This window comes from Cupressus sempervirens, chromosome 9, assembly GCF_028749045.1.
Source record: "Cupressus sempervirens isolate cs-2001-9-10 chromosome 9, ASM2874904v1, whole genome shotgun sequence".
NCBI classification, from domain to species: domain Eukaryota; kingdom Viridiplantae; phylum Streptophyta; class Pinopsida; order Cupressales; family Cupressaceae; genus Cupressus; species Cupressus sempervirens.
The window spans coordinates 186,963,518-187,107,696 of record NC_143126.1 but is presented as its reverse complement, the minus strand read 5'-3'; the positions used below and the strand labels follow the sequence as shown (position 1 = coordinate 187,107,696).

The following is a 144,179-nucleotide window of genomic DNA, read 5'->3' as shown; positions in this document are numbered from 1 at the left end:
ACATTCTTCATTCCACACACATGTAGACCCTTTATGAAAATTCTTACTGAATGGTTGTGATCTATCAGCCAATAGAGAAATAAACCTCCATATAGATTGAAGACATCCTTGGAGAATTCTTAATTAACTTATGTTTCTAGGAGGTGACATTTCCATGATAGCTTGTACTTTCTTAGGATCACCTTCAATTCCCTTAGTGGATATGATGTAGCCTAGCAGTTTACCATAGGTGACACCAGAGGCACATTTGTTGGGGCTGAGTGTAAGCTAAAATTGTTCCATGCAATCCAATGCTAAACTCAAGTCATCAAGTGAGTATGTATTTGTTTAGACTTAGCTAAGGTGTCATCTACATAATCCTCCATGTTTTTGTGCATCATATCATGGAAAATGGTTTTCATGACTCTTTGATAGTAGTGCTAGCATTCTTAAGCCCAAATGGCATGACATTCCAACAAAAGACACCCCATGCAAAAGTGAATGTAGTTTTTTCCTAGTCTTTAGAAGCTATTTTTATTTGGTTATACCTTGAGAATCCATCCATCAAGGAATACATTTCATAACCTGTAGTCATGTCTATTATCATATCAATGTTTGGGAGTGGAAATTCATCCTTAAGGAAAGCTTTATTTAGATCTCGAAAGCATGTGCAAACTTGAATGGATTTGTCATGCTTTGAAATAGGTACAATGTTGGATATCCATTCAGCATAATCTATATATCTTTTAAATTTGGCATTTAGGAGCTTCTCTGATTCAACTTTCACTAATAGGGCAACATGCAAATGCATTTTCCTCAATTTTTTCTTAATAGGTTTGACACCAGGAGCAATATAAAGATAATGCGTGATTAATTCAGTGTCAAGATCGAGCATGTCTACATATGTCCAATTGAAGTTGATTTTCTTTTAATGGAAGAACTGACTAAATTGCTCTTTTTCTTCATCTGATAGTGATTGAAATAGATGTATAATCTTTGGAGACTCTTCTGTACCAAGGTCAATAGGCTTCATAGGTTCCAATATTGATGATCTATATTGAAAATAACTAGGAAAACTACCAAGTACCTCATCTTCAGGCACCTTAAAGAGGCTTTTACCCTTAGATAAGTCTTTATTCTTACTTTTTTTCATCTCTAACACTACCATAAAGTGGTTTTCATCATTAGATCTCCTTTTTTCATTTTCCTTTCAATTTGTGACTAATGTACTTGACATCTAACTCAGTCTTGTTGACAATTGGCTTGCTACTAGAAGAGACTATGAGCTCAATAGCATTTAGGCAGTAGGTGATCTCATAGTCATTTTGAAAATATGGTAGTTCAGGTCATTGATTTTGTATAGACCAGTTAATAAGAGATAGAGAAGTGGAAGGTTCTAGGTTATTGATATGAAGGGAATTGTCTCTAGTAACAAGAGAGTTAGTACACATATGTGAATCTTCAAAGATACCCAACTAAAAAGAAGACCTAGGATAATTAGTGTGTTCCACTAAAGCAATTTGAGAATTTAATTTGTCAAACCCTACGAAAGACTCATCAACTACGTTGGTTTGGTGTTATTAGTATAGGTGCATGCAAGATCTATTCCAACTTCATGAGATGTGATAGAGAGAGAATCCCATTTATATTCATTTAAGTTGAAACTTTGATTATAATCTATAAGACAAGCAATATTTCCTTTGATTCATTCTCTATTAGGATCCTTTGTTTCAAACTCATCAAATGCAAGTTGTCTATAAGTGAAAGCCTCAGCAATGTGATCATTAGGTAGCTTGTCTTCTCCCCAAAGAATGAAGGTAGAAGGTATGAAATCTTCTTCTAGAATGGTAGTAGCTATAGGTTGAATCTCATTGTCTAACTCACTAGCTGTAAGGGGTTCTTCATCATAAATAGGAAGACTATCATCAACACCATAGCCCAAATGTGATTGTGTCTCTACTTCTATGATCATTAGTATGACTCATGGGTTCAATAAGAGCATGTTTGTTATCAATCAAAGATCCATATCTAGGGTAACCTATCTTCTTGAGAAATTGATAGCCTTTCCCATACCTCTTAGGAGAAATAGGTATAGTAAGTGTAACCTTGATAATTGGGTCTTCCTCTCTATATATATCTAATCATTAATAGCTTAATCTTCCTTTTCATCTTCTAATGGAAAGGAGGATTGAAAAAAGGTGCCATAAATAGTCATAAATGAGGATGAGGGCTTCATGCATTCAAATAGTTTTCCATAAGAGCATGGAGAAACTAGTAATGTAGCAATTGAATCTAAGGTATATTGTCCTACACCAATGCTCATCATTTTTAGCTTTTTCTCATAGTTAGTGAGTGAGGATCTAGCTTTATTAGTATATTTGTTATTTGGAACTAGGTATTCAGTATTAGTGAGCATAATTATTGACATAGAATTATCCCCAAGAATCAAAACTTTAGTACCATTAAAGAGGAACTTAATGCATTGATGAAAAGCTAATGGAATAGCTTTCATTTCATGTATCCAAGGCATCCCTAGTAAAATATTGTATGTGAGTGTAATATCAAGAACTTGGAATACCACATCTTTTTCCATAGGATCAACTTGAATAGGTAGCACAATAAGAGCCTTGGAGGAGCGTTTGAATTTATCATAGGCTTTAATTGTAATCTTGCATCTAGGGTGAATAGAAAATTCAAAGAGACCCAATTGTTGAACAAGATTAAGGGAAACAATATTTAACCCTACACTATTTTTTATGAACACTCATCTAACTTGAGTATGATACATTTGTACTTCAATATGCAATGTAAGGTTATGGGTGGCGAAGCACTTTATCATATTATTTTTTTAAAATTAGGTAATATGTAGTAGAAATGTGATTAACAATAGCTTGGAACTTGTTCACATCACTGGTGGTAGGCACACTAGTTGCATGTAAAGCCTTCTCTAGGATCTCCTTATGTAAAGGAGACAACTCTAACAACTCAAAAATAGAGATCTGAGTAGGAGTACGTTGAATTTGGTTCACAAGACCAAAGGTACACTTAGCATTTGAGGAGGACCTCACTTGTTTATCATTAGCTTGTTTGGGGTTATCTGTGACCTTAAGGACAACTTTGGATTGACCCCTAGTAACAATTTTAATATTTCACCATAAGAGGAAGAGGAGTCTACAACTCTAAGTGAAACCATAGGTCTATTGTCATCAAAGAATTAGTAGGAATCAAGAGTTCTCAAGATCACTTTATGCCTTTTGTCATCAATATCATAGTTAGCTTCCTCATCAAATTTAGGGCCCATCATGTAACACTTTCTTCACCAACAGGTTCAAGCATGTGTATAATGTTGTCAACATTTGTGTAGGTGTAATTGATCTTTGTGTCATTATTTTTCTTATTTGTGTTGGATGTTTCCCCTTGTTCATACTTAGGAAGAGGTTATTTGAAATATTTATGACTTGAGTTCTTAACTAGCCCATCTAGGATAACCCTTTGATCATCAATGCTATATTGTATGATGTCCCTAAGCTTAAGACAATAATCGGTATTATGACCCTTATTCCTATGATAGTTGCAAAAGTTATGATCCCTCCACCATGAAGATTTAATAGTGGGATCATAGGGCCTTGAGTTGTCTTACAAAGCTATAATCTTATTATCAAGTAAAGTCTTTAAGATCATATCATATGAATCAGCCAATGGAGTGAGGTTACACTTAGGCTTAGGTGGTCAAGTGAACTTAGGTTTGTCATAAGCTTGAGATTTACTTGAATCATTTGTTTTTGTAGCCTATTTTTGTTTGGTATCTAATATATAATTTTCTATATTGAAAGCAAGTTACTTGGTCTTAGGTGCATCAAAAACCCCATCGTTAACAACATACTTATTCTTATTCTAAGGTTTGCCTTTGCCCTTACTATTTCCATTGCCATTTTTATCCTTGTTTAGGACTATATCACCCTTCTTAACAACAACATCCTAAATAGGATATGCAATCTCAATCATTTCATTGAATGTGACAAATACTTGTTTCCTAAGATCATAATATAACTTGGGTAGAAGAGTTCTAATGAAGATATCAACTTTCTCATTTTCAGGGATTTTTCAAGGATATCTAGAGTGTAATCTCCTCTATATTTTCAAATAGGTGACAAAAGGCTACACTTTTTGTGTTTAATGTTGCATAAGTCAAGCATAGTTACAAGGTGTTGTATGTTGTATGAATAATGTCAAATAAATCATTTTGAAAGCTCATCAAATGACCTAAGAGGAGGAAATGTTTTGTAAACCACTACATGGCTTGTCCATTGAAGCTTGTTGGAAAGAGCCTCATCAAGTATGTGTCTTCATGCATAAAGTCCATGCTAAGCATATAAAATTTTCTAACATATCATGTGGATCCCCATTTCCATCATACTTGTCATGTTTAGGAATTTTCGCATCCCTTGGAAAAGGCATCATGTAAAGGCTCTTGTCAAAAGGTAGCACACATATAGTTTCAATAAACGAAGCTTGATGTTTCTCCTTTTCCATCTTCGTGCATGAAAACTAATTTCATAAGTCTTGGACTTCTTTCTTTAAAATCTCACTTTCTATAGGTTCTCTCTTTCGAATGATCCTTTGGATGTCAAATTCATGGGGTAATTTCCAACTTTTAGAAGTCATGTATTGGAAATATTGATTTGGATTTTGTTCCAAGGCCTTAAGCATAAGCCTTTGATAGTAAAAATCTTGTTGAAATTTGATGGGCTCTTCACTATTCACTTCATTTTCTCCTTCACTCTCATGATGTGAAGGTGGTTCTTGATGGGAGCATCTAGTTGGTGATACATAACCCTCAACATGAGATCTTGGATTCCTTGGAGGAGTATTGCTGCCATTTTTGTCAAAGTTAGCATAGGTTACAAAAGGATTGCTATAAGTGGAATTATCATTATGATTCTCAAAATTGTGTTGTGTGATGGCCTTCAAAACCATGAGCATTATTTTCATCATAGATATGAGTGGTCACCCTAGAGGCTATGTGCCTCACTTGTTCAAGCCTCGCTTGTTCATCTTGATAGCCTTTCTTTCCCTTCTCAATTTCTTCACTTCTATATGCAAAATAGTTATCTAAGTGATAATTTCTCTCTTTTGGATTCATGGTGGAAGACACATTGTTTTCAACTCTAGGGGGTATCAAGCAATGTATCAAAAGAACTACCAAAGTGGCTAAGTGGATTGTATCAAGTGGCAAACTTATCTTCCTCATCTTTGTCAAAAAATAGGTTCACCTTCAAACTGTCATTTACGTGGACACCTAGTAGGAGAAGATAATTTCTCAAAGCTAAAATAAGGATGACTACCTTGACCAAATTGAAGCCTTGTTGTAACTGGCATGTAATAGCTTAGCTTGTAGCCTAGCATGATAATGTAAAGTGTTTGGAGTTCAAACTTGGAAAATCAAGATGTTCACTTGTCACAAGAGGAGATAGTAATGAAAATAGCTTGTCAAAAGTGTCCAAGCATCTTACAACACTAGTAACTTGAGCTAGGAGCTAGGTAAGAATCCCAATAAAAAAATAGATGGAACAAGTAGAAATGACAAGTGAACAATCTCTCAAATCAAGTATATATCCAAAGAGCCTAGGTAATTTTATTCAGCCTAACATGAAGCCAATCATGCAGATTTTAGCCTAGGAATGAAATATGATCAAGTATGGACACTTCTAAACTAGCTAGAACCTAGTTAAAGTCAATTTTGAGCAAGCATCAAGTTTAGATGACAGACTTCAGGAAGTAGTATGATAAAAGTTCAACATCACATTTCGTATGATAGTTTGCAGTTTTGTCAGATGACAATTTATAACAGTACAATTATTTGTAGGAGACAATATGATAGAACATAGAACAATAGTACAATAGAATTTGTATGATAGTATATCACTTTCTAGAGTCTATAAGTATCGTATGATACTTCTCAGATAGGTAGTATGATAAAAGTTTAGTAGATACAACTTTTGTGACTTTTTGCTTACAAGACCAATGTTTTAACTAAATTTTAAGGTCAATTTGAGAAATGTGACTGTTGTAGTAGAGTATGTTTCACTTTGAACAACAATGTAGTGTTTTTGAAATTAATTGTGGCACAAACACACATCTTCAAGCAATTCGACAAGGGACAAAGCAACCTTGCCAATATAAACACTTAGTAGGTTTTAAAGAAAAACCCCTATGAAAACTATTGTCATGTGTATGTTTAATTTATTTCCATGGGTCTAGCACATTTGAAAACATACCAAGCAATATCTACCTAAAGGACACAATTCATTACTCAATACCTTGGCCCACAACTTGATGTCCCCTTGCCTCACACAAAGTGGTTACCCACAATAGATATTGGCTTTGTCGTGGAAGTGTTATTAACATAACCAAATGGACATATATGGTGAGTCAAATATTGGGGTGATCCATGTAGTCCACTAGGATCAGTCCTTACACAAAGATACTGAGTGGCTATAAAGGGTGACCTCTAATCCTAAGGTGTCTAATAAGGGTTCCATTTGCAACACCCCCCTTGTTCCCAATATGGGACATAATAATGAACCTCACAACCACAAAAGTACCTTAAACATACCCACCTATTGATTTGCTCATGGTCCTAATCCCACAAGTAATCTCGCCAATTTAAGTTAAGTGTTACTCCCCCTAAGGGTTTCACCTTTTTCAAGAGGTTTATGATTATAGTGGGTCAGATTATTCAAGTTTCACTTGTTCCCACTTTAGGTCATTCTTATTAGTATCTTTCCACCAATAATAGGCCCTCTAAAGGTGTTAATCCTACTGGGAGATTAAAAAAATGGATCCACACCACGGAGGTCAAGAGTTATAATTCACCAAGAGGTGAAGAGCATACTTTCCAACTTATTTGATTAATAAAAAATTATTAATCAAGAATGAAAGATACCAAAGTAGCAATGATAGTGTATTCCTAAGGAGAAATACCAAGCATCACATCTAGATATATGAACAATGCTTTGATTCCAATGGACCGATATAATCCTGCATCAATTACTTTGAATTAGATGGGGACATTACCCCAAGAATACCTCTAAGATACTCAAAGGTGTCCTTAGCCAATGGTTTAGTAAATATAACTATTATTTTTCACTTTGTACTTACATATTCCAATCTAATCTCTTTTTCTGCAACTTTCTCTCTGAAAAAAAGATACTTAATAGTAATGCATTTAGTTTTTTAATGTAAAACTAGATTCTTCAACATGGTCACAGTACTTGTGTTATCACAATGAATAATTGTAGGTTCTAAATTCAATACCAATGTCTTTCAACATTTACTTCATCTACATAATCTAATTAAAAATATTTGTTACTACAACATATACTACCTTTTTTGTGGATTGCGAAATACAATCTTGTTTCTTACTTAGCCAAGGTACCAATCTTCCAGCAAGAATGAATGCACCACCACTTGTTTTCTTTCTATCATCAACATTGCCTTCCTAATCAACATCATTATATGTACACAATGTAAAATCATTAGATCTATCATACCATAAGTCAAATTCTAATATTCCCTTCAAATATATGAATATCTTTTTTTATTGCTACCAGATGTGTCTCTTTACGGTTTGCTTGAACTCTTGAAACTATTCCAACTACATTTTATATATCTGGCCTAGTATGTGTTAGGTATTTCAATCCCCCAATCATTAATTTAAATCTAGTTTGAATTTTACAAGGTGACTCGTCCTTGTTTGATGATTTGCATCCAGTTACCATAGGTGTTCCAAAAAGTCTACAATTTTCTAAACCAAATCTTACCAACAAATCCTTAAGATACTTAGCTTGAGATATAAAAATCTCAATCTTTACTCTATGTTATTTTCAATCCTAGAAATTATTTCATTTCTCCAATCATAGACATATCAAATTCATTCTTCATTTCATTAGAAAATTTCTCACTGGCTTCATCCTTTCCTCAAAAAATAATGTCATCAATAAATACAACAATGATCAACAAACCATTTGAATTTGTCCTTAAGTAAAAATTATTATCTACATTACCTTTCTTGAAGTCCAAAGTCTATAAGTATTTATCTAACATTGCATACCATGCTCTAGGTGGTTTCTTTAACCCATACAATCCTTTTTTCAGCTTGTATACCATGTCTTTGTCTTTGGTAAGTGGAAAGCCAAAGTGTTCAATAAGCATCTACTTCATACTTCAGACACTCATCCCTTATGATCTGTCACTATAACTCAAATCCCAAAGTTTTCATGGATTTAATCCCATTGGAAGATGCTTTTATCTTCATGTTGCAACACGCTCTTCAAGATATGTTATAACTTCTTCAAAGAACAAAGATTTCATGTCTAGGAGACATTCGCTAATTTTCAAGACTAAATTATTCATGTGGTCTCTACTTTCCTAATGAAAGCCTTGGAACATGAGTTCGTATGGGAATGCACCAAGAATTTTGATCCAAAATAAATAAATAAATGAAAAATCAATTAAAGATGTTGATGGGAAAGTTGTTCTAAGTTTACATTCAGACATCATTAAGAAGGTTTTCAAAGTGTCACAAATTCCAGAATGTGCAAATTTGAAAAAGAACAATTCATAAAAATTATAGAATGAGAAAATTCTTGATTACATCAATTTTTCAAATGAGAATTGGCAGTTTATCAAAGAGAATGTAGTGATGCAGAATACAGGAACTCTCAATCTCATGATCATCCACAATTGCATCACCAAGTACAAAGTCCTTGTTGATAATCTACGAGATTGATTCAATGATTCCAACATTATCTCCATGTTTTTGTAGTTGTTGAAGATATATTACATGCAATAATAATTTCATGTAATTTGATTACACAGACCTTCAGTTATGTAATTTTTAATAAATCTTCTTTCCTAGTTTTACTGGGTCAAGGTGTTTGAGTTGCTCCCACTTTTTCCTCCTTCATCTCACTTCCTTTTCTAAATAAGGAGTGCCCATCTCATTGTAAAAATCATCTTTATTTTTATTCAAGAGAGATGTGACCAATTTGTGCAACCATAACTTTGATTGTATGTATTAATTTGGAAGAAAAGTGAATTCAAAGAAAGAATTGCAACTAAAACTTTGATTGAGAACAATTGTGATAGCACAAATTAGAATATTTGATAGTAATTTGTGCCTATTGTCTTTGATTAATGTTATTGTTATGTGTTAATATTTTAACATATTGATTTAAGAAACAATCACAGTCAAAGCTTTGACTGTAGCTTATATTATTGTTCTTATTCACAAAAATATTTAGAATTTCCCTACTTCTAGAAGTATTTATGCCCCAATGGTAGATGTTTTTCTTATAGAATAGATTAAAACAAGACTTAGATCCAAATCAATATGCTTTCAATCAACCTTTTGAGTTGGTGTTAGTTTATTAGTATCATTGTTTCTAGCTATTAGATAGAAGTGTAGTTTAGAGATTTAATCTTGCCCGTTACTTGCTTCACAGGTAAGTGGATTCTCTTCTAAAAGCTAAGAGAAAAAATATTGGTAATGCCCCTTACAAAATCTCGCAACTTCTTTCTTACCTTGAGTTGATCCAAGCAATGATGAGAAGGGGAGCCTTCCCTTTAAGGTAGAAGATACGTTGTCTTACATGTTGTGGTTTGTCATCCTATTTTGCGATGGAATTTGTACAAACTACCAGTTGAAAAATATCCATTCAATAGTTTTTGGCAACTCGATTGGGGACATTACGTGCATTTGAGGGCTTCCTACTTTCAGTTGAATCACACTTGTATCATTTTTCATTGTAAATATTCATTCTAACCCTTGCAAACATTTACCAAGGACATGTAAATGGCCCAAGATCCTTAGGAAAATGCTTTTGGATAGTTGAATCTAGCTCCACCTCTACATGATCTTCTTGATGGGTCACAAAAGAATTTTCCCAAATTCTTTAGTGATGAACAATAACATCTTGATGAACATATTGTTTCTTTCTACATTGTGTGTAGTGTTCATGTTGTTGGATACAAGGACATGTATGTAAGGTTGTTCATGAAAACTCTCCAAGGCATGGTTGTTGATTGGTTTTACCATTTGCTACCACATATTATCACAAATTGGGTTACTCTTATAGCCAAGTTTGAGGAAATGTTCAAGCCTCCTGAATATGCTCATGCATTGTTGGCCCAACTTATAGTTGAAGAATTCATCTCATGTGCCTATGCATGGTTTTTTTTCTCATTTCAACAAATTGACATGAAGATTTATAGTTGATGCTCAACCTACATTTATAAATTTTAAGTTTTTCTTTGTCAATGCTCAAATTCCTAAAGTCAGTTTTCTATTAAGAAGAGTAGCCTCGACTACTTTTACAGTTGCACAAGCACTGGCAATTGAAACTGAAGATAGTCTTATTCTTGCTAAGAAGATAAGAATTGAAACCAGTCTTCCATGCCTTCTATATTAGTACCACACTACATAGCATACACATGATGATAATCTATTGGGGATGGGGGGAGATAAAGGGTCGACTAAATATCTAAATCTACACCCTACCACCTAGGAGGGTTAGGATTTGGGTGAAACAATCTAGAGGAAGGGCTTTCCTATGGAGAAGGGGAGGGGACATGCCAAGCCAAGGGGGAGGCCTTTGAAGGACCCATAAGAACTTTGTTGGACCCGGAAGAAAAGGAAGGAATAGTGGAAGACAAAGGGAAATCCCATATCTTGATAACCTTATGGGGGAGATTCAAAGACACAAAAATTGAAGAAATGGGGATAGAGGGAGATCACGTTCCTTGAAATTGAGAAGGATTCCTTCTTTTGAAAATTGTCTTTTTTGCCATGAGGGGATTGTTGTGCCTTTTGCTACCCCTTCCTCAAGGATGTCCATGAATTGATATTAGGGTTGCAAACTTGGCTTCTTTTAAGGCCTTCCTTCTTTGGAATTCGCTAGCTACCACACGTCATTCACAAGAGAGATCTTCCAAGGAGGGATGAGACTTAACATGGAAGAATATACAAATCCTCGTGATCTATTTAAAGGAGAGAAAACTACCAGGGAAATGAAGAGGAACAAGAGCATAGGAAAAAAACAAATTCATAGTTCACAATACACAAATTACTATTCACATTCACTAAAATAAATCATATATTATATTTTAAAAATATCTTGAATTAATCCAAATATAATAATAAACATAGAATAAATATATTATAAAATAACATAACTTACCATACATTTATATCGTACATATTATCAAATTACCTCTAAATTCAAAACCAAATGTTACCTAAGGTTAATTTTATTGTTGAACTAGAAGAGGGCATTTTCATGCACTTTTTTTCTAGTATGTAGTCATAGGTTGAATATTAATTTGATGGGCAAACATTGTTTTGATAGCGAAGCCACCATGAGAATTTTAACTATCAACCCGTGTTATTAATCAGGATTTTCATCATTAATAGGCTCTACTTTTTGCTTATATTTTGTAAGTTTTCTACCAATTCTTGTGTAAGAATACTGATATATTACCTTCAACCTTCCTAGGAATGGTCCTTAGATATTCTAGATAGAATACTAATTGTTCTTAGAGAATGGTGAATAATTCTGGAAATCATTTTTATTCCTGATATAAAATCGCTTAAGGTAGTAATGCTAGAAGAGCATACTTGTTTTCATTGTGTGCCTTTTATCCACATACCTTCCTCTCTTTATAGTAAACCTAAGGGGCATGTCCTTGGAAAGGACATGACCCTTTCTAGGTTGGCCCTCTATAAACCTCCTTCTCCTCTACAAATCGATGGTCTTAACCATGAACTAATAGTTAAATGTTAATTAACTACAATAGTAAAATACAAGGCATATAAGTATGCCTAGCAAATTGGTGATTTGTTCTAGGGAGATGTATCTATCATGAGGCCCTATATAAAAGAAATTACATGCATTTTAGATCTGTCTAACCTAAAAAATTAGATCATTAATATGATCAAGTTATCAAGATTTAACACTCCCTCTTAACTTGATAATATAAATGAGAGGAACATATCTAGCAACATTGTTAAGCATAGATTTGTACTCTATATTTATCTAATTTTTCCAAGCATGTAGTATCATGGTACACGTGAAAATTTTTCATAATACTAAACCTATAATATGAATTATTACTAATACTTGTGATAAAAGTATTACATGTGATGCAATACACATGATAAAATCTGGAGAATAATTGAATTCTTCCTTTATCCAAGTTGTGAGTCATAGGTATTGACATCCCTACATCACAATATGATCCTAGGTTAAGATCCACTAGTACATAGGATAAAATGTGGAGAATGATTAAATTCTTCCTTTATCCAAGTTGTGACTCATAGGCATAGCAATGTCTACATTACAATGTGATCTTGAACTCATCCTGATTTGATAGTAGTTATCTATTGTTTAGTACATTATCTTAGAGATTGCCACCTCTTAGATAATGAACACAAATGGTGAAACCCATAACAATCAATAGCCTGACAATAATAATTTTAACACAAAATTATTTCATTAATAATTAAAGAATACAAATGTATTATAATTCAACCATACCAAGTCTTTTAAGAAGTGATCTATCTCCACTTGAGAGAGAGGTTTAGTAAGAATATCTATTGTCTGATCTGCAGTGCAAATTTATTCTAACTTGACAATTTTCCTATCTACCATATCTCTTACATAATGGTAAGGAATTTCAATATGTTTGGATCTGTCATGAAAAACTAGATTCATAGAAAGCTTGATGGAACTCTGATTATCACAATGAATGATAGTGAGATTCATGGGTTGATCAAATAATCCCTTGCAAGTAACTTTCTAAGCCAAACTGCTTCCCGAGAAGCCATTGCAACTGTAAAATATTCAATTTATATGGAACTCTATGCTATTGATGACTACTTTCTGCATATCCATGATATCATTGTTGAGCCTAAACTAAAACAACATCCTAAAGTGCTTTTCCTATCAGTAATACTTCCACCACAATCTGAGCATGTGAATCCATGTAAGTTTAAGTCAACTTTCTTATACTCAAGCCCAAGGTTAAGAGTGCCTTGTAAGTATCTTATAATGTGTTTGACTACAACTAGGTGAATCTCCTTTAGCTCACACATAAACTGACTTAAGGCATTAACAGCATAGCAAATATCATGTCTTGTATTTACCAAGTACATAAGAGACACAATCATCTATCTACAAGGAGTAGAATCTATGGAGGGTGATTTTTTCGTTGCTTCCTTAAGTTTATGTAGATTAGTCTCAACTAGAGAACACATATGTCTATAGTTCCACATTCCAAATCTCTTCGAGATGTCTAATGTATAATTTCCTTGATTAAGTATGATGTTGTCAGAGTTCTACCATACTTCCAGTCCTAGGAAGTAATGAAGGAGTCCTAAATCTTTCATATCAAATTATCATATCATCCTTATCCCTTTTATAATAGAGATTTGGATCAACTTCATTCTCAGAGAAACCTAAATTGGTGAGATATGTATTGATTCTTTCATACCATGCCCTGGAATCCTATTTAAGCCCATAGAGAGATTTCTTCAGTCTACACACAAAGATTTTTGGATTACGAGTTTCAAATCCTTCAAGTTGTTCCAAATATATCTCTTCAGTAATCTTTCCATTTAGAAATGTTGTTTTCACATCCATCTAATGTACTTTCCATCCCTTCAATGCTATAATAGCTAGGACTATTCTTACAGAGGTATATCTGGCAACTAGAGCAAAGGTTTCTTCATAATCAATTCCCTCCTTCTAAGAGAATCCTCTGGCTATGAATATGGCCTTCTATTTTTCAATGCTTCTATCAACAACATACTTGATCTTAAATATCCACTTAGAATAGAAAACAAATTTTCCCTTAGGCCTTGGAACAATTTCCCAAACATCATTCTTAATAATAGATTGGTATTCTTCTGGCATCCTTCCAAATTGTATGTTTGATAGCATCTAAAAATTTTTTTGGTTATGATTTAGATAAGTTACTCATGTTTTCTACATAGCTAAAAAATATTTTGGGTCTTTTGCTCTCTCTGAAGGTTCCAAATGGTGCAGCGAAGTCTTGTGCTTCCTCTACAATCTTAATAGCCCAAAGTGGTCTTCTCATGGGATTTTTAGTTTCCTCAAGATTAAGGTTTTGAATCTCACCTTCGATTTCTTCAATGTTCTCCTTTTGAAACTTAGGATCATTATTTTCTTTAGAACTAGGTATATGTGAAGGATCTTCAGGACTTAGGGCTCTTTTGAATGCTAAATCTTCTTTAAATATTACATCCCTGCTAGAAGTTGAGTGTTTTCTTGACTAGGTATGTAAACTCTATATGCTTTGGAGGTTTCACTATATCCAACAAAAATGCAATTCCTTCCTAAAGGTTCTAACTTAGTTCTCTTTTCATTTGGAACATGTATGTATACAGGGCACCCAAATATCCTAAGATGACATATATGTGGTTTAACCTTATAAAAGACTTCTTCAAGGGTTTTATCTCTAAGGTGGGAGTGATGACTTCTATTTTGAATATAGACAACAGTACACGAGGCTTCTACCCAAAGATAAAATTCTAAGTTTAGATCAAGTATCATAGCTCTTGTTGCTTCTATAATTGTCTTATTCTTCCTTTCTGCTACCCCATTTTGTTGAGAATTATAAGGAACAATATACTTCCTCTTAATTCCTGCTTCTTTACAAAAATATTTAAACAATTATGAAGTATATTCCCCTCCATTATCAGACCTAAGAGTTTTAATTTTATGTCCTGATAGGTTTTTAGTTAAGGTTTTGAATTCTTTAAATCTTTTAAGGATTTCTTATGATTCTTTACATTTCAAGAAGTAAATTCATGTCTTCCTAGAGAAGTCATCCATAAAGAGTACATAGTACAAAAATCCTCCAAGAGAAGGAACATACATAAATCCACATAAATATGAGTGGACTAATTCTAAAACATTGTTAGTTTTTCTAATGCTATTTTGAAATGGACTTTTGGAGTTCTTACCTAGTGCACATCCTTTGCATATGCTTGAATGACCTTTTTTCAACTTTAGTAAACAAGTAACTATCTTCTCCATTGTTGAAAAGGCTTTGAAGTTTAAGTGCCCTAACCTTCTATGCTACACTTCATTTATATCAACAACTTCATGGATTAAGACTTGAATAGGTTCTATATTTAATTCATACAAGTATCCCTTTCTTTGACCAATTAACTTTGATTTTTTAAATGAAGAGTTCTTAGAACAGGTCATTACTTTACCATCCATGAATGCAACCTCATATCCATCAACTTCAAGTGTTGTAATAGAGATTAGATTCCTCTTGATTCTTGGTACATAGAATACTCTTTTGAGATGAAGAAAAATACATGACTTCAATTTGAAGGTGTAGTTCCCAATTCCTTGGACAGAATGAGTGGAATTATCACCCATGGTAACTTTGTCATTGACTTATTCTTTCTCTATATCCTATAATGTGTCGAGATGATCCACTATCAATTATCCATGCTTTGCTTGATACTTCATTTGATAGCATTGAATACAATACTCATTTCTCAAGATCATAGTTTTCCTCTTTCCTAGTAATGTTTGTACAATTTACTTGTTGTTTTGTATTCTCTGGGCAATTTGCATAGACCAACCTCATGTTTCTTTATATTAGAAATGCCTCTTACTTTTCTAAATTTGCTTATTTTCACAAGGTTATCAAAGTTCACATGGCACAACCTTCTATGCCATAACCAACTTTCTTCAACTTGAGCAATAAAATATGAGCATTCACCAAGTTCAAGATAGAATAAGTTACATTTTGTCTGTGTGCCTGATCCAATCAGCTTTCCTTTGTCATCTAGCAATCTTGCTTTTCCATGCATAAATTCCACTTTGAATCCATTATTGAGTAGTTGTGCCACACTCAAGAGATTGTGTTTTAGTCCTTCTACCCAATATGCATTATCACATACAATCTCTTTGGTTAGTGAGATTCTTCCTCTTCCTTTTATGCAACAAGGTTCATTATTACCAAACCTCACACTACCACCATCATAGTCTTCAAAATGTTCAAACTTAGTTTTATCACCAGTCATATGATGAGAGCAACCACTATCTATGATCCATGTATCATTTTTTCTCACATGAGAGATAAGTGTCATTTCCTCATCATTATCAGGTTCATCTTTCACAGCAATGTAAACAGTCTCATCTTCTTCTTCATCAAAATCATTAGGATCCTTAGCCATGAAACATGTTTTCTTACCTTTATGCTTGAATGATTTGAAGTCTTTCTTTCCATTACTCCTGTGACCTTTCTTCTCATCCTTGTTCTGCTTAGTTGGGCACCTAGCAGCAATATGTCCAATTTCCTCACAAGAAAAATAGATTAGAGGAACCTTACCTTTTTATTTCCCTTTGCCTCTAGAATATTTTCTTGCTAGTAGAGCTTCAACCACCTCAAGATCACTGTCAGAACTCTATTCTAATTCTTCTTCACTTTATAACTGAGAATCCTTTATCTTCTTGCCTTTCTCCTTGAGTGAAAGCTTGGCTTCAAATGTTGATTCAATGTTCTTGGCAGCTGGAACATAGTTATCATAGTTATCTAGCTCAAATGCAGTCAATCTTCTAACTATGGCCTCTAAATTTATCTTATGATTTGCTTCACGTCTTCTTTCTTGAATTGTAAAAACTCTAATTGCATAAATGGGAAGTAGTGTTCTAAGGACTTTACTTATAATTGTTTCCTCCTTGATATCTCCTCTAGAAGCTTTGATTGCACTAACACTTGCTTTGACTCTTTCAACATATTTTGCAATGTTTTCATCCTCTCTCATCCTCATATTATCAAATTGACCTCTTAGACTTTCTGCTTTGGCTCTTCTCACATTATCATCACCTCCATAGATATCTTTCAACTTGTTCCACATTTCAAAGGTAGTTTTGCAATCTTTGACATCATCAAATTCTTAATAGCTTAGGGTAGATGCAATGTCTATCATCATGGTTCTATGAGTCTTCTTCTCAGCAATGTCATTGGTAGGTAATGTACCAGAAAGAGTTACATATGCTTCATCCAGATATTTCAATCATGTATCTCTAATGGAAGCTAGATGGAGTCTCATAAGACCTTGTCATGCTAAAAAGTTATCCCTATTAAGCCTTGGAATTTCCCTCTTGTGAGACATCCTAATCTTTAGCTTAGATCCTTGAAATCCTTTTTGCAAGCACCAAAATCTTAGATACCATTTTTTGGAATTATAGATGGAGTAACTGAGAGTGGGGGAGGGTGTGAATTAGTTACCACAAAAACAAATCCATAGATCCCTTAGATGTCTTAAATAACTAGTTATTGTTGTTACTCGGTAGCCACATAGAAAAGTGTTGTAACTCGGTAGATTATCTATGCATAGACTTATTACTGATCTTTAAGCATTCATAATTAACATGCATGCAAAAGAAAATAACATGAACACAAGAGACACCAGATTTAACATGAAAACTCAATATGGGAAAAACCACCAAGTAACTAGCTATCAATTTTCACTCTTCTGAAGTGAGCCCTGTTAGGAGCCAACCCTTTTAAAGGTTACATAACACACTGTTAGGTGTGACCTAGTTAGAGGATTTAATCACCTTGTTAAGAGTGGCCTTGCTAGAGGAGTTTAGAAAAATTCAATAGAACTATCCACCTTGTTAGAGGATTTACAAAATGGCTATTAGACCAACTCTGTTGGGAGATTTAAGATTTACTACTACAATGGTGAGAAAGTAACAATAAGTGACTTGAATGAGATGCAACTGAACTTTGTCAATACAGATCTTTTCTTTGCTTCACTAGATCCTCTCTGATCAAATACAACTTTGCTACTCCTCAAGGATATCTAATCCTTCTTCAAAATTCGCTCACACTTCCTTTTCACACAATCAACTCACTTGCATATTCGCTCATTCATTCCTCCATACATTTGAAATCACAACTTGACCTTTTATTTATACATTACAAATTGTCAAGTCGACTCATTTACAAGTTACATTTACCAATAAACAATACATCATTTGGCTACAAACATTACATGAAACAAATAAACTTTATTTCTCAAAACAATGAAATCCTTCATTGGCCAACCCTACTTAGTAAACACTGCTCCAAAAATGATTTCCAGTGTTAACCAAGTGAAGCTCAGTAAACACTGTGAACTCTACAAAATCCTTTGCAGATTGAGTGAACTCGGTAAGAACTAACTTTCCTTCGCTGACCTTGTGAGCTCAGTAGAAACTGATTTCCCTTTGTTGACCTTGCTAGCTCGATAGAAACTGTCTTATGTCATAGAAGTCTTCAGTGCCTGAGTGAGCTCGGTAGACTCTATCTTTTGCTTTGCTGACCAACTAAGCTCGATAGACTCTATCTGATGACTTATATGACATTTGTGTAACATCAAAGACAACACATAATTGAACAATTGTATCCAACATCTGGTAACCCATCTATAGCCATAAGTGATAGCTCTTTGTCTTCAATTATGGTCCCTATACTTGCAAGTTCATCTCTTGGACTAGCCACCCTTAGGAAGTATGAATTCATAGATTCTCCCTTCCTTATCTTTATATGATTTAGTTGTCTTTTTATTGCAAGGGTTCTAGTCACATTGTTAACCTCATATACATTTAATAATGCACTCATCATATTAAATGTTGTCTGATGTTTCATTAGCATAGGTACTATTTCATTTTTAACTCCATCTAATATGATTTTAATGGCTTTCATGTTCCCTTTAATCCAAATAGTTTAATGAGGATCAGCATTAGGTTGCTTGGATTCCTTATCAACAAACTATATTACATCATTGTCTTCAAGAGTCATCATGATTTTGAATTTCCAAGCAACAAAGTATTCTTTTCCATCAAACCTATCTTTGGGTATGATTGCACTGGTCATTAAAGGTAGAAGGATGTTGCTAGATATTTTTAAATTTGATTGTCAAATTTTAGATATATATATATCTTGGGAAAGTATCTTTCATAAATATATATTTTAAAACAACAAAAACTTATAAAACATATAAGACATAAACTAAAACAAATTTAAATATTATAGTGTTTCTTATTGGTTATGGATTAATATGGTATTAATTTCATATTATATATATATATATATATAGAGAGAGAGAGAGAGAGAGGCTCTGATCTATAATATGCATAGTTCGTATAACTGACGTAATTACTAGTTTGTTGAGAACTTTATAAAAAATTTACAAATATTTTAGATTTATAAATGTAACTTCTATTTTTTTAAACTTAAAAATTTAAAATTAAAAAAAAAAACTTTTTTCGATAAATATTAATAATAATAATAAAAAAAGTAAACTTTTCATTCATAGATTAAATTTTACTAAATATTATTTTATGTTTTGTAAATAATAAAATCAAATTGTAAATGTTAAAATTTGTAATGTTGATCATAAAAATCTAAACTGTAAACAATAATTAATAGTAATAATAAATGTTAGATGTTAATCATAAATGTAATAAATGTAACAGTAAATCTAACATAACACAACTCTAACCTTATATTAATTCAAGATAAATAAATTCACATTAAGTATAACATGCAAACTCTAAGTCAACTCAAACTAAATTGTAAATTGAAGCGATTGATTTAGTTTCATAAATTTTAAATCTAAAGACTATTTATCATTTACAAAATTTTATATCTCTTTAATTTTGTAAACAATTGTATCCAACTCATTTCCTTTAATCTTTCATTCGTATTTTATAATATATACAAATATTTTATTAAAAAATTATAAAGGGACTCAAGCTTTGTGCACAGAGCTCTTGTTAGTTCTTGCCATGGCAAGAAACTTATGCATTCGTTAAAAACAAATGATCTTATTAGTTTGTCCAATCAGGAGCTTTTATTTATTTTTTTCCATTTTCCACTATAGACATATCTTTTTCTTGACATTTTTGCAAACTTAGTAAAGCTTATTTTCATGCAATTTGATTGGTCTATCTGTGCTACAGTCATGAGTTTGAAAGTTTTTCATTATTGTTTTGTGCACACAAAATAATTTTTTATTTTTATCTTTTTCCAAAACTTCAGATATCAATACTAATAATAACAATAACAATAATAATCATAATCATAATAAGAATAAGAATGAAACATATTGTCAAAGATTAAGAAATCTTGAAAACTACAACCACAACCTGGCAAGTCAGATGATTTCTCTCCTGAGTTGCTGGTAAACTTAAGGACAGGGGCTTGCTGGTGGAGGAGGGAGGACAGAACAGGGATAAGGCCAGGCTGGATGATGACAAGGCCACAATCAATACTCTCACCAGTATGGAGTAGGGCATGGAGAAGGTCCAGGATCAAATGGCAAAGGAGTAGCAAAAGATAGTCGAGGCAGCTCAGACTATGCAAGAAATGGAGAAGATAACTAAAGACTAGTTTTCTTGTCTTTTGTCTTTTCGTCTTCCTAGCTTTTGGCTTTTCGACAGGCTTTCTATAGTTTGTTTTAGTTTGTTTGTTTTCTGGCCTTTCTGTGGGCCTTTGTTTTGGGCTGGGCCTTCGGGCTTATTTTCAGCTGTTGGACCTCTATTTTGGCTGGGCTTCTTTGGCTTATTATCAACCTTGTTTTTGTAAAACTTATGGGTTTCAGGATCCCTTAAAACCTGTTTATCTTATCAAAAACATATTGTCAAATATTTATAGATTGTGGTTACATTTTTATTCCATTTGTAAAAAAATCAATAAAAATAAACAAAACAAGACAACATGATAAGCAATTACAAAGATGACATTTCTTGTCGTTTATTATTGTTGTGGTTATAGATATATTCCATTTCTAAGAAATCAACACAAACAAACAAAACAATACGACATGATAAGCAATTAGAGAGATGACATATCTTGTCATTTATTATTGTTGTGTTGCATAAGTTTCCTTGGAAAGGATGTTAGGGGATATTTTTCTTTATAGTTGTGGCTTATAAATTATTTTTAGGTCAACATTTGTCCTATGAGCATTGATTATGGATGTCAGATAATATATTTCTTTATAGTTGTGGCTTATAAATGATTTTTTAGTCAACATTTGTCCTATGTGAGAATTGATTATGGAATCCTCTAGAATTGTTATTTTCTTATTTATAGCAGTGGTTGATTACTTTTAATTCACATTTCTAAAGGCTTGGCTTTCGTCTCTTCCTACTAGAGTACAAAGTATGCCAAAGATTTTTCTATTCTTTTTATTTGAGATTATATTGTGTTCTAGTTGTATTGTTTTTTGTGATCATCATATGTACATGGAATCTTGTCCAAATTTATTGTTTAGAACATATTGTGTTGTAGTTGTATTATTTTTTGTGATCATCATATTTATATGAAATCTATCTATGGAAGCTTGTCTAGATCTATTGTTTAGAATCGATTTTGTTGTAAAAGAATTGAGTTTTTTTGTTTGAAAATTTGAGATCCATTGGTCAAAATTTGAGATGTATGATCTATTGTGTAGAATCAAATTTGTTGTAAAGAATTGAGTTTTTTTTGCGAAGATCTATGCAGATATGTTAGATCACAATAATTTTGTACACGGATAAAATTTTGAATAATATAATATGCTTGATATATGGCTTTTGATTGTTGTGGAAAACTATATTGGAAATTTGAGTGCAGTATGTTATTAGGGTTTTGATGTTTGGTGGTGTTTTTGTAACTTTGTTGTGTTTGTAGAAAAAGCCTTGAAGCTTTTGAAATATATGAGCTTGGCTACTATAGAATGAACCTTGGTAACCTTCAAATGCATATTCCCAATAATTTCTATAATTTAATCCACAAAATGGTTCAGGAGTTTACCAAAACACAATCAAACATGGATATTTTCAAATTGTTGGGGAAAGTCCCCTGAGAAAGGGTGTAAAGCCAAACTCAATGAGCTAATATACCATCACTAGTAGTTTATTGTGATTCTAGTATGTTTGTGATTGTTGCTAGTGGAACATTATGGCTCATGACTGTTTGTCATTAGAAAGATCTCCAAGTTTTATGGAGATAAGGTTTGAATGAAAAAGAATATCATTTTCTAGAGGATACAAAAGTTATATAGTAATAGACCTATGGAGTTTTTTTTGAAAGATTAGTTTCTATTTTGATTGAAATAACAAATTTTGAAATAAAAGGTGATAATAATATGTCATATTATTTAATATATTATTATTGTGATTTATCATTAAGATTGTCCAAGGTTATATTAAACTCATATTGTTCAAGATTTTATTAAACTCATATATTGTGCTATTGAAATACTTATAAAAAAAATGAACGCTTTAGAGTTATATTTGATGACATGACAATTGTATAAAAAGAACCAAGCTATGACAATAGGAAAAAAGAATTGTATGCTAACTTGAAAATACTTGGATTCTACAATAAAATGGTTTAAATACAAGATAATTTTGTATTTTTTGTTAGTATTTTGTATTTCCTCTAATTATATCATTTCTCAATTATCAATCTTGCAATCAGCATATTGATATGTCTATCCTTATTGCATTATTCATCATCCACTAAATTTAAGAAAAAGACTTGATGTGAACTGATGCCCACATTCTCCTCATTATGTGGAAGAGCTTCCATGATTTAATTCCTTGTAAGGTCACATTCTATTGGAGTTTTGAGAGGGGACAAAATTAGTGATGTAAAAGGCCCAACAAGAGACCTTGAAATAGCATTCACATAATAGTGACAATTTGTGCTAGTGAAACTTATATATTATTATTAGATATTTTTATTTTGTGTTTGATTCTACATTCCACTAATTCATAGGACAATAGGAAATAATAATATATTGACTTGTGAATAGTTGGATTCTACATTCCACTACTTAGTACAACAAACAAGATCAAAATCAATGGTTGTTAATACATAATGAATAGAAGAGTATTGTGCCTTAAATTTGACTTATAATGAGGTTCAAATTTAAAAGCAAGGTTTATGCAATTGAAAACCTTATAGGTTGCATATTCACTTCTTCCCAACAAGTTCGCTCTTCTTCCTCTTTCTCTCCAATATTTTCTTGTAAGTTCATAACTCTTTTTGCTTTTAAAATAAGCGTCCTTATTTCTTTTTCTTTTTTTTTTGACACTTTCAAAAAGCTTGAAGTATAGATTGAGTGGAGGTTCTTTACTTTCGGGTTTTTTAATGGAGAATTTGTAGGGTTCAGATTTAGTTTTGGTTATAAATTTTCTGCATCAATAATTTGTACATAATTTTAGGTGTGTAAGGCTTTGAGGGTTTGTTTAGTGGAGATGGGGTTGAGATGTATAGGGCTTCGAGGGTTAGTTGAGTGGAGATTTGTAGGGTTTGTTTAGTGAAAATTTTCAAAAAATTGTTCAGTCATTTTGTTTACTATGTTTGATGTTTGAATTTTAACTAATAAGCTTCAATATGATAAAGGTTTTGTTCTCTACCTTACAGAAACAAAACTGAAATATACTGTCATTTCCACTATTAGGTTTCATTGTTTTGAATGTTAATGATTGGGGATAAATATAAATCTATTAATGAAACTAAGCTCCCAGTGTGTCTCTTTTAACTTTAGTCCCACGTTGCATTTTTCCTTTTGCTAAATATTTAGTAACTTCTTTGTTGGATTTATGAGGGTAAATATGATCCCTAATATTTGCTTTAAGAAAGTCATTTAACAATTAGATACAGTCATCATTTATCAAGGCTTGTAATACACATTGATACGATGTTGGACTTAGGATTGAAATATGGAAAAGAAATTGTCCTAACAGCTCTGTAGATATGATCGATCCCTTGATAACAAATTTGGCTAGTTTCATAAATATGAATGTTCCTTTCGATTACCTAGTCCTTCTAGTTGGGTATGGGGAAAAAAATCACTCGTTGGGAGTTTATGGAGTTCTTCCTCCTTTTGAGCTAAGCTTGGTTTTTCCTTTATGAAGATTCTAATGTTTAGAAGTGAAGTTCTTCTAAATGCTCTGGTTGCTAGTGCTTAGTAGGTTGGCTTTTTTTTATAGATGAAACAATGTCTGTATTCAAAATATGTCAATGGCTCATCTGAAAAGGAAGAATCCCTTGATGAGAATAGAATTGAATTCAAGCCAAAGTAATGCTTCCTTCATGGTCAAAACATATCAACACACCCATGAATATAAAACTAGAGCATTTGGTCTTCTTCATTGTACAAGAAAGGGGAATATTGTTGCTCAGAAAAATGAGGGGTCTGAGTCACTGAAATTTGATTTTCTCTGCAAGATCTCTGTTGGCTAGATGTGAACCAAATATCTTTCCTCAACGTCAATTCCATTAAACCGTGAATTGAATAAAAAGAATATGGTAATCTGTACACATTTTTTATATCTACAAAATGGTTCATCTCAATCTTGAGCAACTAGACTATGGACAACACCCTTATCCTCTAACCTTTCAGTAAAACTGTGCTTTCTTGTTATGATATCAGGAAGTTTCTTGAGAGATTTTTGGGGTCCTATGGCAGCCATTAGATCTTGTATCTTTAATGTACAATTATCATCAAGATTAGAGGCGACTATCTACAACTTTTTCACACAACGTATTTAGTGGCATAGTTTTAGAACTATCTCTATTTTCGAACTTAGTACTAGTGCATCTATTAATATTACAGCTATAACAATTAGCTCCCCTAAAAATTTCTAAAATCTTGCTAAGGGATCTTGCCTCTGAAATCCAAAATACTATCAAAAGGGACAGGTTGAGGTCATTGATTGACTGTCCAACTTCAAATCAATCAATATGTGTACTGACAAAAGCACTTTGAAGAGATAAAATTAAAAAATTCAAAGGCACAGTTGATCTCACTATAACCCCTACAAATTAACAGATGTATGTAATATTATGTAAATATTACATTAATGATCCTTTGGTTATTGTAAGATTTGAGCAATCATTTTGAAATTGAAATGAAGATTCAATGAAGAATGGAAAGCTCACTTCACTGATTTATTTGCATACTATCTCATTTGACTGTCCTTGTTCATTTTTAGTTTGTTCCTGGCCTAACAAATTTGTCATCTACTCATCTAAGTTTATCATAGAGAAAATAAATCACTATAGAGTTGAGTGCCTTGCCTCAAAGTATAGGTAGTGTGAGAAACCACTACAAAGAAGTGGACTTAAAACCTCATTTAATCTTCTCAAACCATGGGTAGTTGTCATTGGCATTGAGGTTATTTTCCTTATGTATCCTCCATAAAGACAAAAAAAATTGTCTTTGCCTCTACATGAATCCAGAATAAAATATCAAGGAAACATGCCTTGCTCCAGATTGTCAATGGATCCATCCACAACTCATCATCCAACCAATTCTTCATAGATAATTCTTCCACTATGGAAGAAAGCAATCCAAAGAGAGGAAAAATATCACCCAATTTGATCTTCTCAAACTAAAAGAACTTTATTCTTGAACATTGTTGACTCTACATTGGACAGGAGTGAATGATATGCATTCCTCTGTTATTAGTCTGTGTAAGAGGTCTCTTATTATAGAGGTGAATACATTTGATTTTCTCCTTGCTGAGGACATGGAGTTCCTTCTCCACTTGGTGTGTCAAAGTGATGTTGGGATTGCTCCCCTTCTATGCCATGCTTTAAGTTGTATTGATCTTTTGCCACTTTTAGGATCCCTAAAAGTATTGTGGTCAGATCTTATGCTGGATTGCTTTGATCTCTACCTAACATTTTTGTTATTCGACTCTAGACGTCTAACATAAATTGATGGATCTCTTTGGCTAGTTTTAGAGCCCCTTAATAGGCACAAGCTGGTAGCACACTGGTAACCGAAACACCATCAGGATTCAAGCTTCAAGAATTCTAGAGAGTAATGATAATAGCCATCTTAACTAACACAATTTGTTAGTATTAACTTCTGGGCAAAGCACTCAATAAGAGACTGCGTCAAATATTTGTGCTAAAGGCACATTCATGTTCCAAGACCTAAATACTTTTCTTGTGATATATTTTAAGGTCAACTTTCTCAAAAGGAATGCAAGCAACCTTCCCTTTGCTTAGTTGTGAAGTGGAAACTAAATAAGCACATAATACATCATTCCTATTTCCTAGGAGACAAGAAGTTTAAAATAAATATTGTGATTGGTGACTCCCTAATCTTCTTTAAATTGAAAATTAGGACATACACCAATGGTTTTGCAATTTTCTTTTCGAACAATGTTCTGCTCCTAAAGACTTATAAAGCTTACTAGTTGTCAGCCTTCAATCAGCTCCGCAATCCACAGTGCAGATGCTAAAAATGGGAGATTTCCCTATAAAGTTTAATTTTTTTTTGGAAAATAACCATAAATTCTTAAAAAGTAAGAAAATTATTTCGATTAAAATGGTGGCAAATATCATAAAAACTTTAGGCAAAAGACAATATATCTTAGGACTTTATTACACTCCTAAGTTTTTATTTATTATTTACGTTGTACACTAATTACAACTATTTAGTATTACATAATCTGATCAAATGGATTACCATGTTTCTCTTCCAATTATTATTATGTTTTTACTAATCATACTCTTCTCAAATTCATCTCTGTTAGAGATTGTTTTAGTCATTAATATTTACAAATGAGCTAAATTTGTCATTTCTTTCCAGTTCATCAGTCTATTGAAAATGGAACATCCCCTCAATTTCAATACAGAAATGCGGATGATTGAGAACTTTCTAGTTTTACTCTAAAAATGTTCAGCAAATCCAGGTTATTAAAACCTATATTATATATTGTCCACAAAAATAAACATAGATTATCAGCAGTAAGAATGTTTACTAGAATTAATGAGCTTCTGAGTATATTTATCTTTATACCATCTATCTTAACCTTGCCTTGTTTCTTTTTTAAGATTTCATAACATATTAATATTGTTTACAAACAATTAGATATTGTTATGAGGGCCAACATTAACACAACTCTATCAAGCCAGTTTTCCAGAATCAGCCTGTGCTTAGCAATGAAGTGGTGCAATTGAAAAGAGGATAGATGAAAATTAAATCTTTGATTTGTTCAATTAACAACTGCAATAATTAAATAGAATTCCCTATCAAGAACATTGACCTAATAGCTCAAAATGGCATAAATAGAAGGGGGGGGGGGGAAACCCTTACCTCAAATACTAATTATTTTAAAATAATTTTAATTAAAATATACGTGCACATTTTGTGATACAAAGTTTCAAATAGCTAAATAAATAAATAAAGTAAATTAAATTTCTTGAAAAAATAAATTAACTTTTTTTTTTTTTTTCTAGATTTGATTGTGTGAACATTTTTTTACATCAACGTTTCGGATCACACTTTGTGATCCATCACCAGGATGCTAACAATTAACTTGTCAAAAGAAAATCAAATTGAAAAAATAAATTATAAGAAAACAAAATTCTTTACTTCAAATACTAACAAATTTTCATGGACAATAAGCATGTCACATTAGTCCAAAAAGAACTAAAACATAAAGAACTCATGTCAAAATTTTAAAAACAACTCACAAGAGAAAAACTCAGAAGATAAAAATATGCGACAAATAATGACTTGTTTTAGTACTCCATGACATGCTAGTACATGTCATTAATATGGACAAAATTTAAAGAATTGATCAGGCAAAAAATCAAACTATAACTGTGGAGGTAACGTATCTAACAAGGGAGACCAACCCATGTAGAAATTCTAGTAGAAGCCATAACGTTTGCGGTTATCTTCCCTCCAAAATTATAATGTTAGTTGCTCCATAACTTCTCTCCATGTTCATGGTTGTTGTAACCACATTTTGTTTGATATTTATATCCTTATCACATTATTCATTGAAGAGAGAGACTCAATGTGAATTGATGCCCACATTCTCCTCAAGATTTATGTGCAGGGACTTCCATGATTTAGTTCCTTGTTTGTTTATGCTTCTTTATCCAAATAGTTATCTAAAGATTAGAGAAAAATATTTTAAAAACATACCTTGTATTAGTCTCTGAAAGGAGCTTGCTATGTTCGTCTCACACTAGAAGCTTTCTAGGTAGTTTATTCCTTCTCCTGCGATTTAATAAAATATGCAAAGCTTTCCCTCAATGCACAAAATTTACATACAGCTAAACTATCAAGGCATGAATTCATAGGCACTCTTGCAGCCTTTCTATATTTTCATTTATAATACAATTTTTTTGTGCTCTTGCTGTCATTCTTAAGAGTTGATTGTAGTGAATAATGTTGTGATGAAAACTCTAGGAACCATTGGGAACAAAACGTAAACCAAATCTCCAAGGATGACCAACAGGCTGTGTTTTATGCTCCATCGAAATTGGCTGAGATTCTATATTTGTCGTAGCCCAACAATATGTAGACTATTCACATCAACCTTGCAGTGATGGATCCATAGAAATATTTTCAAAGTAACTTTGTATTCGACTTCAATCACTGCCTATGTTTCTTTGAGTTCTCCTTTATGAATGCTTTTTGCTTGAAGGCAAGGATTCACTTCCTACTCATAGGTATATAAAGGATAGTTGTTCTAGAAGTATTGAAAATCATAAGCATACACAGATAATAATCAAAGTATAATTTCACTAAATCGATAACTGTATATTATAATTAGCAAAAGGCTATCATTTGTGAAAAACCTACCAGCAAAAAGTAATGTTTGACACCAAGAAACAACAATCATTCTGAGAGCTCCAAATTATTTTGGATGGGATCTAATTGAGATTAAATTGCTCTGGCCATAGATGCCTTTCATCGAACCGTAAGGTAATGCTAACCACCTATTTTGTTAAAGCATTAGAACTAATTAGCCCCCTTTTCTTCCTCTACAGAATATCATCCTTTGTGCTTAGGAGTGGCAGATGATAATATAGTAAATTTATTTCTTGTTTTAAGTTCACAAATTTTTTTTAAGAAGCCAAAGCAAAGAGGTGAAAGGAAACTCGATGTGGTTGACTTCCCTGTCAACCACACATACTTCACTATTGGACCTCAAAATTTCCAATTAACTATCTCCTATGCCATCCCTGTTTTTAACCCTATCAGAGGTCCAATTTTCCTCAATTATAACACTCTCCCTCAACAGGAGCCACACCTTTGCAAGGTTCATATTTATTTGCCCATATTTGATCCTGTTAGAGAATTTCAATTGAGAAAATAGAGAAAAAAACATTATGCTCCTTTTTAAGGCTTAGGATATTGCCAAACACAATCTCATGAATCTTGATATTCTCATTAAATGAATAACTAAACAGCCTCAAAATTTCTCTGACAAACAAACATTCAATGAAGAGACACTTCAAAGTCGTAGGTGTTCTACAGAGTGTGCACAAATTGAGCTCACCATTAGGAAGCTTGTGTGGAACTCTGCGTATAATTAGTCTCAAAAAAATATTTCTTCTTGGATTCAACTTGTCCACCCCAAATGTTCTCAATGCATTTATGCCACTGAGAATGCTCAAAGTTTGCAACTCACCAGTAGTTTAGGTGGCAAAAAATATGATCATTGTGCTTGAAACAGTGCTATGCCAAAATATCAGGTGTCTCATCTGATCCCAACTCTCCAGATTGCCTTGAATCTTTAGATCTCGTGATCTCCAGTCACACAGCCTAAATTGGATCCAATGCTTGCTTTCTTTGTACATTTATGCTCCAATTTTTCAATTAATATTTTGTTGTTGCCATTTTTTAGGTTTTCCTAGTGACTGTTAGGTAACTAATCATGAAGTATGTGATAAAATGTTGATGATAAAAAATGTTAAATAATCAAATCCATCAATATTTCCAATGCGAAAAATAAAGAAACCCCCATTTTAGGAAACCTGTCATTCTTAGGAGCAGAAAAGACAGGAACTGTCGGATAACTGATCGATCATCAAAATGAGATACCCCAAAGAAAGAAGAAATGATGGATCATGGACTATGTTATGAAGCGTTAATGATAAAAAATGTTAAATAGTCAAATTCATCAATATTGCCAAATGAAAAATAAAGAAAACCCTATTTTAGGAAACCTGTCATTCTTAGGGGTAAAAAAGAGAGAAACTATTATATTTGAAGAAGCTGGAGAGGATGTACTAGATATCATTAATACTATCAAAAATGCAAAAACCCCCCATTTAGACTTACAATCACAAGGTCAATAACCCAACCATTAAAAGGGGATATCAGACTAAGACAACACTGTACAAGAAAATCATTAAGGCCCTTGTAAATCATATAGAATTGATTTTAGTTTTAATAAGTTGTCTTAACTAATAGATTCAATATTATGGCGTAAGGATGTAATTGCTATTGCCTCCCACATATAAGGCATAAGGGTGTGTCTCATCTCTGTGATGTCTTTGTAAGAGCAAAGAAGAATGTAACTTCAAATATCTCCATAGATGAGATTCATTCTAGAACTAACACAATTAGAATAATCTTCTTTGAGTTTAATAGTTTTCATGAGTCTTTGTAATGGAAAAAGATGCAGAATTTCAGAGTAATGTATGTGGCTACAGATTGGTGATGTGGCAACATCCTGTAATGGTTGTCTGCATTGACAACAATTATGAACAAGAGTAAACCTTGAACCGATTGTGTTCTTGATATTTTCCAATTTCACAATTTTAGGAGATGAATAGTTTTGATAGCATCTCAGTAGTGATACTACTTGGAAACAAAAAGACAAGTGTTTGGACACTGCACTTTGCAGGTTTAGTCAAATTGATCAGATTTTTAAGCGATATAACACATTGTGTATATGTAAAAAATTAGCAAAAAATATCGAATTAAGACACAAACTGAGATATCCGTTGCTTTCAATTTTTTGAGATCGTCATAATTCTAATTAGCTATTTCCTAATATTGTGCATAAAACTCCCAAATAAAATTGGGAGGGAAGTCACCAACAAGCAACTTCCTTTGGCTGCAGATGAGAGCTTGAACTCAACTGCTACTACTATCAATGGATTTACTGGTTATCTCATGTGCTATTTGTAATGTATTATTAAATATATTATAATAGTTTTGATTCTACTACAAAGAAGATCTAACAAATATAGTAAATGAAGCTACTTTGGTGGCTGGGAAAATACCAACAATGGATAAACATGCAAGGTTGCCCCTGTAGAGCTATAATTTATATGCTTAAGGAACACAATGTTAGAAAGAAAGCATTCAAACACATAAAATTAAGCCACACTTATGATAAGACAAAGAAAACAATTAAGGAATGCAAACCAAAAGGAGGAAACACTCCATGCTTCCTTGATTTTGTAGATGTGTCCTTTGATGCCGATGTATGCTCAAGCTTCAAAGTTACTTCAATGGTGGAGATGGATAATAGCAAATTGGTAGCCTTGTGAGCTCTCAATTTGGCATTATGAGGGTATTATTGATGGCTTTGTTTCTCAAACTAGCATGATAACTTTACTAAAAGGGGTTGTGATAAAATGGCTTGGGAGGGGATCTAATTTATAGGCCAAGGGCTTGAGGGATGGAGGGTTAAGATGCAAGGAGAGATGAAAGCTTTAGGGAGGGCTAGGATGCACTCAAAGGGGAGCACATGAATTGTGCTTGTTTAGCACCAATCAAGGAGTGACACATGTCACAGGGTCATTGGGTGGAGGAAAGGGCAAGGATGAGTCAAAAAAGGAGGCTCAAGGCCTTAAATGGCCCTCATAATGGCTTGTAAGAGCTTTTAAGAGTATGTAAGAGCATTGAAAGCTTTGTGGTTGGGATAAAGTTTTATGGTTGGGATATTTTGAGGGAGGAGACTTTGGTTTGGCTTAGGAAAGTCTTAAGCTTACTTAGGGAATGTGACAAGGTTAGGGGGGGGATTAGGCTTGAGTTAGGATTAGATTAAGGATGTTAGAGATGTGCAAGTGGATGGCATTCATGAGGGTCGGTGAGTTAGTGGCTAAGCTACGTTAGTATGGGTGGATGGGGTGGATTAGGCTAAATGGAGGATTTAGGATAGTTTAGGGGCTATTAGATTTGAGGGATAGATTTATTAAATGGATTTATTTAATAAATAGGGATTTGGAACTAGATAGGAGAATATGATTAATTGATAAATAATGGGTTATTTGATTTATCAATTAGGACTATAGATGATTAATTGAATTAATCAGCTAGGGGATGACAAAGGATTAATTAAATAGGAATTTAATTAATGATGCCTTTAGAGATAGCTAAATAGGATTACCAAAGCGGTGTAATCGAATTTAGGTGTCTACAGCCCCACTATCCAAAAGGCCTTTTGAATGCTTTCTTAGATGATATTATATTAAACTTATATTACTCTAGAAATGTAAATACAAGTATGGAGATAGGCATGGACAAAGCTCAATTAATTAATGGTCTTTGTCACATTTGGAACCAGTGTATACATTTATGGAGCTTCTTCCTAAATGTATGTCAGTATTTTGTATTTTGTCTGATTATATCATTTCTCAATTATCAATCTTACAATAAGCACATTGATATGTCTATCCTTATCACATTATTCATCATCCACTAAATTTAAGAAAAAGACTCGATGTGAACTGATGCCCACATTCTCCTCATTATGTGGAGGACCTTCCATGATTTAGTTCCTTGTAAGGTCACGTTCTATTGGTGTTTGGATAGGGGACAAAAATAGTGATGCAAAAGGCCCAACAAGAGACCTTAAAATAGCACTCACTCAAGAGTGGCAATTTGTGGTAGTGAAACTTATATATTATTGTTATATATTTGTGTTTTGTTGTATTTAAATTACACCATGTTAAATATATTAAGGAACTGTCCTACATTTTATATTTATCATTTATTATTATCGATTATATTTGCATCTTTGGACTTTTTAAGACCTTTATACTATTTGTTATTACACAAACAAGTACATGTTTATATTTAAATATTTTATAATGTATCTAATGTCATTTATGTGTCTTGAAACCATTAAGGAATACTAGAATGTGAAAAAGAGCATCTAGGAAACAAAGCCTTAATGAGAATATATTGCATTGTCTACATGTGACATATTTGGTGTTTGGGCAAAGGACAAAAATAGTGATGTAAAGGGCCCCACAAAGGACCTTGAAATAGCACTCACAAAAGAGTGGCAATTGTGGTAGTGAAACTTAGATTATATTTGCTTGTTTGGAATTTTTAAGACCTTAAGTAAATTAAGTTTTCCTATTTTCCATCATTAGAATATCTCATTGGTAAAAGAGAATATTTGATTTATTTATGAATACAAAATTTCACCAAATTTCTTTAAAAATAATAATAATGAAAATTTCAATGCTAATTATTGTTTCTTTGAAAGTAAAGCTACAAGCCCATATTTTCATGTACTGCATCTTGAATGTTAATTGGTTGCCATAATAAATAACAAATAACAAAATAACACAAAACTAAATAGTATTATTGTGCATCCTGTTGATTTTTCTTTTCAATTAAGAAAACTTGTGCTATAGACAATACTTGTGACGTGTGTTTCAAAATCTTCAACAATTACTTTCTCTACTAGGAGAATTATACTAGTGACTAATATAACTAGCTTTAGAAATTTAAAGGACTATAGAATTTGACAATTGGAAAGTTGATAACAAACTTTACAACTTGAAATGGATAAGAAAGTATGTATTACAAGGCCGCAGTGGGATAGTCCCATTATAGGACCAATTGAATCAACCACAATGCGACATGTCTTCATATTTGACTGCTCATCTGTCGAGCAATCTCTAAGGACACTGATAAATGAGGAATTTCTGAAAAATGCTTTAGGAAAAATTGTTTATGCTGATATTGTTTCACGATTCTTGTCGAATTGTATGGACTTTGTACAAGAAGTAACAATCGTTGAGAAACTAGTAAATGCTTATGTACGAGAGTACTTTGTGCTACCGATGGGATACCATGAAGCAATTTGTGCATATCGAGGAACTCCACATGCATCTATTGTTGGCCGCCTCTTTTCCCATAAAGCAGTTGGAGAGTGTGAGGTTGCATCATGCATTTATAGTGCTGTGCATCTAGCTATTACTAATGAATGTGATCTTGTTCTAGTTCATGCATTAAATACACACGCTGCTCATTTGGGTGAACGTCTTGTGACAAGAGTGACAAATTTGTACAATGCATTGATGTCTTTGTACACAAATCTACCCAAGGAAACCAGTGTTCCATGTGAATAGAAGCATCCAAGTGACAAACAACTGCCAATTGAAGCAAATTTGACTGCTCGAACTACAAATTTGACAGCTCCAACTCCTTCAACTACAAGTTCTTCATGAACTATTTGATTGTCCAGTAGTACTATAAATTGACTTCTGCTCATAAATTGGAAGTTCTAATGTCAAATTTCAATTATCACATCATCCTTATCCTATGGTTATATGTATGTATGAAGTGTAAAAAATAGCACAAAGACTATTGTGCTTTGCCTATTGTTATATGTATCTACAAAATATGGAGAATACTGCGGAGACTAGGTGCTTTATTTAAGCACTTTATGTTATGAATGAACAAGTATGTACAAGTAATGTGAATATGATATCGATATATGAATAAAAAGATTATTAAAGTAATGTCTCTTCTAGCTTTGTTATGAATATAATTGGTTGCAAATTTATGATATTATAATTACTATAAAGAACTCTAGAACTTGAATACTAATTATACTATTAAGATGCAATGAATAGTGGAATGTATTAATGCAAAATTTAACATTGTAATTGATATTCATCCATTGCACATTTATTGAATAGTATGCTATTAACATGCAATGAATAGTGGAATCCATTGATGTGAAATTAAACATTGTAATTGATAGTCATCCATTGCACATTTATTGAATAGTATGTATGGAATTAGTTATATTAATGATGTGTGTATGATTATTGCCATAAAAAGTATATTGACAAAAGAATGACACTAAGTGCAAGATATATCTTAGAACTAACTGATGCTCGGTAAATTCTAAGAAATGTTCCTCGTTGCAAACAGGTTTTTCATCTCCATATTACAAAAGAATGGGTTGTCTTGATGCATTCGTTTCATTAGATCGTGATACAAATCACCTCTCTGAAAGTCCGCAATCTAGTATTCTTGAAAAAATTCTACAACTTCTAGATGAATGCCAAAGGAAAATATTAGAAAGATATTTTTATGATAAGCATGTTGTCATGTTCAAATATGATGGATGGGGAGACATTCAGCCAATACCACACACTAATCAAATTCGTGTTCTATCCCCATCCATGACTAATGGTGAATTGATTTACTTAAAACATCTAGTGCGAAAATATAGGGAAGCTCATATCATAGTTCATTGTGAAGATATCATAAGACATTTCCCTCCTGGAAATCACACTGCACAAGAATTCACAACCATTTTCAATCCAGCATGCAAGACACTATTTTGCGAACTATCGCCATTTAGCATGGTTGCTGAAGAGGAAACACTTTTATCCATAATAAACCTTGTGGTAACATATCCAATGTTTTCACTTGAATGGATTATAAGACATGACAACATAGAAATTCTTGGGCAATGGTATGATAATGATACAGGAGCATTGGCAACTAAGATCATAAAGCACCATTACTCATGTCATTTTTTATTTGTATTTGAGAATAATTTCGAGCCACTTGGCATTCATCTTGTAGCAGATATTGGGAGATGGCACTTTCTTTATTGATGAACTAACAATTACAAGATGATAATCACCAAAAGAATATAGTAATGATGTATAAGCTTATGCTTACTATGAATGAAAGTTCACAACTTGCATTTAAAAGCTATAACATTTTTCACTATGACATAGCATAATATGTATCTGGCTATTTCAATGTCATTTGCTTCTTAGTGAAGTATCCATTGAGGCTTCAACAAATGTATTACAATATGTATCTAGTAATCTCCATCTTATTTTATAATATATTAGAAGTTGTTTTGAACTTTGACTGTTGCAAACATGCAGATAGCTTTGTTTAGCTAACCATTTTTTTTGCAAAGCTGACTAAGAACTAGTAAAAGTTTGATCTACTATGTTCAATGTGTGCACAATGATTATGCCACACAATAGATTATTTTTTGCATATCTAACATTGTAAAGGTTTAATTATGCTTTTCTTAATACGACACTTTGATTGCAAATCAGGAAAATCAACAACAATCAAATACACAAGCTTGGCAGTTGAGTGAAGAAAAAAATAGTAAGTAAAGTTATACCTTTGATTAGAATCTAGAAATTTCAAAGTTACGAGTTTCCAAAATTTGCTTGTTTCTTTTTGTATTATTTCCTTAAGATCCATGTTAGAATTTCATAAGATCTCTATTGGCATAAGTTTTTGCGTTCAAAGTAATGATTGCCAACAAAAGAAGTCAAAGAAATGATGTGCTTGAATAGATCTCAGAGAAGCAAAATTACTAATTGTATTGTTTTCTTGACTACAAAATCTACAATCAGAACGTCATAGAATAGATTAGAATGCATATATACATTTGTAAGTTGAGACCACCCATAGTCGAAGAATTTGTTTTTTGCTTTTTGAACAATGTCTCTAGATTGCTAACCCCCTTGCAATGAATGGAGCATATCCACAGAACATGATGACTAAGTTGGCTGAGAAAAAATTGAGCATGTGCCTACCTATGAAGAACTTGTAATAAAAGCATGGATGACACTAATTTTGATAACATTAGTAGGTTTTACACTATTCTTCATAGTGGACAATACTCCATGGTTTGTAATGTTAGTTGTAGTGTGTACAGTAGCCATATTGTATGCATTTGGTATGTAACCGAGAAATGTACAATAATAGTAATGTCACTAGTCATGACAATAGTAATGGCATTTAGTATTTATCGGCTGGTAGTGTTCTACTTGTTCATAGTATATAAATAATGTTTATAATGCAGATAAGCTACAAGTAACTACTAACAAAAGATGATTATGAATAATATGACAACAATCATTTTTGAGCTACTATTTTCTGGAATTGCATATCGTTTTCATTTCTTTATCATTGAAATTGTTGTTTGAGAGGATTGGTCATTTGTAATGTAATGTAAACATGTGTGTATTGAGACATGTCTTAACAAAATTTTAATTGTGCTATAAAAACAAAAAAGAAGAAATGGAGAAGACATACAGGGGTGTTCGCAAGAAATCATCTAGTCGATTTTCAGCAGAGACAACATTGCCCAAACTATGAAGACAATAATGGCTAGGAACATTTGACACAACAGAACAAGCAACCTTTGCATATGATATGGCCAACATGTCAATGAGAGGCAGCAATGAGTACACCAACTTTTGCCATGTCAATTATACACCTCATAGTCAATCTTCCAATGTGCAGAGCACTCAGATCTCAAATGTAATGAGATCAAACAGGAAGAAAACTAAATACATGAAATTGTCTAAATTGCAAGAACATTCTGAAAAAGTTGAAGAAAACAAAGGACATATGTCATTTTGCAATGGATCTAAAATCTGTCCAAAATAAAAGTCATATCGAGGTGTATGGAAACGTTCAAGTGGTCGTTATGTTGCACAAGTGTGGAATCCTATACAACAAAAGCAAAAATGGCTAGGAACATTTGATACCAAAGAGGAAGCTGCTATCGCATATGATCTAGCTGCAATATCCTTCAAAGGATACAAAGCCATTACAAATATTGTGTCTAGATACAGAGATACATGAAACAAAAAGTATCTCTCACTTAGAGAAAGATCAATTTGGATTGACCCTTCAAGTTGAACGATGTCCAATAGAAATAGGAAGAAATGGGTCCAATGTCAATGGTCTATACAAATGATCATTTTGGTCAAACAATACCTATCACTGAGAACCATCACTTTCTAAGCATGATGCACATGAAACCTAACATCCTTGAAAGTTTTCATAGAAATATAGTACAAGATCTTCCATCGAAAGCACATATCAATTCCATATATGTTGCTAACGTAGATAGCATGTATTCTTCAAAAAGTGACACAAAAATTCATTATCCATTATCTGAATCAACTTATCCTACTGCAATTGGACTACCCAATTTTGAAATGAGTTATCATAATATACATCCCTCAAATTTGATAAACTCATGCCCATTGTAACAACTAGAACAAGTTGTTTCCCCCATGCACCTATCTCACAAAAAATGGAATTCTACAATTCTAAACATGGATCCAATTATAGAAAAATGTGATAGTAATGTTCCCAATGAAAATGTTCCTTCATTTCTAAACAATCTTGCTACCAATCCTAACAATATAGACATGCATGGTGTTAACCATGACACATTTGACTTCTCCAGTTTCCATGTGACATCAAATAATAATGTCATTGAGCTTCACCATTGAATTTATGATTCAAATGGTACAGACATAGAGCAATCTCAACATTATTTCTATTGTTGGATGACATAGTCATCATATCATATATGATGTGGAGATGTGAAGAGAAGGTGAAAAAGCCATAAAGATAACATGGAGGCATGATTGAAGAAAATAATAGTAGCAATTTTTGTATTCGCTACTTGTGTTTTGTATTAGCATTTTTCTTTACTTCATCAATGACTGTTTAATATTGTGGTGGTGATGTGAAGAGGAAAGATGAAAAAAGCATAAAGATAACATGGAGACATGACCAAAGAACAAGAGCAGTATCAATGTTTGTATTTGCTACTTTGGTTTTCTATTAGCATTATGTTTTTTGAATATTTCATCAAGGGATTCTAATGATACAATATGTTATGTGTTTTTTAGTCTAGTATCATAAGATATCTTTTTTTAATATGCAATAGTAGAAGAGATAAGAAGTATAAGTTTTTGTACTGCCTACATGTCTTCAGGTTACATTTATCATTGTGAAATAGTGTATGCAATTATTCCTCTATAATAATATCAATGTGGAAGTACACTTTTCTTGTCATGACAACCATAGTCTGAATCTAAAAAATCATTCTATGAAAGTTGAATTATTCCATACTAGATACTTGTGAATAGATGGGAACTTAGCATTTTGTTTTTTGAATATTTCATCAAGGAATTTTAATGATGCAACATGTTATGTGTTTTCTATTCTAGTATCATAATATATCTTTTTTTAATATGCGATAGTAGAAGAGATAAGAAGTACAAGTTTTTGTATTGCTTAGATGTCTTCAAGTTACATTTATCATTGTTAGATAGTGTATGCAATTATTCTTCTATAAAAATATCAATGTGGAAGTACACTTTTCTTGTCATGACAACCATAGTCCAAATCTAAATCATTCTATGAAAGTTGAATTGTTCCATACTAGATACTTCTAAATAAATGGGACTGCATATTGCAATGTATAGTATAGTTTCTTATGCCAAGTGTAATTTTAAAGAATACAAAAATCAGAGTAAATAATCCAAGATAATTTAAAATAGTATATTGAAAAGATGCATCTTGTCATGCAGGAAAGCAATATCCGCATGTAGAAAAGAAACATTGTGCAAGTATACAAGTGACAAGAAAACCAAGGTCGTACTAGTCCTTCTTGAAACATAAAATGATACAAAATCAACTAGAAATTATAGACTTAGAGCATTACAAGCCAACAGGTCAAGATAGAACTTGCAGTATTGACATTGTACTAGAGAACAAAGGATTATGCAGAGTACCAACATTCAAGTACAACATAGGAGACTGCTTATTTGACTCCTTGGAATTCCTACTAAATTATAGATATACATCACTTGAGCTAAGAAATGAAACTATTGATTACTTCTTACAATGCAAACAAGAAGGTGAATTAGAAGCATTACATTCATATAGTACAGAACTTCATCTACAAACTCTATATGAACTGCACTGAGTACATGATCCAGAAACATATTTGCGAAGAATGCTACTTTCTGCAAAGCAAAACATACACAATGGAGAAGTTAGACTATGGGGAGATATATTCTGCATTCATTGGTTATCCAAGTGGTTAAAAATACAAATATGCATTTGGTCAATGACAATAGCAAGAAAGTACTTGCACTTCAATGAATCAACAAAAGAAGAAGCACACTCAATCCTTTTTCATTATACAAATCCTACTACTGGTCACTTTGAACCACTACTAAGATTACAGTCAGAAAGAGTCATTCATCGAGCACAAATGCGATACAACAAACTGAAGAGATTTATAAAAGAGCATAACGCACAATACATTGTAGAAGTTGCAAACAAAAATAATATAGGACATGACAAGGTGCACATTAAAAATATCAAACTAGAGAGCCCTAATAGAAAGCATGTACTTCGATTATGTCGCCTCAAGAGATTTATTAGAGATTTTCCAAGTAATACTAGGAAAAATACAACAAATGTACTTCAACTATGTCATCTTAAGAAATTTATTAGAGATACACAAAATAATACAACGAATGGTGTAAATCAGAGCAAGAACACTCAAAATAAGTCAACATGCACATCTAGAATCCAAAGAACAAAAAAAGAGGCAGGATAGTGTCATCTGCTAAAAAAACAAAAATTGGATTGTCACTAATAGAGATATTTGAAACAACAATCCAGGATACACCAAAACACACATGCTCAATTTGTCAACTATTGTGTTTCATGAAAGACATCAGACCAATGAAACAAAAGGAAAAGAACAACTATTATACTCTAATGCAAATAAAATATGAAGCGCCAAATAATTTCATCTATCGAACATGCTTGCTTGCATTGAAACACTTCAAGCTCCCAACATATATATAGTACACCAAAAAATATTAGAATTAATGAACCAATAGAAGATGTGAAAATCCTGTCACAACTGGAAGAACGACTAGTGACAGTGAGAATTGCATTTACTCAGATATGGGAATTGGGATACAAAAGATCACAAGTGGGACTGACAAGTTCTATTATCAATGTTCCTGTGAACATGAATATCATACAAAATGCACTACCACAAACAACCAATAGCACAACAACTATTGTCGTTGCTCTCAAAAGGCACTTAGAATACAAAAATACATTTCAAATAGGAATGGTGCGGCCAAATGTAGTGATGCAAGCACTCTCAAAACTCACAAGTACACCACTATACATAATGGAAAATGTTAAAATAAAAGAAGATTGGAAAGAAGCTCTTCAGATTGATGTCAAAATGAAAGGACATATGCAAGTTTCAAAGATGAAACATCCTCTTTGTTTAGTGAAAATGCAACACAGTCAGATGATGACGAAGAACATAATGAGCCTTTAGAAACCTTGGTACATGGATTCACCGAATCTAGATCCATACATTAAATGCAAGACAAGATAATTGACATTGCACCTGCACAAGAGCACCACCCAATTGGAATATTCAAAGACAAATATGCTGAGGAAATGAATTTTCCCACATTATTCTTTGGAAAATCGCATGACGAAGACATCATTCAAAAATTTTCTTACCAAAAGATTGCATGATGGGAACTCCTACAATTAAAAAGGTACTTTGCATACCACACGACAAATATCTTCTTTAAGACTATCAAGATATTGGTGCAATAGGTACTCTCTACAATGTGGATAAGAATATGAAAGGGACAATTAAAAGGACACAAATTGCAAGCGAAAGATGTTAAGAAAAAACCCAACTTGTAAAGAATTCTTAAATCAGACATTAGATACATTGACTTCAAAAGAATAAGAATATCACCAGACTACATACACCAACTTAAGAAGAATGTTTTTGCAATGATACGCCAACTAGGGCCTCCAACTTTTTTTGTTACTTTTACTAGTGCAAAACAAAATTGGGATCCACTATTAAGTGCACTCGAACAATTGCACAATGTGCATCAGTCAAAAATTGAACAACAACAACAGTATGAAGCAAAAGGTGACAAATTCAATCTGATAAAGAAAGTTATAGGCACAAAATAGATGCAATGAAGAAATTAATTTTAACTAATGAATCATTCTTTGGAAATGTTGTGGATTACTTCTCAGTAACTGAATTCCAAAATTGAGGAAATGAACATGATCATTTCCTACTATGGGTAAAAAATGCACCAATATATGGAATAGGTAGCAATACATCCATTACAGAATTTATTGACAAGTACATTACTTGTGCAACTGAGCATATAGAGCCCAGTCTTCGTACAATTCACAAGCACCACCACACAAAGCAATGTAGAAGACCAAGAAATATTTCATGCAGATACAATTTTCCTTTTCCACCCCTCCAAAGGATAGTAATACTTGAACCATTGTTAGAGAAGAATGAAGCAATAAGTTCAAAAGCAACAAGTATCTTTGCAATATTAGAAAAGGCAAACTATGACCTATCATACACATTTCAAATATTCTTAGATGAAATTGGAACCAGTGAAGAAGAATATATCTTGGCTGTAAGATTAACTCTACAACGATCAATGCTCTTCTTGCGATGAAAGCCATCATAAATTTGGAACAATAGCTTTGCAAAGAGAATTCCACAACTATGGAGAACCAATACTAATGCTCAATTTGTACTGAATGCATATGATGCAACAATGTATTGTAGCTCATACATGACAAAAGTGGACAAAACAATGACAAATACATTTAAAAGAATACGTAATGACCACAAAAAAGATAGTATTGATGCAATATGAATGATAAAAAAGCTAGGAAATGCGCTACTAAATTTACAACAAATGTCATCACAACAAGAAGCAAACATATTTCTATCACTGCCACTAAGTCATAGCTCAAGAAAGTGCATATCCATAGACACAAGAGATGATCACAATCGTACATTTATACTGAAAAGCAATAAAGAATTACTTAAAGAACCTGATGAGTCAAAAAATGTCCTCTTAAAATCCTTAGTGGACTACTATTTAAGTCGATCTCCAATCCTTCAGACCATATGCCTTGTAGAATTTGTCTCCGAGTATAGCAAAAATGACACAAAATACACACAAAAAGAAAAACCGAGTATAATACGATTTATCAACTTCAACAAACACATGGACCTAGAAAACTATTGTAGAGAACAACTAATACTCTATGTGCTATTTGAAATCAATGAGAGCACATTGAAACAAAGTTTTACATCATGGGAACAAGCAAATTTATACTATCAACAAATAATCATAACTAATCAAGCAAAGTTTAATCATAACACAGCTCTTGCATGGGGTGACATGGAAAAAGAAGTCAAGGATCTAGATACTGAGAATGATGGCATGGATGGCCAAACCCCCATAGTCAACAAACACAAGCAAATTGAGCAATATGACATACAAAAAGACATCCAACACAAGGTACACAAGATACAAAGCAACATACATTATAACACATTTGAAATTAGCCACCATCCACAAATTATGGACAATGATGAGTACCACAAACTGAGGTAGATGCTAAATAGAGAACAACAAGCAATCATCAAAGATATTGTAAAAAATAAAATTAAAAACAACAAGAACCCATTGCATCTATTCTTGATAGACGGAGCCAAAACTGAAAACACTTTCACTGCAAAAGTTAAATACCAAGCTCTCCTTCAGATCTACAATAAGTACATCGACAGTGATCCCAACAAACCAAAGGGCCTAATAACGGCTTACACAAGAAAAGCGACACACAATGTAGGTGGATTCACGTTACATTTAGCATTCCACATACCTTTTATCACATTTGACTTCTTGCCACTCAATAGTGACACACTAGATACAATGTCAAAGCACTATGATCAGTTATGTGTATTTCTCAATGATGAGATATCATTAGTTGGTGCCACATTCCTACATTATATTGACAAACGATTGCGTGAGATAATGCAAATGCCTACCGTACACTTTGGAAACGTTGATATAATTTTTTATGGAGACTTGTACCAAGCACAACCAGTACCTGACACAATTGTATTTGAAAATAAAGCAACTATGTTAGAATTTATCCCTTGCAATTTTTGGATAGACAATGTTAAATGTTATTTGTTAACACGTATACTAAGGCAAAAGGATGAAAAATTCATTAATGTTCTCAACAAAATATGAATAGGCATGCAAACAAATGAAGATCTGCACCAGATCAATGAACAATGCATGAGAAAACCACCATTGGACCCAACACTACCATTCCTTTTCTATAGAAGAATTGATGTCAATGCTCATAATACAAAAATGCTTGCAATAGTTCCTGGTGAAATGACTGTCCTCAATGCCATTGATGAACATGATGAAAATAACAATGCATTACGCCTACACACACGAACAATTTCACTCCCACATCAAATTCATCTCAAACCAAATATTCTGGTAGAACTATATGCAAGAAACTACAACACCAAAGATGGTCTAGTAAATGGATCAGATGGAATATTCAAAGCATACACAAAATATAATGATTTTGACATAGTTTGGATAAGATTTAACGACAATACAATCAGACAACAACAACGCAAGAACTCGTACAATGCTATACAAAAAAATTGAAAATGACTAGGTACCGATACTACGCATTATTCGACCTATCCAAAAAGCATCAGTGAAAAATAAAATTATTGTATGAAAACAATTCCCTATACAGATAGCATGTGCAAGAACAATACATAGGTCACAGGGGCTTATAATGGAGGCAATGGCTTTTGACCCCACATGCGTTAGACAAGATGGATTAACATACACAACACTATCACAAACTAAAACAATTGACTCTTGATTCCTTTTAAAACCTCAAACACCAATTTTTTTTTAAATCAAAGAGAGAATACATCTTGAAATGTCTCGCCTACAAGCAAGTGCAAAATGGCAATTTGAGAATGATGATACATGTTCTCATAACACACCATCCATGCTATTATGCACACTAAACACACGTAGTTTAAAGCCTCACATAAATGACATAACTAATGACTATGATATAATGTCATCTGACATCATCTGCATTCAAGAAGTACACATGCAAATCCCTAAAATAAATGACAAATTCCAATATTTCAACAACTTCAATGCCTACCACATACATGGTATAATGACACTAGCCAACAAAACCATAGTCATTTCAAAGATAAAGCAATACAACATAACAAATATAGAATCTATTAAAATAACAATTTTGATCAAAAGCAATGAACTAAATATATGTAATCTTTATGCAAGACCTAACACACCCATTGAAGAATATGCTACTATTATTCAACAAGTCATCACATATGTCAAACCAATGACTAATCTATACATTGTAGGTGATTTCAATATTGATATGTCAACAAGAAATGCTAGGAAAAAAATCTTGAAAAATATATGCAATAACACAACATGAATTACATCACAGAAGAAACACAAAATGTATACAATCCTTTAATTGATCACATCTGGACAAATTGAAGTAATATATGTTGTTATTACAAAGCAGAAGCATACTAGACTGATCACCTTGCTACATTCATAAGGTTCCATACTCCACTCTAGATTGCTAATACATAGACAACCAAACACAAAATTAAATGAAAGAACACATACATGAATGGAAATACATCTTACACCTAAGAGTTTTATGTATCAAAGACAATAACTCTAATTTAATAGTCTATATTTCAATGTTCTACATTTCTGTGTAGCACAATAACGGAAGGAAGCAAAAGAACAGGAAAGGGAACACATGTCAAGCAAGAGCAAACAACAAAAAGGTACTAAGCTTTTCTCATCTTCAATAACATGAATTCCCACATGAAAAATGATAATTCAATACATGAATTTCTAGTATTTGAAGAAATGTTAAATATCAAACCACTACAATACTAGACTAACACCATAATACTTTGTGCAGGTCAAAACTAGGAAACCCCAATGCAATATCAATTAAGAACTTGAATGCAAGAAAAGCAGGAAACACTTTTGAAGGAGACATACTTGTCATATATATAACAACATTGGATAGAGAAAACAAAACACGAGAGGTACTATGTGTAGACTTGACAGACTCTAAAGGAGAAATGACAATAACTTTAAATGTGACAGGAAACTTGGTACAAGAGTACAAACACAAGATAGTTCCAGGAACATCCATTATAGTGTCAGGATTTCAACTAGGACACAAAACAACCTTTGACCGTGGAGATTCAGATTGCATCTTGAAGCTCCAAGATTCAAGCACAATTGAAACTATACCACAACTTTGCAAAGAATACAAATTCATACCAAGCTCCACAATCAAACAGCTACTCACAAGAACAGGTACCTATGCCATTGGTACAATAAGTGCACTAGCAGTTGCAGGATGACAGATAGGCTCCCAATATGTTGACATAAAAGACGAAAACAATGATGATGACAAAGTATAGGTAAAAAACACACTAAACACTTCTTCTTTCTATGCAACATGTATAGTAGTCATGTTTCTATTGAGTACAGAGTTCTAAAAGAAGAAAATAAAAATCTTTTGTCAATGACTAGCTCCAAATCAACTTTGCATTCCAAGAAGAATCCATGCAAAAAGCAATCCAATTACAAAGAGGTGAGACTCTTGCAATGTTGTTTAGAAACATTGTACGACGAAATGACATGGACAGAACATTTCACACAGGGGTCGCTACATACATCTGTACACTTAAAGACAAGAGAACATTGGATGCCTTGAATGCATTGCTACAAACAACACTACAGGTAAGCAAACTCGGATAATTTAGCACTTCAACTATTAATTAATTCTTACACAAGCAAAATTAATATCAAAACATATCTTGTAGGTTGATGGGGTTCTCAAAGCAGCCAACACATTCACAAATCCATTTCATGCATTTTGTTCCCAATGAAACTTAAAATTTGAGGATTATGGAATGCTAGAAGACAAAACAACTCATTGTAATAGATGCAATCAAGAGGTTCCATATGTATATTAATTACACCTAAATACTATCATCACAACTAAAAACAAACAAATCATCTAATGTTCAATAGGCAAGTGCATTGTTGAACAACTACTACCAAGCCTGAAAGACACAAAAGTTGAGGACTACAGACAGGAGAAATCAAAGTTCATCTTTATTCTTCGAGATTTCACTGTGAAAGGTCAATTCACATTAAACCAGAACAATGCCATCAATCATGTTGTGACAAATGGAGATTGAACAATTTCTCACAACAAAAGGTAAACATGACTAGTCACAAATTAACATTTATTTAAAATATGAAAAACAAGTTATTATGAGACATAAGTACAATATACTAACATGCACAAAATGGAATTTGCAGGTACCATGGATAGCTATAATGACATATCAAGTTATAATTAATGATAGTTACAAAAGATACTAGTCAATTTAAAGAAAGACGTGTAATCAAACAATGGATATGCATGAGTCTCATATCCAAGTACACTCTCTGTGTCATATATGTATAATGAAATAATGTATATGCATTGATATGCTATAAGACATACTATTGTTGTATCAAGTTGCATAACATAATTGAATAGATGCTTTGCTAATGTAAATTATTATTCAAATGCAAAGAAAATTGCACAGTATGTTTTATCCTATTGCATATCTAATGTATAAAACACTATCTAAATTGCTATTTGTCATATGCGAAAACTATACTTAGGCAAGAACTTTGACGTTTTGCATCCTTGTTCTATAAGAAGTCCTTTTGATTGGACTCCGCCCTAATAATTTATCTTGCCCATGGTATAAATTAAAAAGTACCGAAACAGCCAATACCACCATCGGCCGGCGACAAACTATAAGTAACCTCCCCCATGCGACCAGAGCGCAAGATACCGAGCCTATAAGTAACCTCCCGCATGCGACCAGAGCGTAAGATACCGAGCTCTCTAAGCCCTAGCGTCGGATTTCCCAAACCCTGACTATGATTGAAATGCGATGACTGATGGCTCGTCGACATCATTTCTGTTTTAATCCCTTCGCTGGCGGGCCTGCATTGATCCATTTGAACCCTCATAAGTGTTACATCAAACACTTGCTCGTCTTCACTCGTCTCGTCTAAGCAACTCGATTTCATCTCATTTTTCCCTCTTGTGCTGGAGCATTTTACTTCCAGCAAAATTTTATGTTTGCTACTGTCTTGAATGGAAAGTTTGCAGAAAATTACAGCGGAGCATTTCAAGAAAGTGAGTTGAATTAGCATCACATGCAGTAGGATTCTAGCATATATCGCGAAGAAAACAACAACGGCCTTTTGAAATTTCAGGTACACAAATATCGTTGAAAAATTGCCTGTGTTTTAAAGACAGAACATGAATAAACTGTTGCTCTGTATTGTATATTATGCTTAAGGAAGTAAAATTTGTCTGTTTTTATTTTGGTTATGGTTTTCTCAATTTTGCTGCTTCAAATTTTAGTGTGCCTTGTATATTTGTTAGAGTAGTTGCTGTAGTTTTTGGTTGTTCATAATTTAGGGTTTAATTCATTATGCTGCGGCCTTGGGGTTTTAGAATCTAGGATTTACTTTCATTTCTTTTGACACAATTGGTCAGGGATTGTCATTTGGTGGAATGCAGTGTTTAAGAATTTTTAAAATTAATTGTTGTTGCTGTTTTAAGTTTTTGCTAGTCTATAGTTTGTTAGTTACTTTTCTTTGTTTTGGATAAAGCCAAAACTAGAAATCGAAACTTGAAATTAGGAGCTATAGATATATAAGAAATCTAAGTTCAAAGTTTTTTCATGGCCAATGAAGTTGGTAGAATGTGTGGGAAGCAAATTGGCTATTAGTGAAGGATTGATTCCCCAAACTTTAAGGTAGACTTCCACCTTAACTATGTATCTCAATGATAAAGGCAACTTATTATAAGGTTCGAGTACAGTCAGTGTACATGCCTTGGCACATGTAACCCGGGGTGTGAACGATGGAACTTGACACTCTAAAATACTAGGAACAATACTTAAATTGGAAAATATTATGGAAAGAAGTTTGAGTTCAGTACTTGACACCCTAAAATTCTAGGAACAGTACTTAGACTGGAAAATATTATGTAAAGAAGTTTTAAGTTTGGATGGCTTCAGAGTGACCTAGGGTGAAGGTAAGAACAACACTGTGGAACATATTTTTGAATTCTTGACTAAGTTAGAGATGATGATGGGCATTTTTAGTCTACTCATTCAATGCAAAGATTATTACACATTCAGTCCTGTACACTTCTCGTTCTCCTAATGCTATCAAGTATCGATCGATTTCTGTAACAATGGATATGGTCCAGTTGTTGTGGGTGGCTAATAGTTGATAAGGGTATGAGTGTTGTAGATTTGTAACAAAGGACATGGTATGATGGAAACACAACCCAAGACCAGAATGAACACACAGGAAAAGGGAAATATTATTATCAATGAAAAAACAAAAAATGCCCTATGGGCTTACAATAGTATGATTATGGAGAAAGAAATCCTCCGTACAGTACCTCCTCTCAAACTCCACTAAAAATTGCCTTTACAGTGCCAGAAATGTTCTTAAATAGACCCCAAATGGTTTAGGGTTAGGAATACATTCTAGAATATGCCAGTTGGCATCCACCGCCAAAACAGAAGGTTCCAAAAGTCACGTTAGAAGTCGGTGTAAAATTAGAAGAATCCAGAAACGGTAGCCCAACTTCCGGGAGGCATAACTTTTGAATCAGGATTCTGATTGATGAATCGTTTAGATTTCCGAAAAGCTCTTGAAGCGCTCTATAGTCCTATGGACAACCTTGCTTGTCCCCCATTTTTCGGGCCCGTATAAGGCTGTTTAGTGCCTCAAATCTGACTTTGAGGTGTTCTTAGGAGGTCTCTAGGAAATTTAAAGCTGCAATAACTTTCTAACCGTAAAGCCTTTTGACTTGATTCTTTTTCTGGAGCATTTTAAATTACAAGTATAATCATCCCTCGAACTTATACCCTCTTAACTCATCATAATTTTGGCTCAATTACAAAATAACCCATTTTTTGCTTTGACACGTATCTCAAGGTGCTCTAAAACTCTAACCCAGAAAATTAATCGTGGAACTATGAGAGTTGGAACCTTTATTTGACCCAAATGGGTATCCGAAATGAAAACACATTAAACAAAAACTATTTCTAAGCATTTTTTTGGGTGATACAGGATTGCCCTTACACCACTGGATGCCCCTGCATCATGGTACAGGTGGTGTAGACTTTTAGCTTAGTTACAGTTTCCTGTCCTGCTATACATATAGATCACATGAGCAGTGTATGTTGGTAAGACTGCATGTTGGAACACATCCAAACAAAGAGATAAAGGAACTAAACATGATTTATGTTAAACTTTAAAGGTTTAGATGAGCAAATGAAATAGCTACATTTGGAGGGAATGACTTGTTCTTGTCTCTAGAAACAAGAACTGTGACAGGGACATCAACTATCTGCTTACAAATTTACATTGTTATCAAATTCTTTCTTTCTGTTTTAATTTTCAACATATTAGAGATTACCCAGGTTTGCCATCTTGATGTTGTATCATATGTTGGCTTAAACATGTATAGAACCTTTACAAGGTTTGTTGGAACTTGGCAAGTTGAATTTTTTGAATTTTTTTCAGAAATTGGATACTTGATTTGGACTTGATAAACTTCTATCAATTTGGTAGAACTCTGCGAAAATTGGAAAACATGTCATGTCCCTGATTGAAAACCTAATGGAAGCAATTAATAAATCTGAAAGGATTAGATGAGCAAATGAAATAACTACATGTGGAGGGAATGGCTTGCTCTTACCACTAGAAGCAAGAACTCTGACAGAGACATCAATTGTGTGCATACAAATTTACATTGTTATCAGATTCTTGTTCTCTTTTAATTTTTAACAAATTAGAGATTATCTAGGTCTGCCATCTTGATGTTGTATCATATGTGCTGGTTTAAAAATATTTATACAAATTTCCAACATTTGTTGGAACTTGGCAAGTTGAATTTGTTCAGAAGTTGGATACTTGACTTGGCCTTGGATGAACTTGAATCGGTAAAATCCTGTGAAAATTAGAAAAACATGTCATGTCCCTGATTCAAAACCCAATGGCAGTGATTAATATTTTTGTATAGGACACCGAATTTACATAAGTCAAATCAATACCAATTTTTGATTTGAAGGACAAGAAAGTATCGACAGGAATAAAATAATCAATTTCTTGGCTGCTGCAACCATATCATGACTGGCAACAATGGTATAAACTCAATAGTCCATATTTAGTAATATCAACATCTGTTAAAGATCAACCCAAACTCTCATTGGTTATTAATAGAGAATAAATGACAAGCAATTACATATATATATATTGTATTGAGAGACTCTTCATATCATAAGTGAAGTTCTCTTCATTTACCAAATGCAAGTCTCTTCATATTTCCAAGCGCTTGTCTCTTCGCTTGTTACATGTCTCCTAATATAATAAAATGTCAAATATTTAGGATGAGACACCTAGCACACCGTGGATGCCATGATCGTGCTTCCTTGGAAATTTCATATTAATACTTTTCTTTTCTTTAGCTGCTGACACAATACAAAGGCATTTTCTCAATTTCAACACATAACAATATCAAAGGTAAAGATATCTATTGCAGCTATAATTTCAACAATGGGAAGTAATCATTATTGACAAGCACCACTAAATATCATAATTACATGAGCACTTGATGTTCGTGATGTAATTGTAATTGTGATAGCTTGCATCAAATGAAAGACATGAGTGTATGATTAACAATGAGAATTGTTGAGTGAGAATTCGTATTCAACAAACAACAACGTACAAGTATATTTGTTTGACAATTTGTGATGGCCTAATAATAATTGATGATATGAAAATTGATTAGGATTGAGTGGTAGAATGCACAAGTTAAGAGATACTAAAGACAACAATCTTAATAGAGGAATGGTGACTCTCGCAAAGATTTTTATTTATCAATTACAATTTTCCAAGTCATCACTATTATTTGCATTATAATCAACTTGACTGGATCAATAATTAGTGATGAATGATTTAACAATAGTTATTGATGAGTGGTGGCACCTTTGCAAGTAAACTAAAAGGCACGTGATTATAAAAGAACTGTTTGTATTAGTTATGAAAATGAATGATTGGGATAGGACATATCTCTTGGATCCAACTATTCAAGATCCTCAAAGAATATATTGAGGATCGATATCCTTTTTTGATTCATCATGAAATTAGGAAGATAAAACAAGCATTGATAGAGAGACCTAGTTCAACATAATCTTATATCTAGCAATCCATTTTAGTACATTTACATAAATGTATTCAGACACATTTGGTACAAGCAATTTCCTATGTGGACACAACATTGTGAGTTTAATCATGTTTGTAGGCATGTGGATTAATTTGCAACAATTGCTCACATCTCATTTAACGATATGCTTCAAGATTAAATATGCCATTTTAAATATTTATAGCACAAATGAATATATTCATAGTTACGTAGGTTAATAAGCATATCAGATAATTGGTATGGTAAACTATTATATGTGTTTTATCTCTAACTGTCATAACTTGTGATGGGATAAATTACAATTTCCAATCAAGGAAATGGCAACAAGGTCACTCTTAAGCACACTACCACATGCTGTGACTAAGGAGCCCCATGGGGCCAAAGGGGCATTGCTTGTGGGTGTAGAAAGGATAGACTTTTGGGACACTTTGTTGTGAAGAACTCTAACAATCACTATCATGGGAAGTGCACCTTCAATTAGAGGAGACAAATTAAGGGTGGCTAGATGTAGGGAATGTAGAACCCCATACTAGATAGCCCTAATATGATATGCATGGCAAGGGCCACATGAGGCCAAGTGGAAACAATATGTGAGCTCGTGGGCCTAGGGTAGGAGGTTTCTGGGACACCTTATTGATCCCTCTTACCTTATAATCTTTGTGGTTGAATTACATTGAAGAAATTCTATCATACTTAATTCTTTTTATCCAATTTACATTTCTGATAGATGTTAATTCCTAATTAAAAGAAATCAAAATGTGGCATTATAATTATAAATTATTACTAACAATATTACAAGACTCAAATTATGGATTGCACAATTGAAGGATACCCTATACAAGGTAAATCCTAACCCTAATCTTGTGTAATTGTGATTTTAGGGCAAAGTTCTAGAGCAACTTAAAAAAAAAGGATATTCAAACTATACATTTAACCCTTTGAATAGTACTAGTATATTCAATAATTACTATTTAATTATTTATTTAATTATATATTCAATTCATTGATATAATTAATATTGATCATTATTTATATAAAATTTTGTTACTGGTAGGGGGATATTACACCACCTTCCAAGCTGACCTAGTTTCACCTTTGTGGAGGCATGTAGTAATGATTCAATAGTTTGTGGGGATGGGACATTTGTTTCGATATCCAACAAGTGTGATTAGAGGTATACTAGGTTGTAGAACCAATGAAAAGCTCATTTGCGTGTAATTGCTAGCAAGAAATCGAAGCATGTCGAAGAAAGAATTGAAGGAAGTGAATGCAAGAGTTGCCCCTAGAATAGGCTATCTTTAAGAATAGGAAGAAGTTCAAGAAAACCTCTTGCTTTTTCTTCTCATTGTTGTCCTTGATGTTGTAGTAGAGATGCACCTATTTTTGTGTAGAAATGAATGAAATAGGATTTGATTTTAAACAATAATAATTAAACTGAAATATAAAAGAACATAAATATAATTTTAATTATAGATAGGAAAGAATAAAATTGAATATAACTAAAATTTAGTTTAGTTTAATGAACTGTTAAAAGGCATTAAATCAAAACTCGTGACTCCCTCGTAAATGAGATATAAAAGGGAGAAGAGAAATTCATTTGAAAGAGGGAGAGGAAGGAGGAGAAAAGGGAAGGTGTGAAGCAAGAAACAATTAATAATGAAGAAATAAGGAAGTGACTCCTTTAAAAGGCAAAAATTATGAAGGCTTGTGACTCTTGATAAGGATTGTTATTATGAAGGGTTGTGACTCTTTTGAAGGGTCATAATTTGGAAACGTTGTCACTCTTCCAAGGGGTAGAAATGACGAAGGGTTGTGACTTTTCAAAACGTTGTAATTATGAAAGTTTGAAATTCTTTCAAACAACAACATTAATGTAGGGTTTTGACTCTTTCAAAATTTTGTGATAATAAAATGTTGTGGCTCTTAAAAATTGTTAAGAATGATGAAAGGTTGTGATTCTTTTGAAGGGCGGTAATTGCGAAGAGTTGTGACTTTTGCCAAGGGTCAAACATGGTGGAGAGGTGTGTCTTCTTCCTCACATTGGAAGATATAAAGGAGAGAAACTTTCATTTGAGGAGGATGAATTTGAGGGAATAATATGTAATTCTTGAGGGAAAGAATGAAAATTGTGGACTTGATGCAGTACAAGGTAGGAGAATCCCCAAAGGAGATGTCCTAGCCCCCAACAAATAACCATACAATGGAATATACATAATGACACAGATTTAGATCCAGAATAATACCAATTCTCATAATATAATCCATAAAATTTACATCCAATCTGCCTGGCTGTAAAGCCATTCGGGTTACGGCCAAATACATAAGCAATTACAATAGTAATTCTGCAAGATCTCGCAAGATTCAAATCCTAGCTAGCCCAGATCCACAACCTGGTAGAAAATCCCAAGAAGAATCTAAACTTGTGCTCACAAGCCACCAAGCAACCTTCTTGTTTCCCACGCCACAACTACTAGCTCTGCTCACAAACTTCACTCTTCTCAGCTACTCCTCTCTCTAGCTAACTTCATGCTGAATAATGAATAATGAGAAGACAAGACCCCCTACTTATACCAAACCAAGCCACAAGTCGGCCTAGCGAGTTACATTAAATAAACCCTCACATTAAATAAATTCTCAAGCCACAAGTTATATTTATTATTAAATTTTTTAATTTATTATTATTATTATTTATCTTCCAATTTTTGTCACTTCTTTGTCCATTTAAAAAAAAAAAATTAATTTTAATTTTTTTTTAATAAATATATCATGCCCTCTTTTATTTTGAGATGCAAGATGCTTCTGCATCAAGACTCAGTTCTTATGAAAGGTGGTTACCCTTTCACCGATAAAATATAAAGGAGAAATCATTCAAAGCATTCAAGATACTTATCTGTCATCATTCACTAACTCATCAAGTTAGCAGTCAATCATCACTCATCATTCTTGGAACTCCTATTTATTCAATCCTCATTCACAAATAAATCAAACCATCAAATTAGAGGAAATCATTCAACCACCCATCAAATATTAATTGGGAATCAAGCAAACAGATCATCAATCAATTCTTCCATCAATTCTATCAGTCTATTCCAATTATTCGAACATTAACCAAGTTAGGGCGTCGAAGAAGCAAAAATCAGCACTTGATCTAACAAGAGTTTGTAGATTCAAAATTAATACATTAAAGAACAATTTATATAATTATCGAATATTGTGGTATGAACTATGATGCATATCAATATGGTTTGGCTGTTTTGTTATCCATCTTTCATTTGATAAGTAGGAATATATTCATGATTACTAGTGACGAAGATTCCTCTAAAGCTTATACCCAACCCACTACGCTGTTATGGAGGGGAATGTACATACAAGGAACATAACGGTCCATTTAAGTAGTAGTAACCTCGAGTGGGCTTGGGAGGTGGATTGATAGGTGTCATATCATCCTTTTGGGCTTGATGGGTAGGCTCTAGGTGCCTTGTATAATCTCTCAAGGTGCTTCTTAACGTGGATGGGTTATTGGGGAAATCCGTATGTGAATCTCACATGCGCATTGTGTAAATTATAATGATGATTAGAATTCTCTTTTGACATTATTGGATTTTATGTTTACTCAGGTTTCAAGATGCTATCTAACTAGGTTGTAGGCTCCACTTTAAGATATAAAGTTGACAATTTACATTCCTAAATATAATCCATACCTTATTTGGGAATTCACAATGAGAGACATTGCAAAGCTTACTAATTTGAAGGATTGAAGATAATAAATAGGTCAATTCAAATATTGTGGAAATCCTTAAGTAAATCCCACATGTATGTTATGTGTAACAACCAACCTTTTTTGGGTCTTAACTAACAACTAACATATCAAAGAAATACAAATATTACTTCATTTTCGTAGTAAGACAGTTATATTAGTTACATTCATGGGAATGAGATTAATGGTTACAATCAGTTAAACGGAAATTTCATAACTAACAATTGAAAACACCATCAATGAATTTAATATGGAAATTAAAATCTACATACCATGGAATTTGAAACCGAAATCAATCTAAGGATGCTTCTGCAAAAACCTAGGTTAGTCCACAAATACCACTTAGGATCAAATGACGAATACCATCCAATACCACTATATCAAAATCCAATGACGATTACCATTAAATACCACTTATATCAATTAGGGCAGTAGTTTCCATTGGATCATTTAGGGAATCACATACCATTGTATCAATGAGGGCATCAATTACCATTAGATCATTTAGGGCGTCAAATACCACTGTAACATTTAGGGCATCAAATACCACAATATCATTTCTTTTCTTCCTATTGCTAATTGTGGCAATAATATAAGATTAGAAGATATGCTCATAATCATTATTCTTATAAATGAAAGACTGAAATAACAATCCTATAGATATATTCCATATTCAGTTGGAAGGTCAACCGATCTAACTGGTTACCAATTACATTGATGAGAAAGGTTGCTTACATCAAAGGAAATAATCGAATTCAACGATAAAAATCGATCCATCATATCTTCTACTTGTATAAATATCATGAAAGTAACAATACCTGTTACCAATAAAAGTTTGAATGCTCAACTTATCTTTATCTGATGCACGTCCTAACATCTTGTGGAGAGGGAGACATTGTCAAGGGCTTAACCACCCAACCGTGGACCTTAAACTTATCCCCACACTTTCTCTAACTAGAAAGGCCTTCCCTACCCGGAATAGACATGGAACACCTTGTTAGCCACTCAACACTCTGGTACTTAATCACAACACTCGACTTGACAACAGACATGCATGAGCTATTGAACGATTTCCCTTTTTAAATTAATATAATATTGTTATATCATTTCTGATTTTGTTTGCATGTTATTGCAGATTTCTTTATCACCTCTTCACCTCTTCCTTGGCCGGGTGAGTCCTAGGTGTTTAAATCTTAGAGTAAACCAACTCAATCTGCTGATCCTCAGCTAAAGGATGATTAATTACATATTTAGTATATCTCAACTTTTATGGTTTGAGGACATAATCTTAAGACTTGCAAAAGTACAATTTGATTCTGACTTACAACATTACAAGAAAGATGTTTGAGCTCAACATGACAATTTGTTTTACTCAATATGGAAAGATTAGTCTCTTTGATATTACAATGCAGACTTCTCATGGACGTACTTTCTTTTGCTATAATTTCTAATGCAGAAATAGAAAGAATGAAGATGTATCGCACAGAGAATAAGTGACCACTTAACTTGGTCTAATGTGATACAAAAACGTGAGCCTTGGCTTGATGTTTACTAGCCGGCTTCCTCACAAAAGCAATTCGTATGCAATATCAGAAGTTGTTCGATTTTTGCCTTCAACAAGGGTGTAGAAAAAAGGAGTAAAACTATGGAAAAGAATGCAGGAGTAAAATCGCGAGGAGGCAAAATACCTATCCGACTTCTCTTGGCTTCCAAATATATGTAAAGACATTCGATTTCTCAAAGGCTACCAAGAAACCATAACTCTTAAAGAAATGTTTCGCCTTCTTGGACGTCGATATAATATGCCAAGTGTGCATTTCGGTTTTTAGTAAACAAAATAAATAAATAAATATGGAAAAGAACTTGAGAGGTTACAAATCATAAGAATAATATAAACATATTTATTTACTTGCACGTAAATAAATTTTATTAAGATGGCACATATTAAATGTTTATCCAAGGTCGCACCTTTTAAATATGTATATCCAAATACATGTTTCATCTTGGAAGATTTATTTTATCTTCTTGTACATGCATTTAAATGTATGTATTAAATAGATAAAATCTTGCATAAAAATAATACTATTATGTCACCTTTAATTTATATCTATGTGTACTCACATAAATATGTATTATAATGATGTGGTGGAAAAGTCAACCATAATCCAATAAAGGTATGTACTTTAATTAAGTTAAGATCATTAATATTTTTATCCAATAGCTCATGCATGTCTAATGTGTGTATCCTGTTATACAATCACTAAGTCCTCAACTCTGGTGATTCACGATTCATACCCATTTGCCCAGTGATGGTGATGCTCTTGTGCCCAATTCTTTTTTGACAATGCTTCCACCCCTTTGAGGTGCTCCCTACAAGGAAATTCTTCACAGTTAAATCATATTACTATAACAAGTTATTAGTCATAAATAATCATAACGGCTAACCACCTTTTCAATTCCATGAATTCATGATAAATAATCATCTAGCATGTTATCTTCATATGAAATCATAACGACTAACCATCTTACCATTTCGCAAGATTATAACAAATTTAATTGTCAACTGACTTCATGTGAACCTCAACGACTATATGAACATTTTAAATTGGGTCAAAAATTGGGATGTAACATTATGTAAATTTTTCTTATGATTAGAATTCTATATTTAGAATTGTTGGATTATATGTTTATTCAGCTTTCATAATGAGAATTTGGTTGTAGGCACTGATTCAAGATTTAAAGTTGACAATTTAAATTCCTAAATATAATTTATATCTTATTTGGGTATTCAAGGGCAAATCAATAAGCTCCCAGTAGAGGACATTACAAAGCTTGCTAATGTGAAAGAATGAGGAGGAAATTAGATAGGTCATTTCAAAGGATGTTGTAGAAATTGTTGCTAGATGCCTCTATGCCTCTATGTAATTAGTGTTTTCTTTACTGTAGTTCAATCACTATAATGGCAATATGTTGAGAAAAGTACATGATGCTACACAAGGGTATGCATTTTTTCATTGAATTTGTGGAAAAGCAAACAAAATTGTCCTTTGTTTTTGATGAACAAAAGAATCTGAGAAATCAATCGTTAATCAATATGATTGTAGTTTGCCCTAATGAGGCAATGTTTTTGAAAGCTATGGTTTCTGAGTTGTAACATGGTAAAATTTCCACTCTAATTTAATTGATCTAATTATCAAAATAACATATCCTTTCACAATCACATGAAGGACAGTTATATCGACCAACCTATCATATTTACATGAAATACAGTTACAACCTCAAATTATATATTCAAATGAAAAGAACAACATATTTAATAGATTAACTGATTCTTAATCTATTGAAATAATAATTAATTTAACTATATAACCATCTCAACATACATCAATTTAAAATGCAATAACAATGAAAGTAAGGTACCCAAAAAGTAGTTATCTTGCATGTAGATCATATCCTTGTGTTGTGCAAGCCTTGGCATTCGAAAGAGAGGAGAAGCATTGCCAAGGGCTTAACCTCCCAATCGCGAACCCTTTAGTATCCCCACACAATTTTTACTGAGAAAGGCCCTCCCTACCTTGGGATTAGGCTTGGGACACCATTGCCCTGCCATTGAGCATCTTGGTGTTAGAGTGACTACTAGTGATCACACTAGCAAGTATGCCACTAACCTACCTTGGCCAAGGATTTGTGTGGACACTATGTACCCGATTACCCAATGCTCAACTTAACAAACAAGACCTATACATTGGACTACAAGATTTTCATTACTTGCTTATTAGTTACTAATTTTCTTTCTCTTATCATGTAGGGATAACCCATGGCTCAATAATTATCAGTACACACCCTTCATCTCGACCTTGCTGGTCTTCCTTGATGAATTCTTGGGGTGACTGTGTAAGCATGGTATAGTCACAACCAATTACATTCTACCCGATTTGGACTTAACGCTTAACAAAAGATTCATGATGCTTTGTAATTTATTTCCTGACTCTACATGAGAGTTGTCTTTTATTTGAGGGGCACATAGAAGATGCCCCTGTATAAGCTTTGCACTGATTGGATCTCTTTTCTAAATAAACAAAGTTCTGATAAGAAATCTAAATCTGAATATAACAAGTTCTTCAACTCTTAAGCTTATATGCACATTGAAAACATGAGTAAATAAAAGACATGCCTTTCGGAGCTAGATTCTATCTATGTTTATCAATGCTTTTCTTTCCTTTCCAAGCTATGAACTCATAGCCTCTTATATCTAGTGTTACTTGGGGACGCGTCCCTGATATATTTTCAGCCGTCCCTGTTCCCATCTCGGAAACGTCTTAGAGACTTGGGGACACCTAGGGGACTTTGACAACTTCTAGAACAAATTAAACTTTGACTCTCAAATCAACACAAATTTGGCATATGCTGATTCTTATATTTTAAGGTTCTATAATGTATAAGTACATGCTTTATCCATGTTTTCATATAAATATTTTAATTTTCTCTATTGTTATATAGTCGTCCCCATTTGCCGTCCTCTTGTATCCCCAAAATTGGCATGTTTTTTTTGCTCTCGCAGAAATTCGTCTTGTTGTCCTCTGCCATTCTCGTCCCGGAAACTCGGGGGAACCTAGCTTATATCATATTGCAAGGAATAGAATCTCATAAAAAGTGCATGTCCTGGTAAGATACTGTGATATTTGGATGATTTCCTTAGCACTTGTTGGAAGTGTGAAGCAAGGATTGCGATTGTGTAGCAGAGTTTTAATGAAGTGCAGCCCTTGAATTGGCTAACAACATTGTATGAAATGTTCACACCAACAGTGATACACATCGCTGTAATAAGCAGCTAAAAACAATGGATCTTTGCAATGGTACGAAATTGAGAAATGGTATGGGATGAGTGATTTCTAGACAAAATGCGACTGATGTACAAAATGAAATGATCTTCATATCAACTTGCGACTATGCATTCAATAATGCGATTGTGATTTCAATGAGTGACCATGCATTCCATATACCGCTGTGACTATAATATGCGATTGTGATGCTTTAGGCGATTGTGAAAGCAATATGCAACTGAGATATGGATTGTTATTTCAGAGCTATAAACAAATGGAAATTGTTAAGGATCCTGCTATCATTGGCAAAAAAATCCAACGCTGATAAAACTTGCTTCTCTTGGTTGCATGCTCGGTTACGAGCAAGAAGAAAGAAAGGTGGCGAAATCAGTTACAAAAACAAAGAGCCATTGGACATATGTGGCAATAACATAAAATTAAAATGGCCACCGAAAGGACATAAGAGCCTATTGAAGAAATATGATTGCTCAAGATATCTTATTAAGACCATAGCCAAAGTTGGAAAAAAAACAACTTCATCCTTCTTGTGTTTTAATACAAGGACATCATTGTACCTATCTATACCTATATATATACGTACACATAAACATGCGTAAATCTTAAACATATGTATCTTATGTATATGCCAAATTTAAAGTAGGCATATTTGTTCTTGTACATCTTAATTCATTTATGCACATATACATATATATTTATGTACATGTATAAGTATATAGGTATCATGGTGTCGTTATATTAAAACATGCTTGACACAATAGGAGGCTCCAAAAATATCCCAATTTATAAAGATAACAAATTTGTTCTTAGTTAAATCAATGCTTAGTGTATTTCTTTTATTATCTAATGATATACACATATTGACCATGATTAGCTAATGGTTGTCCATAGTATACTCTTGCTTGCCTAGCCGTTTACCCTTAACCAAGGTGATTAGAACTCATACCTGTTCGCACACTAGTGGATTGGCACCCCTTACCCATTTCCCTCTTTGGCAAGGCTTCGCCCCCCCGCCCCCCTTCATTGTGCTCCTACAAAAAGAGAATTATCACGATAATAACATATTCCTCATTATAAAATCTAGTTACTATAACAAGTAATCATTTTCATAAAACTCCATAACGATTAACCTCCATTTCACTTTCCAAGAAATTATAACAGACAACCAACTTTTCCATTTCACATAAAACCATAATGTTTAACTAATTTACCAGTCAACCAACTTCACATGAAATCTCAACGGCTATAAGAGCATTTTTAAATTAAGTGAAAATTTGGGATGTAACATATGAGGTATGTGAGCGATGCTTAATTTATTGTTGGCATCATTGTATATTGCATTTGGGAAGTGGGTAGATACTTTATCCAATTCATTACAAACAATACAAAATAATTACAAAGTGGCTGATATGTTTGTCATGATATGGTTTTTATACATATTATGGACACCCCAAATTGCTTGCTTGCTTGACCTCATTCTAGAAAAGTCTGGCATGAAAGATTGAATGGATCAAACATGTCTATGTTGACGTGGGAGAGGTCCAAATGTTTATCTCAAACCACATAATTTTGCAGGCCATTTCAGATCATTTTTGAAATTGCAGTTGTTGAAGGTATATCTTTCAATTTAATAATTAACTATATATATTTTTATATCCAAGTATGCTTTCTTCTTATTTTCATATTTGAATAGGTCGAAGAGACTTGATTCACATCCAACACAGCCTTTTTAAGGCTACTTTTGACGGTGTCAAAGTCACTTACTAGCATGATCATTAGCTAAAATTGAGACTTATGGAGGCAATCCAACAATGGGAGGGCATGGATGGAAAGCAAATGATCCTAGATAACACTTAGTGGGATCACTAGGAATATGTTTCTTAGCTACACCTAGTGCCATCATGAGTTTGAACCACTTTATTGACACATATAAGTTATGTTTGAGAGATGCATATAATGGCATTGACTCAATGATGAGAAGATGTAACTCATCATAATTGAAAAAAAGCGAGATCTTGCAAAAACTTTCTTTAGAGAGCAGTAGTCAATTTGTGATGAGTGGTGGAACAAAACAACCACCCCACTATGTCTTGATGCCTTTTCATTGATTCCCAAATTATTAATTGAGGATATCCTTGTGATGCTGTCAAGGGTGCACTGTTAGAAAGTTGCAAATGTCAACAAAGGTTATAGGAAAGCACTTACTAAAACACTTTCGATATCTTGATATGAAGGATTTAATTATGAATGCGTTTGTTGATATTGTAGCTTCCAATAGTCAAAGTGTTTCTACTTTCCATGACAAGCATAGGAAGGATGTTCATGCAAGGGTGGTGAATCAACATAAACTAAAAAGTAAAAACATAACCTTTCATTAACTTTTAAGCCATTTAATCAGATGTGCAGAAATAAAGAGCAAAGCCACAACATGCACTGCATAATAATGCCAAGAATGTTACATGGAAAATTCAAGAATGGAAAAAAAACATGATGAAAATAAATTCACAATATATGAAACAAGTCTTTACAAGTTTTGTTTTAGGCTTATTGCCAAGAAAGTTCAGTGCTCCTTGAGTTGACTTGCAGGCGAAGGAAAACTACCCTAGAACAAGATAGAACGGAAATGCAGATTGGAGATCAGTTCTGCAAAGTAAGGCACAATGAGATTGTTGCAACCCAAATTTTGCTACATTGAAAATAATTTTCTAGCTGTTGTAAATTCATGCGAAGGTAGTTGTCTTGTAAATTTGTTGAAATAATTGTTCATGTGAAATTTAATGAACTATCGATAAAGTTGTTTAGATATTTTGATTCTTGTGAAATGGAATGTCGGTTATTAGTTATTGCTTCATGTGACATGTTAGTTAACTGTTATAATGAGAGTTGAAAAATGAATATCTTAGAAATTGGAATTGTTTATGTGATATTTTATTATTATTTCAAATTATGGAAATATGTTATTACCCGAAACCATTTCCATTTTGTAGGAGCGCGATGAAGGGGGGAAGTGTTGACAAAATGGGAGTGAGGAAGGAGACACCCACATCCACTGTTAACCATCAAGTATGTAATATACCCACTTGGACCAAGGATGAAATGGCTAGACAAGCAAGAATGTAAAAGGATGACCATGAGCTAACTAGTTAAATTAAAAACATCATATATTAAAAACTTTTAAATAAGAAATATTATCTTCATTATATGGATGAGTCTCAGTGTACCTTGTTATGCTATAATGCCTTAGTATAATAATATTGTGTCTATACCCATACTTGTGTGGTTATAAAATGTGTATGTATGCACACACAGAGACATATATATATGCATGCATGCGGATCTTGGAATATATATACACACACACACACACACACACAACTCAAACAAGCATGAATATAACGGGGCAACATTAATACACTAGGGCATGAGTATAGATGTTGTTGCCACCTGTATTCTTTATTTCAAACCATTGCTATGACTTCTTATTTAGTTTATTGCCTTGAGTGGCCACCCTTTTTTCTTGTCGCCTTTATATCATCAGGCTATTGTCTCTTATTTTTCCTTATTAAAAATTTGTATTTGAAAGGTTGTGTGGACATTTCCTTGCCACCTCAGTCTTGGTGTAACTGAGCATGCACATGGGTGATCCTTACCTATTTTGCCGGCTCTTTGTTGCATTATATACTCTTTGCTCTCACCCACTCGGGCATTCATATTTTATCTACATTTCGCACCACATAATCCTTCCTTGTTCAAGCTAATTTGTCTTTGCTCAATCCCAAGTAAGAGGGTGATTGTAATTGGCGGTTGTCTTTTGTCTATGCTGAAGCTTGTGGATTAATTCAGTATTCCTTTTTGGACGCGATTGGAAGCTTGGTAGCACATGTAGGTACTCTGTTCATATTTCTCAAATCGTGTTGACTGAAACAGGTCATGCTCTATGTTTACATACAGTTCATCATGCTTATGTTTTGAAATCTGAACTTGCCGTTTGCTTCTTAGAGATGGTCCTTATATTTGTTTGAAGTCCAGAATCAGATGTGTTATTTTGAAGCATTCCTTTGATTGCTGAAATGCTTTGCCTGTGATAAGCTTTTTGAATTCGAAAATACATATGTTTTTGTCATGAGTGCTGACCCATATTGAGATATGATTAATATATCTTTGAGATGGGATATTGCTCTATATTATAAAATAAAAATCAGAATGAAGGCTTAATTCACTTATGATGCCATAGGCTAGAATTGGCATGAAGGATGGCAAATATATAAGTATTCTTGAATCAGATATCATATAATGAATCTCCCTAGTAAAGTGGACCAGCATCTCAAGATGAAGGGAGAGAGCGGCGTTGATGTCAGTTTTGTACCACCACATAACATATAGCAATTGAACACTTGATATGGGATATCAAACACTCAATTCCTCTCTTGAAAAGTTAATACTCACGAAGGCATGAGAGTAACTCCAATGTTCCTTACACCTGTGGATACTAACTCAGTTATATCGATGTGATTTGTTGGTAATCACGTAGGCGGCCTTACGTTGTTCATTCAAGGATAACTTGGACTTCTGGTGTGATGGTGATGATTTTGTATGAGTGCCAGATGATGTTGATGATGGTGGTGATGGTGGAGGGTGTATTCAAATAACTTATTCCTTCCTAACTTTCTTAGAATGAGATCCGACTAATCAACTACTTACTACTCTACTCCTACTCCTATGAATGGAAAGATTAGCAAATGGATGGGGATCGAATCTAATGAAAGTTAACCAGCGGCTCTACCTCCATAGATGCAATGATTCAAGGGAAAGTGACTAGATTACCACACAAGGCTTCCTAACCAGCTGCTAGGATGCTAGTGGCCTAGTTTATGGATCCCTATCAAACATCCACTAATATCACCATGCAATTATCCATCCACGCTTACTCTTACTTAGCAACTTTCTCAAAATGAAATCTACTTTAACAACTTCAAAGGAAATCTAACTTTAACTATTTGGAAGTAGAAACTATGCAATAACACCAAATGTTCTTAATCACCATGCAAGTCACAACAATGATAAAGAGAGGAAATTTTGGTGTTATCTTAGCAACAATTTTCTCCGACCCTTTACAAATGAGAGCAAATGGCCTTATATAGAGGCCAAAATTTACAACCAATAGTAGAGATAAAGAGGCAAAACCAACGATCCAAATTGGATCCTAGAAACCCTAATTAGGGTTGCCACCCCATCGGCCAATGAGAAGACGCCACCTCATCAATGGACCAATGAAAAAAGGAAAAGTGGCAACCAATGAGAAGGCACCAAAATGGTAGCCAATCAGAATCAAACACCTATCTTACCCAAGAAGAAGGAGAATTTGTCACTTGTGCTTACATCAAATGATCTTCTAATATAGTTCTACCTTTTTCATCTTTTTAGCCAAAGTGATGAACTTGGCTAGCTTGTCATTGACTTCCTTCATGGGAGGGCAAGGCGTATGTTTCATCTTGAGCTCAGCTGAATCCATCATGTTCCTTGCTGCTTGTAGTGTTTTCTCATGATCCTTCTCATATTCTTTCGTGTATTCGATAAAGACATTAAGGGAGGCAAGGGTGCCCAAATGTTTCTTCTTGATGGCAACCTTCCCCAACTCATTCAATCTCGATCCAAATTCTATCTCATTGATGTTCTCTTTGATCTCTTCAAAATCAAGCATAGCCGCAACATCGCTCATCATGGTTGAAATGGAAGTGTCAATGCTTGGGCTATGCTGTGCAATCTCATTCTGTCCCTTTTCAAGTATTCTCAATCTGATAGTCAAGGCAACAAACCAAGACTCCACTGTACTCAATCCTCCTTCATCTACCAACTTGGCTCTTTCCAAATATTTCTCTGGTAGCTCAATGAATGCATGTAGCCTAGGAATGGTTAAGTCCTTAACTGGAAGGAAACCCTTCCACTCACCTTTAAATATTCTAAATTTATCTCTATTGGCCACTAATGACCTGAATGTCGAGACAAAGGAAGGCAAGAAATTTGCCCCATCTTGGATTGTATCATGGATCCAATCCTTGACTTGACACAGCTAAGCCGATATCTCTTTTGTGTTGCTCCCGTTGTCTTGAGGAAGGGCTGCTTGGTGCAACTGTTGGATAGGCTAGCAATCTCTCCAATACTTGTTCTCGGCCTCCAACTTTATGATCCTTTCATTTGCCTTTCTCAACCTTTCTCTGATTGAAATGATGCCTTCCTGGATCTCCTCACATTCCATGTCACTCGTGATTCTTCCCAAGTTATGCTCTATTATCTCATATTCCTAAGCTGCAATCTCATCCAATGCCTTATTAACTGTTGGTATAGCAATCTAAACTTTCCGATGACCATTATTGTCGCTCATGATTATCTTTGCCACCGTTCTTACAATTTGTTTTTGGTTCTTGCTATCACCCTTCTCTATTAATCCTTGGATGTCTTCAATTGTTTGGACAGTCACTACCTCGCCTCTTGGCATAAGCATTTGTCTTAACCATAGTGGTGCAGTGCATCTCCCCAAATTTGGATTCGGTTCAACTAGCAAAGCATTGCCAATGGCCTTGGGCGCTTGGCTTATTTCCTCAATATCAATTGGCCGATCCTCTTCTTCACTAGTGACTGCCATGTCATCTCCATATTGATTCTCTGAGAGAGGAGAGTACTTAGTGCTGTCGCTGTAACCACTTGATTCTGAATCGGAGCTCACCTCTACCGCGGCCCCTTGTCTACTTGTGTTACCTTCTTGGCTTCTAGCCTCAATTATGCTCTCTCTTGATGGCGCTACATTCTGTCTCTTTACTGGAGGTGCCTGATGTTCCTTATTTTTCTCGATTTCCAAACTCCTCTTCCTGCTCTTAACTGTTCTTTGCTGCTGGCTACTGCCCTCACCTTTGTGTCCGACTAATTTTGCTAGACCTTCCTTTGGTTTCATCTTCTCATAAGTAAGGTGTACCCTCTGACTTTGTAATTTCCTTAACTTCTCATTGTACCACGACTCAGTGTGCAAATCGGCTGTCCTTGTAACTGCCTCCAAGGAAAGATCTTGATAGTCATCCCAATCCACTGGATTCAACTCCGTTCCATCCACTGTATCATAATCTTTTCTCAGCACATTTTCATCATCTTCCAATGGATGGAATGGAAAGCTAGCTTTCTCACGTGAAAGTCATCCCGTGCATCCCAGAAATTTTCTATAGTAGGAACATGTTTGAATGTAGTTCCATGAGATCCCTTGATAAGACCATTAAGATCAAATCCTTGCCTTGCTCTATACCATGCTAGATGATACCATTCTAGTTTTTTCTTCGCAGTTGTAAAGGCGACAGGATTGGGGTAACTATCATTGCCAATTCCAAATGAGAAGGTGATGCCTATCTCACTTTTAAGTTTCATCATTCTATCATAATGCTCAAGTTGCCTAGCCAATTTCATTAAAACTACTTTGTCGGGTGGGTACCTTGGAAGTCTTTTGGGACATACTGTGCTTCCTGCTCCTCTAATATAAGTGAATTGCGGAAATTGGATGAACCAACTCCTGTACTTCACTTTTGCTTTTGCCTCTGATGAAAGCCTCTTAGCAGGTGTCCCTTGTAATATCCTTACTGTCTTCATGGCAAAGGCGTCACAAAATATCTTATAGTCTTTGGTGTTGTGCAAATGAAGTTGTGGATAGCACTTGTGCACTAAACATTGCCTCGACCCATTGCCAATTACTCCTAAGGCCTTAAGTCCAGGATTTTCATACAATCTTTCAATTAAATAGAAAAGATAAGACTCCATAAAGATTTTTTTTGATTTTGCATGGTCCTAAGTTGCAACTCTAAATTTTCATTTATAATCCTAGCCCAACCAAATCTTTTTTTTTCCTTTTTCAATTTCATCAATAAAAAAGTACATTCAGTTTTTGAATTGCATACCTTGAGCTAAGCCCATGATCCGACTGAGAAGTACAATGAGATCACCATACTTTGATTTGAAATTTGGCACGGTGAGCCTTGATGATCTGGTAACTCTTTTCTTGCTTTCTTGTAACCAATTCTGCTTTAGGTGAATGAAGAAAGCCTCCTAATTATCCTGAAATGACTTGGCCACTTGATCCATCATTACCACTGTCATGCCTTTGTATTGGGGGATATTAAATGTTTCTTCGACCACTTGTCCGCTGATGTTGGCTAACATTCTCTTCCCTTCATAAAAAATGATGGACTTAGTAACAATATCAAATTGGGATGCACACTCCATTACCAATTCTGGACAAGGCAAGGTAGGAGGGAAGGCCGCTTCGTGTACAATTTCGCTCTTGTAGATCTTCTTTGCCATGGGGGATTGCCCTTCCTTCAATCTGTCCTTTAACTTATCATGTTTATTGTGCCGATATTGGTATCACTTATATGCCTCACTTTCGAGAAAAAGGTGGTCTTAGGCATCATGTCTTCCTTTTTTTTTTGGTGTTTGTTCCTTTTGGGTTCTTGCTTGCACTAACATCTACCATCCTAAACACTTATTTATGTCCCTTCGTTCTAAATGATATGGACTACACTTATCAATTTCCAACTTTCTTGCTATTGATGGAATCTAGCTTATTTTTGCTTCACCAAGTCCTATCTCTACACTTATCAATCTCCAACCTTCAACCTAGGGGTGGGACTACCACTTATTTCTACCTCTTCGTTACCTTAGGATGGACTATACTTATATTTCCCAACTTCAACCTAGGGTGGTTTAGCTTATTTCTGCCTGGCTAGGTGTCCTATTATGAAATCTACGTTTATCTCTCCAAACTTCAACCTATCAATGGGATGACGAAGTGTTGGATGATCAATGCAAGAAGAATATAAGGGAAACGAAACCAAGCAAGAACAAGGAGTGGAGTCCACCTTTAAACCAATCTTCAATTTTAAAATGAATAGAATTTTACCTTAATTTTGTCTTTACCAATAGCCGGGCCTTCTTCAAGTTCAGATCAGACCTTAGAAAATTCAAGCCTCCTTGCAAAACAAATCAGAATTTTGATCTCTTCGAAACTGCCCACATTTGCCAAAAAATCAAATCTTGGATCATGCATCTTCTAAAAAAATTGCCCAAGTTGGAAATTGAAATTGCAACCCGTCTAGAAAAATCAGACCTCCACAGAATCGCCCATGCAAGAGAAAATTTCAGATCTGCTACAAATCACCTAGGGCATAAATTTTAGATCCACTCCAAAAATCGCCCAAATTGGAAGAAGAAAAAGTCGCCAAGCAAGGAGAAAAATTGCCTCAGAAGAAAAATCGCCCAAACATTGAAAGCTGCCTCTCTTTAGAGAAATCGCCCAACATGGAGGAGGAGATGAGATGGAATGAGAAATGAAAGAGGGGGGAGCCTCTCTTATACCACAATCCTCTTGCTCTCTCAAGTTGGCCAACTAGCCCTGTAGGAGAGAAAAAATTAAATTAGTATTTCATTAATGGTCCAAAATTAAATGCCATGTTAAAATTTATTTTGCCCATAGTGAAATTTCCCCGATCAATTGTTAGTTGTGATAAAAAATTGCAAAACAAAACAAGGAAAGCCTAGGAGATGCCAAAATTATCATTTAAAAGCATTTTAGCAATTAAAATCGGATTTAGCAAGCTAAAATCGATTTTCAATTTTAATTTACCAACTTCTTTCAATATTTAAAATCTTCTAGGCAATATTTTAACCAATTTAATGAGATTATGCAATTTAATCCACTTTTAAATTTGCAATGCAATTTTAATTTTTTAACCACAATAAATCATTTTTCTAGCATCTAAAATCGATTTTCCAATTTTAATTTCACTATCAAAAATTTCCTTTTTCATTGAAAAATTCAAGATTTTCCAAAACAATTAAATTTAAAAAGTTTTCATTTTGAAAATGCTCAAGATTATATAATTGCATCCAATTTTCAAAAAACAAATCGTCTAAGTCCAAAATTTGTAAATTTATCTGGCCAAGTATTGTTCTAACCATCGAAAAAATGTTATCTTTGAAATTTGTTTGGCTTAAGGATAAAATTACATGTTTTGGAAAATCAAGTTAAGACCGGGTGAAGAAAGAAATCCAACCACATCCCTCTTGGCCTGAAGGTGTCCAAAGCGTAAAATTTTCAAATTAAAACTTTTGGACAACTCCGAAAAAATTTGCTAAGGCAACAGAAAAAATCCGCGAAAATTGCCAAGGCTTGCTTGAAAAGGGGGTCCCCAAAAATTTTGGGGCGATGGTGTGAAAACCTCACAACAAGCAGGAATAATTCTGCAGTTAAAGAAAATTATAAAATTAGTAATAACATTTAAATACAGTTACTAAGTTAGCTCATGGAAATCCTTTGTATAAAGTCTTGTTGTCAAGTCGAGTGGTGGACGATTGGGCATTTAAGTCACCCATCCAAAATCCTTGGCCAAGGTAGTTAATGGCATGATTGCCAACATGGTCACTAGAGGTTAGAGTGCTAGCAATTGTGAGATAGATTGATTGGAAAGTGTCCAAAATCTCGTTAGCTGACTAGTTGACACTACTGGGGTGCTTAGTGGCTAGATAAGGGTGTCCCAAGTGAACTCCCAGGGTAGGGAGGGCCTTTCTCAATAGAGATTGTGTGGGGATATTAAAAATCTGTGGTTGGGAGGTTAAGCCCATGACAATGCTTCTCCTCTCTTCCAGATGCCAAGGCTTGCACAACTCATGGTCATCAATTGCTTATTCTTTGGTAACCTTTTCATGTTCTTCACATTTCATCTAATAAATATGTTGCTTTCATGTATTTGAATATTTTCTTAAAGTCAAGAAATTAGTGTAGGTAAGGCAAGTGAAATGGTAGTTATTAATTGAATGTCATGTGAATTTAGTAGTTAAATGACTTTTAGTTTCCAGTTGTTTGGAAATGTAAATTACAGTTATCTCGTATTTCCCTTCATGTGAAAGAGTAGAATAGCTGTATCTCTTTTCATTTGGTTAAGATAGATGCATTTTCATTTAAGTTAACCAGTTATGTAGACTTCAGATTTTTAGCATGTTATAGAGATAACAGTAAAAAATGCAATGAGAACTGCTCTGGAAGAAGCATCTGAAAAATGCAGATAGTGCAATCCTCTTTGTAGCCCAAATATTCTGTTACACTGATTCCTCACACTTCATAATCATATGGTACATTACTAGAATGTTTCACACATGACAGAACCCTATATCGACTCTCACATTTCCAGAAGTGAATTATTCTTCCTTATCTATCCTCCATAATATACCAAACACTAGTCAGGTCGACACAAATAGGATATAATAAGTGAATTGTGCAACACAACATAGGTTGACAAATCGGGCAATCACAATGCAGACTTAATAGACAAAGTGTTCTTCAACATGATGAATATTATGCACTAGAGCACCAACAGCCCTGAAACTTATCTCATTGTTTCAGCCAAATGAGTCAATGTGGTAGAATGCGGAGCATTCTAGTGAGCCAACTGGAAAACCTTTAGTTGACAGACTGATCTGGAGTTCGAACTCTTATAGCTTTTTTCGCAGAAGAAATTATAACTGAAAAATTTGTCAATAGGGGCAGCTGACACCTACAAAATTGAGAATCCTAAATAGCACAACCATAGGATGCAACTGGTGAAATGTGGAGCAAAATTCTGGCCCATATCCACAAGGAAATGCATTGCTTCAACCAATAGACAATTCCTTCAATTCTTAGGCATTTTTTGTTTCAATATTCATTTTTGATTTTGAAGAAACAGTATCCAGATTCCACACAGCATCTTGAACATGTAGACGATAACCAAGGTGCCCACAACATATAACCAAACAAAAAGTCAAGTTTACCACCAATACATACCGTAATTCTGGACTGATATCCTGCTGTCTGATTAGGCTCTGGACTCCCATCTGTGTCTCTGACCAGACTGGCACGTCTCAACTGCTCTTGAATATGCATAAATTAAATTCTAATTACCACATCACATGCGCCATTCATCTATCTCAATGACAACACATATTGTTAAACATCAGGTTGACACTGATGACAGCAAATATTGCCAACAGGTACTTCAATGACCATGCATTGCCACACCTCTATACTCCTGCGATCAAAATTCCATCACAAGTAAATTTCTCAAATTTTATGACTAAATTTGAATTTCAACAGTTTTATAATTGTTAATATTTGCCTCAGCACATTGCGAGATCCTCTTCATCTAAGTGGAATTGGATTATACACTCCATCAACATAATGAAACACACCTAATTGGCAACAAGTAAAGCAAAAGAGCCAGTTCATGTGCATTCTAACATGCACATTCTTACTGACAAACAAAATGAGTGCAAAGAAGGGGAAACAGAATTTTTTGTTGTAGACATAGGGCAAAGTGACTTGGACTTTTTGGCTGCCACACAATATGCACTTTTTGAAGAGTCAGATTGCTAGTGGGTAGTTAGGTTGAATGTTCTGCTTCTTATCTACCTATATCTTTTGGTGTCAATGATGAAAATGATAGTGGTCTTCATGATAATCAGCCTAGCATTGATTACTCATCGTATTATTTGAACCATAGTTCAACTTATTGCTGAGGACAAAAAAAAAAGATATCAGCAAATATCGGCAAATAGCGGAAATAAGTGGGGAGCTTCTCAGGAAAATATCGGGAATTGCTTAAATTTAGTTTGAAATGCATTTTTTTTTTTGCAAAATTCAATAAGGAGATGCATCAAATGAGTAAACAAACCAAACAAGTTGATCTAGGTATATATAAATGCAAATAGGATACAAAATCACATTCTTATGTGGAATGCTGGTGGCTTGTAGCCATAGTCTGAACTCTAAAGCAAACTAAAAATAGCAAATCGTGTTTGTAAAACTATAAGAAAATAAAGTGTCAAGTACAAATCAAAATAGGCTACATCTTCCTCTTCTGCTTCCTAGCAGCTCTAGTAAAAACTACTAGAGTGGGAGGGAGTCTAGCCCTAGAAGTCTACTGTGGTTGTGATTGTACCTTCATCTTGGATGTACATGGTGCTGACACTGGTAATGTCTCCTCATCATTTGTATCCTCACTCTTAGTGCTCTTATCCTCCTCATTAATGTCATCCAATCCAATTGTGAATCCACCCTTCTCCATAGCCCACCTCTCCAAATCATAGGTGTCATCGCCTGTGAATAGTGGTGGTTGCTTCTGTGATGTCCAATCATAGCAGGGATCTATGTCATCCAAATCAAGTGGAATGTTTGGTGATAACTCTACCTTCCTTGTGCATAATTTAAGGTTATAATACATATTAACAAGGTCATTGAGACACTTTTGTGCTAATTTATTCATCTTTGTGTGAATGACTTTGAATAAGCTCCAATTATGTCCACAACTAGATGAGCTACATGGCTGACATTAGACACGAAAGGCAAGTTTTTACAGATTTGGAACATTTCCACCCCAATTTTGCCACCAAGTATCTGCAAGATAAATAGTAAAGAGTTCGAAAGCAAGTTGAAAACATATTTTAGCAACTTAGTTTTTATCTATTTATCATGCATGCAAAAGACACTAAAAATCCAAATATGTACTTGGGGTTTGAGTGTTTCTTCCTCTTCTTGCTTAGTATAAGGAGAGTAGCTTTCTTGTTGCATTTTGATACACTTCCATCTTGGCCACAATGAGGTCTCTCACCTCATCTTTAGGTGCCGTCCTCTGCATGCCATCAATGAAGCTCTCCATGACCTCTAGGATGCAGAGAAGCGAAAACAAGGTTTGAGGAAGTACACCTCTACATGAATGGATTGGTGGAGCTGATTGTTTCGCCTCCTATCAAATTTCCAATGTTGGGCCCCCTCCTAATTTTTTACAACCTCTTTGGCCCTATTCATGGCCTCATAAAGATACGACATTGGGGCTTGCTCCCCATCTACTAAGAAAATAACTTTAACCAAGGGCTTTGTAAGCTACAATTGAAAAATAGAAAAAGATTATTATCAATCAAAGACTAGAGTTACAAATTAATAATGAAAGACTTGATTATTGAGTACAACAAAATTAAACATTCAACTTTTGAAGCTTTCAAGTTACCTTTTACCAATTTCTGTAGCATCATCAAAAAAGTGGTTTGTCAAAGACAATGTATGCAACATTCTATCCATTAAGTTTCTTTGAATAGCTTGAGTCTAGCCATGGTTGACTCGCAAAAAATTGCTTCAAAGGATTCAAAGAACTAGTAACACTTGCAACGTTAAGAAAATCGTTGCAAACCTTGGGGCAATAGGTCTAACCAACTCCTTCCCATGGGTTAATTTTCTCATCAAGCGGAGAATCCAAAGTGATTGTAGATATATTTTGTTACCTTTTTGCATCCTCTACAACTTGTCTCACCCGATCCAATTTTCCTATATCCTCCAAAAGAAGGTCAAGGACTTGTGCTACTTAAGGAGACTAAAAAAGTGTGCTACTCTTACCTTGGAGGATCCTACCTTGCAACATATCCCGCTGCATAGGTGGTTATTATTTGCACCACATTAGCAGCCCCTACCTCCATCACAACTTGCTCTAACATTAGAATCAAAGTTTCAACTGTCTATATCTTGTCCAAGGCATCCAAGGATTTCAAAAAGCCCACTTGATTCTTGATAGAAACCAAAAAATTGACGATGATACAGTTTCTTCCATCTGTCCATCCATCTGAAAGTATAGTGCAGCCAAATTATTTCCATTGTAATCTTTGGGCTTCTACCACATCTCTAGCCCTAGAAACAACATCTTTGAGCAACCTACAATCACGAAATAAAATTAAGATTAAGTACACAATTTTGTTTAAAAAAAACTTATATTGACAAAATAAAGTAAATTGTAAACCCTTTTAAAATTAAAACAACTGAACTATCTTCCACACAAGCTTTTAGGAGTAGGTGCCTTGTAGCTCTTTCTTGCTAGAGTAATTCCTATCTCAAATTTCAACCAATAGAGACTAGCTACAACATTGAATGAGATTTTGTAAAAAAAAATAAAAATTGGCACATTTTGCTGATGCACATCGTTGTTCCACCAGCACCCTCTAGTGATAGTTGTATCCAGGAGTGTTTCTGTGCACAACAAAGCTATCTATAGAAGATGTATGGGGCGGCGATCTACTAGAACCAACAGAAGTGATAGCCGAGGGGATGGTAGATTTGCGGATTTGTGGGCTTGTGGGCCATGCTAAGAGCGCATGATGCCCTCAAGTGCTTCTTCTTCTTCATCAAGATTGGCTAGGATACCTAGTCTCTACCCACATTACTTCATTATGAAATGATCATTGTTTTAACAAAATCTAGATTCTAAACTAATGATAGTGATTGTAAAATAATAAATGATTCTTAAAAAGGAGATATTGCGAGTCATGATTTACCTTGTGATTCAGAAATGGCTGCCCCCATGGCCAATTTTGCCCTTTGCCTTTGCAACTTTTTCTTTTTTTTGGTAGAGAGAGGCATTTATCTCTTTTTTTTTTCATTTGTAAAGAATTCAGAAACCCTCGTGTCTTATTATCCCTCCAAGATGGTATTTCAAGATATGCCTCCACTAATTACTTTTTCACATTTTATGCATATCACAATATTATAGTCAAGTCCTTAAAAAAAATATGGCCATGCCTTGTCTCTAGCCCCTTTAGGGTGCGTTCCTACATATCCTGATGAACATGCATCTACTGGGGCATTGACAAACCCAGTTGTAGAGGCATCTCTGTTTGCCATTTTGATGAAGATTCAACCTACACATGTTACTTACAAATGAGTGTACAAATTTAGAAACAAACTAATTTAGTTTAAAACTTTAGATAAGTTTAAACATAGCTGAAACATGAAAGAAAAAACAAAAAAAAGTGTACGGTTATGAAATTTGTAAGAAAAAGATTATTTTTTTGAGAAAACTATGAAAAATTTGCAAAATTTGCCAAAAATTGGTTTTAGATCTTATTCTTTACCATCTAAAGGGAGTTAGAATAGATTGGAAATGGTATGATAGAGTTTGTATAAACTTGGATGCATTTAATACAAGACAAAATGGTGTTAAAACAAAAGAGAGAATCTTGGAAATTTACTCTATAAATCTGAATTTGCTTGAAAAATCTCTTTGAATCCTCTCCAAATCCACAACAAATCAATCTAGAAGGCTGCATATGATGATCTTTCTACCCTTTCCAAATTCACTCTTCCAATGAAAAAAAAGATGAATATGGCCTTTTTCTGGGCCGTCACAGTCTATTCAATTGGTGCCGGGGATAAGTTTTCTCATTACGCGACAAGATGGTAAGTTATTGCCAGTATTTTCTTAACTTCTTAGCGATATTTCTCAAGTTTCCTGTGAGTTTTGATGTGGATTATCATCATGCCAAACATCTTGCGAGAATATATCTTATTGCCGAGAAGTCGGCGACAAGTTGATCAATGATTTGAACATTGAACAATGAATATCTATTGCGACATTAAAGTTTGACAAATCAAATTTCAGAACATTAATTATAGTTTTGGCCATATGGATCATATGTGATATTCTGAACGTAATTCCTGTTTTTAAGCTTCAAATTTATTTAAAATTTTGATTTTAAAATTCTTTTCTATGGATGTAGGTACAACGTGTTCCAAAAAAAATCCTTTGTATTGTCACACCTTATCTGTAGTTGTACCCAATGCTGATGTGGCAACCAAGAAATATTAATAAATCCATGCAGGTGAAGCAATATGAGTAAATATTTTGAATGCCGCAGAAATAAATGATGACTTGCTTGCATTATAACAAGTTATTTTACATTGGGAAGCCCTTTTGGGAAGAAAGCCCTTGAAAAACCACACTTAAGTAATTGTTCATAATTCAATAGGATCTTCAACATATGCCCAACTTTAATTCATTTGGGAGTATTTAGTATTACATTACATTTGGCATAGAACCATGTACCGAAAAACTACCAATAAGGGTTTTAAATATTGTGAACCCAGGAGCCCCCTCATGGGGGACTTAATAAAGGGCTTTCTAGATTCTCCTACTGTGATGCAATTCAAAGAATTGAAAGTGTATTTGGATTGTCAATTGTTGCAGCAGTGGAATGAATTTTTCTAACCTTTTGAAATGCTAATGCATAAAGTTGAGCAAGAATAGCAATTCATGACAAAGGATTTAAATATGAAAGTAAACTTGCTGAAATTACTTGCACTGAATATTTTTAATCACATTTACTACAACCAGAACAAGCTACAGGAAATAATAATATGCCACTTTGTAGAAGTATTTAAATTCCTCCAACATGATGCTCTCTGGAGTTCGGACCAAAATACCCAGTGGCCAGCTACAGGAACATAGAATTTACCTCTAATCTTTTGGCACCCAGGTACATGCTGTCACATTCAACTCCTTTTTTTTTTTTTTTTCCTCTGTTTTCATCACTTTCAGCCTATATGATATATCCCTTATCTCCCAAATAGGCGTTACATTTTGTCCTTGATAACCAGCAAACTTTCTGTAATTTTTCCTCCTTTCCGGTGTGGTAAATTTCCCAGTCAGATCTCTACCAATTGCTAGGAAAAATTCTTCTAATCACTCTCTTCGAATTGCCAATCATTTCTCCTTCAACTCTCTCCCATTTCAGGTGCCTGGACTGTCAGTGCTTAAATAGGCTTATGGTCTTGGTTTCAGAATGGCCTTAGATGCATTAAATCCCCATATCCTTGCCTTAGGCATCGGGTTTTTCCTTCTCCCAAAGAGGAGTTTAAAATTTAAAATAATATAAATTAAACAAAGTTAAATGCCACCAATAACTCCTCAAAGGTCAGGAAATATAACATGAAACCCTGCGCCTGCAAGACCAAAAACGAAAACCATAAAACAAGAAAGAGTTTAATAAAATAACTCTATTTGGTTGTGCGAGATTGCTTGTGCACCTTGTTTTTCCTGCATCATAGTGTTGTAGATTGTGCAGTCTATCACTGTTGCAAAATGTGCAAAATATACAACACATTTAAAATTTTATTAATCAATTAGATTTGTTAAACCATGCACATTTTTTTATGTGCTTATTGTTGAAGATTGTAGATGTGATAGAGATCTTTATCTCTGATTTTATGAAATAGAAATATGACTGTTATGGTCATTTTCAGCTGAAGAAGACATTTGTAATAATATTTGAAATAATATTATATAAAGAGACATGTATCATGGTCATGCGAAAAGGTATGCTTATGGAAATATGAAGAGTTGTATATTTGGAAATTGATGAGACCTTCAGTTGTGCAATGAAGAGTCTCTCTATTCTTTATATATATTGTATTAAGTGAAAAGCATTGTACATTCGATCTTTTATTATCAATAAAAGAAATATTGTTCTGGTGTGGCTGGGTTTTTCTGTTCTAGATTGGAGTGCTTTCCCAGAATAAGTGTCTTGTGTCGTTTGTACCTAATTTTGTTCTTTTTTATTGTTGTTTTCTTTGTTTCTGGGCAAATTTTTTAACACTTATAGTTATAACAAGTAGGGCCACTTGCTTTATTCTTTTCTTTTCATTTTGCCCAATTTTTTTGTTCTGAATCTAATATGGGCCTTGCTTAAGCCATATTTAACTTTAAACTGACACCATCAAAGCGTCAACTAACATTATGAAGCAAAAATTAATATCAAAATGAAAAATAGAAGGTGATAGAAGCAGGTAGATGCAAAATACCAAAAATTAGATGGATGAGAGACCCTATTTTGGTATTTTTAGGTCGTACCAGACTTTGATTACCCTGTATTGTACAATTTAAAACAAGAAATATATTAAACAAGCAAATATCATTAGAAAGATGACAAAAGACCGTTTCAAACAATCAAAGAACACAATTCCAGACTTTCATATATTTCAATAGGTACAATTTTGGTTTGTTCATGAGTGTTCCCTTCACATGTTTAGCTCATGAAATATGTTTGAATTTTTTCTGGCTGCCTGAAAAATCTGTGTCTACATAGCAAGAGAGCTAATAATGTTGTACTCGAGCCAATAATGTGGTACTATCTTACAAAAGAATTTTAATTTTAATTTATTAATAGGTTATTAAATGATTTTAGTGTTTCTTATGGACAATGACAGAGATGGTAAATGGACCTTCAGATTCAGCATACAGGCGTTTGTGCACACAAGGGCAATTGCACTTGCACACGTGAAAGTGTGCACACTGCATACACATTCATACACAGCCACACATACTCGCATGCCGATAACACCCCAAACCCACCATCCACCCACATGTGACTCGTAGTTAGAGGGATTTGCCTGTAAGTATACACAGACATGATATCTAAATGTACAGTTCTCAAAACCGTTGATTCCACCACTGTGCACTCTCTCTCTCTCTCTCTCTCTGTCTCCATCTTGCTCTCTCTCTCTCTCCCTCCCTCCCTCCCTCACATGTGCACATACATACTACAATATTAAATAAGTTTATCTCATGACTATATTGTTGTCTATGCATGTGGTTACATAATTAGTACTCTAAATTATTTTGTTGGCGGACCCATCTCAGAACAGGAATGGTTGTTGTTTCTAGATATGTGATTTTGGTTTTGCTAGATATAATAATATATGCATAATTGTCTGTTCTAGTCTCAATTTTTTTTCTTAAAAAAAATCCATCTTTTGAAATGAGTTACTTGATACAGTGTTTTGCAATATAAGTATGAAGTGAAGGCATTTTGCAATAATTGAAAAACTTTTAGTAAGTCATCGAATCTCCTACATGTGTTTTAATTGATTACCTTATATTGAGAGGATCATTAGAATGACATAAATGCATTTTCATTGTTTATTTAGCATTATGTAGCACATATTTATAGTATGCAATCTTTTCAGATATGGCAAGCCTGCTTTTCAAAAGCCAGTTACAGGAGTATGCTCAGAAGGCATGCATTTCTGCACCTGTATACGAGATTGTAAAAGATGGGCAACCCCATGCTCCTAACTTTAAGGCATCTGTCATTGTAAATGGAGTCAGATACGAATCTCCTGATTGTTTTCGGAACCGCAAAATTGCTGAGCATGCAGCAGCTCAGGTTGCTCTTCAGGAATTACACAAAGCAGCTAATGGAGGAGAAGTGGTCACAACTAATGCAGTTGTATGTTTCTCTTGTTTTCTTTCTGTGATCTTGAGGATTCTCTTTTATCTTTGTGTTTATTATAAATTGTCTTTTGTGTAGAGCGCCCACAAATTTATTGTGGTGTATGATAACAGAATTGTTCGTAAAGGGTTTCTATAGAAATGAATAGTTGATTTTGCTGCTTAGGATGGCATAATAGTCATATAGTTACCTCAAAGGTACAAAGTTTTAGTTGATTGGTCTCTTAAACAAGGTACAACCATTGTACTTTTTGACCAAATTTGATCACTTTGTCCTGTATGTATGCTTGTAAACATCTAACTATTGCCATAGCTGCTATGCCCTTAGTAAAGTTTTCCATAGATCCATACTCTGGTTCTATTAATATTATTAACAAATTTTATTCATGTTATTGAATTGATTACTTTGTTTGGCTCTTAAGTCTTAACAATTCTAGTTTATTGCAGAATCTTCAACTAAAGGAAGATGAATATGACGGGCATTAAACTTTGTTAAATTGTTCTTCTTGTGTAGTCTTCATACACCTTAATTTTGCATATAATGACATAATAGTCATAGACTTACCTCAAAGATACAAATTAGAGTTGATAGAACCATAGATGGACTACTGGCAGAGTACGTCTCTTAGTTGCAGAAGCTGCCAAGTTTTTATGACTTCTACTGGCGCCAAAGCTTGCAGAATTCTTGGCAACAACTTGTTGAGTACTTGCTTTTTTTTTTGTTAAAAACTCTGTCGTAGTTTTATAACAGCATTTAAAGGCAAAACATGGCCCAAATCAGTTTTTTTCTCATTTCTTCTCTTGTATTTTGTTGAGAGGGAAAATGTCTTCCAAACACTTACAAACTGATTTCGATCAATTTGAAGCGGTCTCAAGGCGGGTTTGAAGCACATTCGCAGCGGATTTGGAGCGGAGTTTTTGAAGAGGATGCCATTAATGATTTGAAGAGGTAGTCTATGGAGGAAGGCATGGATTTGGTTTCATGCTGGATGACATTGAGTTGAATGAGTAGTCACTACTAGTGCCAGGACAAGCTAGAGGCAGAGCTATATCTAGGATTGAGGACAAGCCACAAATTGAGTTCGACATACCAAGCAAGAAGGCAATCATGGCCAGTGCAAACTTCTAAGATTAGACCCTCTAGTTCTACCTCTCCCTTAGTTTTTATTAGAATTGAGAAGAGGAAGATGTAATTGGAATGATGTATTTACTTTTAGTCTTTTATAAATTATTTACTATTTTCTTCCAGCCATATGAGTTGTACTCAGGAGAATGTGATTTTGTATCCACTTTGTGTTTAAAGTTTAAACATATCTAGACTAAGCTTGTTTGTTTTGTGTTCTCATTTATTGACCCACTCGATGTATCTTCTCATTGAATTTTGCAAAAAAATGCATCTCTAATTAAATTTAAGCAATTTTTAAAGTTGCCGAGTTTTTGCTGAAAATTGGCCAAGTTTCCTCGAATTTATTTTTCAGACCTTGGTGAGTTTTTGGCTTTGGCGAGTTTTCCAACTATGGATAGAACCTCTTAAGTAAGATACGATTTCCTTATACTCTTTAATCAAGTTTGATTTGAGTTTTTGTTATGCATGTATGCTTGTAAACATCTTACTATTACCATTGCTATAAGTAAGTTAGGTTTTCCATAGATGTGTACTTTAGTTCTATGACTAGAATTAATAAACTGTATTCATGTTGTAGAATTGACTACTTTCTTTGACTTGTAAGTCTTAAAATTGTACTTCATTTTAGAATCTTCAACTTAAGGAATATGCATATCATGGACATTAAGTTGTGCTCAGTTGTACTTGTTGTGTAGTCTTCATAACATGCCCCATTTAGCAAAATGAGGACATCTCGTCTTCCCTCATTTTGGTGGTAATAGCAAAATATCCTAACATATCTTTGCTCCTTGTTTAGAGTCTTCTAAGTTAATTACCCTTAGATTTAAAATAAACACAAACTAACATAACTTAGAAAGGATATTAGACTTATTGAATCTCATTTCTTTTTTGAAAACATAGACAATTTCCAGTTGAAATTATCATTACTCGCCCTCCATGCTCACCCACCCTTTCTTTTGAAGTGAATGTGAATTACTTTTGCATTTTGGGATTTTTTATAAGAGATTATTTATCATGCATTTTCAATGCAAAAGTGATTTTGAAGAATGATAGAGCACTTTGGTGAACTGATTGTGATCAAGTAAATTTGAAGTTGAGTAGTAGAGTTGGTAAGATTGACGATCTTGTTGAATTATGAGGGAGATTAAGGCAAGCATTCAAGACACATTTCTTTGAGGCGTGAGTTTTTTTCAACGCAACTAGTAATCATAAGCAGAGGTACTAAGGAAATGAAAGAGTTCTTACAACCACTCTTGTATCGTGAAATATGGGCTAGATATGAGACCATCATAGATACACAAAGAGGTTAATTTGATATAGAGAAGTTTAGGGCCAAGGTTGCTTCACAGAGCACAAGAGATCATGTATAGAATATTGTGGCAAATGGTTTATAGTTGGTAGTGGGATTTCCAACAGCAGTGGATGCTCTTGAGTTTGTATTGGGATGCATTTGTTTTTATGATAAGATAGAAGGGTTGTTGAAAGGAGTTGGGTAAATACAAACCTAACTACATAGGGCATTACATGAACATCAATATCCCTATTTGCCCAATAACGAGTCTGCGAGAAATGCCTAAGTCAACATTAACCTATACACATACCTGGGAGAAGAGTTGGATAACAATGCACACTACTTGGATAATTGAGGACAAGAAGCCTAAGGCGGTTTCAAAAATATTAAAATTTTGTAGAGGCATGACTTCGATTAGAACATAAGCAACATCATCAGTCTATTGACTAGAGCTATTGAATTGCAAATGATGAGGCATCTAATTTTGTATGTACTATGTTGGTTCCTAAAACCATAGATTGGAAATCCAAGAGCTTGCCACTTCTTTGATAGGATTCTGCAATCAGTTGTGGCCAACGAACAAGAATCATCTTGATTCCTCTGCATTTCAGGCTCCACTACACCTAGGCAGTAGACATTCTCTTCGAACTTGATCACTTGGTTCAGAGCTTTTCTAAAGTGAATTTAAGCTTTGGAGTTCTTCGGCTGGCAAGGTCCTTGAACTCGATGAAACTGAAACTGAAGGCTGAGTACTTGAAATAATTGAATGTTTTGTATAAGATTTGTTAATGATGAATTTGATGCTTGTAGGAAGTATATATATTTTGTGACTTCAATAATAGAAAGACCAGTGCCTCTGCTCATCTGGGCAATAGAGTCAACTTTAATGAAGATTTTCACATACAACTTTATAATGTTCTACTCACTTATACTGCCAACAATTAAATAATCAAGATGTGACAGATCAAATATATATGCAATCTCAAATTAGTCTAGATTGAATTTTAACTCCTTTGGTAGGGAGACAAACTAGACACAGATATGGAAATAATTTAATATTTCACAATATCTGTGATGATCGAATTTAAAATGCTAAATGACCATGGTCCACTTACCCAGCATTTAAATTGTATACAAAACTCCAAAAAATAATTACAAACAACGATTCATCTGCGGTTCAAATCTCCATGCTATTTAGAAAAATAAACAAAAGACATTTTATTTTATTATAAAAATAAAATAATTGAATTTATATTACAAAGTCATATTATAGCCCTTATTCCTCCATACAAGTAGATATTAAATACTTCTTGTTGAGAATATGAATGTTTTTCGAATATGTCTTGTTTCCTCCTTTTGCATCTTATATTTATATGCAAATGAAAAGTCCTAACTTTAAACAACATGCCCTTTCACCCTAATTATCATAGTTTTATGATTAAGTCGTATCTTTAATATGCGATAATCTCCATCATTATAACCGCAGCTCTTTGAAGAGTCAAATGACCTTAATCAATAATATGAAGCTCTTATTCATTTTACTAATATGGTTGCTGCCAATATTTATATCTTTTATGAGGCCCTTCGAAGTTTCAAGACTCTTGATGATGTTGAAACCTCGAAAAATTCCGCTTTGTCCCCTCGTGTGGCTCCTTCTGTACATGCTAATGATATTTCTCTATTTGCTCCAAGCATCGTGTCTGGTTGTTCTGTATAGGTCTCTTTCGATTCTTGAAGGCACAAAAATATGACGTGGATGGTCATTGCTAATCATTTGAGCCTTTAATCTATCAATTCGTGCCATACCATATTCTCGTGACGTCCATATTTGATAAGTTTTCAAATTCAATTTATCTCTGACCTGTAGCTACCATGATGCATTAATAGATGGTTTCCGTCAAAAATGAGAAACCAGGCTGGGCATAGTTTTTAGCGATAACATATTTCCTTATATCTGCAGCTTCCAATCTCAGATGGGTATATGAACTCACTAATGATTGTAACAAAACTATTTTCATCAAACAGGATTATCTGCAGACCTCCACCCACACAGATTATATATTCTTCATTATCAGAGGAGTGTTCCAAAATACTTGAATGAGCACTAAGAGAATTCAAGTGTACGGTGGCAATCTCAGGCGTATTATAGACTCAATTCTTCCATGTTCTTTCATCATTTGTATTGAAGGGAAGCTTCATATGAGCTTTGTATTGTCCAAACTTCTCTAATGCAAAACCCATTGTAGAAATCTGATTCCATCTCTGGCAATATTCCTGTGTAGAGGAACATCACTGTATTTCTTCTAATAAGTTTTCAAATTCAATTTATCTCTGACCTGTAGCTACCATGATGCATTAATAGATGGTTTCCGTCAAAAATGAGAAACCAGGCTGGGCACAGTTTTTAGCGATAACATATTTCCTTATACCCGTGGCTTCCAATCTCAGATGGGTATATGAACTCACTAATGATTGTAACAAAACTATTTTTATCAAACAGGATTATCTGCAGACCTCCACCCACACAGATTATATATTCTTCATTATCAGAGGAGTGTTCCAAAATACTTGAATGAGCACTAAGAGAATTCAAGTGTACGGTGGCAATCTCAGGCGTATTATAGACTCAATTCTTCCATATTCTTTCATCATTTGTATTGAAGGGAAGCTTCATATGAGCTTTGTATTGTCCAAACTTCTCTAATGCAAAACCCATCGTAGAAATCTGATTCCATCTCTAGCAATATTCCTGTGTAGAGGAACGTCACTGTATTTCTTCTCTAATTTGAGCCAAATCTCATATTTGAGTTGCCTCCTATCTGCCATTTTGAGTGAATCATTTAACTCCAGTTCCTTTAATCAGAATGGACTGCGTTCTGATATGTACAAAATCCTCTGAGATGTTCTTATCTGCAAGTCTGTCATCACTTTTATGAAGAGATCAATGGCCCCAACACTCATAGTTTTTACTAAACTCATCATCCATCAGAATGTTAGTTAAATGCATGCTCTTCTTTAATAGTAAATGTTTGATGCTTTCCTGTTAATTAGATGTGCAGATTCCTTGATCGTATGCATCTTGTTTTGAATAAATTTTAAGTATTACCTGGATAAGAAGACCCATAAGTCAATACTATAGATCACTCAGCTAAAGTTTGTAATTCCTCATCCATCATTTCCAACCTGTGACTGTATTGACATGTCTTTCTTAAAGACAGCATTGATTTGAAACAAATAATGAAGTACAACTTTCTAAAGGGACTGTTTCTATAACTTCCAAACCTCATGTTTCAGTTATCATGATCAATAATGGAGATTAAATTTTAGGCTCCATCATACTCTTTATACATCACAAGTGTAAAGAATAATGACGCTACGGTTCATTGGTATTGTGCAACTAGTGATACCATCCATACTTAGATTGTGGCTTTTGCAAGATCAAGATAATGCTTTATGTCTTTATTCGTAATTGCATAAACTACAACGATTGAACAAAGGATTATTAGGCAATGCCTTAGGACAACAGTTGGTTTACCAATACTACCCCTAGCTAAAGTTTAGAGATTCCCTAAATCACCTACTGAGAGTAAACAATGACTTTTAGGGCAAACTTACAAGAATTGAATAAAATAGGAGTGTTAGGCAATGTCTTGGGATAAAAGGTTGGTTTACCAACACTATACCTAGCTAAAGTTAAAGATTCTCTAAATCGCCATTAGAGAGTCAACAATGACTTTCTTCATAAAGTTAGCAAGAACAATTGAAGGAAGTAAGGCAAAAATAATTTTCAAGGAGGTTTAGAGTGTAATTATCATAGGAGTTGGTATATCCAATTTTCAAAATTTACATACATCAGAACAGACAGGTTTATCGACCATCTTTATATGTTGCCAAGGTAATGTTGAGAAGTAGGTGAAGACTTGTTGGCTCTGCATTTAGAGCTGGTTGAGTTGGCAAGGCCATTTTATGATCCAACAGGAAGGTTGCACAATTATATCAAAACAAGATTGAATGCCAAATTCATGTTGAAGGCTTCTAGAATGGTTCTAAAGATGACTGAGGTATGAGAAATGACATACCAAAGGTTCACTTTGGGACATATTAAAACATTAGGAGCACACAATGCCTTGTTGTGACATAAAACACCATTGCCCCTTGCATCTTTTTTTTCTCGTAGTTGTTAGGTTTTGACATTTGAGGTGACATTTTAGAGCTCGAAAGGATTGAGTGGTTGAGTAATCAAGTTGTTAGGTTGCAAGTGCAAATAGGAGTGTCAAGATTAAGGTTACACTAGGTCAAGTTGTAATGCTTTGAGATAAGCTTCTTAAGTGCATTACTATTTAGGCTTGTCTAATAGTTTAAAATACAGTAGAAAGACATTTTTATACATAGGGGCTTCAAAATCCCTATAAAAATTGACTTTCCATATTTAAATTTAAAAAATCCTTATGAAAATCATTTTTTTCTTATAAAAATGCACTTAGTCTTGATGGAAATAGAATAGAATGTCCACTCTAAAGATGCACTTAGTCTTGATGGAAATAGAATTTCCACTCCAAAAATGCACTTTATCCTATAATGGAAATAGAATTTCCACTCTGAAAATGCACTTTGTCTTGATGGAAATAGAATATTCACTCCAAAAATGCACTTTGTTTCCACTTTGAAATTTCCCGAAGTACCTATGAAGGTTGTTTTTCCACTCATGAGGAGTAATTTGCATTAAAAAGATTAAGCGTTGGGACAATTTGTCCATATGAGGGTTGTTTTTCCTCTCTTGGATACCAAGAACAAGGACAAAAGATAAGAGCCCCTATGCACATTAATTTCCTAGTGGACTCCATACTTAGAGTATTATTGAGTTTGAAAGTCAAGAAAGCCCTTATTCATCAAGAATCTACTCTTGTACTAATGCATACAAAAATGTTAAGTATTGGGATTATATTAGATCCTCTAGGGATAGATTCTCCCCTTTATGAACAATGAAGATTATTTAAATAGGAACAAAACAAATTTGAAGCATTATGGAACCCCTAAGCTGGTCGATTTTCCCTTTTAGTGAAATAAAATAAAATAATAAGTGGGAATTAAATAAATCGCCACTATAGGTTTCAAGGTAAATATTGTTTTATCCTACATTGGCTGTGTGGGTGAGATTTCATTGAAAAACTTCTTTAAAAGAGCCTCCAACAGCAATAAGGAAGTAGAAAGTAGATGATGGACTGACATTAGAAGTCAAGGGTGGTTAAAGCAAGAGCCAAGGGTAACATAGGAAAATTGTCCAAGGAAAGGAGAGCTGAAAAGTGAACCATGCCATGAAGAAAATTGTCCAAGGAAAGGAGAGCTGAAAAGTGAACCATGCCATGAAGAAAGACATCAGCTGTGATCAAGAAACCTGATATAGCAAGGTTGTTGATCGTAAAAAATCAGAATTTTCTTTGACTGCCGAAGGGAAATCTAGAAGGTGAGTTGAAATAGGGTTGAATATGACATAAATTATGGGCTTTAGTTGTTGCCCACTCATTTGCAACACATTCACCTCAACTAGATCAAGCAGAGATTTTAAGATTTTTTTTTTTTGTATCTTGTAAACATTGACCACATAGAATGGTCCCGAGGAGTATTATTTGCATTATTTGTGGGAAGGGTTTTTTTGGAGGCATTAGTTGCCTTGATTGCCTCAAATCTTACCTAATGCCATGGATGGGGCATGCGAAGAGATGCAAGCAACCTTTGCATTATTGGATAAAAAATGGTGCAAGGATAATCACAACTATAACAACAACTATTAATCCAAATATAGGTGGATGTGATGGAAACTGTGGACTTTTTGGTCCACACATTAGGGAGGTCCTCTTGTTATGCGTTCAGAGGATGACATTTCTTGAGGTGACGAAATTGATTATTAAGAATTTGCAATCTTACAAGAAGGCTAGAGGAGGCCCATTATCTTGCCACTAGCTATCCAAGGGTGATCCAGCCAAAAACTAGGTAGCAAAAAATGGAGTTTTGTCTCATATCTTGCAAATAATTGCTTATTTGTAGAATCTTCGTGGGAAGATTAGGGGTGAAAATATCCAATTCTTCAAATATTGGTTTAAATATTTTATCTTTTGTAGCACTTTCTAGATGTGAGCATCATTGGAGAAGTGCAATAATCTGTCTTAGATGCCTTAATGACATAGTTTTTATTGCATTTTAACCTTTGCCTTCATACAATAAAAGTGACATAGCTGTTTAGGATCTTGTAGACTTGGATAATATTGATCCATATAGAGTAATGTTTGATCCATTCATATGGAGAAGTGCAATAATCTGTCTTAGATGCCTTAATGACATTGTTTTTATTGCATTTTAACCTTTGCCTTCATACAATAAAAGTGACATAGCTGTTTAGGATCTTGTAGACTTGGATAATATTGATCCATATAGAATTTGTACTACATCGGATCAGCGCATCCCCATGTTTATAGAAGATGAGATTATGATTGCGAGGCAAGCAACGGACGGTGTAACCACAATCCATTGCAAGGTGTAGGCCAGCCTTCATTAAGTTTTCCCCCAAATTTTTCAGTAAAAAGGGGAAATGGAAATTATAAATTTTTTCATGATCGTGATTTTCAGTGATAATCATTGTAAATTTATAACACATAAAAGTAACTCATTAGTTATTGTATCTACACGATGATGTGTTATTGAATACTTCTTTGTTCCGAAGGCAACAAAAAAGTTAAAAACATTCGCCCAAATGTTTTAAAAACTTATTTGATACATTTTCTAGCCCATATTTTGCATGGAATTATGACTTTGAGTGAAAGTATTTTTTGGATTCTTTTTTAAACCACTGAGCCCAAGTCAACTTTGGGTTTCCCAAGTTCAAGTTTTTGAACCATGGTTGTAGTGTTCAATGCATGAAGCATCTCTCTACCTCTACCACTATTTGAAACATCAAATGCATTTTGATCACAAGTCTATTTAATAGATCTTGCTTACAGTGAACTAGTGGCCTTTATTACATCATTTTTGAGCAAATCAAGTTCAACAATGTGATTAGAGATCCATATGTTTCTAATTGTTCAAACTAATTTTAGTATATTCTAGGTTGAATGTTCCTTGGCTAATAGTGGAACACTTAATTATAAAGCTTTAGTCAATTACAATGGAAGGTCCTTTTTCCTAAGTGGGCACATGATTTGTTTTGCTACAACTAGTTTAACCGTTTTTCTAGTATCTTTGTTGTCTCAACAATAAAGCAAAAATGAGTTATTGTGCACATGTGGCACCTTTTTTTTTGTGCAACTCCTCTTGCATGCTCATTCTTGTAATCACTATGGTTCTACGTAAGAGCTTCCTTGTGTTACTACTTCACAGTTCTATTGATCCATCTAAGCCTAGCATTTGACTATTGCCTAGGTACTTTTGGCTACCTCTTATGGCTTTCACCACCTCCATGGGCTTGTTGAAACTAGTAACACCTTGGTTATACATTTGTGGTAAGAAAGCTCTTTTAGGACCTTTTCATGTACAAAATTCTACCTATTAAAGCCATCACATGTATATTTATTTAAAATGTCAGAAGTTGCATATGGTTTGAAGACAAGCACTGATAGAAATTGTATTTGCCTTGATCTTATAAAGAGATGGGGGGAGGACTAGAGGTGATAGAAGTTAGGGTCTAAAGTTACAATCCAACAGGGGTAGTTGAATCATCTTGGCATGGATCTATCTAACCCCATTGCTATGAGCCCAATAATTTGACAAAAGGGTTAGTGAGCATCAAGCAATGCCTACTATGGTCGGCCCACATATGTATGTGATGGCCAAATCTTTATTCCCATATGGATGTAGCATGAAGATGAAGTAATAGTAGTTAGACTTAGAAAATTGTCTAAGTGTTATACAGTTTATTTGGTAGAACAGTTAGAGTTTTGATTGGTGAGCTTCATAGGCATATTATGGACATGTGTGAAGTTAGGTACGACTACCTGAGACAGTAATGATGAAGTGTGCAAGTTTGCAAGACAATACAAATAGTATGAACAAAGTTATGATGAATTTACCAGTTACAACAGTGTATAGGCAAAACAAAGCATGGTAAGGAAATGGATATTTTAGGTTAAGGAATTATTTTATTTACGAAATCTTTAATTAGGGATGGCACCCAAGATGTTAAACCTAAGTGGGCAAAAGTAAATTTTGTATTTTGATAAGTGTATAAAGGCATGAAGGCCAATTGGGTAGATATTTGTTAATTAGCAAGGTATAACAGAAGATTGCTAAATGCAAAGTTATGTGTGAGTTATGCGACATCGATGTAATGTTTTGAAATGCGAATTCTGATGTATGATTAGAGGAATGTGAATTGTGATAAAGTTTTGCGAAGAGCAGCAAAGGCAATATCAGATATTGAAGATATCAGCAGCAGTACAGAGGTTTTTGTATCAATCTCTTTGAATTGAAGAACTTTATTGCACATTGCATGTTTGGGCAATGGGCTCATCTTGCATACATTTGTAATTGTATATAACAACTCCTAACAAGGTTGAGGCTTCTAACAAGGCCCAAGTTCTCTAACAAGGACCGGTACACTATATGGATGTAATAGACTCGTAACAGGATCAATATCTTTAACTAAATACTTCTGATTAGCAGATCATTTTGTGGGTACCATCCCTACCGAGGTTTTCCCTTGGCCAGGGTTTCCCCAGTTAACAAAATATGGTGTTATGAGTTACTTTATTGCATGGTTATGGTTACTGTTCAACATAGTTAGTTTACTTTCTTATGCAAGTTATAAAGTTATTAAAGATATCCAATTTTGGGCAAAAGTTTGTGAAATATTGATTCACCCCCTCTAAGCACAATTACTCTAAGAAGGCTTAACAACCTGAGTAAGATCCCTATGGATATGGAACAGTTGCAGAAAAACCTAGAAGAAGCTCTTGAGCAGATTGATATTCTTACTGAAGAAAGAGATGCTTTAAAAGAAAGATACGAAGATTCTAAAGACTACATTGGAAAGTTGAGAGATAAGATAGATCATCTTAAGTCCAAGAAAGGGCCTAAAGATCAGATCAAGGACAATGATGAAGTTTCAACGTTGAAGAAAGAAAGTGAGATCTTGAAGCATGAACTTAAGATTACAGATCTAAAGTTGAGCTTTAAGGATGATACTAGTAAAGTTGAATCAGGTTTGTAGTATGAAAATGCAGGTTTGAGATCCAATCTTACTAAAGTGACATATGAGTTTGTCTACCAAATTGCAGTATGCAAAACTTGAGAAGTACAACACTATTGTGAGAGGAGAGTTAACTCAATCTAAGCAACAACTTGAGAAACTATATTCTAGCAATGAGAAGCTTGATGAATGAATCTTTATATAGAGACCTCCTTATGATAAGATTGGTCTTGGATATTTCATTGAAGAAAAGTCGGCTAAGAAGTCTGAAGCAAGAAAGGACCCAGATTTTGAAAATCATCAGCCCATGCAAGAAAAAACAGATCTGAACAAGATTGAGACAAATTAATTTGATAATATACCTAAGAAAATTGAGCAAGTTAATAAACCTGAACAAGTTGATGAACCTAAACAACCTGAGCAAAGTGAATCACCTAAATAAGTGAGATATGAATCAAAGGTAGATGTTATGCATGCAATGAAATTGATCATATGAATAGGGATTGTATAGGTAAGTCATTTAAACATGCTATTGATTTATTTGTTATAATTGTCATGGTTTTGGTCATAGAGCAATTAATTGTAAGAAGCCTACATTTTATAATAGTAATAGCAATAGTAGAATGTTTAGAGGTACTAACCTTGCAAGAAGAAGATCTAATGAAGGAAACAATGGAATGAGAAGCAACATTGTGTGGTATAAGTGCAACAACTTTGGACATATTGCCAGAGATTGCAGAGCAACTGTTAACCAGCGTGGACCTAGATTTGGAAACAATGCACTAGTATGCCAGTTATGTAACAACTTTGGTCATATAGCAAGATTTTGTAGAATTGACATGAGGAACAACATGAGGAATTCAAACGTTAGAAGGAACATGAACAAGAATATTAGAAGGAATGATAGCAATAGTGATGGCCCTAAAGATAACATGAAAGAACATGCGGAAGAATTTAAAGAAGTATTTGTCATGTGGTGTTGGAAGAACTATCAAAGGAAGCACCTGAAGGCAAATTGAAGTTAGTTGTAGTGATTGACTCATCCTACTTGAACTGAGCACTTTTATAAAGGAGTTAGCATTAGAAAGGTAGAAGAAGTGTCAGAGGAAGAATTAAGGTATGTGCAGTTAGTATGAGGTAGAATATGATGTATAGAAGCTATGTTTGAGTGCGCAGACAATTTGGAGTTCGTATGTGGGTACACAAAAGAAAACAACTCTCCTAGTAATCAGAAACGACTTTTTGCAGATTACGTATTTGTGCAATTAATGAAGTAGGTAAACAGAAAGAGGATTTAAGGATCAAAATCAAGATTTTGAGTAGCATTTGAATGTGCTAAGAGTTAAGGAGCGAAGTAAGAGCGAATCAAAGGCTATCAAGGCAGCATTGAAGTGAATTCACTTGTAAACCATATTTTCATGAGGCTAAGGTATTTTACGAATTTTTTTGCACTTGACTATTAGTTGCTCTCAACTCATCCTATTCTTATTAAAAAAAGTGGTTGTAATGGCCTCCAACTAACCATAGGTCTTTAATTCATAATGTTGAGGATGAGGCTAAACCTAAGATGAAGATAAACCCTATCAAACCCCTAGAAGATTTCAATAATTCTAGACAGAGTTTCGTATTTGGAAAATGTTGGAAGTTACATTAAGAGCAAGTCTAAATTTGTGGGAGAAGAAAACATATCTAAGGAATTTGACCTTATATACAATCAAGACATGAGTTTCAAGAGTAGTTATGAACATCTGGAGCAGAATGAATTGATTAAGTACTTGTTTTCTGTTACATCCCAAATTTTGACCTAATTTAAATTTATTATAGCCGTTGAATTAAATGGATTTTCTTTCATAATCATGTGAAAAGGGTAGTTAAATATATCTGTTGTATACATTATTTGTTTAACTATTTAATGATGATGGTCGTTATCCATTATTTGTCATATGATGATGATAGTAGTTAGCAGTTGTTTGGTTTTAGATTTATGGTTAATAATTAAATTCCTTGCTAATATCTACGTTAAATATTATTGTGGATTTATCATGGAACTTGTTATTATGATGGAAAATGTTGCACGGGTGATTGCAAGAGAAGATGAAGGAGAGAAGCATTGCTAAATGGGATCAACAGAATGAGGTACTATCTTAGTTCACTTATTTGGTCAACAGGTATGACTTCTAACTATCTTGGTAAGGACCTAGTGACTTGTATAGCAAGGTACAATAATTTGGACACGCATGAGCTATTAGATAAACATTAAAAATATTAATGATTTTTAATTAATTAAAGTACATACCTTTAACGACTTATGGTTGACAATTTTCATCATTTCATTATAACACATTTATGTACGTGCACATGGATATAGAAATAAAGGTGACACCATAATATAGTTTTTATACAAGATTCTATGTAATATGTACATTTAAATACATGTACAAGAAGATAAAATAATCTTCCAAATAAAGCATGTATTTAGATATACATACTAAAAGATACAACCTTGGATAAAAACATATAATACGATGCCACTCCTATAAATACATCTACATGCAAGTAGATAAATATATTATAATTTATCCTTGATTCATATCCTTCAAATTCTTTTACTTATTTATTCAATTATTAACTTGAAACCGAAATGCAAACTTGGCATACTATATTGGTGTCCAAGAAGGCAAAACATTTCTTTAAGAGTTACGGCTTCTTGGAAGTCTAGAGAAATCGAATGCCTTTACATATATTTGGAAGTCGAGAGAAGTCGGATATGTATTTTTGCCTCCACACAATTTTACTCCTGCATTTCTTTCCATAGTTTTACTACTTGTTCTACACCCTTGTTGAAGGCAGAAATCGGACACATTCTGATATTGCGTAATGATTGCTTTTGTGAGGAAGCTAGCTATTAAATATCAAGCGAAGGCTTATGTTTTTGTATTACGTTAGACCTGGTTAAGTGGTCGCAGCTTCTCTGAGTGATTCAACTTCATTCTTTTATTTCTGCATTATAAATTATAGCAGAAGGAAGTACGTCCATGAGAAGTCTGCATTGTAATATCAAAGAGACTAATCTTTCCATATTGAGTAAAGACAAATTGTCATGTTGAGTCCAAACATCTTTCTTTTATTGCTGTAAGTCAGAATCGAATTGTACTTTTGCAAGTCTTAGGATTGTTTCCTCAAGCCATAAAAGCTGAGATATATTGAATATGTAATTAATCATACACTAGCTAAGGATCAGTAGATTGAGTTGGTTTACTCTGAGATTTAAACAATTGGGACTCACCCGGTTGAATGGCCAAGGAAGAGGTGAAAAGGTGATAAAGGAATCTGCAATAACATGGAACACAAAATCAGAAATGATATAACAATAATATATTATTTTAAAAAGAGAAATTGTTTAATAGCTCATGCATGTTCATACTTATTGTTCTCTTGTTGTCAAGTCGAGCGGTGGTGATCAGGTAATAGAACCCATCCAAAAACTTTGGCCAAGTTCGTTAAAAGGCATGTTTATCTTCATAAGATCACTTGATGTCCATGGTGCTAGTTATTCAGACATGTCCGTCCATAACTGTGCAGACATTCTAAATATCGGAAATGCTCAGGTGACTGGACTAATAGTACCCCAAGCTCGATCCTGGGGTATGGAGGGCCTTTCCTTTTAAAAGATTGTGTGGGGATGGATATGGTCCGAGGTTGGGAGGTTAAGCCTAAGTCAATGCTTCTCCTCTTATCAAAAGTCGAGGCTTGCACAACTAGTTAAGGATTCTCTAGTTACTTCATGTATGTTTTCTTCCTTCCTTTCCTGATATGCATTTATATTCCTTTTGTAATTGATCATGTACTTTCTTTACTATATGCAACTGAAGATTTTAAATTGTTATTTCAATTACTTTAGTTAATCGTTATTTCAGTGACTTCAATTAATTGTTATTTCAGTTACTTCAGTTAATCGTATTTTAATTACTTCATTTAATTGTTATTTTAGTTATTTCAGTTGAATGGTTATCTCCATTAATCGTTAGTAGTTAAATAAGTTAATGTCTCATGAAAAGGATTTAAGAATGTTTTTGTTTCGAAAGTTGGTTGAAGAAAACTCTTTCATTTCTATGTGAAACTAGATATTAGTTCTTCTTTATTTTGTTATGAAAATCCGTTTGTTACATTTTCCCATGAATTTGACAATGAAGATTGGATAAAGAGCATATTGAGTAGAATTCATGATGGAGAGTTCTGGTTAGGAGAAAATGTGATAGATATATCAGCTAACCTCATTCATGAAGTGACTAGTTTGTGTAACGAAGGTTCAATACCTATAAATGAGAAGAATGTAAAGAAACTTGTGTTGGAAAATACTGTCCGAGTACAATGGGAGAGGAATTTTGATAAGCAAGATCAAACAACATGATGTAAGATTCATATGTAGAATCGTGGTATCAAAGATTTGTTCTAGTTCAAGAGAAGATGATATGGCAGCAAGCTTTTTCCATGCAACATACAAGATGTGTATTGAGAAAGTAAAAGTAAACATGTGTGAGATACTTAGAGCGCAGTTAGTGGAGAATTTGAAAAGAATAAAGAAGGTGAAAAATAGTCAATTCAGATTTAAGCCATTGATAACATATATGTTTTTCCATCTGATGAAAAGATTTCCATTCATATCAATAACCGAGTTACTAAGTAGTGATAAGTGTACCATTGAAAAGATAACTAACTTATGCAGGAGACACCCTATTGATAAGATAGAGAGCAATGTAGATCTAATTATGAAACATTCCAAACTGAGATGAAGCAGAGGTATAGAGTTCCACCATCAATAGTAAGCAAATTTAGAAATGATATATGTTTTATGGTTGATATTGACTTTACCTACATAGAACCAGTAGAACCCAAAATGACATATGTTGAGCCCCTTAGATATGAAGTTTCTGAAGAACAAGTTAAAGCGTATGTAGAAGTGATTCGTAAATCAGCTAGAGATAAAGAGTTCAACAGATTTGGAACCTTTGAGGAGATAATGCAGATGGCTTATCAAGCTCAGCTTGAGAAGTCAGCTAAGAAAAAGGTTCAGGGAACCATGAAAAAGATCATGGAAGAAGCACAAATGATTCCAAAAGAAGCATCAACTATGAGACAAATAGTGGTAGGAATGAAGAATAGTGGACAAGAAGGAAATTATGTTTGTATCCCCACTTGTAGCAGCAAGACCTTTGCTAGCAAACTCCTTGACAAAAGACATAACGGTTGCTGAGCCTTAAGCAACAAAATCAGCTATACCATATCCAACTATGTCACAAGAACATAAGGAGATATAAGGAAAAGATGGTATATGTGATGATCCACAGTTTTGAAGTTTTGACATTTTGTAAAGGCCACAAGTTTGGTAAATTTTGAAGTTTTCAGAAGTCTTGTTTTGGGACTTAGCCAATTTTCCCATATGTCGCCATCAATGCCAAAAGGGGAGATTGTTGACAACTTGGCTAGGTCAGACATTTTGATGTTGTCATTTATGGCAACATATCAGTCAAATGAAGCGAGCAAAGCATGAAGATGAAGTTATGACAGTTATCCACTATAGAGGCAGAGTATGTCGCTACTATAGAGGTAGCCAAGGAGATGATATGGCTTCAATTCTTCATGGAATAATTGGGACACCCAAAAAGAGATAATTATTTATTCAAAGATAGCCAAAGTGCCATTCATCTTGCAAAGAATTCAGCTCTAGATTCAAAGACAAAACGCTTAGAAAATTGTTTAAGTGTTATACAGTTTATCTGGTAGAACAATTAGAGTTTTGATTGGTGAGCTTCATAGGCATATTATGGACATGTGCGAAGTTAGGTACAACTGCTTGAGATAGTGATGATGACGTGTGCAAGTTCGCAGGACAGTACGAGCAAAGTTATGATGAATTTACCAGTTACAACAGTGTACAGGCAAAACAAATTATTATGTGTTAAAGTATGTAGCTTCGATCAAACATATCTGTGATCAATGATATATATATATATATATATATATATATATATATATACCAGTATGTTTACATATTGATATATATACATACATACATATAATCCATTTGAATGATATTATGCATATGATCATTGCTTCTAATCGATGTTCGTATATATGTTTACATTTGAGATTGTATCTCAGTAATCATCAAGATATATTTCGATCCTTATTTGTTTAGATCATTATCGATCCGCATTATCAGTTTTATTAGGCTGTGATCGAAACAAATTCATTATGGTCGATGATTTAAGTTTAGACTTTTGTTATGTCTAACAAATCTCATATCAGGTATGATAGTCAAACATCGAACATGTGTGATAGTGAATGGTCATGTCTCCATTCAAAGACATTGCCATTCACTCTCACACCCTTAATATATATACTCGATCTGCTCATTCTTGCCAGGCATCGAAATCTATTAATGCAAGCACATCTCAAGGAACATAAGCATCACAATTTAAAGAACATCTCATCTATATTACTATAGATATATTCTGGAGTAAATCAGATTCATTGCCATTAGAGTTTGAACCTGCAAATTAAATCATACATCAGTCAATACTATTTTGAAATTTGATAGAAACTTTACATGGTATCAGAGCCAAGTTAAGGAAATATCTTATTAAGTTTAAGAGATCAGATTTTCACATTGAGTTGTAGTCTCTTACTATTCTTCAAAATGATTAACATGTTAAGATTCGAACACCACCTTACAAGTGCTGATAACTTTGAATAATGATGCTATTAAAAGAGAACAAATTAGAATCTTTTGTAAAAGAAGAAAAGGAAGAATCTAAAGATGATCCAGAGAAAACTCTATGGATTGAAAATAATGAGAAAGCCATGAAAATAATAGTGGATGTTGTTCGAGACCATATAGTACCTATTGTGGCAAAACATGTAACAACATATTGCATGTTTAAAGCTCTTGAAAATGCATTTATAGTAAATAACACTGGCAAAAAACTTGCTTTTAAAAGACAAATGAATAATATTAGCATGAATAAAGGAGATTCAATAAATGCCCTCTTCATGAGAATCATTGAATTAAGAGATCAATTATCTTCAATCGGTTATGAGATTGACAATCAAGAGTTATCCCTAATAGCATTAGGAGGACTACAAAATTCTTGGGAGTCATTTGTACAAGGTATAAGTGCAAGATCTAAACTTCCAAAATTAGATCGATTAAGATCTGATTGTCTTGAAGAAGAGTCGATACTAATGACTAAAGGAAAACAAAAGATTGTAGATGAAGACATTCATGTTTGTAACACCAACTCTCATAAGAAGGGAAAGAAGAAAAACTCCAAAAGGAAATGAAACTTTCATGGAAAAGGACCTTCAAAACAGAAGAAAGATCTGTCTAAAGTTCAATGTTTCAAATGTGATCAATATGGACATTATGCACTAAATTGTCTTGATCAATCAAAACTTCAAGCATCATTTGCTAAAATTGATAAATTAATCGAAGGTCAAGACCCTGAGAAGTATGCCTTCTACTCAACCTTGTCTAGTCAAATATCAACCAAGTCCAACACTTGGATAGTTGACAGTGGATCTTCAAGACACATCATTGGATATCAAGATAATCTAGAGAGCATGCAAATAGAAACCAATGAAGAAGTTACAATTGGTGATGATTTTGCACATTCCGCAAAAGGAATTAGGAGCTGCACCATCAAATTAAAATCAAGAAAATCTATTCAACTTTCTAGAGTTCTATATGTACCAGGTAGTGAAAGGAACTTAATATCTATATCAACACTTGAAGATGATGGTTATAGAGTCACATTCATGGAAGGTAAAGTACTAGCATGGGCAAATAATTCAACTATAAAGAAGACTCAAACTATAAGAGTGAGACAAGGATTGCTATATGAACTTTGCACTAAGACAAACCATGCACTTGTTCATGAGACCTCAAATTCAAAATGAAACTTGTAAAGGTTGTGCCTTGGGGAAAAACACAAAAAAATAATTTCCTCCTAATTTGAGCAAAACTAAAGACGTGTTAGAACTAATACACTCTGAAATATGTGGACCCATGTCAATACCATCCTTAGGAGGTTTTTTGTACTATGTGATATTTGTTGATGACTTTTTGAGGAACACATGGATATATTTCCTTAAGTGCAAAGAATCTAAAGATATTCTTTCTAAATTTAAAGAATTCAAAACTATCATTGAAAACTCCTTAGGAAAGAATAATAAAATTCTAAGAACAGATAGTGGGAAAGAATACACTTCTAAAATATTTAAAGAATTCTGCAAACTTGTTGGGATTAAGAGGGAGTTTACAGTTCCCTACAACCCTCAACAGAATGGAGTTGTTGAAAGGAAAAATAGAACTATTGCAGAAGCTGCTAGGGCTATGATATATGATCAAAACTTGAGCATGTCATTTTGGGTTGAAGCATCTAATACAATAGTCTATATTCAAAACAGATGTCCTCACTCACATCTGGACAACAAAAACTCTTGAAGAAGCCTTTTCAGGTATGAAACTTGACATTAGTCATTTGAGGATATTTGGATGTCCTGTATATGATCATGTACCTAAGGAGAAAAGGACAAAATTAGAACCTACTGTAAGGGAAGGAATCATTGTTGGTTTTAGTGAAACAGTAAAGGGTTATAGAATCTACATACCTAGACAAAAATAAATTGAACTCAACAGAGTTGTCATCTTTGAAGAAGACATTGCTTTCAAAAGAGCCAAAATTTCAGATGAACTAGATACAGAGGATTCACCAGGTTCCCTAGAAGAGGTTCCTACCTCTGAGATTCAAAGGGAGTACCCTGAAGAGACTTCAAATGACAATGAGATACTTCCAAAGACTCAAGAAGAGAGTCTTGACAATAATTCTAAGAGGCCACTTTGGGCAAGAAAAATAATAGAGGAAGGAGACGCATTTGCAGCACCTTCAAGGACATTCAGAGAAAGCAAAAGACCTTGCAAACTAACATACAATGTATTCATGTGTGAGATTCCAAACTTTGAACCTTCTAATGCTTTTGAAGCTCTCAAGCATCAAGTTTGGAAAGATGCAACGGTTGAAGAATATCAGTCAATACTAAAGTTTGTTGTTTCATCTAAATGGCTCTTCAAAGTTAAGTATGCTGCAAATGGTAACATTGAAAAACATAAAGCCCATTTTGTGGCTAGAGGATTCTCTCAAAAGGAAGGAATAGACTTTGAAGAAACTTCTACACCAATTGCTAGGTATACCTCAGTCAGAGTTGTAATAGCCATTGCAACAGCCAAAGTTTGCAAAATTCATTGAATGGATGTGAAAACTATCTTTCTAAATGGAACTATTGAGGAAGATGTATACTTGGAGCAAGCTCAAGGGTTTGTGCCTAATGATGTTGTCTCTTACATGTGTCAATTAAAAAGGACTCTATATGGACTCAAACAGGCTCCCCGAGCCTGGTATGAAAGGATTAACAAATATCTACTAAGTCTTGGATTCTCTAAGAATGATGCTGATCCAAATCTTTATTTTAAAGTAACTAAAGGTGATATGTTGATTCTAATCCCTTATATTAATGATCTTTTGATTATAGGAGAAGACCATCTCATGAATTAATGTAAGAAAGAATTGACTTTTGAATTTGACATGAAGGACTTAGGGATTCTTCATTACTTCCTTGGATTGGGAGTTCATTAGAAGTCAGGAAACACCTTTCTACATCAAAAGAAATATACAGTCGATATTCTGAAAAGATTTGGAATGTGGAACAATCAACCCATGTCGACACCTATGAAAACCAACTTACACAAGCTAAAGGAAGCAACTACTGAATCCAGACTTATCAATCCCACTTTATACAGACAGATTATTGGGTCTCTAATGTACCTTGTGAATATTCAATTGGATATTTGCTATGCTGTGAATGCATTAAGCCAGTTCATGTGTGAACTTCGAGAAGTACATCTTGTTGCTTTGAAGCATATATTAATATATCTTCAAGGTACTATTGGGTATGAACTTAAATATGAGAATACCAGCTTGGAGTTACATGGATATACTGATTTTGATTGGGCGAAAGTGTAAAAGACCGGAAAAACACATATGGATGTTGTTTCAGTTTAGGATCAGCTATATGATCTCATGGATTTGCAGGAAGCAAGCCTCAGTCGATCAGAGTTCAACCGAGGTAGACTAAATTGCAGCAACAATGGGAGCAAAAGAAGCAGTGTGGCTTCGAAATTTGCTTGAGAGTTTATTCTGTGAGCCTCTGAAACCTACCATTATTCACTGTGATAACCAAAGCTGTATCAAGTTATCCGTGAATCTAATATTTTATGATAGATCAAAGCATATAGAGATCCCTTACCACTACACAAGAGAAATGGTGGAAAGAAGAGCTATTCAGTTAGAATATAGTAATACAAGTGATCAAACAATTGACATTCTCACCAAGCCTTTTCCAAAGGTGAAAGTTGATCATTTTAGAAAGAAACTTGGTATTGTTGAAATTTGAGTTTATGAGATTGAATCTCAATATTGTAAATTTTTGTATTAATATAAATAAAGATGTTTAAAGTGTAAACTCTTTTGTCATATGTGTGACTCTATGACTTATGGGCCCATCCTATGTACATTATTAAAAGGTGAATCTTTTATAATGAAATGTTGACTTTAACATTATAAGGTGATGACTTTATAATGATTAGACTACTATCAAGATGAATATCATGTGACTTGATATTCATGGACAATTCATGATAGTTTAAAGGACATATTGATAGATATCATGTGATGTGATATTTGTAGAAGATCATTATGTTCACTTATCATGGTGGATATTATGAGACGTATTATCTATGGATATACCATGATCTCTTATGGTAGACATCATTAGACTTGATGTCTGTGCACACACCATAACTGGAAAGAATATCATGAGACTTGATTTTCTTAAGCATATCACAAGTTAGGTGATATCACTTTTAAAATAAGAACTTATATATATGTGTGTGTGTGTGTGTACTTTGTTTTCCCTAGCTAAGAGGGAGTGTTAAAGCATGTAGCTTTAGTCAGACATATCTGTGATCAGTGATATATACATGTATATATACTAGTATGTTTACATATTGATATATATACATATATATATAATCCATTTGAATAATATTCTACATATGATCATTGCTTTTAACCAATGTTCATATATATGTTTACATCTGAGATCATATCTCAGTAATGATCGAGATATATTATGATCCCTATTTGTTTAGATCATTATTGATCTGCATTATTACCTTTATCGGGCTATGATTGAAACAAATTCATTATGGTTTCTGATTTAAGTTTAGACTTTTGTTACGTCTAACAAATCTCATATCGGGTATGATAGTCAAACACCGAATAGGTGCGACAGTGAATGGTCATGTCTCTATTCGGAGACGTGCCCATTCACTCTCACACCCTTCCTTAATATATATACTTGATTTGCCTGAGCTTGCTAGGCATCGAAATCTATTAATGCAAGCATATTTGAAGGAACATAAGCATCATGGTTTAAAGAACATCTCATTTATATTACTGTAGATTAATACATATATTTTGGAGTAAATGAGATCCATTGCCATTAGAGTTTGAACTTGCAAATAAAATCATACATTAGTACTATTCTGAAATCTGATAGAAACTTTACAATAAGTAAATGGGTACTTTAGGTTAAGGAATTATCTTGTTTGCGAACTAATTACTTAACTAATTAGGGACGACATGTTAGATGTTAATCCTAAGTGGGCAAAAGAAAATTTTGTATTTTGATAGTGTATAAAGACATGAAGGTTGATTGGGCATATATTTGTTAATTAGCAATGTATAAAGGAAGATTGCTAAATGTGAGGTTATGTTTGAGTTATGTGATATTGATGTAATGTTTTGAGATGCGAATTCTGATGTATGATCATAGGAATGCGAATTGTGATAAAGTTTTGTGAAGAGCATCAAAGACAATATCAAAGATTGAAGATATCAGCGGCAGTTAGAGATTTTTGTATCTATCTCTTTGTATTGAAGAACTTTATTGTACATTGCATGTTTGGGTAGTTGGCTTATCTTGCATACATTTGTAATTGTATATAACAACTCCTAACAGGGTTGAGTCTTCTAACAAGGCTTGAGTCCTCTAACAAGGACCGAGACACTGTACAGATGTAATAGACTTCTAACAAGGTCAATATCTTTAACTAAGTATTTTTGATTAGTGAATCATTTTGTGGGTACCATCCCCACCAGGGTTTCCTTAGTTAACAAAATATGGTGTTATGAGTTAATTTATTGCATGGTTATGTTTATTATTCAACATAGTTAGTTTACTTTCTTATGCAAGTTATTAAATTATTAAAAGTATCCAGTTTTGGGCAAAAGTTTGTGAAATACTGATTCACACTGCCCTCTTAGTATTTCCTATTTCTAATAGTTTGTTATGCTCTAGTATGTAGATACAATAAATTTATATTATTGTCTTTGGGCTCTTAAGTTTTTTGTAGGCATGCCATTGTTGATTTGAGATGTAAATTTAGAAAAATCACCATAGAAATTGGAGTCAAATTGATTTCTGAAATAGCCTAACCATAAATCTTAATGATTGGATTTTGAGTCAAGTCACATTTGCTTGGATGAGCCTTCTCCATCATTGCTTAGAATGATCCCTTAGTTGTTAGGATTAACCACAGACAAAAATACTAGTTACATGCAAATATAACCAATATTGGAAAATAAATCGCATAGAAGAGAACACAAGGCACAAGGATTTATTGTGGTTCACCTAATCCCTGGGCTACGTCCACCAACAACAAGTCCAATATTATTATTATCCAGTGATTACAATCTGCAATCCCTTACAGCTCAATACCGCCGCAAGAAGTTACAATATCACCATACATTATGAAATTCCTAACCCTAAGCCATTTTATACAATTTTTTTCTCCTTACAAAATTAGGGCTAGAAGAAGTCTTCAAATAGAAAAATAGTAGCCTACGCCTTTTACAATATAAGGTCATTTTTGGCTTCAAGGGCATTACCCCTGAAAACCCCCGTGGGGGCATTGCCCCTCGACCCCACCCTGTACTCTGACAGGGAGCACAGCTAGGGTGCTACCTCTTGACCATGTCTTGGGGGTGCTGCCCCCAAACCCCCGTAGAAATAATTTGGGGAGAAACTGCGCCGAATAAACCCCCCGAGTCTGAGTAGGCTCCACATCACAACAATCTCCCACTTGGAGATTGATCAGACTCCACAATAACAACGTTAGTATTGTTTCTTGGTGGTCGCATTCAAACAAAGATGTGCTTTAGTAGACATGGGAAGCATCTAACAAGTGCTAGAAGACTCTTTGGGGGATTGATCATATGTTTTTTTTTATTAAGGGCTCCTTTTGAGACTCTAACTCTTAGAATATATTTCTTTGATACAGGATTCAAGTTCATTGTTTGACAATTTTTGGGTCTAGCTTTTGTTCTTTTGATTGGGCTAATATTGAGGGTTTAGATATTCATGTTGCAATATCTTATTTGGTACATTTGTAATATTATGACATCTTGAGACCATATTCTAGCCTACTTTCTATATACACAATCTCAAATCCATGGGTGATTTCTATTTGTGAAGATTTTCTCACATGGTCCAATTGAGTGCTATCATCAGTGATGCTTCACTGGCTAATTTGCTCCTCCTTTATAGTGTCTCTATTAATAGACAACTTCTTTTAATCTATTCCTTGGATGCTCCTCCTCTACTCCTTTTGAAAGACTGTCTTCAAAGTTGCTAGAAGGGACATTTACAAGTAGTATGTATATGTCTCTTGGCTCTCCCATCTTGTACCCCTTAGTCCAAAAGCTTTGGTTACACTAAGTAATTCCTATAGGTCAAAAGATGACATTCTTTGCAGCACTGTCTATCTCTAGAGTCATTGGTCACATCACTTGTGGTTTCCTCACGACCAGTTGAGGATGTCTTACCATCAACTACGAGCTAAGATAAACCACTGTATTTCTTGCCTTGATTGAATATGTCGTCTTTGCTCTCTTTAGGAGGTTGGAGACCAAAAATAATTCATCTTCAAATGCCCCATTTATTATGAGATCTGAGGGAGATATTACGCCGAGACCAAGACTTATGCCACAATGTCTTTTTCTTTTTAAGTATCCAAATGAGAGTTGTTTCTCTCTGTATCTTTGTGAGGCCATTACTCTTTAACATAGATCCTTGATTCCTTACATGTGTTTTCTCAAGATTCTAGAGCCCGTAGGTTGTTCACCTCCTTTTAACACACTTAGGAGATTAGTAGCCATACATTGCCTTTGAAAACAATATTCTCATAGATGCAAATAGATTTATGAGATATTGTCTTGCGACTATAGCCTCAACATGTTTGTCGTTAGCATAATGACCCTATCTCTTCTTGGCAATGTGGCTCAAATTCCTCTTGTTAATACAAACCTACTTAAATTTGGCCACCTCTAAGGTTATAGGTATAACAATGCATATTAAAAGCTTTTTCATTACTACGCCAAGTTACTTTGGCCAAAGATGATAGGTATGATCCTAGTGGAAGTACCCCTCTGGCTATCAAACACCCCATTAAGCATTATTATATCTTGCATTGATCCCTTTATAATAATAAATGATAGTGCTAGTTTCTTTTCCTCTGTGCTCTTTGGGGTTCTTGATCCCCTTTCATAGCTATTTGCACTTGTTTGTTGACACGTTTTGGTGGTCTCTTGATTGATTTGTATTTATAGTTTGTTCTTCCCCTCACTGAGATTTTTACCTCTATTGTATATTGGTGTTCCATTGACCTACTCTAGATCATTTGTGGACATTAATATTATTTTTCTTTCTTTCTTTCTTCAGGAGTTAATGCACACCCACTTTAGTACGGTTTGTGAACCTAAAAATGATGGAGAGAGATTAAACCCCTTTGAAAAGGCTGTAGAATATCCCTCTAATCTCATAGTGGATATGACATTGAAAGATGAAGTGCTTCTTTGTCTCAGCATCCCCAATGTTGCATAAATGACAACTCTTGCTCTTTATGATGTTTTCTCTCAATGCGGAGTCAATGAGAGCCAACTCTAAAAGAATTGAGTGGCATCCAATGGTAGTGCAAGTAGTGGTTAGAGATGAAAATAACAATAAAAATAGATGTTTGCAACCAAAGCTTGCCTCTATGTTTTCTTGATAAGTATGGCTTATATGTATTGGCAAAAGTTTTAGGTTGTTTGAACATGGAGTTATGGGTGTCCTCTAAAGGCTTGAGGCAATGTCGTTTTTTAATGGATGGCTAGACATTAGTACCAAGTTGAATAGTTGGAGCTAGATGGTCTTTAATAGTCGATGGATGGTTTTCCACTGCGATAAAGGAAAGCTAGTTTTCTTTCTGGAATTTGGGAAACAAAATTACTTGTAGTAGGTATGCCTTGTAGTTGATCATTTTGTCCATCATTGCTTCTTTTTGAAATTATTTTATGTTAGCTCTTGGATCTAGGTGGAATCAAAGTAAACTCTAGGGGGGAGACGAATCTTGCAGAATGTGGAGGATTTCCCATTATTTGACTTCAGTACTATTTGGTATCTTTTAGAACATATGTTACCTATTTGTTAGGGAAACCCTAGCATGTGCATTAGGTTCAAACACAGTATGGGTCTTGTTTTGAATAACTTGCAGATTTGTCTAGAGTCTTGCAAAATAGACCTAGATTTAGTGGAGTCATTCACTGCAGAGTGAAGTTGGGTCAATCTAGGTCTATTTTGCAAGTTCTGCACATAACTTGGGACAAACCATAGTTACACCACCTTGGGGGATTTGGGGGATGTCGAGACAGGTGGACAAGTCTCCGATCAGGGGGGACATAGGGGCCTCAATTTGAGGGTGGTGGGAGGATGACAACGAGGGACAAGAGGGGGAGGGGGAGGTGTATATACTATATACTCTATACATGTGGTACTTAAAACTCTAGTTATGAAAAGATGTATAACAATATAAGACATAAAGATGTAAAATTAAAAAAATTCTCTCTAAAGTTTGAATACTTGAACATTGCATTGTGATTGAACATTGAACATGAAAGTGAAACATTGAACATTGAATATGTGGTACTTAAAATGCTAGGTTTGAAAAGATGTATAACAATATAAGACATAAAGATGTACAGTTAAAAAAATCAACTTTCTAAAATTTGAATACTTGAACATTGCATTGTGATTGAGCATTGAACAATAAATACTAAAAAATTTAATATTTGAATCAACAATAATAATAGTCAAAGAAATCAAAATTTCAAAAATATGTGTATCTCATCAATCATCATAATGATGATTATTTTAGCAACATAATATTAGTATGATATTCAATGTTCATATAACAAAAAAAGTACAAACTGCATAATCAAAATGCCAAGGCTCAAAATGTAGTGAAGGGGGCCTGTAATCATCTCTTAAGAGACGTCTAGTTGTCCCTTGGAGGGGTCGAGGGACGTGTTTACGTCCCCTTGTTCACTCAAGGGATACCAAGATATCCCCTTGTCTCAGTGGAAATGGTGGTAGATGGGTGGCACCACTGGGGATGCTAGAACGACATCCCCCCATCCTAGGTGTGTCCTCGCCTCAAAGATGTGGTTTTTTTTGGGGGACGTGTCCTTGTACATTGGGGCAAACCTATTTCAGAAAGGCTTTCAAAATTTTCAATGGATGATTAACTTCACCTAGTGTAGACTGAATAGTATCCTATACAACCAAGTTGATAATTTGTTTCTTGACCATTTAAGCACTCCTATGATCATTTGGACAAGTACATAAGCCATATTGCAACTATCTTGTTTCCTCATTCTTTATGCAATTGTTGTCACATTCAATGTGCAATAATGGCAGGGATGGAGAAGTAGAGTTTGGCATCCAATCTATCAATTAGCAAAGTACATTTTAATCCTATAGTATATATAGGGTTATGAGTAGTTGGATTTTGGTTACTTGTAAGTATCATTATTATATCGTTATTGCTATCTAGTTTTTTAGGTGAGCTTAGGTCCTATATAGTCCTATGTAAGTCGACCTGGGAAGTGGGATATATATAAGAGGTGGTGAATCTTATTTCATCATTAGATTTTGAATTATGTTCTCACTGGAGTCATTTGGAGATTTTCCCCTTCAAAACGACTCACTAATCATAACTATTATAGAGTATTTTCAAATTATTTCATATTATTTTCATCTTTTGTGCAAGTTATTTTACAAGTGGTATTAGAGCATGATCTTGGCATTGTGAAGGCAAGTCGGTTTTTCAAATTCGGTGGTAATCTTGGGAATTGTATACCTTCAAAAACATGACAAACTTTATTCTCGAAGCATATTCAGCTCGAAATTTAGAAGCATGAGAGCATAAATAATTGACTTATTGCAAAATTAGGGTTTTTAATAATTTGGGTCTCAAAGCTGTAATTTTGCTTCTTGCTTGGTGGTTTTTCTAGGTAAGAGTTATTTGGCACTTGTAAAAGTTTTTGACTTTTTAGATTTCATTTTTTGTTTTATTGTAAAACTATTTTTTGTCCTTTATGATGAGACCTTCAACAAGAGGCAAAAAGAATGATTACACTCGCGAATTTCTGAGGCAAATATTATGTAGAAATTGAAGATAGTATCACAAATGAGTAATAAAGTCCAAGATGAAAGCTCAATTATAAATTTAGAAAGGATATTATTGGAGAAATCTCATCAATGAAGAGGGAGATGAATGAGAGAATTTCATTAGTTTCAAGGAAGTTGGACATGCTTAAAGGAAGTTTATTTAAGGGTGAAGTTTCATCCAAAAAGGTGGAAAATAAAGCTTTTATTGAACATGAATTTTGGAGGGCTGGTTCATATTACGAGGACACCCTCTTTAATTGTCATATGCCTATGCATTTCATAACCATGTTGGATATGAGGAAGTTTGATGGTGTGGATCCAACCAATTGGCTTTGCTAGATTGAGTAGCTCTTTGATCTTCATCATGTCCCAAGTCCTTAAAAGGTAGTTATGGCATCCTTATACTTGGATCTAGACCAACTTATTGGTATCGTTGGTTATGTGATTTTTCAAGAGAAACTTGCTACCCATTGTGGAGATAATTTTATGGGTAATTGCTTTTGTTAACTCACTGTTGTAAAGCAAATAAGTATAGTCAAGGATGATGCTCATTAATTTCAAGCCCTTAGTTTAAAAGTAGAGAATGTTCTAGAGAAAAAAGTGAAGGGATTATTTCGAGATGGTGTATAAGGCCACATAAAATATGAGGTACATTTTTACAACCACAATTTGGGTCACATGCAATGGTTTTTGCAAGACAACTTGTGAAGTTTTTGACTAGTAGATGACAAGAGACCGTAAACATAAAAGACAAGAGCTCTTCTCTATTCACTACCTCAATTCACTAGGTTGTCTGCATATTGAATTGAGGAGAAGATAGCAAAATGGCTATGTTTTGATTGTGTTGGAAAATATAGCTGAGAACATGAATGCATTGAAAATAAATTGTTCTATTTTGAAGGTTTGAACTAAAAGTAGGATGAAGAACCACTATTAGATGGTGCCAAGGAATCAATTGAGGAATCACATGGTCCGCACGTGATCATTTATTGTCACGCACTCATGGGTTTAAGTGCTTCACAAACTCTCAAGGTAAATGGTTCATTAACAAAGAAATGAGTAACATTATCGATTGACTTGGGTCTATTCATAATTTCATCAACAAAAAATTTGCTACTTGTCCAAGTTGTTTTATATACCTAGCTCTTTTGGTGGTACTATTATTTCTTTTGGAAATTGCTAGGATATTAAATCTAGGGTGCCCAATGTATGCCAATGTCCATGGGTGCATTAGATATTGTATTGATAGTACAATGGCTTAGGAATAATTGATTTGAAGTCTCAAGAATGATTCATGAAATTTTAATCACAAGGGAGGACAATGGAGCTAAGAGAGTTGTGTGCAAACTTCCCGCAAATGGTAAACTCTCATCAAATTCAATAGTTGCATAAAAAAGCAGCTGAGGATTTGTGGCCTAATTATTTTGTTTGGAAGCCTATTGATCATAATTGTAAGGTCTTCCTCCTAAGAGGGATCATGATCATGTCATACAACTAGTGTTGGGAAGCCAACCACCCCGTATTGGGCCTCATAGCTACCCCATATTTAAAAACATGAGATTGTAAAGATTGCTCAAGAGATGCTAGAAGCATGAAATATCAGGCATTGCTAGAGTGCTTACTCCTCACTAATGATAATGGTGCACAAGAAAAATGAAACATGACACATGTGCCCAAACTATTAAGTGCCCAACATGTACACCATCAAAGATAGGTTTCTTATTCTAATCATTGATGATTTATTAGATGCATCGAATGGAGCTATATGCTTTTCATACACTTAGATCCGATTGTCACCTATTTAAATTAAGGAATGAGATATTAGGAGTAAGGGTCATTATGAGGTAGTGATGCCTTTTGGTCTTACTAATATGTACTATCCACATTTTTGTCTTATTAATGCACTATCTACATTTTTTTCGTAACACCATATTGACATATGATTAATATAAATATCCTCAAAAAAATTTTATTCTAAATATAAATATATGTATTCAATTAATTTACCCTTATTTGTCAATGTTTTGAATGAATGATATTACCCAATTACAATATTGAATGTATTACTAACAATATCATCTAAATAATCATAACCGTGATTAATAAATGAATATCAATATAAATAAATCTAGACATCAATCATATTAAATTAATAACATGAAGTTGATCACTAATTTTAAAATACTAAACACCACTTACTATTAATTAGTATTATTAAAGGTAGCGGTAACTACAAAAGGTCACACCCCCTTGTTAATATGCCACAACCACATATTAAAATGGGGACATTGTATAATGCAGGAGAAAAATAGGAGACATTGAAAAAGAAAGGATAAATAAATCTCCTTACGAAACCACTAAGGGGAGGATATATAATAAGACCAAAAGGAGCTCATCTTAGTTAGCAAAAGAGACTTTGGACATGAATTTAGAAAGGACATCAAATCATTTGAAAATAAAATAAAGGCTTCCATAATAAGTGAAGAAGGTTAAAATAGGTAAGATACCAATGCAACTTCTTTGAAGGTATTAAAGTGAAAAATATTAAGGTGCTACATGAGTGGGCTTACGAGGCAAGACAAGGTATGCACAAATTTCATGACTAAACTAAATAAAATTATGATAAAATAAAATTATGTTATTCAATATAAAGGTGAAGATAAGGTAGGAATGTATTTCTATAGAAAATTATGTTGTTTCCTTTTAATATAAAGTGAAGAATTATGTTTCTTTATAAATGGAAGAGTGTTATATATATATGATATACTTGGAAAACTCATGTTAATGATATTTAATAATTGTTTAAATTTGACATCTTATTCATTATCTGAATTTAAAGAAATAATGGATGAATATCCCATAGTGCCAATGTAGGGGTTGCGCTCATCTCTAAACAAATGGCTACGTGCCAATGTAGGGTTTGGGATCGTATATGAATGGCTAAGATGGATAAATGGAACCGCAGTGCGAGTGCAGAAGGTTAGTACAACCTTGTATGAATAGCTATTGTGCCAGTGCAAAAGAGTAGTACAACCCCATATGAATGGTTAGATGAGAATTATATAATGGCTGGAATATTCAGTTGATGTCAACATATACATGTGTTAAGGGCCTTGGACAAAGGTTACCTCTTCGAGGACGAACCTTAGAGGGAACTCCTGAGAAGACAAAGAAGTAACCGAGGATGGTTCTAGAATCAATGTTATAATATTTAGGACCCTAAGATCCTTAGGAGGGTCAGTGATCCCAATCTGGAGATGTCTTTAGGGTTTGGGGTTAAGATAGAGGATAGAATAGGATATTTGGACTTGTTTATTTATGACATTTATTTTGTAGGTAATATTTGTCCTAGGTTAACCCTAATAGTGGGCACATACAATTTCAAAGCTTGAATTCCATCTTTAAGAAATTTTGAGGAAGTTTACATTAGTGTGCTTTGATAATATATTAATTTATAGCATCATGGGAGTAATATTCACATCATGTTGATATAACACTACAAGTTCTATAAGTTCACTAACTTTATGCTAAGCTTTCCAAGTGGGCTTTTGGTCTTAGAGGTTGGGTTAAGGTTCCCATGACTTCACCCATTCAACTCTTAATTTCCTCAAACAACTAACTTACCTTTTGGGTTGGGGTCCTAATTAGCCATATCTCTCTCCTTTAGGAAGCTACAAATTCTGCTTGCCAAAATCTTGTCAAGCCCTTGACAATCCTCTTCAGAGCCTCCAAGAGGCCACATGGGGTTCTTTCCATTTTAATACTTAAACTTTATTCAAAAGTAGAGAGGATTTGTAATCTTCCACATCAAGCCAAAATAAATCCTCAGCCTTTGTTCCAAATTCAAAAAACCTTTGCTTAATTAATTTAGCACCTTTCCTGAGAGTGCTCTAAAAATCATAGATCCTTTTCCTAGAAGTCCATTATGAGGGTAAACTCGACTTTTAAAAGTTGTTTATTGTCCCATAGGAATTGTCAAGGTAGGGCCTCAAACTCATGAATGAAGCTAGGAGGAGTTGCTTGCACACATCTGTATAAAAGGAGAGTTTGGATCATTTACTTAGAAGAGTCATCCTTTTAGTACAATAGAGCCAGCTCTAGGTCCAATAAGAAACTTTCATGTGAAACTAATCTAAAGCATTCTTGCCTTCTACTAGGCAAAGAGCGTATAATAATGTGAATACCAAGATACACAAAGGGAAGAACACCATCTGAATTCTAAGAATCCTAATAATTGTGATGTGGATAGGTCGAGTATCAAAGAAGAAAATGGAGAATTTGCATTCATTGATCCTTTTACTTGTGGCTGTAAAATAAATATCCAATGCCTTTCTTAGATTGCGGTCTCATCAACTTGCACAAGAGTAAGACCCATCAAAGAAGTAGCATTCACAAACTATAAATGCGAGTAGGGAGGAATGTATAAGCTGAATTCTAATCAGCCCTTGCCTCACATGTTACTTTAGGAATTCACCCAAGCCTCGGACCATTAAGATGAAAAACAAGGAGAGAGAGGATTCCCTCAATGAAGTCTCCAAGAAGCTCCAAAGAACTCAAAAGGCTCATTGTTTATGAGAATAGAGAAAGAGTGGGTGGTGAGACAACTCATGGCCATGTCAAGCTTGATAACCATAGCTTTCTCTTTGGAAGTTGCCATGGAATGATAGCCTTTGTAGCAACTACAACTGCATCGAGCGATTGCCTACGAGCTATGAAATTTCCCTTGCTTCTTTGAGATTAGAGAGTTGAGCCACAACTTAAGTCTCTCTGCAATCAAGTTAGTAATAACTTTGTACACAACGTCGCAGAGGGCTATAGGTCTAAACAGATAGGATGAGTTTGCTTCTCTTTTTGGAATAAAAGCAAGAATCAATGGCTTCCAATATTTGTTGATTTCTTTGAGGCTGCAGAATCACCTGTAGTAGCGGATATTCTCCCTAGAAATCATCCGGACAAAAGAAAGTCAATGCCCTTCAAAGGACTTGAGAGAATTAACGAGATTCACTTGCCTATTCTCCTCAACAGAATAATGAAAGCAATCTATGTTTATTCTCCCTGTAACTAGTCAATGCAAAACTCTCTTCCAGAAGATTTTCTTCACAAAGCTCTCATTCTTCCAAAAAAATTACAGCTTCTTTTAATTGGAAGGAATCTTTAGTTAGGCCATGATCTGGAATGTGACGAATGATGTGACCCATGCGAGATTGAGTTGCCACTTTAGTCTTTGAGCCATTGCCAAATCATTTTCTATTGCATCTTTTCAGCATATACAAAACAAATTGAAGTCTCCGGGTAAACCAGAACATAGTTGCAAACGTCGACTTCCCCAGGATCACTTATCTGATATGAATTCTCAAACATAGGAGTCACAGAGCCACGTGTTGGGATTTAAGGGAAATATTTTTAGATGTTCTAAAGAATGTAGCTGAAAGTTTGATACGCCAATGATATGAACCTTTCCAGTTAAGGATCTCTGAGCTGGTTATCCAACAATGTCCATCCCAGTAATTAGATAACAGGTACATGTCTAGCCTCTCAGAGATAGCATCAGCAGACCACCTTCTATTATTCCAGGAGAATATACCTTTAGATTGTTTAATATCCACCAAATTCAAAAAGGTCTATATTATAGCGCAAGAGCCTAGAAGACTTGTTTTCAATGAAGCTTTAATTTTCAATATGATTTCCTAAGAGATCAGTTGGAGCGTACAGGTTGGCAAGGATATTAACTACACCTCATTGAATATTTATTAGGAATCCACTACAATGGAACAACTTTGTGTGTACTAGAGACAAGCCACACCAACTGGATTGCCTTAAGCTGCAATGCATTAACATTGACCTTGAACCCAAATCTTGGAAGCCAAGCTCAATGTTGTTTCCACAGACATCTTAGTCTCAAATGAAGATGATATCAAGAGAATGAATTCAGATCAAATTGTGAACAACCTTTTGTAAGGATGCTTTTCTTACCCCCTACATTCCATGAGAGAACTGTCATTTTTGAGATGGGGAGAAATGGGAACTAGTGGTTCTTATAGCCGAGGCTCAACCAATTTCTCACCAAGTCACTAATTAATTTCTCTTTTTCTTGATATTTCTTTCTACCCACATTAGGAGCCTTTTCAAGTTGATCCTTCTTGAGTATTGTTTTTGTAACCCCAATGCAAATGAGGTTTCACTACCTTTACTAACATCCTGAAGACTCCTCCTTTGGATTTACCAATGAAATGGCCAAATCCGGAGATTCTTTCACCTCTTCACCTCCCCTTGCCCCACATCACCTGGAAGGTTGAAACCCTCCATTTCAAGAAGCACTTTGCCAATAGCTGCATTGTTCACTTTGACATTAAAATTGACATGCATGCTTGGAGAGGAAGAACCTCTTAACACCACATCTGTGAAAGGGCCCTCCTCTCAATAAAGAGCTTTCATGCAAAGCCATGAGAAACCCTCTAAGAAAATTTTTTAACTACTGGGGCAAAGATCACTGCACAACCTCCCCACACCGCAGGAAAAAAGTTCAGAGAACTCCTAGACCCAACAGCCTCAACCCCACAACTAGTACCAATGCAAAAAATACTCCTCCCTTGTTACAACACAAAAACACATCCCCCAAAAACTAAAAACACTGTCAAAGGCCACCAGCGACAATCCTGCACTCCTTACAACAGCGAAAACCCCCGATTGCAGGAAGCAGAAGAATCAAAGGAGAATGAGCTAGGGGAAAAAGGCCTTAGCCGTGGGTGCCTGATCACCTTTCTCTGCCTCCCATTACAGAGCTCATTTAAATAAATAATTTAATTCATCTGCATTTTGGAAAATCATTTTCTGTCTTTATCAATAAGTGGGGTACATTTTAAATATAGAAGGTGTTGAATATTAATTTAAATTAATTATCTTTATAATGTTCTTTTCATAGTGTTGAAATATTTATATGTATGCCTCACCTCAAAAATTAACCCTTATGCTTATGCTCTGCCTTTGGCTATGGTCTACCATAACACAAGTAGTCATCTTAAATTTGATGTTTTTTTTTAGTGTACAAGGAGCAGGGAATATAGTGATGTTTCAAATCTGTGGGGGTAAACACAATTGCAAGTCATGTAATGGAGCTTTTTTGAAGAAAATGGGATGTTGATATGGTGGATTGGCACACATTGAATGGTGAAATAGGCTTCATCATCTTTTTAAAAATTTAAATACTGAACAATGAATATCTTTTTTTGATGGAGGTCCTGCATGAAATATTTGTTGCTACCTGATACGGGAGCATGAGCATTATGGCTGGACCTTTTCGGCTAAGAGCCAAGGACTAAGGGGCAGGATCCCAGCCTCTTCCCTTTTCAATGTCAGAGCCACACACTCAGCGAGACTTGATCCCTGGTGTAATCCTTAAGAATCTTTCAACTTCACCAGTAGACCAAGGGCCCATTGACAAACTATGAATATTTTTAATTTTTTCATGACATTTAAGTTTGACAGTGTGGTATTGGAGTAGTATATTGTATTATTATGGTAATTTGTTTATTATATGCATGCTATGTCGTATCCTGAACGTAATTTCTATTCTAAGCTACAAATGTGTATATTTACTTATGTTTTCAATTTTTTTGTATGGATGAGTGGGAGTTGAACACAAAACAATTGATTTTGTTATGATGCTTGTTTTTTATGTTATCTTAGTTGTAACAATGGATATAAACCAGCTTCATTATATCCTTGTTATTTGATTCTCTTCCCTCTCAGTAGTTAAACAGTTCTGTGCTTGATCTAACAGAAAGAATGTTTGCTCATGTAACAAACATCTTTAGATATAGATGCACAAAAGAGCTGCTGTGTCATACATTATTCTATTCTTTGAAGGGAATGTCTAGCATTACATTTAGAAGCCTGAGCAAGCACAAGATCCCTTCATTCTTAGCATGATGCCTTAGAAACCATCACATTGCATGATTTTCAAATAATCAAATTCTCCCCTTCAAATTAATTCACTAGGAGTTGCACCTGGGTTCACACATGCCCTGAATGAACTTGGGTTGCATCATCCACACTGTTGAACCACAACACCAGACAATGCTTTCCCCACTTGTCTTTTTCAGTATATAATTATTCTGTGTGTGAGCATCCAAATGGCTCAGCTTCTTATGTACTGTAAATAATTTGTTTGGTTGGCAGATAGATTGTGTTGTACAAGTGCTCCCACAAAATTATGATTCAACAGATGGAACTCAAAATGACTTTAAGTATCAAGTTTTTTTTAATCAATAATGAATAATCTAGAACTTAAGGGCAACACAGCACCAAATCTAATCTTCACAGCTACGTCTGAAAATCTCTGATTTTTTCTAAAGGTTGTTCATGGCGATTATGTTTGGGAATTCGGATGTGCTTCATCGTTTTTTCTCTATTATTTGTAGAATAGTTAGACTGTTAATTCATTTTCTTCTTAAAGTGGTGGTAATATGTTCTGGTTTCTTACACATTGTGCATAATTCCAGTATGAAACGGGATTATGCAAAAACCTTCTTCAGGAATATGCTCAAAAAATGAGCTTGCCTGTTCCTTCATATAAATATTCAAAGGAGGGAACGGGTCATGATTTTAGTTATACATCCACTGTAGAGATTGCAGGCATTTGCTATCAGGGAGGCCCTGCAAAAAGTAAGAAGGCTGCAGAAATTAAGGCTGCTCGAACTGCACTAACTGCAATCCAAGCACAGCAAGGTAAAGAGGTTTTGGTTGAGTCACTTTCACATTTCATTTAAAACTTGCCAGATTATTTATTACATAGCGACACTTATTATGTGGAAAATTTCATTGTAATCATTATGGGCAGGGTTCCAAGGAAATCTTGCAAGTCACACAACCACCCATGTGGATGTGTTTGATAGATCATGGAGTTCTCAGCCTGAGTTTCATGCTGGCATGAAGAGAGAAAGAGCAGCTGAGCAACCATCTACATCTGGAAGATGCAAGGGAAAGAACAAAAAATACAAGGCATCAAGATGGAAAAAGGAAGTTATTCAAGACCCCACCAATGAAGTAAAAATATTGGGTGAGAATTCCACAAATGGGACAGAGAATGGGCAGGAGACAGCATCTGCACAAAATACAACTGTAATAAACATTGATGACCAGCACAAGAATCCAGAGGAAGAGATGTCCATGGACGAGGGAGCGGACACAAAACAAGAACATGGACTTTGCTCAACAGATGGTCAGGAGCAGTTGCTGGCTGAGGTTTCTGCATTGGTGGATGCTAATCCAGCAAATGAAGTTGCCGTTGATTCACCAGAAAATCAAGTTGCCGTTGATCCTCAGGGGAAAACTAAAGAAATTAATCAAGAGGAAAATGTGATAGAATGTGGTGATATGGTAGTTAATTCTCAAGGAAATTATGAAAATGATAAGCAGAAGAAAAATGAGAGTCAAGGTGGGGATATGGTAGCTGTTCCTCAAGGGGTCGATGAGCAAGGAAAGCAGGTGACAGTTGAAGATACAAATAAGTGTTCAGTGGAGAAAGGGGAGAACAATCAAGGGACTACCCAACTAGTGTTAATGGATCCACTTCGAATGGCGAAAGAGACTACCCAACAAGAGCTACTGGATCCACTAATGTATCATGAGAACTGTAACTAAAAGGCTAATGAGCAGATTAAGGGACCTCCAGAGAAATAGTTGAGAAGATCACAAAAGACAAGATTAATTTGGTTCAAGAAGAGGCATAACCTCGTCTAGTGATTTGATCTATGGGCACTCTGATTTTCCAAATTAGGACATATCATATGTTTGACCACTTCTTTTTTGTTGGCATTCTCTATAAAATTTGAGTAATAATTTCCAATTTCCAGCCTAAATTCTGAAGATCATTAATGCTGATGATTATTTGTTGAAGGATTGCTATGAAAGCATAATTGCCTAAAAGAATTTGATATCTTATATGCAAGGCTGTTTGGTATGCATCTTATCTGAATCTATGTGATCACATGCTTGATATGGTTAGGAAGTTGTGCGCAGTTTTTGGCTCTGTCATTTCTGGTTCTAGCATTTATCGTGTATGTTTCTTTCTGATATGGTTTTATGTACTCGATGACTTAGGAGGGCTCATCACCATATAATGTGTGTCTTGTGTCTTATGTTGAGAATATAAGCTTCTTTTAAGATGAAGGCACCAATGATGTTTGGCTGAATGTCATAGCCTCCTCTATCTCTTTATTTGCAGTCTTTTTTCTATTTAAGTTTGCAAGAGTGGCCAAAAGAAATGTGTTTGGATTGAAAATAATACTTGTTGGATGAAACCTCTGAGTAATGGACAATCTTAAAATATGATGTAGATAAGATGTATTGAAAAGACAATTGACTATTATTTTCAGAGGCTTGCATAGTGATATTGGTGGCCTATTATTTTAGCTAGAGATCTGTGCACAGAAGAGTATCCAAAATGGAAATTGTGACAGTGAGTTACGGATTGACAGGGACAGAAAATTAATTATTACCTGCTGCATTTGTCTAATATAATATAAATTAAAAACCGATTTATTACTGGCCTTGCATTATTGACAATAAGTTCTTTAAATGTATGATGCAAAAAACACTGGCACAATTGAATCTAGAAACATTTAAAGATTATCTATGGATTGTGGAAATTTACTCTCTCTCAATGAGTTCTTTACTTGTATCTGCTTTTGAAGTGCCTGGTGCATGTGTACTGGGTTGTCTTTGTTTTCATGCTCTCTATGGGGCCTATTCAAAGGTGGTTAAGCTTTTAATGTTAGGCACATGAATTCATAAAAGATCTATGCTTCTTCTTTTTAAATGTATGCTATGTGGCTAATCTCCTTTTTAGGTTAAAATATTTATGGATTTACGATGCTAATGTGTTATTGTGTAATAAACTTTACTAATTCTGACCAATGAGTTCTGATCTGGAATTGATGTATTTGTCAAACAGTTATCATGGAATCTCAATCCCTCTAGTAGATATACATACTGTAAAAACTAAACCACTGCTTATCGATTCAAATGCTATGAGCTGATAAATTAACCAATAATATTCCGAGAGTCCACCAAGTAGGAGCGGACGGAACCTAGAATTTAATATTCATATCAAAATTTATGGCAGTAAGGCGTTAATCCTCAAACTGTACTCAGAAGTTTAAACAACAGTATTACAGTATTGGCAACTTTTAAAAAAAAATTTAGAGAGACAAATAAGAATGATAGACCTGTAATGTTGGAGAAAATGGTGGTGAGTCTTGTGACTGTGTTAACCTCCAACCCATCACCAATTCCAGTATTCCAACAATCTGCTTTCTGTTAGGCCTTCTAATACCGTCCTGGCTGATGGAGGAAGTCGTCTCAACCCGTTGAGGGCAGATATACCATTGCCGTGGTCAACTGCATATGTCATGGGGACCCTAGAAACATCCTTCTGCATTCAGCTCCAGCCGCAAACCTTGCATTATGCCCAACCATGTAACTACTACTCTGCAATCCTTACACTCCCGTGGTTCTCTATCAGTCTTGACCTCTAATCATTCTGGAACCCATGTTCTTACTGATAAGACGGTGCTTTACAAGGTATAGAGTGGAGACTTGGTACCTCTTCCTTCGACCACAAATTAGTTTCCCTTAAAACTGTTAACATCAACCACAGACCATACTCTCGTTGAATGTGTTCAACCGCTATGTTCCTGTGATAAGAAATCTGTTCCCATCTAGAAACGTAGTTCTGCTATTAACCAAAAATCCCTGCCTGAACTGTATGGCAATCCCAATATGAGGGGTTGGGGTGACGTCCAACTTCCTCAAGAAAATAAACTTGAGGGGTTTCAGCCTCAGAGTTTTGCTAGTCACATTAAAGCAACCAAGAATGTCAATATATTGAGTTCATAAATTCTTCTATGCAAATCCCAAGACAGAGTCTCTTACTTATAACCTCGAAAAGAGAAAATTCTTGGAATAAGAGATGTGGGATTAAACTCCAATTTCGTCCTGTAGTCACTTAAGTCACCTTACATAGTAAATGACTTTTAAAACATAGAGTAACTTTATTAAAGCACTTTCAATATATTAAGTGACAACTTAAAGATAAATTTACCTTGTGACTGGCAAACATCCCGACTGGTGATGCCGTTAATCTATCCGGATTTGGAGATAGATTAACCTAGCGCCATTGAATTAGTGCGGGAGAGGGAACATGACATATTGTATGGATAAACCCAAAACTAGCCCAAGCTCAATATATTTGCTCAAACTATGAACCTTAAAGTGAACCAGCCAGTTGGCTGAGTTTGTTCGAGTGTGAGGCATACTCATCCATTCTAGTGTGTACAGACTTATCTGAAAACCCTAGCTGGACAAAGGAAATGAGGATTATGATAGTATAAGTTGATATAAGCTTCTCTTTGTAGAAAGACAACTGAAATGTTAAAGAATCTGTAATGCGAGCCTGGATGGGCAATATGCAGACTTCTAAATCATATTAAAAGAGATATATTAGCTTCTCATCAAGTGTCCAAATTGAAGCCTGATGTAGATGCCATGAATTAAACCATTTAGTGGAATCCGAAAAAGTAGGAATTGAGTTAACTTTTATTAATTTGGATTAAGTTTGGCTAGATTTTGTGTTACTTCTTGGATTAGGACTGTTGCCACCATACTTGACTGGGTAAGTTCTTGTTAGGAGATTAGACTTACTGAAATACAATAGCTATCTAGTATGTAATAATAACTAATTGTTTTAATCTAAATAAAGATAAAAGGAAATAAACTGTAATAATATTTATTGAACAGAGGACATTGGGATTCTAAAGTAGTAGAAGCAACAATGATAAGGATTTTTAAAATGGCTATAACCAAAGCTAATAAATCTGAAAGTTCGACCAGAATTTGACCTACTATTATGGGGGATTCTGTGCCATAGATTCAGTGGACTTGTTAGGCAGTGGCTATGCAGCTATGGCAAATAGAAAGCATACCAAGGGATATTTGTTACACTTAGCTTTTATTTTTAAGTGTCTCTTGTTATACTGTATTTTTCATGGCTGCATAGCCACTACCGACTTGTTACACTTGATAATAAATAACATGGTAGTGCAAAACGGAAACCCCTCAAAAGTTAAATAAAGTTGTCATTTATTGGTTTTATGCTTGAGCTATAAATGTTCTGAAGAGTGGGTTAACTTTGATACAGTCGCTAGCTAATTTAAAATGAATTTAAATAAAAATTTCTGTATAAAGGAAACTGTACGTGCTTTTATATCTAAGCTATGGGGAAATGGTAAAAGGTACAAAACTTGTTTTATGAGTGGAAAGCTGCTTACAAGGATAGATGTCGATTGGGTCAAGACCCAAAACAAGTACAATTTGTCAGTAAATCTTTACAAGGAGCTAGTAATTTTGTTAGTCGACTGATGCCTTCTACAACAAATTCCGAGACTAAGACTCATCTCTTATCTTAAATAGAAAATGGGTTTCCTCTTTGAGGAGTCTTTCAACGACTCTGTTTATATCCAAAAATTCTTACCATCCAATGCTTGATAGTTTCTGGTTAGGGCCTGATTACCACAAACCAATAGATTAACATATTTGCCATTTGCAACTTGTGTGTGGTTGGCGGCTGAACTGAATTGGGTCATGAAAAGATACTAAATTTTTAGCAACAAAGTCTGCATGTTCAAAAAGAGGTTTGCATAACTTGGAAATGTAAGAAGAGTATAACAGTTTAAGAGACAAATACAGTTGAAGCCGGTTATTGATAAATGTAGCATAAAATAGAGAATAGTTTTGTCCAGGAGAACTCCCAGAATCATCAGGTTGGCAATTGTCAAAGTGTCATAAGAGTTTTGCCTTGATATATGTGGAAGTTTTGCCCAAATTAGTGAGGAAAGAAAGATTAACACATACAAATAGCATCTCTTCATGCAGACCTTTCTTAATTGAGTTTCTTAATAGACACTGGAGGGTTTATTGTAAAGCATTCCCTCTGCTTTCTTCTTTTCTTTCATGCCAAGATTGACAGGGTCTTGGTTAAGAGTGCTATATGGTGTTGAAAGCATTAGAAAATATGCAACAAGTTGAAAAGCAACTGAAGTCAAGGATGTTGATTATGTCCTTGACGATGCTGTAATCCACTGCATTTTTTTGCCTCGTCTTCAATGAGTATTAAAGAAAATGATGGCTATAGCATGGGTGATCTCTCCAATATCATGAAGCGACATTGCCCCACTCAGTTTCAAAGACGAGATGGAAATGTACAAATCTGTGCTCTTTCTTCATTGTAAGGGTTGATCGTTTGTAGGTTACCACATAACCAAATGGTAATAAGTGTTATAGGGTTTCGTCTGTGATTATTTCATTTACCTTTAGAGCAAAGCATTCTAAAACTCGCAAAAAGGCTGCTATTGTAGCTAATAGTTATAATTTCACCTCACCTTGGTCAAGCTTTGGGATTTTGAGAAATTTGTTGGGTAGAGAAATGTGATGGGCCTTTCTTGTGATATATCTTTCATTACATATGTTGATGTTAGGACAGCACATTTGATTGAATGAATGTTTTTTAATGATGTCCACAAGACCAGAGCAGTCTAAGGGACCGAAAAACAACTGCACTAGATAATTTTTGAATTTCTTTTTATTTCTAATCTTTTGATATGTATCTTAACCAAAAAATCAGCAGTTTGCTTTATCTTATCCCCTTCAAATAAGTTATGCATGTTGCCCACCTTCAAGATGACATCATAGAGAGATCAGATGTTGTCGTATGTTTCGCATTCTGAGAGAAAATGTCATTCCTTTTCAACCACTCTAGACCTGCAAAATATGCAAATACTGTGCTCCCAAGTCTCTTTGGCCTCTTCCATCTGTTGTTTATAATGGTCTTTTTCTTGGTATAGCTGAATATTTGCAAGCTTGAAAATGGATTATTTAGTGCATGTAGTCATTGTATTTCATGCCTCTATTATCAACTTCTTGTTTGCAGCTATTAATGGTTGAAAATCATGTTGTGACTAAGGCGCCAGACTTGAAGACTTTGACCTCCCATGTACATTAAAAGTGCAAAAACTACTGCCATTAATCAAAGGAGGTATGTAGGACTAATGGATCTTGTTAATGTTTTAATGATGCAAACTGGAGATGGATATCAAGTAAATCAAAGTCGTTGAATAGTTTGCGAACCATTTTCAACATGCTTGTACTTCACAAATGTTTATGAACTCTTAAACGAAATCATCTCAAATAATTCCACCACTTCAAGTGTTAGTACTTGCATGTGTAAAGTATAATGCCAGCCAAAAAAAGGTCAATTTAGCTAGATAATCTTGACTTGGTGACACTGACAAATATAGGGATCAAGAGTATATATGGGGGTAGCTATCATTTTTTCTATCGATTATTATTAGTCTCTGCCTTATAAGGCAGGGAACTAATGTGGACACTCTTCAATTTATTTTTTTATCTATTCGATGTCATATTCCAAAGTTTGGAAAAGCTATATTTAAAAAATAATTAATGAATAGAAATTTCTAATTTTGGATTGGTTGAACAGGATTTTGTTGGCATTTAAAGTTTTTTTCAGAATTAAAAATTGAAAGAAATTGTAAAAGGACATGCAGATGAGATAAAACCACATTAATTGCTAGGAGATAAATATGAATTTAATATGCGTTAGATAAGGTCCAGCAAAAATCAATGGTAAAAGATGGATGGAGTAAAGCAAGGGTTTTTGGAGAGGTGAGAAAGAAGGAAGGCCCTGATGCATTGCAGAGGAGTTTGAAAGAATTGGGTGAAAGTTGTTTGTTGTTCCGTGTTTACTCAGTCATGGGTTCATTTTACCGTAATCCCCTAAGAAATTTTTCATTGTCATTCCCTGTATATTTTTTTCATTTGTTTTTGCCTACATTCAGAATCCTTTGTCATTTTCAACGACAGGATTACCCCATCCTCTCTAGCTTCTATTGTTTTTACCCACCCCATGACAAAGGGTATTTGACTAACAACACAAAACTCTGCCTCAGAGCACCCTGAGCAGCAACTGTTTCTAATGCAACTGGAAATGTCATAACAGTGTCAGGGACTAGGAATCACGAGAACTCCAATATATATCAGAAATGTTAACAATAACACATTATTTAATTTAATTAATGATAATATACAATCCATTATTAAAAAAAATTAACAATCTAAATTATTATTTTTTAACTTTAAGCTATTGTAAAGAGGATAATTTTCTTTCTGATTAATAGGAATAAGTATAAATAAGAATAAGTATAAAATATGTTTAAATTTTTTTTTTTATATTAGTTATTTTTAAAAACATTTATTGTTATTATTGTTATGGTATGATGTGACAACGGTTTTATTTGTTAAATACAATTCAAATAAATTTATCGTTAGTAAGATCTATATCTTTTTATAATTTTTTAATAAAAAATTATGGTTTATAGAATTTGTTTAAAATATAATATATTTTTTAATTTAAATTTGAGGTCTATTTTCTTTTGAAGAATAATACATAACTATACAAAATGTATTTTCAAAATAATTTAATATGTTTTGTGGATTATATTGTGAGAAAAGCATACAATAGTCAATAGACCTTTGATCTATCTTGAAGTTGAATGGCTCAACCTACAAGCCTATAAAAAAAACTCCTTAAAGTAATAATATATCTGTAATAAAATAATTTTAAAGTAATGAAAATATAATTTATTTTATTAAAATGATTATATATTATATTGTACTATATATATACATATCTTTTAGGATTTATCTAAAACAAATAATATATAATATAATTTTATTTAATATTATACAGTGATGTGAATATTAGGATTTAATTGTGTGATTTTGAGTCAAACTCATTGACCCATGTTTCATGAGTAGTGATTCAACATGAATCCATCTCTCATAAGAATAAATGGAACAATTAGCACTCATTGGATCTAGGTGATGCTCACAGGGGTGATGCTCCAATGAGTGCTAAGTGTTCCATTTATTCTCATGAGAGATGGATTCATGTTGAATCACTACTCATGAAACATGGGTCAATGAGTTTGACTCAAAATCACACAATGAAATCCTGATATTCACATCACAATTTGACTTGCTATGGAAATTATCTCCTACTTATTAATATTATATAATTTTATATAGTAAATTAGTAAATATGATTATATGATCTTTAAATCTAAATGTATAATAAGAAATGGCTAATCAAAATAAAATTTAAGGCACTTATATATTTATAAGAAGCAATTCTTAAAAATTTCAAAAAAAAATTGCTTGTCTTATATAAGTAGGATAAAAAATATCTTCAATTGTTAATATAAATTTTAAGTTAATATGTACCTTCTAATTTATGATGCTAGAACAAAATTGTTCCAATGAAGCTAACATGTATGGAAGAAAAGCTCTTAAATTACTTTTTACTTTTGATTTAAAATACAATTTTTTCTTTACTAATTTTACTTTTGGTGCTTCTAGTGGAATGTTTATGTTTGCTTAATTTAGAAAGGAAAAATAATGCTACTACAAACAATGACTTCCAATTATAAACTCAAATTGATAATGAGAGAATAAATTTCCACAATGGATAGATGATCTTTGTATATTTGTGTTGTTGTTTTTTGTATCAACGTCAATGTTCTTGATCACACTCTGTAATCCATCATTAGGAACATTCACTAAAAACATGGAAAACATGTCTAGGGTTGTGCACCTTATGTAACATTTTGAGTTGCATGGAACATTCACTCTTGCAATGGACCACTCAATCATAACAATAACAAAAAAATCCACTAGTGTTAGCTAATAAGTACTTTTGTTTTTGCTTAGCTTTTGTATTTGTAATCATTCATTCATTGATTACTATCAACTCATGTGTAAAAACTGCAGAGTACATAAACGCGAACTCAACTTAAACAAAATTTTGCAAACACTATATAGTAGCAATCAAGGTAACACTAATCACACACCATAATACAATTCACTTAGTAAGAAATTCAGACAACTTCTATTGCCTCATAGTACATAGTTCCAACTTCCTTAACGACTAATTCTAATCATCTCATATATTGCAGGAATAATGAACACACGCAAGAGCAACTTGTACATTTAAGCGTCCACTCTCACTGAAGGCAGGGACTCTAGCTCATCAAGAGCTCTTGTTGATTTTAACTGATTCATAATCTTGTTAAGATCACTTGTAGGAACACCTCTTAAGCCTAATTTGAGATCAAGTGTAGTCACGAGAAGATTTGTGTGAGTGAATATTATGTGTGGTTGAATTGCCCTATGTTTTGTTTGGGATACGATTGATCCTGGTTATGCCTCAAAGGGATTCTATCATATGTCCACACCTAGGCTAAGCAAAGATGATGGCGCTACTTTGACTTTATGTTTATTAACTATTGCATGTAATAATTAAGTTTAATGCATGTATTATATGTTCTTTCACTCAGTAGTATTCATGGACCTCATACCATTTAGGCCCCCTTTGGTTGCTAGAATTAGACAAGAATTGACATTTGTAATTTCTAAAAAAGTCTAATTTGTTGGGTGCACAAAATTGGAATTGGAATTAGAAAAAAATAGAATTTTGGGTCACCACTTCTCCATCTCCCGCCTTCCCTTGGCCGATCACGCTCTCCTCAGCCTTTTGCTTAGCTTTTCCCCCCGCCCTCAGCTTCATCTCCCCCCTGCTTTCCCTTCCCCACCCTCCTATTGTCCCAGCTCGTACCCCTGCCCACTTTTGCTTCCCTAAGAGTGACCATGCTCTCTTCACCTTCAATCTCAAGTGACTTCTTCCCCCCAGTAACTTCTCCAAGATCGACCAAGTTACTGCTATGTTTGACTTATTGACAACTGCGATATGAGAATCTGCTCTCCTTTCCATCCCCCATCGTCCTTTTCGTCACTCCAAGCGGCATAATACATGCCCTATGAACCAATGGTTCAATGATGACTGTAAATCTTATCATCGCCACTTGCATTCGACCTTTGAGACTTGCTTTGCTTATTTCACTAGCCTTCGTCCCACTTACCATTGTTTACTTTGCCCAAGAAACAGTTGTTCATTAATTCCAAATGCTGCTCCTTGTGTGCCACACTTTCTGAGGATCCCAAACTATTCTAGTGCACTTTATTCCCTCGTTCCACCACCCTGCTCTCCTCCCTCGATTTCATCTCCTTCACCGCCCATGCCTCGACTCTATACATCCTGAGCCAATCCCCCCCTTCACCTCACCCTGCCTCCCCATTGCTGCCATCTTTTTACCCCCTCCAACGTTCTTGAGGCCATCAAATACATCAAATGTAGTAGGGTGATCGATGATGAGGGTTTTTAGGTGGAGCTCCTCAAGCTTGGCGCCTTGGTGTTGTGCTCTTTTCTTCCCATGCTCTTTAATAGAGTGGTCTACATTGGCTTCTCGGACTCCTAGTCAAGGCATGTTATCTACCTGATCCACAAGTTTGGGCTGACTTCGTTCCCCGACAAATACAAGACTATCATGATTGGACACACCTTTTCCAAGCTCTACGCCACAACATTGAACACTATTCTTAATAGAGAGCTCAACAAGATAGATTGTAGAGCTAGAGGCCAAGCTAGGTTTTGGGCAGGTTACTAGACTGTGGACCACATCATGACATTACGGGCTATTATTGAGGAGGCTCGGCACCAATCTGCGAAAGTTTAATGTTGTTTCATAGACTTTCATTGGGCTTTTGACATCGTCTCACAGGGGGCCCTTTTCTAGTGGCTCAAAGACATTGGAATTTCAGAGATCTTATTAATGGTTATTATGAGGTTATACAAGAACATTATGGGTAGATTCAGGACCCCTAAGGGTTTCTCAACTCCTATCCAGAGCACTATTGGGGTGAAACAAGGCTGCCCTCTTTCCCCCACACTGTTTGGCATTTATATTGATGAGCTTGAGACCTTCCTTAGAGTCTTCGCTCCCAGGTGATGGTTGCTTATTACACCAAGTTTTGATCTCCATTCTCTTATATGTTGATGATGTGATCCTTTTAGCATTTTCTCCCGAGAGTCTTCAAAGGCTCCTAGATGGCTTGGGCTCCTTCTATGACTTAGGATAGCTGACTGTGAACTTGAGTAAGATTCGAGTTATGGTATTCAACCATCTGAAGAGCTCTAATCTTCACTTCTATTTCCAGGGACAGGAGATTGAGATCACTCTTCTTACACATATCTTGATGTCAAGTTTTTGGGACATTGCTTTAGTATGAGAATGATCATCCAACCCAGAGTTAACAAGGGAGTGTGCTCCCTTGCTATGCTAGAGAGACAATGCTTTAGACACTACTTCTAGGACATAACATCCAAGTTGTCCCTTTTGGACTCCTTGGTTAGATCGAAAATGCTTTATGGTTCAGTGGTTTGGGGGTCATCTCTTCTCAACTCAGATTGGGCCTCTATTGAGTGTGTTCAAACTCTGCTTCTTAGACACATTATCAAATACCATAGATTCATCCCCCATAACATTATTTTGGAAAAATTCAGAGCTCGTCCTTTCAGACAGTGCCATTTTTTATTTGGTTTGGTTTCTTCATCATCTCCATGGCTTTGCAGACTCAGTGGCTGGTTGTCACCAATATTTTTACCTGGCCTATTGCCCCTCTATTGTCGTTGCTACCTCGGATCCCTCCCCTAGGGGTTGACATTGGTACGCTCAGGCGAGCTCTTTGTTGAGCTCTATAGGGATTGATATTGACCACCTCCCTCCCTTCCAATTTTCATTGGATGCTCCTGCTCATCTCCTCGCATCACCACAGGAGTTGAATGGGCATGTCAGGGCAAATATTTATAGACAGTACATCACCACAACTTAGAGTAACCCGGCTGGGGCGTTATGTCCTAAGATGGCCTTTATGGCCTTTTATCACTGATGGGATTATTACACGACCTAGCTACTTATCATGATATTGGTGTCATGCCTTACACATCTCCCTTGGATCTTTCAGAGTTAGCTCCCACCGATTACAGATCTAGACTAATCATCATATGAGGAGAGAGGACCAAATTTGTCGCTTATGCTCCTTGCCTAAGATCGAGACAGAGACCCATTTCATCTTCCACTGCCCATCCTACTATGAGATCAGAGGGAGGTTCTATTGCCTATTCAGAGAGTGCAATTCCCTCACAACTTTCTTCATGTATATGGATTAGAGATGCCTAGTGCTCTTAGGGAGGTGATGCAGTTCTAGGACTCCACTTTGTAGTGCTTGACCCCCTAAAAGGTCACGGATCAGCCCCTCATCACTACCTTCTTCTTCTCCCCCTTGTCTCCAACAAGGGGGGTGAAATGAACCTCCAGTGCTAGCAATACCCCCATGGCTGGCCACTTGAGATCAGTGAGACCCTACATCAAGTTTAGTACTACTACTACTCTTACTCCTTGGTGGCACCACTCTGGCAAGTCACAACGATAGACCAGAGGTCCTTCATGCCCAATTCATCTTGTTCGGTGTTGGAGTTCTTTCAGCGAAGGAAGGGTCCTTAGTTCTTGCCTACTTGTTGGCCCGTTTGTTGTTTTGTTTATTTTGATCTCGCTTGCTCTTTCCCAGACACCGTTTGGTGTCTTGTAGTTCGTTGCTTCCTTGCTTGTATGCTTTTAGTCCCTTAGACCCTTGGTGGTCTTCTATTGGATATTAATTAATTTATCCTCATTTGCCCTCAAACCTAGGATTCAGTCTTCCATCTAAATTGGTGGAATTGCTCCAATTCCCAATTTAATTCCAATTTGCCAAAAACTTAGATTATATGTGAATTGAAATGGATTTTTTGTGAGATCTTCTTTACATTATTTGATCATATTTTCCCTCTTCTCAAAGATCACAACACTGAGTTGTGTGTTTCCTTCCACTCAATCTCAAGCAGTCCTTACCATGTGCCTGCAACTCTTGTTTGAATTTGGAATGTCAATTGTATCTTTCCCACATAAATTTTCCATCGTTTTGTTATTTTTGGAAACCTATTTCCCATACAAACTTTGTCTCTCTACCATCAAACTTCATTGCACAAAACAATGAACTGCATTATATTGGTTTTCTTCGAATTCAGGTTCAGGTTCAGTTTTTGTTAGGGTAAACACCGTTGCCTTCGATTTTAAATTTAGAGCATGAGGATTGTTCAACGTGAACATGGGTCTAGAAATCAGGCTCCACCGGGTTTCGAACTCGTGACTTCCATTAAAATTTTGTCGCTAATTATCGTGTTAGTATTCATTTTCAATCAATGTTCCCAGTGTAACTGCATCTTTTTTCGTGTTTATCCGCATCATTTCAAATGAATCCAAGCCCTTCTCGTAGTGATGATACAGTAACGAGTAGTATTAATTTAGGATCTGATGAATTAGAGTCAAGTGGTGATATAGATTGCAGTCATAATGTTGAGATTGGTTATTTGTTACGTGCCAGCGATGAGGAACTGGGTATTCCTCATGCCTTTCTTTGCACATTTTGACTGATTATGATTGTAGATTAAATGCTGAGTTGAATTATTTGTTCGACTACTGCGAAATGGAAGAGGGTGAACGACAGTTATACGTTTGCAAAAATTGCAAGTCTCTCATAGATTCAATTATTCTAAATATGGAATGTTAGATTTTTGTTTTTGAACCAAATAGGTCTGGAATACAAATCTAGAATATCAAATTTTTTTTGTTTGAATCAGAAGGTCCCAAACTAAAATTTGAAAACCGTAATCTGGATTTCAAGTTCCAGAACTCCAAATTTAGAATTCCAGATTCCAATTCCTAAATCATATTCCAGCAACCAAACATACTCTTGATTTTTAGTTTACCATCAGTAGAGAATTTAGGAAGTTGCAAGGCAATATCTGATCGTGTATCCAAGGGTTCAAGCAAATTTGTGTTTTACTTCTTGTTTTTAGTTGACCCCAAATGCAATGCGAGTTCTTTTGTGTTATGAGCTAATGTCATGCATGATTGATTACATTTTTAAACCTTGTGAAGAGTTTGGCCTTCTTATTGTTATTTTTGTTATCGCAATCCATGGTAAACAAGTTGAATATCTTTTAGTGATTAATGCCTACTCAATTTGAACACTTTTTTCACAATCTTGTCAAAAGTGGATAGAGAGGATAGACAAAGTATTTGTAAATGAAAGATCATTTTAACATAAATATTTGTTTTAAAAATTATGCAGAATTAATTTATTGTGTACAGGTTATGAAAATTTACACATAGAAAAATATTTTACAAAATATGTAGTGAAAATCTATAGACAAAAAAGTTTGTTTTACAAAATGTTCTGTAAATTTACGAAATGTATTTATCATCCCTTTTGGAAGATTAATAAACTAATTTGAAGCTTGTCTCCCTATGCTACGAGGTAAGAGGTGGCAAACATTTATCATAATAGTGATAAACAATGTGAAATTAATGAATGACTCTTTGGATTGCTTTTACCTTTGTATACCATTTTTTTACACTAAAGAAGTGTGGAGCAAAAGGTGTTTGTTTAATTGGATTGTAAAGGGATAGGGATATGATTCATCTAATTTAAATATTTTTAAGGGCATCCTTTACATCTCTAAGAGTGAATTGATTGAAAGTTAGGTGATTGATGCCATTTTATGAGCTAAGGCCATCAATGAACACTTATCAAGAAATAGTACTAGTGGCACATGAGAAAAATCAATATCAACTACAAGATAACAAGATGGGTACAGAGATATAAAATCGTGATCATAAAAACTATAACAATGCTATGATGTCACAGTTCATCAAAATTGAAGGTTAATTTCTAAACAATGTCTATGTAACAAAATGCAATTTTGTGGGCTTGTATGGATCTCAAACAAAGATATGCAATTTGCTCTCCCTCATTCGCTTACCTCACTCTAGTGAAAACTAATTTCTTACATACTCTTAATTTCAACTAAGTACTTAGTCTAATATTCATAATAACTGACATAGTAGTTAGTCTAGTAAACATATTATCATTACTAATATAAATCATTCATAAAACATTATGAAGATAAATTCTCTACTCAATATTTTTTTGCATATATTATATGATAAAATGTTACAAAAATTACATCTGTGATGAAATTTTAGAGATTTTATGGACCACACAAGGTCAGATTTGCAAGCTATAATTATACATCATTATCTTTAAGGGGCCAAGTAGATCATCTTTAAAAAATAGTATATAGTTTAAGTGTAATGCCCCGCCAAGGGATCCAAAGTATTTTACTAAGCTTGCCAAACAATTTTTTTTTTAAACATGAAAGATAAAACCATTCATAACATTTGCGAAAGCAATAGCAACAATTCAAATGAAAATAAACATAACATATATACATAACAGGCTACATTCTTTAAAGATCCCTTAACGTTGTATCACATCTAAATTAACTATTCATCTAACATCCCATCCTTATGAAATAACAATGATACATCCAATGTACTTAAACAATATACAAGTGTCCTTTTGTAATTATATTTTAGTTTAGCTCAATCATCCACTGTACATATCACAGGGTATGAAAAGCTTAAAAGAATAAACATCCAAGTAAATAAAGTACATTATCATCATCTAATATTAATCCATGATGCAATAACATAAATGAAACCACATATCATACATGATACATCACCACAAAAGATATAAACATCCATCACAAAAGATAACTATATATCACAAACATAAATAACTAAGTGCACGGTTCCTCCCAACCGTAAATAGCATCATTAGACCATCGTGGATCCTAGCCATCCCTCTGTGCGTAACATTCCAAAGCACCGAAGAGATCATCGGTATTAACATAGTAGGAATGTCACTCCTAAAACATCCTACTAACATGCAAAGTAAAGCAAATCATCAATATAAGAAACATACTAGTAAATACATCCATCATAAGGTATATTATCTATCATAATGCTCCAAGAACATAATGAAGAATAAATACCAACCAAAGATACTCCAGCCATGGTGTCTCGGACGGAAATTAAATGATAAGAGTAAAAATACACTACCACTCGACTGCGTGGAACCTAAGTGGTCCACTCCCACCGTGCTGAGGAGATAATCTCAAGTCCCAAGCAGGCTATCCAAAACACATAGCACAAATCTCTATAGTTTAGGAATCCTAAAAGTATACTACTCAAAGGTTCCATCACACAAAATCGACATCTACTTCTCAGAGGCACACAATGACAGAGTAGGAGACCTACTCTGCAAGCGGGAAAGTGTCATCACAATTATCACGTACAAGTTATCCTTGCAGTTAGCTAAACTCCACGGGTCCATACTGATCTCATGCGGCCACTAGTATCCTCTCATACTGACGAGGCATACTACGGAATGCACGATCGCAACCATGCGTTCTCACTACTCCCATCCTAGCCTGTACAAGCACTCAAGGCATGGGCGAGAACATCAAATCAATTATCTTTTTTGGTTCATTTAATCCTCATTTAGTGTGTAAATGTTATCACTTATTAACCAAACTTACAATGAGTTACCCTGGCAGCCACTTAGGGCCCCGACCCCCATTGCAAGCCACTTTCCGACACTACAAGTAGATTACCTACCCTAAGCTCATGGAATCATAAATCTCAAAATCACAAAAGATAATCCATAATAAAATCATCAAATATGCATAAAAGCATCAAATATCCATAATAAGAATCATCAAATCTCCAAGATAAGAATCATCAAATCTCCATGAGCATCTGAAAAGCATTCATAGAAAATCATGACCACAACAGTTCTCTATTGGCAACTGAAGGCATCACTGATAATCATAATAATCATTGGTTCTCAATAACCAAAATATATCTCAAAATAAATCATCATATCCATTGGTTCTCAACAAGCAACCAAGAATATCTCAAAATCATACTGATCGAAGACTCCAAAATGGTTGAGTCAAACATGTCACAACATGACATCATCCAGAAATAAATCCACATTTCAGTCCCATCATGGCGACTAGAAAGTAATCCAAGGATAACTGATCGATGACTCAAAAATGATTAGCTCAAGCATCTCGGATATATATACATCTTAGCTTCACACATGAAGGCTGAAGAACAAATACAAACATTTCATAGAGCATACGATCACATAACCATGGTTGGGTTTATAAAGATCGAGACCAAAAAGATCAACATGCCATCACATCTCATAACTCCCGAGCCTCTGGTAACAACCTAGGACTGGTCAACAATAGTCAACCCAAAACCCAAAATAAGAAGCTTATAGAATACACGATGCAAACACATTTTTTGGTTTACTAAAATCACATGGTTGAATAATGTGTAGGGGTTTTCAGTTTTCTGTTTGCAAGTATACTTCAAGTGTTTAAGTTTCATTATTTGACCTACAAGTCAACCCAATTGTTCCCCAATAGCATTACCCTTCCATTATTAAGAATTACATTCTAGAATAACTTAAGGATAAATATTCACTAAACTGATCATCATTGACCTTAATTAAATTGTGCTTTATATTTAACCATGATCCATATTCTAATTGATTAACCTTTCAACTTTTTTAGGATCATTATTCGTTATATTATAAGAGGACCAATTATCATTCTTCGAATAAGAGATTATAACTTTATTAAAATGATCAATTAAATCAAACAATTAACATAGGTACACCATCCATGACCTATTAACATCTAATAGTTTCCAATTCAATAATACTAAGTCTCACCATTAAAACATCTAAAGTCGTTATTCAAGTCATGAGAGTACGACTTATCAACTTCGATGTAAATACTTCACAACTTTGCTAGAGGAATCGATATTAGCATATCAATTAAAACACTATTACATAACTTGATTATTAATTAAATCTAATTAACTCTAATTAATTTAATTAATAATTACATATCCAAGGCAACATTCCAATTAATATCAGTTGACTAATAACTAACTATAATTTTGTAAGTTAAAAGTCATCTATAATTTAGTACACAAATATTCATATTCATAGTTCAATAATAATAACTTGTTAATATTTAATAACAAGCTATATTGAAAATCTTATTAATAAATCTATAATGACCACATTCGTCATTCTTTCAAAGAATACCAACATTCTCTTAACAAATTCGTATTATCATTAATCTTTTCAAATAAGACTCTATCGCACAACTTAATTATTAATATCATAGTTATAATATCAACTCAATGAATATCAATCGATTAAAAATCAATTATAATCCAACTCCAAAAATTATTATCTTTTACCAAACTTCAATCAATAAATAATCTCCACTAGATTAACTCTAATCAAATTTGTTGATATCTATTTAAACCATTATTTATTAATAGTTTGCTAGTCCTTACAAACATTAATAAATAATAAACTCCTCAAACTATACATACTCGATCTATAGAATCCTTCCATAAACTCATTAGTTAATATTTGGCTAACTCTTAACTCTATTAAGGTATTGAAACGTATTAACCAATAACATAATAATTCAGTCTTAATCCAATATCATTCAGAGTTTCTAAATTTAAATCAACATAATATAAATTATCATCTTACAATTATTTAATCAATATTAAAATCAACCATTAGACTCCATTTCTAATTGTTCTAATAATATTTTGTCTATATAAACTTTGTTTGAAAGATATCGTTATCACAAACCAATAAGACTCATTGTAGATTTTAATATGAATAATTCTCCAAATTCTTAACATTATCATCTTCATTAAACAACTCTAAAATTGTTTAATAGTATTCAATATACATTATAAAAAAAGTCCACTATATAAACTATATTAAAATCTCTTTTCTTTTAATTTTCTCTCATCCATTTACTTAGATTGACTAATAATTAAATACACTTCTTCTACTATTAACTAATCTTAATTAAATTTGATTTAATTAGATTAGATAATAAACTATATAAAACTAATGCATATTAATATGATTCTAATAAGGGAAGATTGCAATAATATCTTTAATTCATTCCATACTTTGATATATATATTTTTGTGAAGTTTAAGCATAAAGAACTCTTAGTTAAGAGAAATGGAAAAATCTCTGTCCTTGAATAAAACAGTCCCAGTACGACGGTCATATCTCCCTAATGAACCATTGGATCGGGCTGAAATTTAAATATATTGGAGAGGGCCAAGTTGCGCCAATTCTGACTGGAGCGATCAAATAAATTCGATCTCGATAAAAAGTTATGAATGACCAAGTTCGGGTCTATCTAAGGGGCAGCGACAGAACAATTAAAAATTTCTTCTTAAAAAGTAATTGTTCTCTAAATTTAACCATAAAAGGGTTTGTTCATATGCATCTAAAAATATAATTGATAGAAAGATTACATCTAATCATTCGAATTTTCACCATAAAATTTCTATTTTAATTCCAAATCTTGTCTTTCTAATTTAATATAAATTCGAACCCAAACCCGATTAAAATCTAATTTCTTTCTCATTTGAAACTAGGGTTTTTCTATTGTTTTCTTCTCATCCAAATAAAATATCTAGATTCCAATTTCAAATAGTAGATTCAATCACAGAGAGTATTTAGACACATAAAACAGATATGATGAAGACAGGAAGAGAAAGAGTGCAAAGGGAATATGAGAATATCACGAGTGCACCTGGACACTGATGCTAATTTGCCATGCCCCAGAAGTTCATAGAAAATCTCTTCCTTCTCCATCATTCGCAATTCTTTCAAGAATCCAAGCCGATCGAATCCTCCAAGTGATTAGAAGTGCTAGAAGGAGCATAGAAGCAAGTAGAAAATATATGAGCATACGAATCTCCTCCCCCGCATGTAAGCTTTGAAGCTTCCATTTTAAGCTTGTAGCTTGTAGCTTCCATTAAGCTTTTCATTTAAGCTTCTATGAATGCCTGAATATCAAGAGCTCTCAAGAAACTTTTGGAATCCTTCTTGAAACTGCTGAAAGGTGTCACCAACTAAGCATGGGTCTTTTCCAACCTTTTTGACGAGTCATAGAGTTGTAGACACCTTGTGCTTAATTGATGCACTAACCCCCGTGTTGTTGACACATGTTAATTCCCATGCAAGCTTATAACTCCAATTTACTTTTTAAATAATCTTTATTTAAATTTTATAACTTTCATTTTAATTTTTATAACTTTTATTATTATTATTTTATTTATTACTTTATTATTATTTTATAATTATTATTAATTTTAATTTTTAGTTTTCTTTTATTTAATTCTTTTTCCCTAATAATTCACATTTAATTAATTACAATCAAAATATCAAAGATCATGATATTTTATTAATTTTCTCAAATAAATAATTTATTAATTAAATCTATTTATTAAGACTTAATTAATGAAAAATTCACCATAGACCTCCAAGATAAAAAAATGAAAACCCATCATAGAACAAATCATACAAAATAAATCTAAAGGGTTAAAAATCACGAAATATGTCATCCGACACATTCGGTGGGTATTCAACTCAGATACCTGTCCTAATTTTCCAATTAGGACAAATGGCTCAAAGGGTTGAAATTTGAACTTGAAAATTTATCTCCCCTCTCTTATCATTGAGATAATGTGATAGGGTATGCTCATCCTGGCAATTCAGGGAAGTCAATACTCAGTACCTGCAACCTGCATAAAAACCATGCATGTACAAACACAATATATACTAAACTAAATAGACAATGGTAGGAAGTGGTGCATCGTGTAGATCCCGACTAGCAGGTGACTACGACTCCCTTCCTTAACCACATCAGACACGCCATACAAAAGCAAACACGCACACCATACACATGCAAGTATGGGGTAAGTATCCATAAGAAAGCACATATGATAATAAATCATCTTACTAATCATCATTAATAATTGAAAGCAATGTAATAATCATCATTAATAATTGCGAACACTAAAAATAATCATCATACATACATGAAATGTAGAGTCTAATTAATCTCATCACATAATAAACTGAATCCATAGCACAATATCTAATAATCTCAAAAGAATGCTGCTAATCAATAACATAAAACTAGCTCTAAAAGAGTTCAACAACAATAACAAAATATGAACCAGGGGCAGGCACTACATTAAGATTATAACAACTCTCCTCACACTTACATTTGAATTTCCTAGCTATGACAATGATGCAGGAGCATCTAGAGGTATAAGGGCAATCCTGTGTCACCCAAAAAAATATACTTAGACTTAGTTTATGTTTCATGTGTTTTCATTTTTGGATACCCATTTGGGTCAAATAAAGGTTCCAACTCTCACAGTTCCACTATCAGTGTTCGTGTAAATTCTAAAAAAATAGGAGTATGTAATTGAGCCATCATTTTGGTGAACTAGGAGGTGTAAATTGGCTAGATGAATGTAATTGTAATTTAGAGCATTCCAGAAAAAGAATCAAGTCAAAAGGCCCCACGGTTTGAAAGTTATTGCAATTTTTCGGGTTGTGGAGACCTCCTAAGAATGCTTCAAAGTCAGGTTAGGGGCATTAAATGACCTTGAAAAGGGCCAAAAAATGGGAGATGAGCGAAGCTGGTCCATAGGGCTATAGAGCGCTTTGAGAGCTTTCCAAAAATGTAAACGGTTCGTCAATTGGAGCTACGGTTCAAAAGTTATGCCTCTCGGAAGTTCGGTTACCATTTCTGGATTCTTCTAGATTTGCGTTGACTTCTAACGCAGCTTCTGGAACCTTCTATTTGGTCAGTGGATGCCTACTAGAACTTTCTAGAATGTACTCCTAGTCCTTAACCCTTCAGGGTCTATTTAAGGAGATTTCTGGCATTGTAAAAGGTAGTTCGGAATGGAGTTTGAGAGGAGGTACTAAAAGGAGAAATTATCTCCACATTTATGCTATTGTAAGCCCTTAGGGCATGTTTTGAAGTTTATTTTCCTTGTACTGAATGTACTAGCTTATTTTTTAGTTAATACAATTTCCCTTTTTCTGTTGTGTCCATTCTATTCTTGGGTTGTGTCTCCATCAAGTGGTATCAAAGCCGGTTTTCCTGAGTGTGTAGACAAAGCACCGACTGTGAGGTAGTTTGCACCAGGACTGTGTGGTTGTGAGTTCGAGTTAGAAGATGCCTCCACAAAGAGAGCGTGGTGGAAGGGCCAGAGCTATTAATCCTGAGGAGGTTAGAGCCCTCCAAAGGCAGGTACAAACATTGCAAGAGGAGCTCCGTAGAGGAGCAAATGTTGCCACAGGTGACGACAGTGAGGATGACAATGAAGAAGAAGAAATGGGACTAGAAGGGGAATTTGACGAGGAAGTTCTGAATCATGTAGAGGAAAGGCTTTTTAGGGCCATTACTAAGTTTGGGAAAAGACCCACGATTGAAGTGGGTGTATTTTCATGAAATCTGAAACCAGATGAGTTGATCGATTGGATCAATGAACTAGAAGAATACTTTGAGTATGAGGATATCAGGGATCCAGATAGGGTTAAGTTTGCAAAGGCTAAACTGAAAGGCCATGCCAAAATTTGGTGGCAAGAGGTTCAATTGGAAAGAAACAGAAGAGGAAAGGAGAAGATCACAAGATGGGATCGCATGGTGGACAAATTGAAGAAACAATTCATTCTTGTGGACTACGAGCTTGATTTGTTTAAGAAGATGCATGGGTTAAAGCAAGTAGAAAGATCAGTCCAAGAATATACAGAGGAATTTTACCGACTCTTGATTAGAGCGGGGCATGCAGAAGCAAATAAGAAGGTTGCTCGTTATATCAGTGGGTTGCGACTTAGCATCCAGGAGGAATTAAGTCTGGTAAGAATGACTAGCGTTGAAGAGGCATACCAGTTTTCCCTATGCGTTGAAGAGAAACTGAATAAAAGGTTTGAAGGAAGACAAAGAGGCCACGGTCAAGGAGGAAGGGGAAGCGGTAGATCATCTGGAGGCCGCAATGAAACCCAAAAGAAAAATGAAGATGTGGGTACTAGCAGGAACCAGAGGAATGAGGGTTTCAACCGCTCCCATGATCAAGACTTTGGAAATCAGAGAGGAAGAGGTAGAGGACGTGGACAAGGAAGAGGAGGCTTCCGTGGTACTTGTTTCCATTGCAATGAAGAAGGTCATCGTGCCTTTGAATGCCCTCAACAACAAGGAAGGACAAATAGGAGAGCTGAGGGCCAAGCTAGGGTTGCTCATGTGGATGAAGATGCACAATCATCACATTTAGAGGATGCAGAAAGAGGAGAGACCTTGGTAAATGAAAGAGTCCTACTAAGTGGTGAGATTGAACCAGGACAATGAAGGAGTTTGTTCCGTACCAGATGCAAGTGTGAGGATAAATGTTGTGATGTGATCATTGATGGTGGTAGCACTGATAACTTGGTATCAGAAGAGATGGTCTCTAAGCTGAAGCTCAAGAGGGAGAAACATCCCCAACCCTATCGGATTGCTTGGGTAAAAGATGATCATAAGGTCCTGGTAAGTGAACAATGTTTAGTGAAATTCAAAATTGGGAGTTACCATGATGAAGTTCTCTGTGATGTTAGTCCGATGGATGTTTTCCATCTATTGTTGGGTAGACCATGGCAGTTTGATAGACATGCAGTACATGATGGACATGCAAACACATACTCTCTGACAAAGGATGGAGTTCGCCACAAATTGAAGCCCATGAAAAAGGAAGGTGAAAAAGTATGTAGCAGTGCCAGGATTTGTCTTGTTGATGAAAGGAAGTTTTTAGATGGCATGAAACATCAGCATATGTGCTATGCTTTGATTCGTAGGAAAGATAAAGAAGGTAGTAGTAAAATACCACTTGAAGTTTCAGATTTATTAGGGGAGTTTGGGGATATTATCTCTGATAATGTTCCAGATGGATTGCCACCAGTAAGGCAAATCAGTCATCAGATAGATCTAATTCCAGGAGCTAGTTTGCCTAACAAGGCTGCTCACAAGATGACTCCTACTGAAATAGAGGAGCTAAATAGACAGGTTCAGGAGCTGTTGAGGAAGGGCTTGATTCGAGAGAGCCTGAGTCCATGTGCAGTACCTATAGTACTCGCACCAAAGAAGGATGGAGAGTGAAGGATGTGTACAGATTCTCGAGCTATAAATAGGATAACCATCAGGTACCGGTTTCCTTTGCCAAGGATGGATGATCTTATGGACTACTTGAGTGGAGCTCAGTACTTACAAAGATAGATCTCAAGAGTGGCTATCATCAGATACAGATTCGAGAAGGAGATGAGTGGAAAACAACCTTCAAGACCAAGGAGGGTCTTTATGAGTGGTTAGTCATGCCCTTTGGATTGACGAACGCCCCAAGCACCTTCATGCGGCTCATGAATGAGGTACTTAAGAAGTTCTTGGAAAAATTTGTTATTGTCTATTTTGGATGATATTTTAATTTTTAGCAAGACTTTGGAAGAACATTTACTGCATATTCGTAGTGTCCTTGAAAGGCTAAGGGAAGAGAAATTGTTAATTAATCTGAAGAAGTGTATCTTTGCAAAAAGGGAGTTAGTCTATTTGGGGTTTGTTAAATCACCTGATGGTCTCAAAATGGATCTAGAGAAGGTAAAAGCCATCTTGGAATGGCCTACTCCAAGGTTTGCTACTGAGGTAAGATCATTTCATGGTCTGGTTAGTTTTTACAAGAAGTTTATTAAGAATTTTAGTGGCCTATGTGCACCCCTAACTGATACAATAAGAGGGGATAGAAAAGAGTTCAAATGGACTGCAACAGCTGCGAGAAGTTTTGAATTGCTGAAGAAGAAGGTGACAGAACAGCCTATGTTGGCACTTCTAGATTTTAGAAAAGTATTCCAGGTGGATTGTGATGCTAGTGGAAGCGCTATTGGGGCTATATTAAGTCAAGAAGGTAAGCCTATTGCATATTTTAGTGAAAAATTGAATGATGCAAAGAAGAAGTATTCTGTTTATGATCAAGAGTTCTATGCAATAGTTCAGGCCTTAAAGAAATGGAGGCATTATTTATTGCCAAAGGAATTTGTTTTGTATACTGATCATCAGGCAT

General features: G+C 34.3%; 1 protein-coding gene across 2 annotated transcripts; it reads left to right on the top strand.

Moving 5' to 3' along the window:
- Positions 1 to 47,758: 47,758 nt before the first annotated feature.
- On the top strand, positions 47,759 to 120,155 carry LOC149538102 (uncharacterized). 2 transcript variants are annotated; one of them, XM_089799468.1, is made up of 6 exons: positions 47,759 to 48,195; positions 63,799 to 63,874; positions 80,471 to 80,526; positions 80,661 to 80,923; positions 118,692 to 118,917; positions 119,030 to 120,155. In XM_089799468.1, the coding sequence occupies exons 4-6, from the start codon at positions 80,663 to 80,665 to the stop codon at positions 119,830 to 119,832; spliced, it is 1,290 nt and encodes a 429-aa protein (XP_089655594.1). In that variant the 5' UTR covers positions 47,759 to 48,195; positions 63,799 to 63,874; positions 80,471 to 80,526; positions 80,661 to 80,662; the 3' UTR covers positions 119,833 to 120,155. The 2 variants fall into 2 exon arrangements, with proteins under 2 accessions (XP_089655594.1, XP_089655593.1); XM_089799467.1 differs by lacking the exons at positions 63,799 to 63,874; positions 80,471 to 80,526.
- The last annotated feature ends 24,024 nt before the right edge of the window (positions 120,156 to 144,179 follow it).

Bases quoted from the DNA above. Each gene is read 5' to 3' on its own strand.
- LOC149538102 (XM_089799467.1), top strand. From the start codon at position 80,663: ATGGCAAGCCTGCTTTTCAAAAGCCAGTTACAGGAGTATGCTCAGAAG. The intron at 80,924-118,691 runs GTATGTTTCTCT...GCATAATTCCAG, and splicing joins TGGTCACAACTAATGCAGTT to TATGAAACGGGATTATGCAA. The intron at 118,918-119,029 runs GTAAAGAGGTTT...CATTATGGGCAG, and splicing joins TGCAATCCAAGCACAGCAAG to GGTTCCAAGGAAATCTTGCA.